This window comes from Callorhinus ursinus, unplaced genomic scaffold, assembly GCF_003265705.2.
Source record: "Callorhinus ursinus isolate GAN/ISIS: 27379988/994484 unplaced genomic scaffold, GSC_fseal_2.0 scaffold115, whole genome shotgun sequence".
In the NCBI taxonomy this organism is placed as follows: Eukaryota; Metazoa; Chordata; class Mammalia; order Carnivora; family Otariidae; genus Callorhinus; species Callorhinus ursinus.
The window spans coordinates 160,520-293,403 of record NW_027397177.1 but is presented as its reverse complement, the minus strand read 5'-3'; the positions used below and the strand labels follow the sequence as shown (position 1 = coordinate 293,403).

Here is a 132,884-nt window from a genome sequence, read left to right as displayed (position 1 = left end):
GAACCCTCCTACACTGTTGGTGGGAATGCAAGCTGGTGCAACCACTCTGGAAAACAGTATGGAGGTTCCTCAAACAGTTGAAAATAGAGCTACCCTACAACCCAGCAATTGCACTACTGGGTATTTACCCCAAAGATACAAATGTAGGGATCCAAAGTGGTTCGTGCACCCCAATGTTTATAGCAGCAATGTCCACAATAGCCAAACTGTGGAAAGAGCCAAGATGTCCATGAACAGATGAATGGATAAAGAATAAGTGGTATATATACACAATGGAATGTTATGCGGCCATCAAAAGGAATGAGATCTTGCCATTTGCAAGGACATGGTTGGGACTGGAGGGTGTTATGCTGAGTGAAATAAGTCAATCAGAGAAAGACATGTATCATATGACCTCACTGATATGAGGAATTCTTTATCTCAGGAAACAAACTGAGGGTTCCTGAGTGGTGGGGGGTGGGAGGGATTGGGTGGATGGGTGATAGACATTGGGGAGGGTATGTGCTATAGTGAGCGCTGTGAATTGTGGAAGACTGTTGAATGACAGATCTGTACTTCTGAAACAAATCATGCAACATATGTTAAGAAAAACGAAAAAGAAGAAGATAGCAGGAGGGGAAGAATGAAGGAGAGTAAGTCAGAGGGGGAGACGAACCATGAGAGATGATGGACTCTGAAAAAGAAACTGAGGGTTCTAGAGGGGAGGGGGTGGGGGGATGGGTTAGCCTGGTAATGGGTATTAAGGAGGGCACAAAATAAAAAATAATAATAATAACTTAGAACAAATGGACAAATTCCTTGAAATACAGTTAGATAACCTGACTCAAGAATACATAAAAAATCTCAACAGTCCTATAGTAAGTAAAGATTTAATACTTTAACACCTCCCAAATTCAACGAGTGAAATCATATGGCTTTCGTATTTCTCTGATTTATTTTGCTTACCATGATACTCTAGCTCCATCCATGTCGTTGCAAAGGGCAAGATTTCATTCTTTCTTATGGCTGAGTAACACATATATATATATATACACACCACATTTTTATCCATTCCTTAGTTGATGGACATTTGGGCTCTTTCCATAATTTGGCTATTGTTGATAACGCTGCTATAAACATCGGGGTGCATGTATCCCTTCAAATCAGTATTTTTGTATCCTTTGGGTAAATACCTAGTAGTGCAATTGCTGGATCGTAAGATAGTACTATTTTTAACTTTTTGTTGCTGTTTTCCAGAGTGGCTGCACCAGTTTGCATTCCCACCTACAGTGTAAAAGAGTTTCCCTTTCTCTGCATCCTCTCCAACATCATAGGGAAAAAAAAAAGAAAGGCAAATCAAGAAACACACTCCTAACTATAAAGAACAAACTGATGGTTACCAGAGGGGAGGATGGTCTTGTATGTAAGTGATGAATCAATAAATTTTACACCTGAAACTAACTTACACTGTACATTAACTAATTCAAATAAATACTTAAAAAGAAAAAAATAATAATTTAAAACCTCCCAACAGAGAAAAGTACGGGACCAGATGACTTTACTAGTGAATTCTACCAAACATTTAGAAAAGAATTAACAAAAATCCTTCTCAAAACTTTCCAAAAAAATTGGGGCACCTGGGTGGCTCAGTCAGTTGGGCATCTGCCTTCGGCTCAGGTCGTGGTCTTGGGGTCCTGGGATCAAGCCCCCTGTCAGGCTCCCTGCTCAGCGGGGAGCCTAAGAAAAGACCAATATTCCCTGTACATATAGATGCAAGAACCCTCAACAAAATACTACCAAATCAAGTCCAACAGCATGATCAAGAGGAATTTATCCAAGGAATGAAAGCGTGGGTCAAGATAATACATACCTTAATAGAAAAAGGGAAAAAAACCAATTGATGCAGAAAAGGCATTTGACAAAATTCAACATCCTTTCATGATAAAAAAAAAAACAACTCAGAAAACAGACTAGAAGGAAAATTACTCAATATGATATAGGGTATTCATTAAAAACCCACAATTATCATCATACTCAATGGAAACTGAAAGCTTTCCCCCCTAAGATCAGAAACAAGTTCAGGATGCCTACTGTTATCCACATTGTAGAGGAAGTTCTAGCTAGTGTTATTAAACAAGAAAAAAATAAAAAGCATCCAAATTGAAAGAAAAGGGTAACACTATATTTGCACATGACATGATCTTAAATATTAAAAATACTAGTAAATCCACAAGAAAGCTACTAAAGTGAATAAATATAGTAAAGCTGCAGGGCATGAGACCAACTCTGAAAAACCTGTTGTGTTTATAGTACACGAGCAATAAACAATCCAAAAAGAAAATTAAGAAATTCTATTTCTAATAGCATCCCCCAAATTAATATTTAGGAATAAATCTAATTAAGGAGGTGAAAAACTTATATGCTGAAAAACACAAAATGCATTGAATCTGTAAATCACTTTAACTAGTATTAATTCTTTTGATCTATGAACATGGGTTGTTTTTTCTAATTATTTATTCTCTAGTTTTCTTCAACAATGATCCTATAGTATTCAATGTACAAGTCTTTTACCTCCTTTGTTATTCTTCAGTGTTTTTTTTCTTGTTGATATTATTGTAAGTGGAATTACTTTCTCTCTGTTTTTTAAAATTTATTAATTTGAGAGAGAGAGAGAGCATGGGGGGAGGGACAGAGGGAGAGAGAGAATTTCAAGCAGACTCCCGCTGAGCATGGAGACAGATGCAGGGCCCAATCCCATAACCCTGAGATCATGACCCAAGCCAAAATCAAGAGTCAGACTAACTGAGCCATGCAGGTGCCTCTGGAACTATTTTCTTAATTTTTCTTCAGATTGTTCAGTGTTAGTGAGTAGAAATGTAATCAATTTGTTTATTGATTTTGTATGCTGCTACTTTGATGAATTTATTAGTTATAATAGTTTTTGTCCAATCTTTAGGGTTCTCTACATATAAGATCATGTTACCTACTGATATTTTTCTTTCTTTCTTTCTAATTTGGATACAATAGAGTATTATTCAACCATGAAAGGAATGAAACTTTGAAATATGCCACAATATGGATGGACCTTCAAAACACTATGCTAAATTTATTATTATTTTTAAAATATGTTTATTTTAGAGAGAGAGAGAGAGAGAAGAGCTTGCCCAAGCAGGGAGAGAGAGAATCCCAAGCAGACTCCTTGCTGAGCACAAGTGCAACACAGGGCTCAATCTCATGACCCTGAGATCATTACCTGAGCCAAAACCAAGAGTCAGAGGCTAAACTGACTGAGCCAACCAGGCTCCCCAACTAATCTAAATTTAAAACGTCAGACACTGGGGGCACCTGGGTGGCTCAGTCGTTAAGTGTCTGCCTTTGGCTCAGGTCATGATCTCAGGGTCCTGGGATCGAGCCCCGCATCGGGCTCCCTATTCCGTGGGAAGCATGCTTCTCCCTGTCTTGCTCCCCCTGCTTGTGTTCCTTCTCTCACTGTGTCTCTCTCTGTCAAATAAATAAATAAAATCTAAAAAAAGAGTCAGACACTAAAGGACAAATATTATATTACTCCACTTGTATGAGGTACCTAGAATTGGCAAATCATAAAGATAGAAAATAAAATAGTGGTTGCTAGGGCTGGGGGAGGAGAGAATATGGAGTCATTTTTTAATGGGTACAGAGTTTATGCTGGGGATGATGAAAAGTCTTGGGTATACATAGTCATGATACATAGTCATGTTATACAACATTGTGCATATATTTAATGCCACTGAATTATTACAAATGATTAAATGATAAATATTATGCTATGTATATTTTACCACAAAAGAAACTAAGACATTTTGTTCTTCATGACATTGTAAGGAAAATGAAAAAGCAAGCCCCAGCTTTGGAGAAAATATTTGTAAAATATATAACCAACAAAAGACTTATATGTAGACTATTAAAAGATATTTTACTATTCAATAAGAAGACAAGCCAATTAAAAATGGGATAAAGAAGATGTGGTATAAAATATAAGGATCCGAAGGGGTACGTTCACCCCAATGTTTATAGCAGCAATGTCCACAATAGCCAAACTATGGAAAGAGCCAAGATGGCCATCAACAGATGAACGGATAAAGAAGATGTGGTATATATATACAATGGAATATTATGCAGCCATCAAAAAAAATCTTGCCATTTGCAACGACATGGATGGAACTGGAGGGTATTACACTAAGCGAAATAAGTCAATCAGAGAAAGACATATATCATATGACTTCACTGATATGAGGAATTCTTAATCTCAGGAAACAAACTGAGGGTTGCTGGAGTGGTGGGGGGTGGGAGCTATGGGGTGGCTGGGTGATAGACATTGGGAAGGGTGTGTGCTATGGTGAGCCCTGTGAATTGTGTAAGACTGTTGAATCACAGACCTGTACTTCTGAAACAAATAATACATTATATGTTAAAAGAAAAAAAGAAGAAGATAGCAGGAAGGGAAAAACAAAGTGGGGGAAATCGGAGGGGGAGATGAACCATGAGAGACTATGGACTCTGAGAAACAAACTGAGGGTTCTGGTGGGGGGGGGATGGGTTAGCCCAGTGATGGGTATTAAAGAGGGTACGTACTGAATGGAGCACTGGGTGTTATACACCAACAATAAATCATGGAACACTACATCAAAAACTAATGATGTGATGTATGGTGATTAACATAACATAATAAAAAAAATGAAAAAAAAAAGATGTGATATATACATATATACGTGTGTATATATATATGCACACACACATACAATGGAATATTACTCATCTATCAGAAAGGATACTTACAATTTACATTGATGTGGATGGAACTGGAGGGTATTATGCTGAGCAAAATAAGTCAATCAGAGAAAGACAATTATCATATGGTTTCACTGATATGTGGAATATAAGAAACAGGGCAGAGGACCATAGAGGAAGGGAGGGAAAACAGAATGGGAAGTCATCAGAGAGGGAAAAAAACCATGAGAGACTCTTAACTATAGGAAACAAACAGGGTTGCTGGAGGAGAGGTGGGCAGGGGGATGGGGTAACTGGGTGATGGGCATTAAGGAGGGCATGTGATGTGATGAGCACTGGGTGTTACATGCAACTGATAAATTGTTGAACACTATACCTGAAACTAATGATGTACTGTAAGTTGGCTAATTGAATTAAAAAAAAAAAAGACTTTGGGATTTTCTTCTCCTTCTCTCCTTCACCTTCTCCCTCTCATCACTCACTCTGGGGCAAAACAGCTACCAAGTCATGGGGACACTCAGGCACTCTTTGGAGGGGCCCATGTGGAGAAACTGAGGCTTCCAGCCAACAGCCAGTGAGGAACTGAGCCCTGCCAACACCCACATGAATTAACATGGAAGTGAATCCTTTGGTTCCTGTTGAGCCTTCCAATCATTGTGATGTGAGCAAATGGTCAAGAAAGAATTTTTGAGGCATCTTGGGTGCAAAAAGCGTGGCTTAATTAAAGCCCAGGGACAGGACCCATGGGCAGAAAGAGCTGCCCTGGGGTTGTGAGGAGTGGCTGATTATATACTTTCAAGTTGGGAGGGGGTTAGGGATAAGTCTCTAAGGAATTTGGAAGCAAGGTTTCCAGGACCTTGAGGGGCTAGCTGTTGTGAGGATAAGGTCATTTAAGGTCTAGGTAAACCTTAGTCATGAGACCCTTCAGATCTCTTATCAGTGTGCCATATGCTCAGAGGATGATTGCCAACATATATTTGGTGGGGGGGAGGGGTAAAGCCATTTTCATATGTTAAAGTAGACTTATAGGACCCTGGAGGTCAGGCTAATGTCAAGCTAAGGTTGTCTTTTGCCTTTAGCAAAGCATTAACATGGAGGCAGTTGAGTTCCTGGAGAAAGGCAGTTGAGTTCCTGCCTGTCCCAAGTACTTGTCAAAGGGCTGTAAGATATAAGGAAGTTTAATTTTTTTTCCTTTTGCCTTTGTTCTCCACATCAATTGCAGCTCCTGCTGACAGTCTGACTACAACCTCATGAGAGATCCTGAGGCAGGCTCACTCAGATTCTTGTACAAAATTCAAGATTCTTGTACAAAACTAAGATTTTGATATAAAAATTGTATGAGGTAATAAATATTTATTGTTTTAAGGTACCAAGTTGGGGAAAATTGTTACGCAGCCATACAAAATACAATTGAATAACTCACTGAAGTTTCACAAAAGGAAAACACTCATACAATCGACACTCAGAACAAGAAACAGAACATTAACAGCATCCCTGATGTACCCTGCCTTCCCTTTCCAGTCACAAAACCCACCAAAAAAAAAAAAAAAAAATACAACCCAAAAGTACCAAACTATTTTTTATACATAAATTAGTTTTGCTTATTTTTGTTCTTTAAATGAATGGCATCATAAATATGTCCTCTTTGGTGTCTGATTTCTTTTACTCAACATTGTATCTGTGAGCTTCCACCATAACATTGTGTGTAGTCTTAGATCATTTATTTTCATTGCTTTATAACATTCCATCATGTGATCACACTACAATTTATTCATTCATTCTACTGTCAGAGGGCATTTGGGTGGTTTCAATTTGGGGGGTGTAATAAATAGTACTACAGTGAATGTTCTGTTTTTTTTTTTTTTTAAGATTTTATTTATTTATTTGACAGAGAGAGAGAGACAGTGAGAGAGGGAACACAAGCAGGGGGAGTGGGAGAGGGTGAAGCAGGCTTCCAGCTGAGCAGGGAGCCCGATGCGGGGCTCGATCCCAGGACCCCGGGACCATGACCTGAGCCTAAGGCAGACACTTAACAACTGAGCCACCCAGGTGCCCCAATGAATGTTCTGGTTTTAATACATATCTTCTGATGAATATATCTATGTATTTTTGTTGGGCATGCATCTGGAAGCAGAATTACTAGATCATAGAGCTGTCTTTCTTTTTAATTCTTGAGATACCGTAATTTTTTTTTCCATCTGAACAATCATTCCAATACAGGAATTATTTGTGGGTCCATTTCCGCGGTCTTTATTTCTTCTTGTTCTACCCCACTGCACCTTATTTCCTTGTGTAATCATAGTTGATTGTGAGCTACTAATTTCCTTGGAATATTATTGGTGAGACATTTTTGAGGTGTAAGATGAAGGTGCCTTTTCTGAAGGTCACTAGAATTGCTTCAGCCAGGCCCCTAGGTGGCATTACCAGGCTAGGAGCACCACAGACTAAATTCATGGCTTGGGGTTTTATGGACAAACTAAAAGATACAAATTTGGCCTGCCCTTGTATGCAAGGCCTGGCTTATGGTTACATCTTAGAGAGAGGTCTGCCTCCCCACCTTGCTCTATTAAACCACCCAAGCAACTTTCTTTGATGTCCCCTCAGGGTGGAGCTGGCTTGCTGCTGAGTCATCCTGACCCTGAGGGCAATATCTGGGGTCTCACTTGTATGTGAGGAAGGTCTCCTATTAGATTCCTAACCTTGAACAGACTCTGTATTTTGTCTTTTGTCCATACACCTCTTTTGGGATATCAGACAGGAGACACACTGGCTACACATGGGGCATGTTTTACTCATGCTGGAGCAGGAAGCTCTCAGAAGAGTAACTGATGTCTTGGAAGGACGGGTTATAGAACTCGTGTCATGTCATTTCCATCTACATTCCATTGGCCAAAATGAGTCATATGGTTAAGCCTAAAAATACCATAGGAAAATAACTTCATGTCAATAGTGGGAATAGTAGAAAGTAAATATTACTTGAATTATAATCCAAACTATCACAACCCACACTTTTGTTCACAAATATTCATTATAATTCTGCACAAAAAAAATTCTCATCCCATCCTGAGGCCTCAAAACTTCCATTAATCACAGCATCAGGCTTGAAGTCCAGGATTTCAAGATCTATATCAGCTGGGATATAGATGTACTCACTACACACACAAATTACTTGCCCCCTCTCCCTAGTCCCAACCACCTAACATACAGTTGTGGAAAAGGGACAGGAAAACTACAATAAATACTACCAGTGGCAAAGAATGGGAGTGGTAAAGTGGAGGAATGAGAGGTACATTGATGTCACTGGCCCTTAGTAATTATAAACTTCTGGGCACAAGTTGCCAGGCATCCCCTACCCTGTGGGGAGGAAATAGTCCTTGTGAACCATTCCCTAGTTCACCACTGTCCACTGTTCTTGGCTCCACCCTCTGAGAGATCATTGCTTTTCCATCATTTTCCTTGGCCACTTTGGAAGAATACATCAAAGAAAATGCCCTTATGGTGCCTGATAGCTTTCTCAGCATGCTCAGCCTGCAGAAAGTTCAGGGACCAGAGGTCTTTTTATCTCCAAAAGAGTCACGGTCTTTTAGTCTACTGCGGTGGTGCTTTTACCAATACCGCTCTCAAAATCTTTGTGGGGGTCTTAGCCCTTCGGGCTGCTCGAACAGAATACCACAGACTGGGTGGCTTATGAACAACAGAAATTTATTCCCACAGTTCTGGCGGCTGGAAGTCCAACATGGGTGGGTTCTGGTGATGCCCTTTCAGAAAGGGCAAAAGGGAGTTTTCTCAGGCCTCTTTTATAAGCGCACTCATTTTACTATTCATGAAGCCTCCACCCTCATGACCTACCTCTGAATACCATCATTTTGGGATTAGGATCTCAACATATGAATTTGGTGGTGGCCGGGGGGGGGGGGGGGGAGACACAAACATTCACACCTTAGCAGTGGGCTTTCTATGTATTTGATTCCAAGTGCCAAAGTCATGAGTCAACTCCATGTGCCAAAAACCACACCCAAAATTCTTTTCAAGACATGCCTCTGAGTTTACTTTGAGCACACTAGGCTTCTACAGAAACATACTCTTAACCTTTATAGGAGCACCCTTATCCAGCTGAAAGAGTCTACCAAGTGCCACCCTAACAAAGTGTGTCACAGCTACATCTTCAATTGATATTTACCCTGAGTCCATGTCTTACTGGCCAAGTTTTAGATATGGACTTCTTCCTGAGGTTGTCTGGGTAATGGCCTCACATTTGATTGATTTAGAAAGTCTCATCTTCCAATGCTGCAACTTTTGCACTCTTACCATCGCTTCTAACTTCAGCTTGCAAATCATTTTCTTTTTTTTAAAAGATTTTATTTATTTATTTGAGAGAAAAAGCATACGTGAGTGTGCACCATTGGGGGGTAAGGGCAGAGAGAGAGGGAGAAGCTGGCTTCCCCCAACACGGGGCTCAATCCCAGGACCCTGGCATCATGACCTGAGCCGAAGGCAGACACTTAACTGACTGAGCCACCCAAGTGACTGAGCCACCTAAGTGCCCCGCAAATTGGTCATTTTCTGAGTGCATTTTGTGATGTGTGGTAGAACCCTATCAAGTGAAGCTAGAAGCAACCAGTCCATGTTTTCAGCATTTGCCTTATTCTTTTTACGCAGTTGGTACAAGTTCATTAGATACACTTTCTTTCCCATAAATTACTCATAAGTTTACTAGGGTTGCCATAACAAAGTACCAAAGACTGGGAGGCTTAAACATCAGAAATTTATTTTCTCACAGTTCTGGAGGCTAGAAGTTAAAAAAAAAAAAAAAAAAAACTGTCAGCACGGTTGCTTCTCTTCAAGTCACTCTCCTTGGCTTGTAAATGGCCTTCATTTCCCTGTGTCCCCACAGGGCCATTTCTGTGTCTGTTTCCTAATCTCTTCTTTTCATAAGGACCAGTCAGATTGGATTAGGCCCACCCATACAACATCATTTAACTTAATCACCTCTTTAAGGACCCTATGTCCAAATACAGACACATTCTAAGACACTGGAGTTTAAGACTTCAACATATGACTTTTGGAGGGACATAATTTAACCCATAACATTTACCAGAGGCAATTCTGTCAATTAATAATATAGATCTCCAATTTTTCAGCTTTGTTAAACAGTTTCTTACTACCCCACCACCTGGTCCCAAAGCAATGCCATATATTTCTGGGTTTTGTTATGTAAGTACATCATTTCTAGGTACCAATTTTTGTATCCATCAATATTACCACAATAAGGCAATTACCACATTGCCACAAAAATGTAACAACCTCAACCTCTCTGTGGCTTATGCTTATAACCACACTTACTTTTTTATTTATTTATTTTATTATGTTATGTTAGTCACCACACATCATTTGTTTCTGATGTGGTGATCCACGATCCATTGTTTTCGTATAACACCCAGTGCTCCATGCAATATGTGCCCTCCTTAATACCCATCTCGGGGCTAACCCATCCCCCCACCCCCCTCCCCTCTAAAACCCTGTTTGTTTCTCAGAGTCCATTGTCTCTCATGGTTCATCTCTGCCTCTGATTCCCCCCCTTCATTTTTCCCTTCCTTCTCCTAATGTCCTCCAGGGTATTCCTTATGTTCCACAAATAAGTGAAACCCTATGATAATTGACTTTCTCTGCTTGACTTATTTCACTTAGCATAATCTCCTCCAGTCCCATCCATGTTGATGTAAAAGTTGGGTATTCATCCTTTCTGATGGCTGAGTAATAGTCCATTGTATATATGGACCACATCTTTATCCATTCATCTGTTGAAGGGCATCTTGGCTCTTTCCACAGTTTGGCTATTGTGAACATTGCTGCTATGAACATTGGGGTGCATATGGCCCTTCTTTTCACTACATCTGTGTCTTTGGGGTAAATACCCAGGAGTGTAATTGCTGGGTCATAAGGTAGCTCTATTTTTAATTTATTGTGGAACCTCCACATTGTTTTCCAAAGTGGCCGTACCAACTTGCATTCCCACCAACAGTATAAGAGGGTTCCCCTTTCTCCACAACCTCTCCAACATTTGTTGTTTCTTTCCCTGTCCATTTTTGCCATTCTAACTGGTGTAAGGTGGTATCTCAATGTGTTTGATTTGAATTTCCCTGATGGCTAATGATGATGAATATTTTTTCATGTGTCTGTTAGCCATTTGTATGACTTCTTCAGAGAAGTCTTTTCATGTCTTCTGCCCATTTTTTGATTTGATCATTTGTTTTTTGGGTGTTGAGTTTGAGAAGTTCTTTATAGATTTTGGATACCAGCCCTTTATCTGTAGTGTCATTTGCAAATATCTTCTCCCATTCTGTGGGTTGCCTCTTTGTTTTGTTGACTGTTTCCTTTGCTGTGCAGAAGTTTTTTATCTTGATGAAGTCCCAACAGTTCATTTTTGCTTTTGTTTCACTAGCTTTTGGAGATGTATCTTGAAAGAAGTTGCTGTGGCCAATGTCAAAGAGGTTACTCCCTGTGTTCTCCTCTAAGATTTTGATGCATTCCTGTCTCACATTGAGGTCTTTCATCCATTTTGAGTTTATCTTTGTGAATGGTGTTAGAGAATGGTCGAGTTTCATTCTTCTGCATGTGGCTGTCCAATTATCCCAGCACCATTTATTGAAGAGACTGTCTTTTTTCCATTGCATATTTTTTCCTGCTTTGTCGAAGATTATTTGACCATAGAGTTGAGGGTCCATATCTGGGCTCTCTAGTCTGTTCCATTGGTCTATATGTCTGTTTTTGTGCCAGCACCATGCTCTCTTGGAGATCACAGCTTTGTAATACAGCCTGAAATCGGGCAACATGATGCCCCCAGCTTTGTTTTTTCCAACATTTCCTTGGTGATTCGGGGTCTTTTCTGATTCCATACAAATTTTAGGATTGTTCCAGCACTTTGAAAAATGTCACTGGAATTTTGATTGGGATGGCATTGAAGGTATAGATTGCTCTGGGTAGCATAGACATTTTAACTTGTTTATTCTTCCGATCCATGAGCATGGAATGTTTTTCCATCTTTTTGTGTCTTCTTCAATTCCTTTCATGAGTGTTCTGTAGTTCCTAGAGTATAGATCCTTTACCTCTTTGGTTAGGTTTATTCCGAGGTATCTTATGGCTTTTGGTGCTATTGTAAATGGAATCGTTTCTCTAATTTCTCTTTCTACAGTTGCATTGCTAGTGTATAACAAAGCAACTGATTTCTGTGCATTCATTTTGTATCCTGCCACATTACTGAATTGCTGTGAGTTCTAGTAATTTTTTTTAAATTACATCTCACTCTAGGTCTGTGGGTTGGTTGGGGTTTGGATGATTTTGACTAATCTTGCATCTAGGCTTCAGACTGGGGTTGGCTCTTCTCTACACGCTCCATTCTGAGCTTCAAGCTGAAAAGCCTGGGGCTCCTAGGGACATGTTGTACTCATGGATGCAGCAGGAGTGCAAGAGTGCAAGCCAAACAATGGAGTACATTTATTTATTTTTTTATTTTTTTAAGATTTTATTTATTTATTTGAGAGAGAGAGAACGAGAGATAGAGAGCACGAGAGGGAAGAGGGTCAGAGGGAGAAGCAGACTCCCTGCTGAGCAGGGAGCCCGATGTGGGACTCGATCCCGGGACTCCAGGATCATGGCCTGAGCCGAAGGCAGTCGCTTAACCAACTGAGCCACCCAGGCTCCCCAATGGAGTACATTTAAACCTCTGTTTCTATCATGCCTGCTAACAGCCAGTCAGCCAAAGAAAGTCACAGGGCCAAGTCTGAAACGAATGGGTGAAGAGGCATCTTTAGTTCATGACAAAAGCACGGCAAGAGTATGGATGAATCCTACTGCAGAGAATTAAGACATAACAAATCTAACCTCTCTGTACTTTCCTCAGATGATACTTGGATTTTCATCTGAGAATACCTTAAATCCATTTATTCCACTCCTATGTTGCATACTATGGTTCTCATATATTTTAATTGATATTTTTTTCATCCCAGAAGGCATTATTATTTTTTGCTATGCAGTCAACTTTCACTTAGATTTACCAACACATTCTTCTTGAATTGTATTCTTCCTCTATCTCTGATTTACCATTTGAGATCATTTTATTTTTTTTGCCTGAAGAAAATCTAGTAGTGTTTTTGGTTTGGGGGGGTTCAGGTCTACTAGTAATGAATTTTCCCAGATCTCATTTGTCTGCAAATACCATTTCCCTTACATTCCTAAGGGATTTTTTTTTTCAAATATAAAATCTAGGTTAGCAGGACTTTTTTTTTTTTTCCAGTCAGTTCTCATCTTAATTACTGCTCCTTAGATAAATTAGTCTGTCTTTTCACTCTGGCAGTTTTTAAGGGTTTTTTTGTTTTTTAAGTTTTCAGCAGTTTTACTATGACATGCCTAAGTGTGATTTGCTTTTTACAAATTCTGATTGAAGTCTGTAATACTTCTGGAGCCTGAGGCTTGATCTATTGCATCAATTTAAAAAAAAACTCTAAGCCATTATTTCTTCAGACATTGCTTCTGCTTCATCCTCTCCACTTCAAGGACTCCAATCACATGTATGTTAGACCTTGGTACTCTATCCTATTTATCTATATTCTGTATTTTCTACCCTACTCTCTCCATGCTTTAATTTGGATATATTCCTCTGACCTAACTCTAGCTTTATTAGTTTCCTCTTTTCAGCTATGTATAACCTGCTAACAAACACTATCCATTGAATTTTTTACTTCAGTTATATTTTTCAGTTACAGGATTTCCATTTTGTTCTTTTTTTATAGTTCACAGGTCTGATAAAATTCTCAATCTTGTCTTTTGTCCTCTTAACCATATTAAGCATAGCCCTTAAAAAGTCTTTGGGAAAACTGCATTACCTCGATTCTCTATAGATCTGTTTTTCTGTTATTTCTCTTGTTTTACAATCATTTATCTTATCTCCTTGGATGCCTATTTCTGATTGAGCACGATCACTGCCTATGAACAATGGTAGAAACAATGTGAGGCCCATCATGAGGTTATCTCTCTCCCAAGAGAATTTATGTCTGCTGCTGGCAAGGACTGAAATGATTTGAATGGCATCCCAGACAATTTGTGGTCCCCAGACAATACATTAGGGTACCTCCTTGGTGGTTCCCCGACTTAAACTTTGTCCACCTAGGGCATGAGTGTGATAAAAAATGCTGCGCAGAGTCCTAGCTTCTCAGCCATTCCTCCCAAATGTCAGGCCAACCTCTCATTTCCTTTTTCTCTTGGATATTGGCTGCATCATTATTCATTCCCTTGTTAGTTCTCTGATGCTTCCTGGAAACAGGAGTCCTCCATGGGCTTTTTAATTTCACTTATCTGACAGCCTCATGGGAATTTTAATTTGGATATAACATGTTTCCTGTGCCAGTGATTAAGTTTTGTCTTTCAGCTCTATCTTCCCTTCCCCTCATATAAACTGCCCTGTGGTGCTGGGGCTGAGACTCTGGAAGCAAATATTTCTGTGCTGGCAAATATTCCATTAGACTCTACCCGTAAGGACACTGGAGAGTGACTACAGGATCTGTTCCTGTGAGCATCACCTCAGCTATACTTCTTCAACCAGACAGAGCAGATTCTTCCCACAGAAGAGTCTGAATCCAGTCTGAAGTTTTTCAAAGACTTGCAGAACCAGCCTCAGGGCACCTCCTTCTCAGCGCTCTGGCTGCCAGCTCCACTGCCCCTCACTAGCAGTGTACATACAAGCCCTACAGAGACCCCTCCTTTAGGCTTAGAGACCCTGGCCCTAGCTGGCCAATCAATCCATCTCCCCAGAGGCCTGACTTCCAGCTCTACAGAGGCCCTCCTCTAAGTTGGAATATTTTCAGGTCCTATTTATCTCTGAGCTCCACGAGTGGTAGCTAATGCCTACACTTGTACCTCCACGATAACTTGGGGTTCTTATTTTACCCTTCCAGCTATTTGGTTAATAATGTTATTTCATGTTAACCTTTTTTTTTCTCTTAATTCAATTCCCTCTCTTCAAATAACTAGCATGACTTCTGGCTCCTGATTGGTTTCTAACTGACAGTTCCCATCCTTATCCTGCCTCCATTCCCATTTTATTTACCTCACAGCACGATTAGATAATTTGGGGCCCGCTTACAATATTGTGCCAAGGCTTTACTGTACTCTATTACATTTGGCATTTCTAGAATTTCCATTTGGTTCTTTTTCAAACCTGTTTGGGTCATTCTTTAGAGTTTCAGGTTTCCTGCATGTATTTTCCCACATGTATTTTTAAGCTGTTGCTTCACTCTCTTAACATATTGAATACAGTAATTTAAAAGTTGTTTGTAATAATTTCATTTTCTCAACCTCCGTGAGTCTGTATCTGCTTCTTGGTCTTCCTGGTTCTTTTTTTTTTTTTTTTAAAGATTTTATTTATTTATTTGACAGAGAGAGACACACAGCGAGAGCAGGAACATAAGCAGGGAGAGTGGGAGAGGGAGAAGCAGGTCTCCTGCTGAGCAAGGAGCCTAATGCGGGACTCGATCCCAGGACCCTGGGATCATGACCTGAGCCGAAGGCAGACGCTTAACGACTGAGCCACCCAGGCGCCCTTGGTCTTCCTGGTTCTTTCTTGTGGTGGCTCGTTTCCCTGAGTGGTTTTATGGCTGGCTGGCTGGCTGCCTATCTGTCTATCTGTCTCTCTCTCTCTCTCTCTCTCTCTCTCTATTTTTACCATAAGCTGCTAGTTTTCCTTGGAATTTTATTTGTAGGATGAAGGTCTGCAAGAGTAACTGCAGAATGGATACCCGAGGCAGAACACTAAAGTACACATTCATAAATAACATCAAATTGCCCTCCTTATACTCCTCCACCACAGCATTATCCAATTTTTTGACCTGCTGATAGGTACAAAATTTATATACAAAAAATATATAAATATATATACATATGCAAGTCACTGACCAGTGCTGAGAATACTAGAATCCTTCTCAAATCAGAATGTTCAGTTCCTGGCCGCCTGGGTGGCTCAGTCATTAAGCATCTGCCTTCAGCTTAGGTCATGATCCCAGCGTCCTAAGATTGAGCCCCGCATCGGGCTCCCTGCTCCGCGGGAAGCCTGCTTCTCCCTCTCCCGCTCCCCCTGCTTGTGTTCCATCTCTCGCTGTGTTTCTCTCTGTCAAATAAATAAATAAAATCTTTAAAGAATAAAAATAAAATTAAAAAAAATAATGTTCAGTTCCATTACAACTATAGACACACAGTGAGGTCTGGACTTATTAAGAATCCTATCATTTTGTTTAACCACAATTTTCTTGACATTATTTTTTCTAGGATGTAAATTTTTAGTTTTGACCCTCCAAAAGCCCCCCCCCTTGTGGGGGGATGGTAATTTAGGGAGCAATACTAATTAATACTAAGGATTTATATGTTTGGTGTGAAGGGTACTTGGGGTCACAGGCATAATTGCCAAAATGAAGAGATTTGGGTGGTACTACCCATAGCAAAAGCCAGCTCTATTGTTAGATGGTGAGGCTACACAGATGTTGAAAGGGCAGTCTGCAAAGGTTCTTGGTTAATACTGAAAAAGAGATTTCATTTGAAAGTGAGCAGTGTTTCTTCTTTAACATATTTTTGGACGATACTAGATTGTGAAGCCATTGTGCAAATAACTGCACACTGTGTTATTCACGGGGGACTATTAATTTCTTAAAATTACCAGTGAGCAACCGGAAGCATACTAGGGGGTATCGATTACACTGTGGGAATGCTTACACAGAATGCCAAAGGCTTTCCCTTCCCTGACAAACCTCTTTTATGCAGCTGAGCCATCTGCATGCAAAACACATCTTCAGATGGTGCCTGAGAGAACAACTGACCGCTGGGCAAAGCAGATGTGGGCTCTAGTTCCGGAACTGCTACTCTATTCTGCGATCACAGGCAATCCAGGTGACCCTCAGTGGTCTTTGGTTGGTCATCTGCTGCAAGATGTGATCTTTGCAGGCTCTCCGCCCTGATATTCTGATACAGCACACTCTATAGAAATTGCATGAGCCAGGAAAGATGTTCCCTACAGGAGCGAGGGCTGAGCCTTGTGCACTCATCTGCACACATACTTCCCACACTCCTTTCACGGTGTTTTTGTCACATCTGTGCCTGAATAAAAAAAGAGTGTCCCTGAAAAAACTGTCCAGAGTTTGAGGTAGAACTTCCCCCACTGCCCGCCACCCCCAACACATGGAAGGCTCTAGGCAAGGGCAGTCCCGGAACTTGGTTTACCTCTTGTGAAAACCCTACCCCTCAGGAAACTTGCTGAGGGCAGCCCACGCCTAGTCCCCGTCCGCGCACACTTGTCCTGGGCACTGCGGCCAGAGACTCGGTCCACTTTCCCGCGCACACCACTCCTGAGCATCCGCGGGGAGCAGCCCCTACCGCTTCCACCTTTCCACGTACACCTGCCCCAGGCACTGGCCAGGGTTTAGCCCGGAACCCCTCCCCACCGTCCCGCGCACACCTGTCCGGGGCACCAGCTGGGGGTTAGTCCGGGACCCCGCCACCTTCCCGTGCACACCTGCTCTGGGTACTTCCCCAAAGCAGCGCTGGCCGACTGGTTCTTGCTCCCGGGTGCCGGAAGCGCGGATAAGCGCGGGACTACTTTTCGCGGACCCTCAGGCGGCGGGCGGAGGGATCCCGCGCAGGGTTCGTGCGGGAAGCAGTGCGTGCGGGCCGGGGACCCGGGCAGTGCGCCTGCGCGGCCGCCGCCGCCACCCCCTCCCTCGCCGCCAGTCGGCCCGCGTGAGGAGAGCTACAGCCACGGCCGCTACCGCCTCGGTCTCCGTCTCCGTTGCCTCCTCGGCCCCGCGCCCGCCATGGCGCAGATCCTCCCCATCCGTTTCCAGGAGCACTTCCAGGTGAGACCCGGGCTCCGGCACCGAGGCCGGGCAGGCTACAGGGCGGGTCGCGCGCTCCGTCCTGTCAGCCGCGCCCCCGGCCGCCCCGCCTCCCGGGGGACCGGGCGGGGGCCGCTGACTGGCCGGCCACCCAGAACCCCGGCCCCTGGCCCTGGACCCCGACTCCGGTGGACGCGGCGCGGCACACAGACCCGGGCGGGCCAGGGTGGGCGGGTCGGTGTCGAGGCGCGCCGGCCGGTGCAGTGGCAGGGCGCGGTGGCCCGCACGTGCGGCCCCGCCAGGTGTGCTGGTCGCTGAAACCCGTTATCCGGTAGCGACGGTAGTCCTTCTCGGGCGGCTCAGGCCTCGGTGGCATGCTGAGAGCGCCGGGTGATGGATACCGAAGATCTGCCGAAATGTCCTCTTTCAGTGCTTCTGGGAACTGTAACCAGACTGACGAGCAGTGCACTCGGATTCCAGTCGCAAGCTTTATAACTCTAAAATCTGAGTCTGAGCCTCGTTTCCCCTTTTGCGTCTCTCGAGTCTCACCTCTGAGTTTGCGTCTTTTGGCTACCGAAGTCACTGGAGTGGTTTCGTGGGGGAAAGGATCGTCAAATCGTGTGACCAAAGAGGAGGAGGGATCATGGTGTGTTTTAATAAGACCCTTTCAATGCAATAACACCCCCCAAAGTTTAGCTTTTTATTGAGATCCCAGTTTGTTGTATCTCCAACTCTCCTAATAGAGTTGTGCCTCAGGGAAATAAAGATTGGCTGCCGGTGTTTGACCAAGGGTTGTGTACTACCACGGTGTACAGTGCTTCACTCACATCACACGCATGTGTCACATCTGTGAAGGGTGATATGGTTCTCATTTTACAGGTGAGGAGGTGGGGTAGATGAATAGTTGCCCTTGGCTCTGTGCTTTATGTTTCATCACAATCCTGGGGCGTTTGAGTGGCTAAGTCCGTTAAGCTCTGACTCTTGATCTCAGCTCAGGTCTGGATCTCACAGTTGTGAGTTGGGAGACCCCACCCCCCACCCCGTGTCTCCATGGGCTGGGCATGGAGCCTACTTAAAAAAAAAAATCATTACAATCCCATAAGATCCATATGATTTTCTCTGTTTTCCAGGTGAGGAAACCAACGCACAAAGAGGTTAAATAAGCTGTCCAGTCATTCAGCAAGTAAGAGCAGGATTCAGACTCAGGTCTTTGTGATTACACTGCGGGATTGCCAGGAATGTGGTGAATTGGAAGGTCTTTTTTTTTCCCACAGCACAGAGGAGTATAGTGACCAGTCAGATCCTCTTATTATGCAGATTGGCAACCTAATCCCTAGAGTACTCCTCCGTGGTCACTTGGTTAGTGATACAGCTGTAGTTGTGTCAAGGTAGAAGTCTCCTGAACACCCATCTCTTGACAGTTATGTGAAATAACAAAATACTACTGCTGCTGCCAATTAGAACAATATAATAATATGTATGAGCCACTTTATTGAGCCATTTCTCTTGCTAATCACTATACTATGTATTTTATAAATCTCAGTTTAATTTAGTATTTATCATAACAGGCACAAGAGTTACAGATAACTGAGGCAGAGAGAGAATAAGCAGTAAAGGTAAAATTACACAACTAGTCAGGTGACAGTTTGAGTTCTAACTCTGATCTCTGACTGCAAAGCCTGTGCTTTAGCCACTAAATATGTTCTCTTCAAAAGGCAAGGAAGCAGTAGGGCATTTTAAATTCCTATCGAAGTTCATAAGGCCTTTTTTTTTAAAAGATTTTATTTATTTAACAGAGAGACACAGCGAGAGCAGGAACACAAGCAAGGGGAGTGGGAGAGGGAGAAGCAGGCTTCCCGCTGAGCAGGGAGCCCGATGTGGGGACTCGATCCCAGGACCCTGGGATCATGACCTGAGCCGAAGGCAGACGCTTAACGACTGAGCCACCCAGGCACCCTGAAGTTCATAATGTCTTGAAGAAATCTAATTACCTGGAAAATGCTTGTGACTTGTTAACATACAGGTCATGTAAATGTGGTTTGTGGTCTCCAGCATTAACCAGCTGTTGAGATTGTTCTGCACTCCTTGCTTTTCTAGTCTGTACACTCTCCCTTAACTGCGGACATTTCAAAATTTCCGCTTGTTCCTTAAATCCCTGATTCCGCCACTCCCCCTTGCTGGCAGCAGATGATTAGAGAAACAGAAGCCATAAACTGGGATATTCCTCACCTTCATGCCTGCAGCCTTACAAACTTGTCTGCGGTTGCCCCTTTCTGCCTTCCTGTTTTCCCAAAAGTGGGTGTTGTTTTTTTTTTTTTCCTTTCTCTTGCATGTGTTCTGGATCCTACATCCTTCCCCCTTTTAACAGGGAGTTGCTCAGTAGCATCTTGTCTTTCCTGTGTTTTCATCCATTCCCTCTTGGTGGCTTCCTCTATGTGTTTAACCATGCTCGTATCTCTTCTGTCTTTACACAAACGAACTTCTTCCTCTCCCCTGTCCCCTTGAAGCTCTTACCTCACAGCTAGACATCATGAAAAAATTACCTTATCCCTCCATCACTTCCCTTATATTCCTTAATAACCTGCAGTCTGGTTTTTGCCCCCACTGTTCCCCTGTATCTGTTCTTGCCAAGGTCACAAGTTGTCATGCAGACTTTTTTGTAAAGGACCAGATAGTAATAGGTTAGGCCTTTGAGGGCCATGTATTGTCTCTTGTCACATAATCTCCCATCCCCCCTTTTTAAAATTTTGTGAAAAGTGTAAAACCCATTTTTAGTTGGGCTATACAAAAATAGTCTGTAGTTTGCCAGGCCCTGCTACAAAAAAAAATGAATTCAAACCCCAGCATCACAAACATCTTCTACAGTTGACACTGTGCTTTACTGCCTCCTCATGACCCTTTCTCTGTTGCTTTTGGTCATACCACAGTCTCCGAGGGTTTCTCCTATCTCTCTGCCCACACCCCAGTTTCCTTTGTGGGCTTCTCTCATGAATAAGCCTGGGGTCTGTCTTGAGCCCCTTTATCTTTTCATTTTGTATGCTCTACTGGCTGATTTGTATGTATTCCCATATGCTCAGTGTTCCCAGGCAGGCTGCATATTTTTGCTGAGCCTCAGAGATGCATGTAGGAGAGACAATAGCAGGCTCTGGTTAAGAGCACAGACTGAGGACAAACGGAAGGGTTTGACTGGCCAAGTGAATTTGGGCAATTTTTGTAACCTTTTTGTGTGTCCATCTCTACATCTATAGTATAGAGATGAAAGGGATAGTTTTTACCTCATAGAGCTATTATGACATTTTGAGTTAATAAATGTGATAAATGTAAGGGTGTGGGACAGTGTCTGGTACATAATAAAATGTTCTATTCTTGTCAGTTGTTACTGCCATTATGACAGCTGTCTGTTGGAGAAGGACGTTGGATGATCTATAGGTTCTTCAAACACATCATGTTCCAAAATAGGGTTCTTCTTTCTCCCCAAATGTGTATCTTCTCTGGTTTCCAGCCAGGAACCTAGGAGACAGCCATGACTTCTCCCTCACCTGTTGGTGCTTCCTCCTATGTATTTTGGGCATTATTCTGCCACTCTTAGCATGACCAACATGACCCTGGCCTGTGCCAACATTGCTTACCTAGATGGCTGCACTAACTTTGTCTCTGGTCATCTACCTCCAGTCTTGCCTTCCCCATTCTCTAGCACACAGGCAAAGAGATCTTCTCAAAAGCTAAACATCTGCTTAAAGTTCATCAGTGAATGCTTCCAAGATGAAAATGCCAGACTCCCCAGTGCCCTGTAAAGCCCTGCCTAATCCAGCACCTGCTCAACTCTTTTGCTGCTCCCCATCTTGTCCTTCAAGACCTTCTCTGGAGCCCAAAACTCTTCTGTGGGCTTTTGCACATGTTATTGCCTCTTTCCAGAACATTCTTCCCCCCACTCTTTTTTTTATAATTTTAATTTTTATTTATTTGAGAGAGAGAGCACACACGAGCAAGCGTATGAGCAGGGGGTAGGGGCAGAGGGAGAAGCAGACTCCCTCCTGAGCAGGGAGCCCGATGCCGGACCTCTGGGATCATGACCTGAGCTGAAGGCAGATGTTTAACTGACTGAGCCACTGACTGAGTCAGGCGCCCTCTTCCCCTCACTCTTCTTACCCAGCCAAGTCCTACTTAGCCTTCTGCTTAAATGACAGGAAGCTATCCCTGACATGTCAGAATTAGGAGCCTTTCCTGTGTGCGCCCATAGCTTTGGGGCTTCCCTCATGATGGCCCTAACTGTATGGTGTATAGGTGGTCACTTTCCCTACTGGACTGCAAGCTCAGGATCTCCTATCTGCAGTTGTATTCCCACTGTCCAGTACATAACAGGCCCTGAGATCTTTGAAGAAATGAAGCCAATTTCTTACTGAAATGTTTGTATCATCAGTGACTGGTTAGTTGTAATGTAGATTGTCTAATGACAGTTTGTAGACTTTTCTGCATATTTGCCGTCTGTATAGCTCACCTGTGACCAGTTTACTGTTAAGTCTACTTTATTAAGAATACTCTTGCTTATCTCACATTTTGTTTCTGCCCCGCCCCCCGCTGTGTCTACCATATCACTTTGTATTTTGTGAATCTAATTATCTTTCTTCTGTTTTTAATTTTGGTTTGTTTCATATGAAAATTCTTGGGCCAGATTTTCCCCAGAGGAAAAAATAGTTTTATAATGGCCAGTGGGAAAATAGATATCAGCATATAGGGGGTGCCTGGGTGGCTCAGTCGGTTGGGCCTCCAACTCTTGATTTCGGCTGGTGTCATGGGATTGAGCCCCACGGGGGGCTTCATGCACAGCAGGGGTTTCTGCTTGGGATTCTCCCTCCCCCCTCCCTCTGCTTCCCCCTCTGGAAGATAATAAATCTTTAAAAAAGAAAAAAAATCAGTGTATAGGAACTTTTATTCTACAGTCAACTTTTCAGGAATGTACCCAAAGCAGAAGTTGTACTTCTATATCTAATGCATTATAATAAAGCTTTCTTCCACTTCAGCTTGAGATTGTAGCAATTTATTTAACTTTACTTATCCTGTCAACCTGGTTTTGAGAGGAGGACTAGTTCTGCAGAAATATTTTTCCTCTGTGCACTGTTTGAACTTTTTTGTATTCAGATATCTAAGTTTGAAGGTTGTTGCTATTTATGCTGAGAATGAAAAAAAGCTAAAGGGCTAAGAACCGATGACACCTTGATTCAGAAGAGGAATAGTTGTTTGTAAGAGTTTTGAAATGTGAAAGAGCTCAACACAGAGAACATATAAATGCATTCCCTCAAGGTTTTGATATGTAGCATATCTCTGAGGTGATGTTCTTAACGGATACAGTCTGCCAAGGGAATCTATGTAAATTGTAGGAGCGAGGTAGTCACTAGTCTTAATCAGGGCTTCCCAGCCTAGGCTGGGAAACACCTCTGTAGGCGCCCACCTTAAACATTAAATCAGAATCTCTGAGAGGTGAGAACTTTGGCCTTTCTTTCCAGGTGAGTCTCACATGCAGTTAGATTGAATCAATCTTCTAATCATTATTCATAATTAAAGAGATTGATGTTTGAAGCCTTTTACACATGAGTAGGGAAGGCAGAACTCTAAGGAGTAGATAGAGCTTGAATTGAAAACAGACATGTGCACCTGTGTCTGCTGGAGAGGCCCCAGGGAGTCACTCTGAAAAGCGACACTGTACTCACAGCCTAGTACATACTTGGTTTATGTTGCCATTACATAGCCATCGTATTTTGTGAAATGGTTTTTGTTATACTAAGACAAACAACAGTAGGCTCCTTGTGTCCTGAAATTGTTGTGCACCCATGTAAAATGTTTTTAAGGTCTTGTGTAAGCCGTTAAATTTTGCCTTGGGTGGATATGATTCTTGTATTGGAAGTAGATACTGGGCTAGTCACTTACCTTCTGACTTTCTTATTTACAAAGTGAAGAGCGTAATCACACAGTCACCCAGGGTGTGTGGAAGGGTCAGCCTTTGCAAGAATATCCACAACAGTGATAACAGTAATTGAGCAAATATTAAATGAATTCGGACAGGTCCTCCTTGGAAGAATCAGTTATCACCATAGAACATATTTAAATGTTCAAAATCCCCAAATTGCACAAGTACTTTTTTAGTTTATTGGGTTAAAAGAGTTACCATGTGCTAGGAGGATCTTAGTCAAGGTCCCTTTCCACCAGGTTCTTGAGCAAAGCCTGTAACTAGGGCAAAGTCTGTCTGGAGCAAGCTTTAAAGTAATACATATTCATGGGAAGAATAGCCCCAAATAGAACATATAAATGAAAATTAAACCTTTCTGGACACCTGGGTGGCTCCATCAGTTAAGTTTCTGCCTTCGGCTCAGGTCATGATCCCAGGGTCTTTTTTTTTTTTTTTTTTAAGATTTTGTTTATTTATTTGACAGAGAGAGAGCACAAGTAGGCAGAGCAGCAGAGGGAGAGGGAGAAGCCGGCTTTCCTGCTGCGCAGGAAGCCCGACACAGGGCTCGATCCCAGGACTCCAGGATCATGACCTGAGCTGAAGGCAGCCGCCTAACTGACTGAGCCACCCAGGCGCCCCATGATCCCAGGGTCTTGGGATGGAGCCCCACATCAAGCAGTTCTAAGGGGGAAGTTTATAGTAATAATGCCTATATTAAGAAAAACCTAACTTTATATCTCAAGGAACTAGATAAAGAGATAAACCAGGGGCACCTGGGTGGCTCAGTCTTTAAGCGTCTGCCTTCGGCTCAGGTCATGATCCCAGAGTCCTGGGATTGAGCCCTACATCAGGCTCCCTGCTCCACGGGAAGCCTGCTTCTCCCTCTACCTGCTGCTCCCCCTGCTTGTGCACTTGCTCTCTCTCTCTCTCTTTCTCTCTGATAAATAAATATATAAAATCTTTAAAAAAAGGAAAAAAATTAAACCTTTATGTTCAAACACTGGGTCTCTTTTCCCAGAAGAAACTATTATTAAGGAAACCATTGTATCTTTCAAAAAATGATTAAAAGAATCCTGTTATAAAATTCCCCTCCTTTTGCTTTTGTAACTTAATAGAATTTGAAGATCTTTCTTTTAAGATTACATACAGATTGCAGCATGTATTTGACAGTATTGCTTACTAATATCCTTCTGGGGCAGTAGTTGTTGACACCTGTCACCCCATCCTGTAAGTATTTCTTTGCGTTCCCTTGCTGTTTCACTGAATCTATTCCTTTCATCTGTTCTATATTTTCTTCTTTTGCTTCTCTTGCTTGAGGCCTCCTGGCGGCCTCCATGCCAGGGAGAGATTACGATCTCTCTTGGCTGGCTGAAGGATGCCGCAGAGCTGGGCTAGCAAAGTTCAATGACAAAATTAGACTCCAAGCAGATCTTGACAGGCTGGAATCCAACTAGTTGACATTTAACAAGTATAAATATAGGGTCTTATGCATTGGTTTTAAAATACAGAAAACCTACATTGGTGTAGTTTGAGAGAAGTTCTGTAAAGCACAATACAAATTAATTTTTAAAGTACCCTGAACTAACCTAGTCCTAGAATTTTAGGTTAGTTCTAGAAAAGACCTCAGTATCATCATTTTTCATAGGTCCTCATTTACAAAGCTCCCTCTTTAGGCTAGGAAAAAGCTTGCTGGTAAGTTTGACATATAAAATATATATTTTTAAGTTACTTTAAATTATTTTCTTGACTGCCTAAAACTTGTAACTTCTTTACTAATTAATTATTGAACATCCATGTGCTGGTACAGTGATAAGGCAGTGAATGAGCCTAAAGAGACATATACAGAAGAAGAAAGGACTAGCATCTTCAAAGACAAGAGGCCTGAAAACCTGGGATGTTCAGTGCAACTGGAATGTTTTGGCTCTTTGATATGGGCAATTGGTGTTTTCACCAACAGCCCTGTGTAAACACAGCTGCAACCTTCCCAGTCAGACTGCTGTCCCTAAGCCCCTTAAATATAGAAACCACAGGACTGTTGGATGAGTAATTTCTTTTTATGTTTTCCCCAGTGTCAGATTTGAGTTTGGATTCATTTAATTGCAGGTCTTGAGAACAGAAAAGGATTATTAGATAGTATCTTGTGTACTTTTGCTTAACTCATATATGTATTGTTTTAAGAGTGTGTCTAGGTTACCTTTCAGAATAATTATCACAGGAGTCAGGAGTCCTTAGTTATAGCTGCTAACTAATGAGAAAACATCGCTTTGAGCACACCACTTCTCTGGGATTCTGTTTCTGCATATGGAGTAAAGCTCAGTGGTACTTGATATTTATTTACTTATTTATTTATGACTTATTTATTTAGAGAGAGAAAGAGCATGCACGCACAGGGGGGAGAGGGAGAATCCGAAGCAGAACCCCCTTCTCATTGAGTGGAGCCCGCTGAGAGGCTTGAACCCGCTGCTTGAGATCATGACCTGAATCGAAATCAGGAGTTGGAGGCTCAACTGACTAAGCATCCAGGCACCCCAATATTTGATATTTTGGATGTAAAAGTTATTTTTGTGGGATTGTCCTGTGTTTGGCATCCCTGGCCCTACCTAGCCCAGTAAATGCTAGTAGTGTTTTCTAGTCACTGTGCAATTCAAATTGCCCCTGTTGCCAAAGACTACAGGATACCACCCCTAGTTGAGAACCACCGTCTTCCTTTCTTCTAGTTCTAATAGTCTCTGACTTATTTTTGGATGCCCTGTTTTCAGTGTCTTGGTTTGCGAGGTGCTTTTACCTTTTCCAAATGCCATGAATGTGTGTATATACTCTTGTGTGAGGAACTGAACTCAGTGACTAATATTTAAGAATGTACTGTGCTCAAGAGATTGAGTACAAATATTTCTTGATATTTGGAGTTGAAATCAGAATGTTGCCATATTAACCCAACATGATCCCCAAACTAAGAATAAAGTGAAAATTTAGAAAATATAGGCCCACTTAAGTGTGTGGCTCTGAAATGTAAAGATTTGACAGTGTTGGGTGTTGGGTGCTTGAGTGTTAGGGTGCTCTCTAAATGTTACTAGATGCTTATATAGTATAATGCTTATAATAATTCATAATAAAAAAAGGAGACTGTGTAGGTCTCCTGGGAACTTTCACCCCGTTCCCCACCCCTCCGGCCGCTGCTCCCAGGGGTGCTTTTCATTGTCCTCTTATCAGCAGCTTCCTATAGTTCAACCTAATAGTAATCATTAGTCTCCATAGTCTTTGGGCTCTGGATAGTGTGACTATATCTTATGTAACTTACTGTTTTCAGAGTCTAGTTAGTGGCTAGTAGGTAATATGTATTCAGTACTTATTTATGGAATGAATGTAGGAAAATTACTTGCTATGAAAAAGTCTCAACTTTGATTCACTACACTACATTTACGGCCTGAAGCTGCTACTTCATATGTGTGAAAATAAAATGTGAATTTCAAACAACTCAGTACTGTGGTTCAGAGCACACGCTTTATTCACAACTGTCTCCATCACTGATCAGCATTGTGACTTTGGGAAGATTTCTTAACCTAAAAGCCTTTGTTGCACTAGTGTAAATTGTGCATGGCGTAACTTGCCTCCTGAGTTGGCAGAAAGGTCAGATGAGGTGACCTGTTGTCCTGCAGCCTGTTCCACTCAGCAGCTGGAATATTCAATAGTGCTAGACTCTGTACCACAAGAAACAAATAAGATATAGTCCCTGCTTCTTAATCAAGATAAAAAGCTTCTGCACAGCAAAGGAAACAGTCAACAAAACAAAGAGGCAACCCACGATGGGAGAAGATATTTGCAAATGACACTACAGACAAAGGGCTGATATCCAAGATCTATAAAGATCTATAAGAACTTCTCAAACTCAACATCCAAAAAAACAAATAAGTCAAAAAATGGGCAGAAGACATGAAAAGACACTTCTCCAAAGAAGACATACAAATGGCTGACAGACACATGAGAAAAGGTTCATCATCAAAACCACATTGAGATACCACCTTGGACCAGTTAGAATGGCAAAAATTGACAAGGCAAGAAACAACAAATGTTAGAGAGGTTGTGGAGAAAGGGGAACCCTCTTACACTGTTGGTGGGAATGCAAGTTGGTACAGCCACTTTGGAAAACAGTGTGGAGGTTCCACAATAAATTAAAAATAGAGCTACCCTATGACCCAGCAATTGCATTCCTGGGTGTTTACCCCAAAGACACAGATGTAGTGAAAAGAAGGGCCATATGCACCCCAATGTTCATAGCAGCAATGTCCACAATAGCCAAACTGTGGAAGGAGCTGAGATGACCTTCAACAGACGAATGGATAAGGAAGATATGGTATATATATACAATGGAATATTATGCAGCCATCAGAAAGGATGAATACCCAACTTTTGCATCAACATGGATGGGACTGGAGGAGATTATGCTAAGTGAAATAAGTCAAGCAGAGAAAGTCAATTATCATAGGGTTTCACTTATTTGTGGAACATAACGAATAGCATGGAGGACACTAGGAGAAGGAAGGGAAAAATGAAGGGGGGGAAGTGGAGGGGGACATGAACCATGAGAGACTATGGACTCCAAGAAATAAACTGAGGGTTTTAGAGGGGGTGTGTGGGGGGGATGGGCTAGCTCGGTGATGGGTATTAAGGAGGGCACATTCTGCATGGAGCACTGGGTGTGATTTTATTTTATTTTATTTATTTTTTATTGTTATGTTAATCACCATACATTACATCATTAGTTCTTGATGTAGTGTCCCATGATTCATTGAGCACTGGGTGTTATAAGCAAACAATGAATCATTCAACACCACATCAAAAACTAATGATGTAATGTATGGTGACTAGTATAATATTAAAAAAAAAAAAAAGATATAGTCCCTGCTTTTGAGGAGTTCATGGGGAAAAAATGATGGAATAAAGAATTATACTAGTGGTATGAACAGCCTCATTTGTGCTTCTTCCAAAGGCTGGTAGTTATTTTTAACTAGTGGTCCCTAATCTTTGTTGCTAGCATAAACTTTTATACAAGTTCACACAGAGTAACAGGTACTAAAGGGTCAAGTCAGTAGCAGTAGCATTTGAGTTGAGCAGAACAATGTTTAGAAACAAAGATGCTTGTAGGTAGGTTGGGGCAGGAGAATTTTTTGAAATAAGCCTGGTTCTTCATAGGGGTGATAGAAATTTCATGAGTGTGTGTTTTCCCAGAGTTTTTCATTGAAGCTTATCTCATTAATAGGTTTTTATTTAAACCAGGCACTATGTATAAAGTGGCCTTTGGAGAAAGGTGCCTGATTTAAGTTTTATACAAGTTCAAGCAATCTACCTCCAAAGATGTACCAGACCTATTGACTTTTTATTAACCTTAGACTTGCCAAGAAATATTTAAACTGAGAAATTAAATCAGACTTTATGATTTGTGGGGTTGCTTTAAGGAAAAACTCTTGGCTAGTTCTTTGTTATTGCTAGCTTTTGGGGAAACCAGTTTTTGTGTTTTCTTCCTTTCTCCTCTCTTCCCCTGCCTTCACCTCTCTAAGCCCCCCTTCCTGCTGAGGCTCTCCTTATTTGTGAAATATTCTTTGTGGCCTCTTCCACCCCCTCCCAGCTGAAGTCTTCCTGTCTGTATCACTCATGGCATCTTTCCCTCTTCCTGGTATTAGCTTTATTCTTGTGTGTTCTCATCAGCCTGCAGGATTGTAAGCTCCTTGAGAGTTGATTCATGGCCTACTGTTGATGCATTGCCTGTACCTATTAAAGGTATAGAAACACAAGTCAGTGTTTGCCTCGAATAATCACTTAATGTTAAATTTTTTCTAAACTCTTAACTTTTCCTCCTCCTTCTTTTAGACTTTGCTAAATAATAGGCTAGATTTAATCTGTTTCAGAGAGGAAAGACTTACTTTTAATCAAATGTTTATTTTCTCTTTAGCTCCAAAACCTGGGAATTAGTCCAGCCAACATTGGATTCAGCACACTAACCATGGAATCTGATAAGTTTATATGTGTCCGAGAGAAGGTTGGCGAACAGGCTCAGGTAGTGATTATTGACATGAGCGATCCAATGGCGCCAGTCAGGCGGCCCATCTCTGCTGAAAGTGCCATCATGAATCCAGCCTCTAAGGTGATAGCTCTGAAAGGTAAGCCTGATGGGATTTTCAGAAAGGAATTTTACCTCACTTTACCTGCTTTGTCACTTTAAATATCAGACAACTGTCAGTAAACTCACAGGAAAGTGTCATCAGTAATATTAAACTTAATTCCAAAAGTTTTAGCCAAAGAGAGTACCCTGAGTACCTGAGTTTTTTGTGACATCATGCATATAGCCAAATACAGGAGGGAGCGAATGCCCAGGGCCTCATCTTCATAACTGCTACATCTGGAAAGGCCAACACCACACGGCGCATGTTCACCAGTAGGGCCGTATAGTGTCCTGGACCCCATGATGGGCTGCTTTACAGTGGCACTCCAGGCATCCTAGAGTATGAGCCAAGGTACTACTTCTCTTGGGAAACACATTGGTGACTGTATAGCTGTTGATTAATAGAATTTTGCGTCCCTGAACTCAGGGGATGTTGGGTGTTTGAAACCTTCTAGTTGTTTTGAGAATATAGAATCTTTTCACATTGCCATGATTTGGGAGATTGAAAGGATTATGTATATACTGGACTTGTTAATATTTTATGCAAGATGTATTATCACCTTGAAAAGTGAAAGTTCTTTCTGGAACTAAAATTAGTGAATGCCAAATATTAGCTTTGCGTGTGCTTCTGTTTTGTTACAGAAATAGGGTCTACTTTGTCCTTTCAGTAGGTAAATGGACATCTGGAAGTTATGACCTTTCTATTTAAAAAAAAAAAAGCTGATTTTTTTTTTAATTTCAAATGATCTTGTCAACTCTATTTCTTGTAAAAATATTTTTTTGAACATATAGTGTAAACAGTATAAACTAATTTTAGTTGAAGGAATTGCTAACCTTTATGGTTTTTGATTTTTTTTGGCTTTTCTGTATTTTCTATTTTGCAATATTTTTGAGAGATCTTATCTATCATGTTGTTTGCTGTTTGATATATTCTCTTTGGGTCTCAGGGATGACCGGCATTTTAGTCTTCCTGGTCCTCTGATACTGTTCTCTTTACCTGTGTGCGCTGTGGATCTCCTGGAGGGGGTTGTTGGAGTGTGGTAGGGGAATGGAGAGAACTCAGTATTTACATGCTATCAGTCCCCTCCAGCCAACAGGCCACTGGCAACACACATGAAGTTGAACAAGTTGGGTTTATTACTTGTTTCAGCAGGGGTGAAACCATACCATGGGGGGCTGGGACGTATCACACTATTATTAGAAGGTATTAGAAAGAACCTTTTGTGGGATTTGGAATTTGGTTGGGTGATTGGGGGATGGTCTAAGGAAATAGGAGTTTGCTGTAGTTTGGGTGCTTTTAGAAAGTGGGAGTAATTTTATAATTAGGTTATCTCAATAAATCTTATCTATAAGTCAGGGCCAATTAGAGTGAGGATAAAGCTGGCATTGGTTAAAGAAGTAGCAGTCACTCATTTCAGCCATGAGAGGGGCTGTTTGGTATTTTTTTTTTAAAGATTTTATTTATTTTTTAGAGAGAATGAGATAGAGAGAGAGCATGAGGGGGGGAGGGTCAGAGGGAGAAGCAGACTCCCTGCTGAGCAGGGAGCCCGATGTGGGACTCCAGGATCATGACCTGAGCCGAAGGCAGTCGCTTAACCAACTGAGCCACCCAGGCGCCCAGGCTGTTTAGTATTTTGTGCGTTGCACATTTGCCTTGTTTTTGTCTGTACTTGGTAAAATTCTGAGGCAACCTTGCTTTGTCTCACTTTATCATGGTCTTAGAGGGACTTGTCTGAAGTTGTTGTTCTCTGAGATGCTTTGTGTCCACTAGGAGAGCAACATGGCCTGGCTGTGAGGACCATGCCAGCTTTCTGATGGCAGGAGCGGCTCCTTTTTTTTTTTTTTCATTCTCAGTGTTCATATGAATTTTTTCAGCTATAGTAATTGAGTGCTGTTTTCTTTTGCATGAGGAAGTGTGAGCTATGGAACCAAAGTGATAAAATTATAAGTATCCTATTTTTACTGCAATCTTGTGGCCATTAGGATGATCTTGGACCCTTGTAGTACAAATTGTGGGCAAGTGTAGCACTGTGTTTCAAAGACCCTAGACCAAAATGAGGAAAACTGTCTTTTTTTTTTTTTAAGGTATTTGTACAGCAGGTGAATTACAGAGATACAACAACAGAGATAATTATACTTTTATTGTTTCATATGACTTAGCTGTTCCATAGATCCCAGTGTGAAAGCTGAAAGTGAAGTCAAGGGGCCTGGTCTTGAGTCTCACAGATACCCCATTTTGACTGGTGAAGTCTTGTGATTGGAAAGAGGCTTGTGATGAGATGGACCTCTTTTTTAAAAAGGTCCGCCTTCACAGTTTGTCCTTTAATCTGGCTGAGAGCTCTTGAAGTGCTCAGCCCATACCACTGCCCCTCCTTCTGGAGAAGCTTGGAGCAGATTCACTCACCCCAGTCTCTCTTCAGACTGTCTCTACTGGTGCTTTTGTGGTGAATATTTTAAAGCCAGAGATACATTTTTACCTTTGACTAAAAGAGCAGGAAGTGGTGGGGGGGGTAAGAATTCTTCATCAGTTGCTCATCATCTTTTTTTGTTTTTAAAGATTTTATTTATTTATTTGACAGAGAGAGACACAACGAGAGAGGGAACACAAGCAGGGGGAGTGGGAGAGGGAGAAGCAGGCCTCCCGCCGAGCAGGGAGCCTGATGTGGGGCTCGATCCCAGGACCCTGGGATCATGACCTGAGCCGAAGGCAGACGCTTAATGACTGAGCCACCCAGAAGCCCCAGTTGCTCATCATCTTAATGGAACATTAATACTCTGAGGGGATCAGTAAACTATTGGGTTTTGTACAGCCCCAACCTAAGAATGGTTTTTGTAATTTTAAAGAGTTGTAAAAACAGACAAATATGTGACAAAGATCTTATATGTCCCTATATAGAAAAAGTTAACTGACTACTTGCATTACTGGCCCAAGTATATTTTTTACTTTTATTATGAAACATAGCCCTTTGAATATTCATGTGTGCTTCTTTTTACAAACACTACCTTTTTCCCTTAATTTTTGGAGGTAGATTGCATATCGGCTTATAATAGTGCCAGCCTAGCAGTTAACTCTTGGCCCAGGTCGGGAGGGGAGAGGTGGTAAGATGGAGCCCCCTTGTGGTAGCACATTCTTCACCCTGACAACAGAATCTGTCATGACAGCAGGTTGATTCCTAAAGGAGGTTGGTAGGGTTTTCCTGTTTTGTTTTATTCTTTGTGTTGCTAAATATTTTGCATATCATGTAAAGGAAGTTCTTTTTAACCAGTCTAAGGACAGCTTGACAGGTTTTTGAACTAGAGGAGATTTCCTCTGTGATCCCAGGCTTTTTGAAACTAAAAGGTACCCCCATGCTACAGTTGAACTTTTAGTCTAGTCTTTTTTTCTTTCTTAATCATTTTATTCAGGTATAATTTATATGACACAAAATTCACTTATTCTAAGTGTAGAGTTCAGCGATCTTTAGTAAATTTATTGAGTTTGGAACCACCACCATGCTCTGGTTTTAGAACATTACTACCCCAAAAAGTTCCTTTATTCCCATTTGCAGTCATTCTCCACTCCCACCCTCAACCCTAGGCAGCTACTGATCTGTTTTCTGGCTCCATAGATTTGCCATTTCTGGACATTTCAGATAATGAAATCATACAACATACAGTCTTTTATATCTGGCTTCCTTCAGTTAGCATAGTATGTTTGAGGTTCATCCACATTGTAGCTTGTATTAGTAGTTAGTTCCTTTTTATGGTTGAGTAAGATTCCAGTACTCCATTTTTCCATGGATATATCACATTTTGTTTCTCTGTTTACCAATTTAATGGACATTTGAATTGGTTCCAGTTTTTGGACATTAAGGATATTGCTGCTATGAACACTTGCCTTTATGTCTTTGTGTGGATATATATCTAGGAGGGGAATTGCTGGATCATATGGTAAATTTTTTTAGCTTTTTAAGATACCACCAAACTGTTTTCCAGAATGGCTGTACCATTTTACATTCCTGCCAACAATGTATGAGGATTCTAGTTTTTGCAACATATATGCAAACTTGATATTTTTTATTATTTTTTATTTTATATTATATATTATTATTATTTATATATTTTTATATATGATATTTTTATTTTATTATTCCATTTGTATATCTTTTTTTATTTTTTTGCCATTCATGTATCTTGTTAGAGAAGTGTCTGTTTAAATCTTTTGTCCATTTGTTAGCTGGCTTATTTGTCTTATTGAATTTTAAGGGTTCTTTATGTATCAACTATGTGATCTACATATTTTCTCAGAATTTGTAGCTCATCTTTTTATTTTCCTAATATATCTTTTGAAGAAAAAAATTTAATTTTGATAACGTCCAGTTTACCAATTTTTTTCTTTAATGGATCATGATTTTGGAGTCCTACCTGAGAGTGTTTAGCCTAACTCAAGATCATGATGATTTTCTGTTTTTTCTTCTAATGGTTTTTTAGTTTTAACTCTTATATTTAGGTCCATAGTCTGTTTTGAGTTAATTTTTGTGTATGGTGTGTGGTAAGGATGTAAGCTGCTGCTGCTACTGCTGCTTCTTCCTCTTCTTCCTCTTCTTCTTCCTCTTCGACTTCTTCATCTTCCTCGCCGCCGCCTCCCCCTCCCCCTCCTCCTTTTTTGGTGGGGTAGGGGCATTCAGTTGTCCCACCCAAATCAATAAAGTGAGTTTCCACGTTAATAAACTACAAAAAGAGCAAACTAAACCCAAAGCAACAAAAAATACTTTTTTTGTTGAAAATACTGTTCTTCCCCATTGATTTATCTAGGCACCTTTGGTAAAAGTCAATTGACCATAAATAGAAAGATCTTTCTGGACTCTCAATTCTGTTTCATTGATCCATATGCCCAACCTTGTGCCAATTACTTGATTACTATGGCTTTATGGTAACTTTGAAATCAGTGTTGGTATTCCAACTTTGTATTTTTCAAAATAGTTTAAGATTTTATTTATTTATTTATTTATTTTTAGAGAGAGAGTGCGTGGTGGGGGGGAGTAGGGGAGGGGGAGGAAGAGGGAGAGAATCTCCAGCAGACTCTGCACTGAGCGCAGAGCCCTACACAGGGTTCAGCTTGATTTCACAACCTTGATATCATGACCTGAGCCCAAACCAAGAGTCACAGGCTTAACCGACTGAGCTATCCAGGTGCCCCATGATTGTTTTTATGTGTAGCTGGATTTGGTTTACTCCTATTTTAAGGACTTTTCTGTCTTATTTTTGTGATAATTGGTCTGTGGTTTCTTGTGATATCTCTGACTTTGGAATTAGGTTAGTATTGGCCCACAGAATGAGGTGGGAAGTGGTCCCTTTTCTGCTTTCTGAGTTTGTGAAAGACTTGTTACTTTACCATCTTTGAGTATTTGATGGAATTCAACAGTGAACGCCTTCTGAGCTTGGGTTTTTCTTTGTTAGATGATTTTAAACTAAGAATTCCTTTACTTGCTGTAAATCTGTTCAGATTTTCTTTCTTGTGTCAGTTTTGGTAATTTATCTTTCTAGGAATTTATGTCCAAGTCCTCTATTTAAGTCCTCTGTGTTGACATAAAATTGTTCATACTATTCACTCATAATCCTTTTAATTTTTTCAAGATCACCTATGATGTCCTCTCTTTAATTCTGATTTTGGTAATTTGGGTCTTACCTTTTTTTCTTGATCAGTCTAAGGCTTGTCAACTTTTTTTTTAAGATTTCATTTATTTATTTGTCAGAGTGAGAGAGCACAAGCAGGGGGAACAGCAGGCAGAGGGAGAAGCAAACTCCCCACTGAGCAAGGAGTCTGATGCGGTACTCAATTCCAGGATGCTGGGATCATGACCTGAGCCAAAGGCAGATTTTTTTTTTTTTTAAAGATTTTACCTATTTATTTGACAGAGAGAGACACAGCGAGATCAGGAACACAAGCAGGGGGAGTGGCAGAGGGAGAAGAAGGCCTCCCGCAGAACGGGGAGCCCAACGCGGGGCTCGATCCCAGGACCCTGGGATCATGACCTGAGCCGAAGGCAGACGCCTAACCAACCGAGACACCCAGGCGCCCCCGAAGGCAGATGCTTAACTGACTAAGCCACCCAGGTGTCCCATTTTCTTGATTGTTGTGAAAAGCCAACTTTTGTTTTATTGATTTTCCTTTATTATTTTTCTTTTTTCTTTCCTTGATTTTTGCTCTACTCTTAATTCTTATTTTTTGTTGCTTTGGGTTTAGTTTGCTCTTTTTGTAGTTTATTAACGTGGAAACTTACTTTATTGATTTGAGATCTTCCTTTCTGATCTTGATGCTTAAAATAATATATTTTTCTTTAAGTACTGCCTTAGCTGCAACCCCAAAATTGATATGTTGTGCTTTTTATTTAATTCATTTCAATATATTTTCTGATTTTGTTTGTAATTTCTTCTTTGACCCATGGGTTATTTAGAAGTGTGTGGTTGAATTCCACAGTTTGGGAATATCTCACACTTTGTTGATTTTTAATAATTTTGTTGTAATCAGATCACTTATTTTATATGATTTCAAAATTTAAAATTTCTTGAGACTTTTTTTATAGCCCAGCATATGATCTATCTTAGAATATGTTTCAGATATACTTGGAAAGAATGTATTATATTTTCTTGTTGGCTAATGTGTTGTAAAGATGTTAGGTTGAATTGGTCAGTAGTGTTCAAGTATATTTTTCTGTTTAGTTGTTTTATTATTGAGAGTGGGGTATTGAAATCTCTAGGTTTTTTCATTTTTTAAGAATTGTGGCTAAATACATATAATGAGATTTATTACTGTAACCGTTTTTTAGTGTATAGGTCAGTGGTCTTAAAATACATTCATATTGTTGTACACCCATCAGGACCATCCACCTTCAGAATTATTTTCCTTTTGCAAAACTGAAGCACTGTCCTCATTAAACAGTAACTGCTCATTCCTTCCTCTCCCAGTCCCCAGAAACCACCATTCTACTTTCTGTCTCTATGATTTTGGCTAGTCTACATACCTAATATATGTTAGAATCATACAGTATTTGCTTTTTTATGACTGGATTATTTCACTTAGCATGATGTGTTTCTTTGTTGCTTTCAGTCTTTTTTGATTCAAAGTTTATTTTGTCTGAAATTAACCATCCCTGCTCTCTTTTGATTACAATTTACATGGAATATCTTTTTTCATCCTTTCACTTTTGACCTCTTTGTGTCTTTGGATCTAAGGTGAGTCTTGTAGACAGCATATAGTTGAATCATGTTTTTATATCTGTTCTGCCAGTCTATGTCTTTTTTTTTTTTTTAAAGATTTTATTTATTTATTTATTTGAGACAGAGAGAATGAGAGAGAGAGAGAGTACATGAGAGAGGGGAGGGTCAGAGGGAGAAGCAGGCTCCCTTACTGAGCAGGGAGCCCGATGTGGGACTCGATCCCGGGACTCCAGGATCATGACCTGAGCCGAAGGCAGTCGCTTAACCAACTGAGCCACCCAGGCGCCCTATGTCTTTTTTTTTTTAAGGTTTTTTTATTTATTCATTTGAGACACAGAGAGAAAGAACATGAGCAGGGGGAGAAGCAGAGGGAGGGGGAGAAGCAGGTTCCCCACTGAGCAGGGAGCCCAATGCAGGGCTCGATCCCAGGACCCTGGGATCATGACCTGAGCCAAAGGCAGACGCTTAACCATCTGAGCCACCCAGGTGGCCCGCCAGTCTATGTCTTTTGATCCATTTACATTTAATGTATTACTGATGAGGAAGGACTTCTATCATTTTACTATTTGTTTTCTATATACTCTATACTTTTTTGTCTTGCATTTCCTGCGTTACTGTCTTTGCTTATGTTTAGTTGATTTTTTTTTGTGAAAACATTTAAATTTCTTCTTGTTTCTTTTGTGTACATTCTATAGCTATTTTTTATGTTTGCTATGGGAACTATATTTAACATCCTGAAGTTATAACAGTTTAATTTGAAATTTTACCAGCTTAACATCAATAACATACAAAAGTTCTGTTCCTTTACATCTCCATTCCCCCTCTTTTATTGTTACTGTCACAGAATTACATCTTTATACATAATTTATCCAAAAACATAAATGAATAATTCTTTCTAATGCATTCATCTCTTGAGTTATATTGAAAACAAAAGTGTAGTTACAAACCAGTTATAATACTAGCTTTTAGACTACTCATTGATTTTTTAATGTTTTAGTCTATTAAATTATGATGAAAACAGGAAGTGGAGTTATAAACCAAAATTACAATAGTACAAGCTTTTATAACTACCCATGTATTTACCTTTATTGAGATCTTTCTTTCTTCATATGGCTTTAAGTTACTATCTAATGTCCTTTCATTTCAATCTGCATGACTTCCTTTAATGCTAGTAGTTACAGACTCCCTTAGCTTCTGTTTATCTTGGAATGTCTTATTTTCTCCCTCATATTTGAAAGACAGTTTTGCTGGATATAGGATTCTTGGTTGACAGGGATTTTTTTTCCTTTTAGTGATATTACAGTTCTTTTAAAATTTTTATTTCCAAATTGTTTGCTACTAGCTTCTAGAAATTCAATTGATATTTTTGTATATTGACCTCATACCCTGCAGTATTGTTAATAGTCACATATTAGTTCTGATAATGGCTTTGTGGACTGGTAGATTCCTTAGGATTTTCTTTGTAAACAGTAATGTTGTCTGTGAATAAATGTAGTTTTATTTCCTTCTTCATCTTTATGCCTTTCACTTTTCTTGCATTATTATAGTAGCTAGGACATCCAGTACACTGCCAGATAGAAGTGGTGAGAGAAATAATCCTTTTGTTTGTCCTGGTTTGGGGGGAAGCAGTATTTCATGTTAGCTTTCAGTTTTGCAGATACAAAGATCAGAACTCAGCTTTTTATCAGAGGTGGAAACAATATGAGTCTCTTGCCAGAGGATGGATGCTAAAGCCTTTTTCTAAAACCTAGCTGTCCTATTGGATGCTAGCCATGTGAGGCTGTTTCAAAATTTAAATTAATTAAAGTTAAATGAAAGTGAAAGCTCAGTTTCCTTAAATGTGTCTTACCAGGCACATTTCAAATGCCTAATAGCCACGTGTAGTTAGTGTCTTCTGTACTGGTAGTGTAAGTACAGAACATTTCCAACATTGTAGAAAATTCTATTTGACAGCTTTTAAGAATTTAAGACAAAATGACCCTGTTATCTGGAGATGTTTAATCTGAAGGGATGATAGTATTCTTTCCTGAAAGTTGGAGACACTAGACAAAGAAAGAAGGTCTTGTTTTTGCTAACTTATCCAGGAAGTATTTTAAAACTAGAAGATACCAATTTAAAACTGATTGTCTTGATAGTTGCTTCCAAACAACTAATTTCTGATTGTTATTCATACATTCTGTATTCATACACTTTTACATTCTTCTGAAGAAGACTCTTCTCGATATTAAGACATCAAAGTGTGGTTAATTGCACTCAGGCAGCTCTTTTCCCTTCTTGATCTAAGATTAGCTGTAAGTAGTACAACTTAAAGTAATATCAAAAGGATTCAGAATTAAGAGTGTAAGAATTTGTCTTTCATATTTTTATCTTTAATCTTCATCACATCAAATATTAGCTGGGAAGACACTTCAAATCTTTAATATTGAAATGAAGAGTAAAATGAAGTCTCATACAATGGCAGAAGAGGTGGTTTTCTGGAAATGGGTCTCTGTGAACACTGTTGCCCTAGTGACTGAGACCACAGTCTACCACTGGAGCATGGAAGGTGACTCTCAACCCGTGAAGATGTTTGATAGACATGCCAGTTTGGCAGGATGCCAGATGATCCACTACCGGACTGACGAGTACCAGAAGTGGCTGCTCCTCATTGGCATCTCGGCTCAGGTAAGCTTTTGGCTGCCTTCAGGAACTGGTCTGATGCAATGTAGAGGTGTTATACTGAAGTTGGTACAGGTGTGAGGCAGAAGAAATAGGCCCAGCCCTAAGAGAAATAGAGGTTACAAGAAATCCAAACTTTGGATCATATAAGAATTTTAATTTACCTTTGGCCCATTGACTCTACTGTATTCCATCAGATTACGGATATTCATCCTGTAAACAATTTCGGGCACAGTTTTGAGAAGTGAATTGTTGAGGAATTTTGTAGAGCCACTTGGTACCTATAGGTTTACGGGAAGTAGTTTGGGGACTCTATTTTAAGGGCTTTAATGGAATATTACTAATTCATATACTTTTTTAAAGATTTATTTTTTTATTTTAGAGAGAGCAAGCGAGCACAGGAGGGAGAGGCAGAGGGAGAGAAAGTCTTAAGCAGACTCCTCATTGAGCACAGAACCTGATGTGTGGGGCTCAATCTCACAACCCTGAGATCACAACCTGAGCCAAAACCAAGAGTTGGACACTTAAAACTGACTGCACCACCCAAGCGCCCCTACTGATTCATATACTTTTATGATGAAAGTGGTAACTTTCTGCTGTGCTTCCTTTTTTCATTCCTAGTGGCTAATCCAGTCACCAGATACTTGACTACAGGATGTTTGGCTTTAGATCTTTATTAGCTAATTCTGGCCATTGAGTGGTCTTCCATAGCCTAGTGGGAAAAGTATAAATGTGGGATTCTAGCACTTAGAAGACTGTCAGACATTTGAAGAGAGTACTGTGGGAGCCATAAGAGAATACCTTAGGTCAGAGAGGACCCACAACAGAGGGGGCCTCTAAGCTGCATTTTGCCAGCTATAAAAGTACACTTGGAAAGGAAACTGTGAATGGCTCTTTCTGGGAGTCTGGGGTCATCACTTTGGCTGATACCTGTTGGATGCATAAGACGCAGCTAGACGGGCAAGGCTGAGAGATGGGTGGGGGCAAGACTGAGGTACATGCTGCTGGCAGTTGGAATTCTGCAGCAGATTTTCAAGTGAGAGTGATACGATTTATTTTCCTTCTCTGCAGCATAATGGGGTCGAAATAATGCAATCAGTGATGTTGAGGAGAGACCACCACGAAGACTGGAGGCTGGGAAGCTAGTTGACAGGCAGATGCAGGAAGAAAGCCTTATAGCATGTTCTGGAGTAAAGACATGTATGAGAAAGGTGAAGAGTGAGCAAAGATGGAAAGAATACTTCTCTCCACTTTGGGAGTCTCCTCCACTCTGCAACTCCCAGGAGAAGTGAGCCATGTGTGATTTAGATGGAAGCACTGGTGTTGGAGATGAACAGGATAGGCAAGGCTTAAGATTTTATATCTCAACAGTCAGTGTGGGGCTAAAACTCACAACCCTAAGATCAAGAGTCACATGGTCTAATGACCGATCCAGCCAGGTGCCCGAGGCAAGGCTTGAGATTTTAGAGGTGAAATAGCTAGAACTTGGTGATGCATGGGATGCCTCTCGGGGAGGGGAGAGTTCAATGATGGCCTAGCATTTATCTCAGAATGAGGCATAGATGAGGGAGAGTTGAAATACCTTTGCTCTAACCCTTCATCTTTGTATTACACTGGCAAGTTTGTCTCCTCAGGTAACCTGGTAGTTATTTGGTGTAATTTAAGGGACTTACTTAGTCACAGAGCCTTTTACTGATAGACCCATGGCTTCCATTCAGCCCCAGTTACTTCTTATTGTCAGGGCTGAGGGTTAAGCTGGAATGACAATATATTTGTAGGAAACCTCACATCATATCTGGAATAATGGGTATTCCCATTGCTCTTACACATGATAATAACATTATAATGATTCACCCATAGCAGCTTGTTTGGGTTTGATTGCCCAGGCTTCCATAAAAGTAATAATTTTACACCTAGGATATTTTCTGTGGTGTATCATCTGTTAGCTGGAATAATTTCCTCTTGGGAGTTACTAACCATAGATAGATACTATTTATGGAGTTTTTCCTCATGTGGGAACTCTACCTTTGGTTTCCCACTGAAAGGAATTGGATGTTGCTGGCCCTTATGGTAGGCAGAGATTGCGGACAGTTCAGGTGTTGCTAATGGAAATGAAGTCGGGGAGTGTTTGTGATGTGATGGGTGAGGAGCGTACCTTACACAGAACCTGCAGATGCTGGGATGAATTGCGAGAGAGTCACAAACAGGTAAAATCTGTATGACATATGCTGTCATCGTAAATTTTTAAGGTGGTATGGGCATGAAAAGATAAAACTGATTCACTGTACCTTTGTGAAGCCAGGAGGGGAGATGGAAGATCTCTCTTCCCTAGCCCTTCATGCTCTTCAAGAGTCTGTGAGAAAGCTATGCTTTTTGAGCCTTTATGTTGCTTTCAGAAAGAGGCCCCTAGATTTACAGGACCCTCAACCAAGGAACAAAACTAGTCACAATATAGCATTTATCACTCTTCCCAAATACTTGCCCTAGATACTTTTTGTTTTTGAATTTCCTCTTTATTTCAAGAAGCTCAGTCTTTGTACTGAATCTGGTCTGGAAATGTGTTTGTTCCCCCAGAAATGATGATGTCTGAGGGGTTGGAATGAAGCTTTGAGCTGATACTTATAAATAAAACTAGATCACAGTTAATTCATTCCACACTTTTTAACTGCCTCTAATACTTTCTCAAAAGCACTTTGCTCCAGTTTGACCTGAGTACTTCAAATATTATTTTATTCTTCTTAGCCAGAGGTCAGCATTTTTTTTCTATAAAGGCTTAGGTAGTAAATGTTTTTTGCTTTGTGGGCCAAAAATATTTGGTTTCTGTCACAACTACTCAACTGTGAAGTTTTAGTACAGGCAGCCATAGTAAGTGAATGGCCATGGCTTCATGCCAGTACAACTTTATTTACCAAAACAGGTGGGACAAACCATACAGAAATAAAAAGGATTAGTAGAGAATACTAAGAATAATGTGTTCCAGTAAATTAGATAACTTAGATGAAATGACTAATTCCCAGAAAGACACAGATTACTGAAAATTACTCAAGAAGAAATAGAAAATCTGAATAGGCCTATACAACAAGTTAAGACACTCAATTAGTAATGAAAAAAATACCCCCAAAGAAAAACTCTGACCCAAATGGCTTCACTGGTTAATTCTACCAAATATTCAAAGAAAAACTAGTACTAATCCTTCACAAACTTTTCCAAAACATTGAAGAGGAGGGAATACGTCTCAGTTCATTCTGTGAGGCCATTAGTAGCCAGATACCAAAAACAATCAAAGATATCACAAGAAAACTGCAGGCCACTATCTCCTCTGATTATAGATGTAAAAATCTTCAACAATATACTAGTGAACTGAATCCAGCAACATATAAAACGAATTGTATGTCATCACCAAGTGGGACTTATCTGGGAATACCAGGTAGGTTTAATATCCAAAAATCAATTAAAATAATGAACAGTATTAATAGAATAAAACACAAAAACCACTTGATCATCTCAGCAGAGACAGAAAAAGCATACGATAAAACCCAACACCTTTCATGATAAAAACGCTCAACAAAGTAGGAATAGAAAGGAACTTCCTTAACCTGATAAAGGGCATCTAAAGAAAAACACACAACTAGCATCATCCTTAATAGACAGAAAGTTTTCCCAAGATCAGAACAAGACAGATAACCACTTTTGCCACTTCTGTTCAACATCAGACTAGAGATCTAGTTAGAGCAATCAGAAAAAGAACAAGAGGCATCCTGATTTGAAAGGAAGAATTAAAACTATCTCTGTTTGCAGATGACATGATTTTATATATTGAAAATCTTAAGGTATCTAATAAAAAAAATCTAGAACTAACAAATAAGTACAAGGTTACAGAGTATAAGATCAGTATACAGAAATCAGTTGTGTTCCTACACACTTGCAATGAACAATTCAAAAATGAAATTTCATTCACAGTAGCATCAAAAAGAATAAAATATTTAGTAATAAATTTAACAAAAGAAGTATATAACTTATATCCTTGAAACTACAAAACACTGTTGAAAGTAATTAAGATCTAAATAAATGGGAAAACATCTCGTGTTCCTGGATCATAATAGTTAATATTTTTAAGATGTTAATACTCACCAGATTGATCTGCAAATTCACTGTAATCCCTATCAGAATACCAGCTAAGTTCTTTTTCGAAATTGATAAGCTGACCCTAAAATTCATATGGAATTGCAGGGAACTCAAAATAGCCAGAACAGTCTTGATGAAAACAACAAAATAAGAGTACTCATACTTCCCAGTTTCAGAGCTTGCTACAAACCTACAGTAATCAAGACAGTATGGTACCAAGATAGGAATAGACATATAGATCAATAAGGTAGAATTGAGAGTCCAGAAATAATACCCTTACATTTATGGTCAGTTGATTTTTTTGATAACGATGCCAGGACAATTCAACAGAGGAAGGAATAGTCTGTTCAACAAATGGTTTGGGGATACTGGATATCCATATATACAAAAGCGTGAAACTGAACCCCTACCTCTCATCATACTAAAAATTAACTCAAAATGGATCAGACCCAAATGTAAGAGCTGAAGCTGTAAAAGTCTTAGAAGATAACATAGGAGCAAATCTTAGTGACCTTGAGTTAAGCAGAACCTTTACAGATACAACATCAAAAGCATAAGCAACAAAAGAAAAATATATAAAAGCAAAATTAAAATCTTTTGTGCTATAAATGATACCATCAAGAAAGTGAAAAAATAACCTGCCATTTGGAGAAAATATATCAAGATCATATATCTGATAAGGGACTTGTATCCAGAATATATATATGAAGAATCTTTCAACTCAATAATAAAAAAGGCAAATAATCCAGTTTACAAATAGATAAATGATTTGAACAGATATTTCTCCAGAAAGCTATCTACATGGCCAATAACACATGAAAAGATGTTCAACATCATTAGTCATTGTGGAAATATAAATGTTTTTTAAAGATTTTTATTTATTTATTTGACAGAGAGAGCGCACAATCAGGGAGCGGCAAGCAGAGGGAGAGAAGCCAACTCCCCACTGAGTAAGGAGCCCAATGAGGGGCTCAATCCCAGGACCCTGGGATCATGACCTGAGCCTTAGGCAGACACTTAACCATCTGAGCCACCCAGGCGCCCCGTGGAAATATAAATTGAAAACACAATGTGAGAGGTGGCTGGCTGGCTCAGTCAGTAGAGCGTGCCACTCTTGATCTCAAGGTCATGAGTTCAAACCCCACGTTGGACATAGAGCTTACTTAAAAAACAAACAAAACAGAAAACCCCCCACAAAATGTGGTGTCACTTCACACCTACTAGGATGGCTATAATCAAAAAGATCACCAGTAACAAATGTTGCCAAGGATGTAGAGAAATTGGAACCCTCATACATTGCTGGTGGGAATGTAAAACACACAGCTATGATGGAAAATAGCAATTCCTCAAAAAGTTAAATGTGGAGTTACCATGTGACCTAGGAATTCCACTCCTAGTTATATACCCAAGAGAAATGTAAATCCACATCCACATAAAATATATGCAGGACATCAGCAGGACTGGTGAAGTAACGACCTTTGAAAATCTGCTCTTCCATAAAAGCAGTGCTGGCAGAAATTCTCAAAATCAGCTTTTTCAGAGTTCTGGAAATTAACCACAGGCTTACAAAAATCCAAAGAACTTTTATTTAAGAAAATTTGCTACATCTCAGAATAGCAAGCTTGGTGACATTTTAACTTGTGCTATTCCCATCCCCCCTGTACAGTGTTCTGATGGCCTTAAGAACCAACATCTCCACCAGTTGGTGAAATACAGCAACCTTACAGCTTCTAAAGGAAGCAAGAATGGTCCCCCAAAAGCACCTTTCCCAGATAAATGTCATTATATGACCTGTCTAGTAGTTTTTTGGAAATCTCCATTCATAGACCTTGTCTTTTATTTGACTTGACTCACTCTTGGTCAGTGCAAATGGCCTTATCTCCTGGGACACTTGTGATATACCATCAGCAGCAATTGTTTAATATCACAGCTGCCTGTGGGGATGTTAATAGTTGAGGCAAATAAGAAGGCAGCTAAAAAAAATTAAGAAAAGCTGTGGAATGAGATGTTCATAGGGGGCTTTCAAAAGTTTCAGCATGGGGTGCCTGGGTGGCTCAGTCGTTAAGCGTCTGCCTTCGGCTCAGGTCATGATCCCGGGGTCCTGGGATCGAGCCCCGCATCGGGCTCCCTGCTCGGCGGGAGGCCTGCTTCTCTCTCTCCCACTCCCCCTGCTTGTGTTCCTTCTCTCGCTTTGTCTCTCTCTGTCAAATAAATAAATAAAATCTTTAAAAAAAAAAAAAAAGTTTCAGCATATTCTTGGGAATCTAGAAGACCAGGTACATGCACAGAGCTGTGCATCTGTCCAAGAAAGAATTGACAAGGCCATAAGCCCTGTCTGATCTTGAGGCTCTGTACAAGCAGGATGTGAAGGCTGAAGGCCAATGTAGTATTGTAAACCGCCTGCCAGAGTATTGAAGTCATGTCTCAACACACATACACTCTCTCAGCAAAGACAGAGACTCAAGGCATTTAAGGAATCTCTTTCAAATTATTAACTGGCCACTAAGCTCAGTAGAGACCTCAGTGACTACATATGACAAAGAATACAGACTGCAGAATTAGTTCAGGAGATTTGTTAAACTACAATAAGCCCAGGAAGGGGAGGAGTATCTGATTTCCAGAGTTGTCACTTTATGTTATTTAAAATTTCTAGCTTTCAACAACAGCAAAAATGAAAGATGCGAAGAAACAAAGTATAGCCCATACTCAGAGGGGGAAAAAGTAGTCAGTAAAGTTTTGAGGAAGCCCAGACATTGGAGTTACTTTCAAAAAGATTGTAGTCAGCTATTTTAAATATTTTCAAAGAACTAATGGAAAGCATGCCCAAAAAACTAAAGGAAAGTATGAGAATATTGTCTTTCCACATAAACCATAACAATAAAGAACCAGGAGGTATTAAAAAAAAAAAAAAAAAACCTATGGGATGCCTGGCTGGCTCAGTTGGTAGAGCATACAACTCTTGGCCTCAGGGTTGTGAATTCAAGCCCCCTGTTGGGCACAGGGCCTACTTAAAAAAAAAAAAAACAACAAACTCATAGATTTGTGGAATGCAATCAAGTGGGCTAATACACATACTGGAAGTCCCACAAGAAGGAGAGAAAGGGGAAGAAAGAATATTTGAAGAAATAATGGCCCCAAACATAGCAAGTTTGATGAAAACCATTAATCTACATAACCAGGAACCTCAAAGAGATCCAATCTGCCCCACATTGGCAGAATATTAAAAAAAAAAAACCATAATCCAACTATATATGCTGTCTACTGGAGACACACTTTAAAGGTAGAGTGGGTTGAAAAAAGGATGGAAAAGATATACCATGCAAATTGTACCCAAAAGAGCCAGATTGGCTCTCTTAATATCAGATAAAATAGACTTTAGATAAAAATTGTTACTGGGGCACCTGGGTGGCTCGGTAAGTTAAGTGTCTGCCTTTGGCTCAGGTCATAATATCAGGGTCCTGGGATCAAGCCCCGCATCAGGCTCTCTACTCAGTAGCAAGTCTGCTTCTTCCTCTCCCTCTCCCTCTGTGATCTCTCTGGCTCTCACTCTCTCTCAAATAAATAAATAAAATCTTTAAAAAAAAGATAAAAATTGTTACTGAAAACTTACAATGTTCATAGCAATATTATATATTTTATTTTTTTTTAAGTTTTACTTTTTTTTTAGAGAGGGAGCAGGGAGGAGCAGAGGAAGAGAGAGAAAGTTAAGTAGGCTCCATGCCCAGTGCAGAGCCCAGTGCTGGGCTAGGTCTGGCAACCCTGAGATCATGACCTGAGCCGACATCAAGAGTTGGATGCTTAACTGACTGAGCCACCTAGGCACCCATTAAAGTTTGTTTTTTTTTTAAGATTTATTTATTTATATTAGAGTACTAGTGAGGGAGGTGCAGAAGGAGAGGGAGACAGTCTTAAGTAGTTCTGCACTGAGTGCGGACCCCAACAGAGAACTCGATCCCACAACCCTGAGATCATGATGTGAGCCAAAATTGAGAGTGGGACATGTAACTGAAACTGAGCCACCCAGGTGCACCCCCCCCTTAAGTTTTAATTTAAATTCCAGTTAGTTAACATACAGTGTAATATTAGTTTCAAGTGTACAGCATAGTGATTCAACACTTTCAGTACAACACCTGGTGCTCATCACAAGTGCACTCCTTAATTTAATTTGCATCACCTATTTAACCCATTTCCCCCACCCACCCACCCATCTCCCCTCTGGTAACCATCAGTTATAACATTATTTACTTTAGCCAAAGGGTGGAAACAATCCAAATGTCCACCAGCTGATAAATGCATAAATAAAATGTACATCCATACAGTTGAATATTTATTTGACAATAAAAATAAATGAAGTACAGTTGACCCTTGAACAACATGGGTTTCAACTGCATGGGTTTACTTATATACAAATTTTTTTCAGTAAATACAGCATAGTACTGTAAATATATTTTCTCAACATTTTCTTTTTTCTAGCTTTATTGTTAAGAATGCAGTGTATAATGTAACATACAAAATATGTGTTATTTGACTATATGTTATTGGTAAGGTTTCTGGTCAACAGTAAGCTATTAGTAGTTAAGTTTTTGCAGAATCAGAAGTTATACTGGATTTGATTGTGTCAGGGGTCCATGACCCTAACCCTCACATTGCTCAAGAGTCATCTCTACTGATATATGCTATATACCATGACCATGCTTAATCTTGGAAATATTAAGCTAAGTGAAACATGTCAGCACACACACAAAAAAACACATACTGTATGATTCCATTTTTATGAGACATTCAAAATCTACAGAGATAGAAAATGGATAAGTAGTTGCTTTGACTGGGGGTGGAGCGTGGGAGGTAGGAATGGGGATTGGCTGCTAATGAGGTTTCTGTTAAGGGATGAAAGTGTCTTGAAAGTACATTGTGGTGATGGTTGTACAATCCTATGAATAAACTAAAAAACATTGGATGGTATATTTCAAATGAGTGAATTATGTGGTAAGTGAAATATATCTCAATAAAGTTGTTAAAAATACCTTTAGGAATCATGGTCATTTATAAGGAAATCATCGTGTTTGAAAAATATTTTAAAAGAAAAGATTATAAATCACAGTGTTACTTATTTGTGCTTTACTGACAAAAATAAAAACCAACAAATAAAAAAATTCAAGCTAAAAACTGTTTTTACTCTCACTATACTTCTGACACCAAAGGTGTTGGCTTTTCTACACCAAACAGTTCTCTGATTCTCTGTGGACACCAACTGGATGTCCAAGAATTAGTGCAGACCCCACAAGTTAAGGGTTCAATCCCACAAGACTGCCCCCATGCCTTCAGATGCCAGTCTCAAGTCCCAGGCCACCGGCACCTCTGACCAACAAGCTATAAATCAGAGGTTCCCACAACCCCCTTATCCGGTTTGTTAATTTGCTAGAATGGCTCCTATAACCCAGGAAGGCACTTTACTTACTATTACTGGTTGATTAAAAAGAATACAGCTTAGGAACAGCCAAATGGAAGAGACGCATAAGGCAAGGCAGGGAGGAAAGGGGTATGCATGGAGGGGTATAGGCCCTCCACCCTCCCAGCACCTTGATGCTAGGAGTTCTCTGAACTCTGTAATTCAGGGGTTTCTATGTAGATTTTCATTGCCCATTGGTGATTAGCTCTGTCTCCAGCCCCCATTCCCTTTCCTAGAGGTCAGAATGTGGTGGGACTGAAAGTTCCAAACTGGAAGCTATCTAAGGCCCCCCATAAGCTTTTGTGTCATGGTGATGCACCTCTCACTCATATCACTTAGGAAATTTCAAGGGTTTTAGGAGTTCTGTGCCAGGAACAAGGGACAAAGACTGAATATATATTTCTTATTGTATCATACTATCAAACAAGTATTCAGCAATAACAACAAAAACCAATGGGCATAAGGATAGACATGTAGACCAATGGAATAGAACTGAGAGTCCAGGAATAAACCATACATCTGTGGCCAATTGATTTTTTTAAAGATTTTATTTATTTAGAGAGAAAGACAGCATGAGCAGGAGGGGCAGAGAGAGAGAAATAGAATCTCAAGCAGACACTATGCTGATGCGGAGCTCAATCCCAGGACCCTGAGATCATGACCTGAGCTAAAACTGAGAGTCAGACACTTAACCAACTGTGCCACCCAGGCGCCCCTGGCCAATTGAGTTTTAATAATTATGGCAGGACCAATCAATGGGGAAAGACTGTTCTTTTCAACAAATGGTGCTGGCACACCAGGATATTCAAATGCAGAAGAATGGATTCCTACCTTGTACCATATATAAAAATTAACTCAGGGCTCCTGGGTGACTCAGTTGGTTGAGCGTCCAACTCTTGATTTTGGCTCAGGTCATGATCTCTGGGTCATGAGATTGAGCTGGGCCTGGAGCCTGCTTAAGATTCTCTCTCTCTCTCTCTCTCTCTGCCCATCCTCCAGCTCTCAGTCTCTCTCTCAAAATAAATAAATCCTTAAAAATTAACTCAAAATGGATCAAAGACGTAAAAGTATAAGAGGAAAAATTGTAAAACCTTTAGAAGAAGACGTGAGGAATATTCATGACTTTGTATTTGGCTATGGATTTTTAGATATAATACCCAAAGCATGAGCAACTAAAGAAAAAATAGGTAGATTGGACTTTTTAAAATTAAAAACATTTGTGAATCAAAAGACATGGTCAAGAAAGTGAAGACAAGACTTACAGAATGGAAGTGTTTGTAAATCACGTATCTGAGAAGAGTCTAGTATCTAGAGTATATAGAGAACACTTATAACAACAAAAAGATGGCCCAATTAGAAAATGGGCAAAAGGCTTGAACAGACATTTATCCAGAGATATACAAATAGCCAACAAGCACATGAAAAGGTGTTCAACATCATTAGTCACTGGGGAATTGCAAATCAAAACCACAATGAGGTACCACCCATTGAGATGGTTGTAATTTTTTTTAATGGGAAATAATGAGTATTGGCAAGGGGGCAGAGTTATTGGAATCCTTGTATGTCAGTGGGAATGTAAAATGGTTCAGCTCCTGTGGAAAACAGATTGATGATTCCTCAAAAAAAAATTAACATAAAGTTACCATTTGACCTAGCAATTCCACCTCTAGCCGTCTATCCAAGAAAAATTATGAAAATACACCCATACAAAAACTTGTGCACAAATATTCATAGCAGCATTATTTGTAATAGCTAAAAGATGAAAACAACCCAAATGTTCACCACTGAATGAATGGATAAACAAAATGTGATTTATACATAAAATGGAATATCACTCAGCCTTAAAAAAGAATGAAGTACTGAAACAGGCTACAACATGATAAACCTGGAAAACCTCACTGAGTGAAACAAGTCAGACACAAAAGGCCACATGTTTTGATTCCATTTATATGAAATATTTAGGTAAATCTGTAGAGACAAAGACTGGTGGTTGCCAGGGGCTGGGGGGCAGGGAGATGGGGACTAACTTTTAATAGGCACAGGGATTTTTTTAGATGATGAAAATGTTTTGAAACTACACAGAGGTGATAGACGCACAACATTGTGAATATTCTAAATGCCACTGAATTGAATCCTTTAAAATGGGTAGTTTTAGGTTATGTGAATGTCATCTCAACAAAAAGGAGATAGGAGAACATGGAGGGTGGATTTTGGCCCACAGGCCAGAGTTTGCAACCTCCTGTCTAAGCGTTTGCAAATGTTTCCTGTCTAAGGGTTTGCAAATGTTTCCGCTTAGAAACAGCTTTTCCTTTTCACCTTGTGACCTACTCCAGCTTACCTGTCACCAGGAAACCTTTCCTGGCCCACCAGACTGAGTGAGCTGAGTCACAGCATCTTACTCTATCCTGGGCCATAACACTTAGCACCCTCTATTGCTTCCTTGCCAGAAACCCTTATCATGTATCCTTAAGGGTCTGGGTCACATTCACTTTCCTTATCCTTAGTCCCTTGCATGGTGCCTGGCACAGAAGGAAGCATTTTTGCATTGAGTCTTTGTCAGCTACAGTCCTCAATATGCCCTTTCCCAAAGCACACAATACTCAGCACCCCTGCGAGGTGGACTTTACCAGGCAAGAGCCTTAAAGCTCAGAAGCAGATCCCTGGCCCAAGGCTACACATGTAGCCTCTGGGTGGGTCCATGAGGACAGGCAGTGCGGGAGTCCAGGTCTCAGTCTTGATCTCAGGTGTCCTCTATGCTCCACCTCTTCTTGGCTTTAGTCTTCTCTAGCATTGGGACTCAAAGGTACTCTCTCTGTATTGTCTCCAGTCTTCCCATCCTCACCTGGGAGGGAGTGTCTTGTCCTGTCCTTACTCTTATTTAAAAATTTTCTTGTTCATTCTTCTGTTAGAGTGCACACATTTGTCTACCAGTTGCTTCCCTATTTCTCCCTCCTTCCAGCCCTTGGCAACCACTGGTCTACTCTTGTCTCTCTGGATTTCCCTATTCTGGATATTTCATATGTGACCTCTGTGAATGGCTTCTTTCACTTCACATGTTTTCAAGGTTCATCCGTGTTGTAGCATGAATTGGTGCTTTGCATAGTACTTCAACATAAGTCTCTGCAGTAGAAAAGTACAAAGGACAGTTTCCTTAAAAAGAAAAATATTGAAGCCTTTGTTTCCCTTTTTAAGGAGTGGGGGTAGGTGGCAGATACACTGAGGATCTGAATTTACCCACAGAGACTGCATCGGGGCTCATTCGGCTGGGGTGGCAATTTGATTGTTAAATTCTAGGAGCTTGAGCTGTGATGCTGTCATGTCTCATTTAGTTGTAAACGTCTCTTTACTTAGCTTTTTGAGCATTTGACATTGGATACAAATATATTGAAATTCTTTGCTAGAAAATGTAAGTTCTAAGTTTGATAAAAGATAATAGCCTTATTGGGGTTTATTAAATATAATTTTTGCTATTTATAAATTTCAGAAATCCCAATTATCAAAATTAGCCCATAATCTCTTCCTCCTGATTAAACTACTCTTTTAACACTTTAGAGTTTTTCTTCCCAAGACTTACTTTATATGAATACTTATATGTATGCATAGAATGTATGTATATATAGATTTACATATACAAACATTGAATGTACACTTACACATATACACAGACATACGTATAAACGCATACCTATGTGTATACACACATTTTACATTTAACAGTTTGGGACCATCTATCTTACTGTTTTGTAGTCTTATTTTTTCCCCTGGTGTTTGCAGCCATCTTTCCACATCAAATTTAGAGTTATATCGTGTCGTTAATATCTAATAGGCTTGTTTTTTATTAGAGAAACTATATCAGCGTATGAAACTTTCATTTTAGAAACATTTATTTTAACAATTTATATCCTCTCTTTTCTCTCTTTCATTGCAAAATGTCTTGTCTTAGCAAAACCGTGTAGTTGGGGCAATGCAGCTCTACTCTGTGGACAGGAAGGTTTCACAACCCATAGAAGGCCATGCTGCTGCTTTTGCAGAGTTCAAGAGTGAGGGGAATACCAAGCCTGCCACTCTTTTCTGCTTTGCTGTACGTAGTCCCACAGGGGGCAAGGTAAGCTCTCCACTTTGTCTTCTCCCTCAGAAAAGTGTCCTGAGTCAGTGTTAGGAGTCTGTACAAGTGTAAATTGGTAGCTACTTAGCCAACATTTCAAAACCAGTTTATAATTGGGAGTGGGCAACGACCTGCAGGTGCTTCATGTAAATGAAGGCTCTTAACAGTATTTAGAACAACTCACCTATTGTCATGTTGGTGGTTTCACTGCCAGTCTTTGTAAAATCAGTAACGTGAGGTCAGCTACCAATTAATTGGTCCCTTTGCCCTAAAAATCCTGGTTGAGAGGCTGTTGAGCATGGGCTAGGCACACATGGTTTCTGCTTTCACACAGCAGTCTCATGGAGGCAACAGCTGTGAAAGAACCAGTGCATGCTATCCTAACCTAAGGCGTGAGTCCTATGTGGTTCTGGCCAGGTGGTGGGGTTGGGGTGGGACCCCAGGGGAGCTGCAGAGAGGAGGCCATGCTCTGGGAGCAGGTTGAGTTTTATTAGGCTCGAGCACATGGCTAGCATCTGTTTGGCAGGGCTGCGATGGGCAGAGACGTGAGGTATAAGAGTTCAGGATGTTGGGGAGACCTGCGGTTCCAGGGTTGCATCACTCACCTGAAGAGTGGCCTCAAAACATGGTCCTTATCTTAGTATACTCTTGTCAGAAATACTTCATGAAATCATTATTTTGAGTTGGTCACTAGCCCTGAAGTGTTCCCCAAAGAAGAACACTAAATCAGTATGTGGTCCCAAACTTCCTCATCTTAAATATTCTTAATTGGATACTTTGGTCTCCTGTGTAATATACATCATGCCCTCCTTAGTTGAGAACCAGTAGAAAAATAAGAGTCAGGCAAAAATATCAGCCTGCACAAAGAGCTTGCTCTACCCTATCACTTTAGACTGAGGCTTTCCGCCTTGTCACAGACAGAGCTGGGCAGCCACAGGCATCCTTGCAAGGGCAGAACCTGTCCCACCGAGCTCCCTGTGAAGAAGAGCACATCAGAACAAGCCCCCTGTAAGACAGGTGTGCCCACTTATCTCCTGGACTCAGCCGTGAGGCAGGCAGGTCCCCTCAGGGCAGAGCTGTGGCTAGGAATGGTCTTCCATGGCGGGGACCCCCACAGCAGCCTTCCCAAGAGCCGCCTCGTTTTGTGGTTGAATCTCACTTCCCCTACCACAGTGGCAGGTGTGTCCCTTCAGTAGTTTTCTCAGCCTGTGCACCTTGCAATCCAGCCCAGCTGCACTTATGGGAATGGCTCGGTAGTCTCCTCATGTAGATCTGAGTTTTGTCTGGACTCCAGTTCCTTGTTCCTTTCTCACAGGCAAGTACTGCTTGTCCATAGTTGCGCCCTTCTCCCACCACCTCCCAAAGAAGCCTGGCTTCCTTACCCATGCCCCCACTTCTGTTGACAATGCCAACATCCTTCCCAACTCCAAAGCAAGAAACCGCGGCTCTTGAGCTCCATTCTGTTCTGTTGCCACTGTCCGTCCTCTAGCAAGTCTCCCATCTTTGGCAGATGAGGCCCTTGTTATTCATATTTGGGTTAGAGAATAGTCATTTATTAGATCCTCAGACCCACCCCACCCCTCAAAAAGAATTTTCCCGAACTACCATTTCTCTTAAAGTGCCTGTATGCTAGGAGTTTTAGTCTCCCTGCATCTTAACTTGCAGTGGCCCCTGCTCACTTGTTACATCAGCCCTCCCCTTCTAGCCCATCTCTCTGCTTACCTCAAGCCTCTTTGGTGTTTCCCCCTCCTCTCTGCCAGGCCAGATCCAAACTATTGTCTAAGTGTACAGTCGTCAGTTTCTTCTGCTGGACACCCCCCCTCCAACCCTTGTTTTGTGTCTCTGATTCACCCCTACTTGTGATTTTTTCCAGACTTGTTTTAGCTTTGGTACATTTTCATTGGATGAGAGGAACTTGAAGGTGTTCTGATAAAAGCAGGGATGGAGGCCCTTATCCACTCTCATTCTTCCTGATTCTCCAAAGATTCTTATGTACCTCACCCCCCCAAGCATAACCTTGAGAAACTCTCAGGCCTTTGGCACAATCTACTGTCTTGTGAGTTTGGCATTCAGTTACAAGATCTTGTCTGCTAACAGATTTGTGTTAGCCTGAGCCATGTCCAGGAGAGCCCCCTGTTTCATGGGCTTCTACACTAAAGCCCAGAGTGGGGAGAAGTGACTCGGCCAACATGCTGGAACTAAATATTGCTCAGGTTTCTGGTGTTGGTTTTTCCTGTGTCCTTGATGGTGGGCAGCAGGTTAGTGAATAGCATGAGCACTCCAACCAAGAGACTATCTTGTTTTGTTTGAATGTAAGTTTTATCATTAGCCCTACAAAGCATGGGCTGTGGCTCTGCTTACCACTGGGCATTGGTTAGCATCAGTCTGCCACCAATATGTTTACTTGGATTGACTTATATCTCTTCTCTAGTTGCACATAATTGAAGTCGGACAGCCTGCAGCAGGAAACCAGCCTTTTGTAAAGAAAGCTGTGGATGTGTTTTTTCCTCCAGAGGCTCAGACAGATTTCCCAGTGGCTATGCAGGTATGAATGTGCTGCCCACTACATGAGTTAGAACAAATATGGACCTGGCGGGGGGAGGGGAACAGCAGGTAGCAGGTTCCTGTGCTTCAGAAGATGCCTGAATAGATAGAACATGGAGAAGAAAACGTTGATGCTCATATTCTAGCTCATGGTATCTTAACATTCTCTGGAAAGGAGCATTCTTTTATACAAACAGGTACTTTGTCCAACTCACATACCAAAGTCCCAGGCCTTCTCCTTTTTATTATAAAAGAGAAGATAGTAGTACAGAAATATAAAGAAGAAAACAGTCTCTGTAGCTGAACCAATTAGACGTAAAATACATCAAAGATCTCACTACTTGTCATATTTAAAAAGTTAGGTACACTTTCTGAACAAAATTGGGATCATATTATATTTGTAAGATCATAAATCTACTCTCCCTTTTTGCTCTTTTGCTCAGTACATCATAGGCATTTGGTATGACATAAGGTATGACATTCTTTTTTAATATTTTGAGAAGTAAACATTTATTTTTAGGGATGTACCATAGTTGTAGGATGGCTTAGCTATTTGCTTTTTTCTGTTCTCAAATATCTGACAATACTTGATGATTTCTTTTCTAATTTTTTTTAAATGGTAATTTTTTAAGCTTGATTTCTAGAAATAGGTATGTGATCAAATGCATTTTTTTCCACAAAGTGAAATTGGCCTTTTTTCTGTCTTAGAGAAATACATGTTGCCCATAAATGTCCAATGGTATCAATAAACATAACAATAGAATTAAATAGCAACTGAAATCCTACCCCACTGATAATTGTGACTGCCCCTTTGGAAGTATCTTCGTATGCATGCATTTATGAAGATATATACAAATAGAGTCTTTTCTTTTAAGATTTTATTTATTTGTCAGAGAGAGAGCGAGAACAAGCAGGGGGAACAACAGGCAGAGGGAGAAGCAGGCTCCCCACTGAGCAAGGAGCCTGATGCAGGACTCGATTCCAGGACCCTGGAACCATGATCTGAGCAAAGGCAGACACTTAACCAACTGAGCCACTCAGGCGTCCCTACAAATAGTCTTATGAAATGGCTTGGCACTGGCCTTCAGCTTTATGACCTTCTCTGTGTCGTAGACCGTCCCATACCAATTAAATGTATATAATATTTTAATGTCTGTATCATCTGTTCTGTGGATATCTCTAACTCATTTAGACAATCCCCCATTGGGTATTTATGTTATAGTAAACATTTCTAGGAGCATTTTTGTCCAATGCTCAGTCCAAGGATAAACTACAAGTGAAACTACTGGGTTAGGGGCATGTGCATGACCACCCTGGACTGTGTCCAGTGATGTTCATGCCCCTCCTGTGATTATTGTCAAGATGGGATGGGTCCACTCATACACATCTTGTTAATTGCCTCTTCCTGATCTTGGCATTTTTTTTCTCTTGGGGTCTTTATCTTGTAAGAACTCTGTGTAGTTTTCAGATACTAATTGCCTGGCGTGTTTCAAATAAATACTTTTCCCTAGTCATAGCAAAAGTTTATTTGTGGTGTGTTCCACCTTGTGGAAGATTTGCATTTTTGTGTGGCTTTAGTATCGTGTTTTGAAAAGAATTCTATACCCTAAGGTGATAAAAATATTCACCCATATTTCTTTTACTTCATTTTATTTACTTTTTATGTAAAAATCTTTGACCCATCTGGAATTTACTTTGATCTAAAGAATAAGATGAAGAGCCAGTTCTTTTTTTTTTAAGATTTTATTATTTATTTATTTTTTTTTTTTAAAGATTTTATTTATTGAGAGAGAGAATGAGAGGCACAGAGCACGAGAGGGAAGAGGGTCAGAGGGAGAACAGACTCCCTGCTTAGCAGGGAGCCCGATGTGGGACTCGATCCCAGGACTCCAGGATCATGACCTGAGCCGAAGGCAGTTGCTTAACCAACTGAGCCACCCAGGCGCCCCTATTTATTTATTTATTTGACAGAAGAGGGAGCGGCAGGCAGAGGGAGAGGGAGAAGCAGACTCCCCGCAGAGCAGGGGGAGCCCGATGTGGGACTCGATCCCAGGACCCTGGGATCATGACCTGAACTGAAAGCAGATGCTTAACCGACTGAGCCACTGAGGCGCCCAAAGAGCCAGTTCTTTACACTCATCCCGCATCCCCATATAGCTAGCCGGTTATATCAGCATTTTATACTGGTTAAAGTCTGTTTTCCACTGATATGAAATATCTACTCATTCATGTTAAATTCTTATATATGTTTGATTCTATTTCAGGGTTCTCAGTTAAATTCTGTTTGTTTCTGTTTCTTCCTATGCTGGTACTCACTTTTTTTTTTTAAGATTTTATTCATTTATTTGAGAGAGAGAAAGTGAGAGAGAGCACACAAGAGGGGGGAGGGTCAGAGGGAGAAGCAGACTCCCCGCTGAGCAGGGAGCCCGCTGGGGACTCTGGGATCATGACCTAAGCCAAAGGCAGCCGCTTAACCAACTGAGCCACCCAGGTGCCCCTATTTTTTACTACCATATTTTTAAAATTACTACAGGTTTGGCTCAGTTGGAAGAGTATGTGACTCTTGATCTTGGGGTTCTGAGTTCGAGTCCCACTTGGGGTGTAGAGATTACTTAAATAAATAAACTTGTTAAAAAATATCTATATTACTATAGGTTTTACAATTTTTTTAAGTTTATCCAGAACTTTCTCCTTATTTTATGAGGTCACTGCTTTTTCTAAAGGGATTTGGTAAGGAAGTGGGGGAGAGGATAGTTAGACCTGAAAGACAAATGGAATAGCCTTATTTATTGGACCTTTATTTGAGAGGAGTCAGGGAAAATATTGGCTTTAAAACTAGTTCTGGGGGGGGCGGAGCAAGATGGCAGAGGAGTAGGAGACCTAGATTTCGTCTGGTCTCAGGAATTCAGCTGAATAGGGATCAAACCATTCTGAACACCTACGAACTCAACAGGAGATCGAACAGGAGAGTAGCAACAACTCTCTGAACAGAGAAGCGACCACTTACTGGAAGGTAGGACATGCGGAGAAGTGAATCCGGAGAAGTGAATTCGGGAGGATAAACGGCGGGGGAGGGGACCTCCGTCGGCCGCTTCTGCAAAGTGATAGAGCCGCAGAGCACAAAATCGGAACTTTTAGAAGTCGGCTGCGCGGAGGGACGTCGCTGCAGTAGCTAAGCGGGGGGCGGAATCCTCCCGGGACAGTGTGGTCTCAGGACCCTCGGGGTCACAGAAAGACCGGGGGTGCCTGAGTGCGGCAGAGCTCCCAGGTATTGGAGCGGGGAAGCCGGCTGCAGAGACGGGGCCGAGGTATGGGCTCTGAGCTCGGGGTTGCCATAAACTGTGATCCGCGGCCCAGTCGGGCCACTTCTCCTCCCAACAAGCGGCAGAGCCAGGGAGACTCCCCTTCCTCCCCCGGGAGGAGCGGCACCGAAGCGCACCGCAGGGATCTGCTGGGTTTGGAGACTCCACATGGGGTCGGGTGCCAGAGATAGAAATGCTGGGTCACAGGCCGGGTGAGCACAGAGTACGGCCGGAGACCAGGGAGACGGGAGTGACTCCTTTTCTCTGGGGGCGCACTGAGGAGCAGGTCCCCGAGTTCTCAGCCCCTCCGGGTGGAGATTGGGAGGCCACCATTTTCGCCCTGGTCCTCTAGAGCTGTACTGAGAGCTTGCAGGGAACAAAAGCTCCTGAGAGCAAACCTGAGCAGCTTGCTTAGCCCGGACCGACAAGGGCGGGACAATTCCGCCTCCGGCAAAGACATTTGGAAACCAGGGCAACAGGCCCCTCCCCCAGAAGATCAGCACGAACAGCCAGCAAGCCAAGACCAAGTTTACCGATCAAGGAGAACGGAAGAACTCCAGTGCTAGGGGAATACTGCACATAGAATTCATGGCTTTTTTTTACCATGATTCATTAGTTCATCAAAGTTAATTTTTTAACTGTTTTTTTTTTAATTTTTCTTTTTCCCTTTTTCAACCAACATCTTATCAATCCCTTTTTAAAAAAAAAACATTTTTTATTTTTCATTTTTAGAGTCATATTTTATCCCTTCATAGTAGTTACCCTTATTTTTGGCATATATATATAAGTTGTTCTCTCTTTAAAATTTTGAGATACAGTTTCTTCTAACAGCTCAAAATATACCCTAAATCACTAGTGTATGGCTTTGTTCTAGTCTCCTGTCTGATCACATTCTCTCCCTTTTTTCTTTTTCTTTTTTTTAAATCTTCTTTCTTTTTTCAAACAACTTATCTTATCAATTCCTTTTATAAAATCTTTCATAATTTTCATCTTTACAGTCATCTTCCATCCCTTCATTGTATCAACCCTTATTTTGTACATATATGTCTTTCTTCCTTTAAAATTCTAGGAGGCACTTTTTTCTAACAGACCAAAATACGCCCAAAATCTAGTGTGTGGCACTGATCTATGCACTAGCTTGCTCGTATTTGATCATATTCTGCTTTTTTTGTATTGTTCTGTTTTTGTTTTTATCTTTTTTTTCTCTTTTTTCTTTCTTTCCCTTTCTTTTCCCCTGGTTTCAGGTCTTTTCTGATTTGTATAGAGTATATTTGCTGGGGACGTTGTTAACCTCTTAGCATTTTGTTCTCTCATTCATCCATTCTCATCTGGACAAAATGACAAGACGAAAGAAATCACCTCAGCAAAAAGAACAAGAGGTAGTACCGTCAGCCAGGGACCTACTCAATACGGACATTAGTACGATGTTGGACCTAGAGTTCAGAATCATGACTTTAAAGATACGAGCTGGGCTTGAAAAAAGTGTGGAAGTTATTAGAGAAACCCTTTCTGGAGAAATAAAAGAACTAAAATCTAACCAAGTCGAAATCAAAAAGGCTATTGATGAGGTGCAATCAAAAATGGGGGCACTCACTGCGAGGATAAATGAGGCAGAAGAGAGAATCAGCGATATAGAAGACCAAATGATGGAAAATAAAGAGGCTGAGAAAAAGAGAGAGAAACAGCTACAGGATCACGAGGGCAGAATTCGAGAGATAAGTGATACGATAAGACGAAACAACATTAGAATAATTGGGATCCCAGAAGAAGAAGAAAGACAGAGAGGGGCAGAAGGCATATTGGAGCAAATAATAGTAGAGAACTTCCCTAATGTGAGGAAGGAAACAGGCATCAAAATCCAGGACGCACAGAGAACCCCTCTCAAAATCAATAATAATAGGTCAACACCCCGACATCTAATAGTAAAACTTACGAGTCTCAGAGACAAAGAGAAAATCCTGAAAGCAGCTCGGGAGAAGAGATATGTAACCTACAATGGTAGAAATATTAGACTGGCAACAGACCTATCCACAGAGACCTGGCAGGCCAGAAAGGACTGGCATGATATCTTCAGAGCACTAAACGAGAAAAATATGCAGCCAAGAATACTATATCCAGCTAGGCTGTCATTGAAAATAGAAGGAGAGATAAAAAGCTTCCAGGACAAACAAAAACGAAAGGAATTTGGAAACACGAAACCAGCCCTCCAAGAAATATTGAAAGGGGTCCTCTAAGCAAAGAGAGAGCCTAAAAGCAGCATAGATCAGAAAGGAACACAGACAATATACAGTAACAGTCACCTTACGGGCAGTACAATGGCACTAACTTCATACCTTTCAATAGTTACCCTGAATGTAAATGGGCTAAATGCCCCAATCAAAAGACACAGGCTATCAGATTGGATTAAAAAACAAGACCCATCGATATGCTGTCTGCAAGAGATTCATTTTAGACCCAAAGACACCCCCAGATTGAAAGTGAGGGGGTGGAAAACCATTCACCATGCTAATGGACACCAAAAGAAAGCTGGGGTGGCAATCCTTATATCAGACAAATTAGATTTTAAAACAAAGACTGTAATAAGAGATGAGGAAGGACACTATATCCTACTTAAAGGGTCTATCCAACAAGAAGATATAACAATTGTAAATATCTATGCCCTGAACGTGGAAGCAGCCAATTATATAAGGCAATTAATAACAAAAGCGAAGAAACACATTGACAACAATACAATAATAGTGGGGGACTTTAACACCCCCGTGACTGAAATGGACAGATCATCTAAGCAAAAGATCAACAAGCAAATAAAAACTTTAAATGACACACTGGACCAAATGGACTTCACAAACATATTCAGAACATTCCATCCCAAAGCAACAGAATACACATTCTTCTCTAGTGCCCATGGAACCTTCTCCAGAATTGATCACATCCTAGGTCACAAATCAGGTCTCAACCGGTACCAAAAGATTGGGATCATTCCCTGCATATTTTCAGACCACAATGCCTTGAAACTAGAACTCAACCACAAGAGGAAAGTCGGAAAGAACTCAAATACATGGAGGCTAAAGAGCATCCTACTAAAGAATGAATGGATCAACCAGGAAATTAAAGAAGAATTTAAAAAATTCATGGAAACCAATGAAAATGAAAACACAACTGTTCAAAATCTTTGGGATACAGCAAAGGCAGTCCTGAGAGGAAAGTATATAGCAATACAAGCCTTTCTCAAGAAACAAGAAAGGTCTCAAATACACAACCTAACCCTACACCTAAAGGAGCTGGAGAAAGAAGAGCAAATAAAGCCTAAACCCAGCAGGAGAAGAGAAATCATAAAGCTCAGAGCAGAAATCAATGAACTAGAAACCAAAAGAACAGTAGAACAGATCAACGAAACTAGGAGCTGGTTCTTTGAAGAATTAACAAGATTGATAAACTCCTGGCCAGACTTATCAAAAAGAAAAGAGAAAGGACCCACATCAACAAAATCATGAATGAAAGAGGAGAGATCACAACCAACACCAAAGACATACAAAGAATTCTAAGAACATATTATGAGCAACTCTGTGCCAGCAAATTAGATAACCTGGAAGAAATGGGTGCATTTCTAGAGATGAATCAACTACCAAAATTGAGCCAGGAAGAAATAGAAAACCTGAACAGACCTATAGCTACTAAGGAAATTGAAACAGTCATCAAAAATCTCCCAACAAACAAAAGCCCAGGGCCAGATGGCTTCCCCGGGGAATTCTATCAGACATTCAAGGAAGAATTAATACCTATTCTCCTGAAACTGTTCCAAAATATAGAAATGGAAGGAAAACTTCCAAACTCATTTTATGAGGCCAGCATTACCTTGATCCCAAAACCAGACAAAGACCCCATCAAAAAGGAGAATTACAGACCAATATCCTTGATGAACATGGTTGCAAAAATTCTCACCAAAATACTAGCCAATAGGGTCCAACAGTACATTAAAAGAATTATTCACCACGACCAAGTGGAATTTATCCCTGGGCTGCAAGGCTGGTTCAACATCCGCAAATCAATCCACGTGATACAATACATTAACAAAAGAAAGAACAAGAATCATATGATCCTCTCAAAAGATGCAGAAAAAGCATTTGACAAAGTACAGCATCCTTTCATGATCAAAACTCTTCAGAGTATAGGGATAGAGGGTACATAATATCATAAAAGCCATCTATGAAAAACCTACAGTGAATATCATTCTCAGTGGGGAAAAGCTGAGAGCTTTTCCCCTAAGGTCAGGAACACGGCAGGGATGTCCACTCTCACCACTGCTATTCAACATAGTATTAGAAGTCCTAGCCACAGCAATCAGACAACAAAAAGAAATCAAAGGCATCCGAATCGGCAAAGAGGAAGTCAAACTCTCACTCTTTGCAGATGATATGATACTGTATGTGGAAAACCCAAAAGACTCCACCCCAAAACTGCTAGAACTCATACAGGAATTCAGTAAAGTGGCAGGATATAAAATCAATGCACAGAAATCAGTGGCATTCCTGTACACCAACAACAAGATAGAAGAGAGACAAATCAAGGAGTCGATCCCATTTATAATTGCATCCAAAACCATAAGATACCTAGGAATAAATTTAACCAAAGAGGCAAAGGATCTGTACTCAGAAAACTCTAAAATACTCATGAAAGAAATTGAAGAAGACACAAAGAAATGGAAAAACGTTCCACGCTCATGGATTGGAAGAACCAACATTGTGAAGACGTCAATGCTACCTAGAGCAATCTACGCATTCAGTGCAATCCCCATCAAAATACCATCCACTTTTTTCAAAGAAATGGAACAAATAATCCTAAAATTTGTATGGAACCAGAAGAGACCCCGAATAGGCAGAGGAATATTGAAAAAGAAAAGCAAAGCTGGCGGCATCACAATTCCGGACTTCCAGCTCTATTACAAAGCTGTCATCATCAAGACAGTATGGTACTGGCACAAAAACAGACACAGAGATCTATGGAACAGAATCGAGAGCCCAGAAATGGACCCTCAACTCTATGGTCAACTTATCTTTGGCAAAGCAGGAAAGAATGTCCAATGGAAAAAAGACAGTCTCTTCAACAAATGGTGTTGGGAAAATTGGACAGCCACATGCAGAAGAATGAAACTGGACCATTTCCTTACACCACACACAAAAATAGACTCCAAATCGTTGAAAGACCTAAACGTGAGACAAGAGTCCATCAAAATCCTAAAGGAGAACACAGGTAGCAACCTCTTCGACCTCAGCCGCAGCAACTTCTTCCTAGAAACATCGCCAAAGGGAAGGGAAGCAAGGGCAAAAATGAACTATTGGGATTTCATCAAGATAAAAAGCTTTTGCACAGCAAAAGAAACAGTCCACAAAACCAAAAGACAACCGACAGAATGGGAGAAAATATTTGCAAGTGACATATCAGATAAAGGGCTAGTATCCAAAATCTATAAAGAACTTATCCAAGTCAACACCCAAAGAACAAATAATCCAATCAAGAAATGGGCAGAACACATGAACAGACATTTCTCCGAAGAAGACATCCAAATGGCCAACAGACACATGAAAAAGTGCTCTACATCGCTCAGCATCAGGGAAATCCAAATCAAAACCTCCATGAGATACCACCTCACACCAGTCAGAATGGCTAAAATTAACAAGTCAGGAAACGACAGATGTTGGCGGGGATGCGGAGAAAGGGAAACCCTCCTACACTGTTGATGGGAATGCAAGTTGGTGCAACCACTCTGGAAAACAGTATGGAGGTTCCTGAAACAATTGAAAATAGAGCTACCATACGATCCAGCAATTGCACTACTGGGTATTTACCCCAAAGATACAAAGGTAGGGATCCGAAGTGGTTCGTGCACCCCAATGTTTATAGCAGCAATGTCCACAATAGCCAAACTGTGGAAAGAGCCAAGATGTCCATCAACTGATGAATGGATAAAGAATAAGTGGTATATATACACAATGGAATATTATGCAGCCATGAAAAGGAATGAGATCTTGTCATTTGCAACGACGTGGATGGAACTGGAGGGTGTTATGCTGAGTGAAATAAGTCAATCAGAGAAAGACATGTATCATATGACCTCACTGATGTGAGGAATTCTTAATCTCAGGAAACAAACTGAGTGTTGCTGGAGTGGTGGGGGGTGGGAGGGATGGGGTGGCTGCCTGATAGACATTAGGGAGGGTATGTGCTATGGTGAACGCTGTGAATTGTGCAAGACAGTTGAATCACAGATCTGTACTTCTGAAACAAATAATGCAACATATGTTAAGAAAAAAGAAAAGAAGATAGCAGGAGGGGAAAAATGAAGGGGAGTAAGTCAGAGGGGGAGATGAACCATGAGAGACGATGGACTCTGAAAAACAAACTGAGGGTTCTAGAGGGGAGGAGGGTAGGGGGATGGGTTAGCCTGGTGATGGGTATTAAAGAGGGCATATTCTCCATTGAGCACTGGGTGTTATGCACAAACAATGAATCATGGAACACTACAGCAAAAACTAATGATGTAATATATGATGATTAACATAACAATAAAAAAAACTAGTTCTCAAGTGGGTATGACTGGAATCAACTTGGGATCCATGTGTCAGCAGCACACTGCTCCCACCAGTGATAAACGATCTGTTGGGCTAAGGAACTCAAGGTCCTCTTTCATCATTTGTGAGCTCTTTTGTCCTATTTGGCTTCTCCTTTTTACCTGTTGTTCTCTGTTTTTCTATAGATTGGAGCTAAACATGGTGTTATTTACTTGATCACAAAGTATGGCTATCTTCATCTGTATGACCTAGAGTCTGGTGTGTGCATCTACATGAACCGTATTAGTGCCGACACGATCTTTGTCACTGCTCCACATGAACCTACTTCTGGAATTATCGGTGTCAACAAAAAGGGACAGGTATGGAACTTTGAGGGTTCATCTCCCACCTTTTCCATTCACTGGGGACTGGAGCTTAACTTTTCCTCCTTCTTCAGGAAAGTGGTCAAATATAATTAGCTCCTGTTATTCAGCTTACACCCATGTCTCCCTTCTGCTTCCTACCATTACTTTTCCTCTCAGCACCATGCTTAACATAGGATCGATTTTGAGAAGAGTACCTCCCTTCCTGCCCGAAGCTTCTACCAGTGGAGTGGTGGTTCTGATACACACCACTAACAACATGTTCAGGCCGGGCACAGGTTGATTGGGAAGGGTTGAAAAGCAGGTACTGTGCTACCTAAATTACCTTACTAAAGTCAAAAAGACAGTAAAAGAAGGAAATCTGTGCTTTAAAGAACATTGAGACGAAAACCTGTCAGTTTCCCCCACCCAAATAGGCCATTTTGGCAGAGTCATCTTGAATGCATCACTGGTCAGTGTGCATGCAACTTGGTATTTTTCTCACTTGACCGTGCTGTAGCTCAACCATGATATTCTGCTGTGTTTCCATTAGGTGTTTGGCTCCTGTACATCCTGTCACTGTTAGAGCCATTGTTCTGGGCATACGCAGGATGAGCCTTAGAACTTTGCTGATACTGCAGTGCCTGCGAGCAGGATGTTGGCAGTATGTGTATACGGAGCACTTTTCTAGGTTAGGCCAGTCTCACTTGTTGGGTCTTTATAGGTGCTGTCCATTTGTATCGAGGAAGATAACATTGTGAATTACGCAACCAGTGTGCTTCAGAATCCAGACCTTGGTCTGCGTTTGGCCATTCGTAGCAACCTGGCTGGGGCGGAGGAGTTATTTGTGAGAAAATTCAGTACCCTCTTTGCACAGGGGAGCTATGCTGAAGCCGCCAAAGTAGCAGCATCTGCACCAAAGGTAACGGCCCTCAAATGCTGTGCGCCAATCTGAGAGTGAAATAAATTATAAAAGCATTCCACTACTGATGTTGGAGTATCTTAACTGTTTTGTTAGTTGTATTAGCTTTAAAATTTTGCGCTAGTGGCATGACAACAATGAGACAAATCAATGAAAAGCATGATTCTGCTGCAACAACATTTTTTTAAAAAAAATTCTCTTTCAGTTCTTATCTATGTGCATACATATTTCACACCCAGCTTCTTAGCATAGAAAATGCAGAGCTATATTATACATCAAGTGGTTGTACTGTGCTTTATTTAGTCACATTCTACTCTTGACCTTCTCCACTCATCTGGAGTATAACAGTACTGCTTAGGGCATTTTTTTTTTTATTTCATTAGGATAAATTGTCCTGGGGCCTAGTTCTGCTTCTGAGCAGATAAAGGGTTTTGAGTTGCTTCTCCTTGAAAGGGATTTTTCTGTCTTTCAAGTGATGTTTATGAGCAAACCATTTCTAACCATTTCTAGTCTTCACCCAGGACTTTGAGTATTTTGAATTAGAATGTGATGGTGGTAGAACTTCACTACTGCAAGGCTGATTTAGAAGCCTAATTCTCACCCTTGCTAGAAGTCACCTGTGGGACTGAGACCCACTGTTTTTGTGGTCTTTTTTTTTTAAGATTTTATTTATTTATTTGTCAGAGAGAGAGATAGCACAAGCAGGGGGAGCGGCAGGCAGAGGGAGAAGCAGGCTCCTCACTGAGCAAGGAGCCCGATGTGGGACTCGATCCCAGGACCCTGGGATCATGACCTGAGCCAAAGGCAGACGCTCAACCAACTGAGCCACCCAGGCCCCCCTGTTTGTGGTTTTTGCTGAAGGTGGAAGCCATTGCCTTGGTAGAGGACTTTCTGTCCTTGACAATTAATTCAGTGTGGAATTTCATTGGCAGATTTTTTTTTAAGATTTTATTTATTTATTTATTTGAGAAAGAGAAACAGCGAGAGAGAGCATGAGCAGGGAGGAGAGGGAGAAGCAGGTTCCCTGCAAGTAGGGAGCCCGACAGCGGGGCTCGATCCCAGGACCTTGAGATCATGACCTGAGCCGAAGGCAGATGCTTAACAGACTGAGCCACCCAGGCGCCCCAGATTTTTTTTTTTAATACAGGCCAGTTAAGTAAAGGAACAGCTTGTGATTATAACATAACAACCTACATTTCTATTTGTCATCAGGGAGTCCTACGTACCAGTGACACAGTTCGGAAGTTCCAGAGTATTCCTGCCCAGCCTGGGCAGGCCTCTCCTTTGCTCCAGTACTTTGGAATCCTGCTTGACCAGGGTCAGCTCAATAAACTTGAATCCTTAGAACTTTGCCGTCCAGTGCTTCAGCAGGGACGCAAACAACTCTTAGAAAAGTGGCTGAAAGAAGATAAGGTACAAACACTTATGAAATCACAACCCTCAGCACAATTTGAAAATGAGGTCACAGGCTCTTCTGATCCTAATCTTGCCCTGTCTCTTTGGCACACCACAGCTGGAGTGTTCAGAAGAACTTGGAGATTTGGTCAAAACTGCAGACCCTACACTCGCCCTGAGTGTGTATCTTCGGGCGAATGTGCCGAGCAAAGTTATCCAGTGTTTTGCAGAAACAGGCCAATTCCAAAAAATTGTCCTCTATGCCAAGAAGGTAATGCATGCCTAACCATTAGCATTTCACAGATAATTAATTTGTGGTGGGTGGTTGCTGATTCTGAAGTTTATAAAATACCCTTCCTCCTATGGAAGTGCTCTAGTGTGAGTTGTCGGTGTTGCTGTTAGCATCTGTCATTCAGTGATAATGATCCTATTTTATTCTCTTCAGTTTTTTAATTTTCCTGTCTTAGGTTCACAGTCCTTCCGGTTCCCTTCCAATTGGGGATTTTCCTATAATTTTTTAAAAGATTTTATTTATTTGAGAGAGAGAGCAGAGCAGGAGGGAGGGTCAGAGGGAGAAGCAGACTCTCCACTGAGCAGGGAGACCAAAGTGGGGCCAATCCTGGAACCCTGGGATCATGACCTGAGCCGAAGGCAGACGCTTAACCGACTGAGCTACCCGGGTACCACTTCTGTAATTGTGTCTTGTTCTTTTTCTCCCTTCTCCCCCACAGCACCAGCTATGTGTTAAACCCATGTTTCAGCGAGCTTCCACTGCAGCTTGTCCCCAAAGTTCACTGGCCTGTGTGCTCGGTGTTGGTCAGAGCTGGCTCACTGGTTGTGTGGTCTTTGTGGTCCAGGCTGTTTGTGTAGTTGGTTGCATCTCCACATCCATGGCATCATCACATTGAAGTAGATGTTGTGTTTGGCATAGGCCCAGCATGTACACATGCTAATATTGCTCCTCATTTCTTTGTAAACACAAGTTCAGAACAAAGGATGGGAGCTTTTTTTTTTTCTTAATCACTCAGAGTGTTTCATTTCTTTTTCTTTTTTTTAAGATTTTATTTATTAGAGAGAGAATGAGAGAGAGAGAGAGAGCACATGAGAAGGGGGAGGGTCAGAGGGAGAAGCAGACTCCCTGCTGAGCAGGGAGCCCGATGCGGGACTCCATTCCGGGACTCCAGGATCATGACCTGAGCCGAAGGCAGTCGCTCAACCAACTGAGCCACCCAGGCGCCCCTCATTTATTTTTCTGATGGGTATTCCCTTGCCTCTAGGTTGGCTATGTCCCAGACTGGATCTTTTTGCTGAGGAGTGTGATGAGGATCAGTCCAGACCAGGGCCTGCAGTTTTCTCAAATGCTAGTGCGAGAGGAAGAGCCATTGGCCAACATTGACCAGGTAAGCATCAGTTGGTTGTTTGGGACAGCTTTCTGTGGCTTGTAGAACTGTCAAGAAGATTCTCTTTTGTTTTTCTCTTACCAGTGTCTTGATTCTTCTGTCTGCTATTAATATTCCAGTTTTGAAAAAATCTGATGTACCAGGGGAGCTTGTCTTGTAGTCTTTTATTGTTTGAATACCTGTCATTTACTTTTGTTTTGAAGTATTTTAGAGGATTCATGTGTCAAGTTGTGAGGATCTTATTTCTTTGTGTGGTGGTTGGTGGTGGGGAGTGGAGGATGTCATTTGAGAATGGTAGCCCCACCCTACCCCCACCTCATTATCCTCTGTTGACTGAGGCCACCTGAAGTCTGCCTGCATACCTGGTTATGGTGAGTGCTTTCGAGTCTGTAGACTTTCATCTTTTGGGTGTTTGACTAACCTGGAGTTAGGTGAACGTGAGACTATTATTTTAGCATAACGTAGTTAGTGTTTAGATATAAACACATGTCTAGTTACTTTCAGTAAACTGTGTACAAAGGGCTCTGGGTAACAGAGATATGTAACAAAGCCTGAAGCAAGGCAAAACCAACAACCTGTATAGCTATAAGTGCAGTCATACTGGGTTTATACATCGTGGAATTTGCAGGGATTTTGGAGATCATGATTAAGGGGTTTAAGCCAAATTTACATAGATATCAAGGGGAAGGAAAACTCCAGATTACGTCTAGATTATATTTCATATTTCTAAAGTATTTTTTAATTTATTTGAGAGAGAGTGAGAGAGCGAACACACGCAGTGGGAGCGGCAGGCAGAGGGAGGGAGAAGCAGACTCCCCACTGAGCAGGGAGCTTGATGCAGGACTCAATCCCAGGACCCTGGGATCATGACCCGAGCTGAAGGCAGATGCTTCACTGACTGAGCCACCCAGGCGCCCTCTAAAGTGTTTTTTATATAAACTTTTTTCTTGTACTTTAAACATGGAAACAGTTACACAATTAGTAAGTTCATTACCTCTATTTCACTTCCTATTAAGGCTTATTCTTTAATATCTATTTAACTCTAATGATTGTTATCAAGTCAATGTTTGCATTTTCTTAACTGTGCCTAAATAATGAGAGTATAAGGGCTAGACACCAGGTGTTGATGGCCTCTAGGATCTGATTTAAGTAATGGATTGTTAGGATTGCTTTAATCACTTCAGAGGATTTTGGGGATTCACACTGATAAAAGTACTTCCTTTGATCTACTTGAGTAAAATGCCCTGTTGGTGAGTATGACATCAGTGATATAATTTCACAAAATTACCTAATAAATAATGACCATGAGTTACTTGAATTTTGATAATAAAAGAAAATGCAGGGGCGCCTTAACTGGTTTACTCAGAAGACTCTTGATCTCAGGGTCGTGAGTTTGAGCCCCATGATGGATGTAGAGATTACTAAAAGAAATAAAAACATTTTAAAAATGCAAAGGAAGGAACTAATTATTGAATTTCTAAATGAGATTCAGTTTCAGAAACTATTTGAATAGGAAAATAAAACCCATCTCCTTTAGGTAAAAATGTGGCTTGCTATCTGTTTCAGATTGTAGATGTTTTCATGGAAAACAGTTTAATTCAGCAGTGTACTTCCTTCTTGTTGGATGCCTTGAAAAATAATCGCCCAGCTGAGGGGCACCTCCAGACTCGCCTATTGGAGATGAACCTGATTCATGCACCCCAGGCAAGTGCCATTTCTAGGCTGAAAAAAAGGGGACAAAGGACCTGTTCGTTTCTGTGTGGGACTTGCACAACCTAAATACAGTGCCTTTGGGCTGGGATGTGCTTGTGCCTCAGTGGACATTCTCTAGGACCTTCCTGCAAGAGTTTTCCAGAATCCTTGGTGCAAAACTTTCATAGAAACAATTACAACTGGGGCATCTTTTCTTCTCTTTTCTGTTCTTCTCTGTCTTCTTTTCTTCGCTGTGGTAAAGTATACATAACAAAATTTACTATTTTAACCATTTTTAAGTGCACATTTAAATGGCATTAAGTACATTCACATTATTGTGCAACTGTTACCACTATATATTTCCAGAACTTTTTATCATCACAAACAGAAAATCTTGTACCCATTAAGCGATAACTCCCCATTCCCTCCCCCAGCCCTTGGTAACCCCCTATTCTACTTATCTTTTCTATGAATTTGCCTATTCTAGATACTTCATATAAGTAGATTCATATGATATTTGTCCTTTTGTTTGGCTTGTTTCATTTAACATGTTCTTTTCAGGATTCATCCATGTCGTAGCATGGATTAGAATTTCATTCCCTTTTATGTCTGAATAATATTCCGTTGTATGTATATGCCACATTTTGTTTATCCGTTTATTTGTTGTTGGACATTGGGTTGCCTTTCACCTTGTAGCTGTTGCAAATAGTGCTGCTGTGAATACTGGTGTGCAGGTATCAGTTTGAATTCCTATTTTCAGCTCTTTGGGGCATACACCAGAAGTGGAGTTGCCGGATCATATAGTAATTCTGTATGTAACTTATTGAGGTACCACCATACTGTATTCCAAGCATTTACACCATTTTATATTCCTACCACAATATATGAGGATTCCAATTTCTTCATATGTTTGCCAACACTTGTTATTTTCTGTGTGTGTTTTAAAAAAAAATAATGGCTATCCTAAATGGGTGTGAAGTGGTAGCTCATTATGGTGGGGCATTTTTTGAACTGAAATTTGGGGGGGTGGGGATGTTAAATCACACGTATATGCTTTTTTTTTTATTAATTTTTGGATATGTATGCAGGAAAGGAGTTTGGAGAAATTTACATCAAGCTGTTAACCACAGTTGTCTGAGTGGACAGGATCATAGTTCACTTTGTTCTTTACTTATTTGTCTTCCAGTTTCTTTTTCTTTATAATCGTGCATTGTTTTGTGATTAGGAAACACTATGTTAATTATATTGTTCTGTGTTTTCAGGTTATTCCAATCCACAAGTTAGCTCTCTTGTGTGGGCCATATCCCACCTCTAGGAAACAAAAGTACTATTAATTTGCTGTTTGGTGTTCTGTTGAACTCTTATGACTTGGTGATTATATATGATAGCTTTTAATATATGAGCTTTGAAACAGAAACTAAACACCACTCAGGAACTGAGCAGATAGACCGTAAGAAGAGCCTAATCCCAAAAGGGGGGCAGCCTGGATGGGTGCACAGCTGGGTACAACACCCAGAACATTGGGCAGTCTTCTCTGGATGTCAGAGGCTGGATGATATTTTCTTTTTTGGCTCATCTGTGTTTTCTGAGTTCTTTAAATGACACCATTTCTATAATAAGGAAACTTAAAAAAAAAAAGAGGATAGTAAAGTTCTGAAGAAAACAGAGGGTGGGGAGCATCAGATAAGTTCCAGATATTACAAAACTGTGTTCTCAGCACTTGTTTTGGATTGTTTCCTCTCTAGGAAGCCCAGAGTGTGCATTACCCTGGAGCAGCATGATGTTAGACTAAGTCTGTGGTCACTGTATACTTGATTGGTGCTCCATATCCCAGAACAAATGGAAAAGAGTGTGCTGGGTAACACCCAGGAGCATGTCTCATCAAGACTCACTAGTAGTTACTGAGAGTCAGATCACTTAACAAGGCAGCAAGGTTGCTAGTTGACTCACTCATTCTTAGTCCAGAGGTTGCTTATTTAAAGATGATGTTAATCCTCATCAGAATTCTTTCCAGGAGTGTTAGTTGTTCTTCAAACATAATGGCCCCCCCCAACACACACACACACACACACACACACACACACACATAAATTCTGCCTTTAACCAAATTGAGCAGCTTAGTGAATGCCAGTAGGATTTGTTACTTCCAGGTCTAATTGTAACTGTTGTTAGTCCAAGGATTGAGCTCATTAAAGGTGGCCTTCCTAGACTCCTGCCCTCACATTGACCTTGACTTGCCATAGAAAACCGTACAAGTATGATGGCTGAAAGCCAGAGCAGTAGCCTGGCCTGATCCCAGTAACATGCTTTAGGGCAGAGCCTCAGCCTTTTATACATACCCAACTCTGCACCCTAGGAGGACAGAGCCTTGTTCAAAGAGCCTCAGCTGACTTAGAAGGTTGGCTAGGGCTCTGCTTGGAGGTGGGCAAGGACCTGGACCTGGTAAAATCCCTCTCTCCTGTGAGTACTTTCTGGAGCTGTGCCTTGGGGGGCATTGTTTGAGCAGCTACTCTTAAAAAGTTATTGCCACCATTCAGGCTTTCTTTCTGACCTCACCATTTCGTAGGTTGCAGATGCCATTCTTGGAAATCAGATGTTTACTCATTATGATCGGGCCCACATTGCCCAGCTCTGTGAAAAGGCGGGGCTCCTGCAGCGTGCACTGGAGCACTACACTGACCTCTACGACATCAAGAGGGCTGTGGTCCACACTCACCTTCTCAATCCCGAGGTATGGTGCACCCTTCGGGCACTCCTGTTGTGGATGGCACCCACCTGTTATTAGGGTCACATGTTCCCAAAATTTCCCTATGTTCGTGTTTGTGGGACTGTAGTATGTCTTCCCTGTGCGTGAGCCTCGTCACTGCTATACACAGTTCTCATTCAGCCCACTCACAAGCTCCACTTGCTCACCCATGCAACTGGGCTCGCATTACCTCTTTCTTTCCATTGTCTACCTTTGATTAGCCCAAAAGAGAGAACCTGTTAACATTGACAGCTCTAGCAAGGTTGTCTAAAACCATTAGCAGAAGCTAATTGGTATTGCATTCTATTTACAGAATGTGTTTTTGTATCAACTGTGGAGTATTGCAGGGTCTGTGACAGCTTGATGAATAGTTGAGGTTAGTGTCTCATCTGAAGTTATCTCCTGGCTTCCACTTTTTACCACAAGGAATAGTTGCTTTTCAGTCCTTTCAAGGGAAGATTCTTTATATTTTTCACACTCAGTGGGAAAAATTGACCCAGTTATGTTGCCGGTGTTGGCAGCATCTAGGATGGTACTTAGGTGTGGACAAACTCTTCCTTGCTTCCCAGTGGCTCGTCAGCTTCTTTGGCTCCTTGTCAGTGGAGGATTCTTTGGCGTGTCTTCATGCTCTGCTGTCTGCCAGCATCAGACAGAACCTTCAGCTGTGTGTGCAGGTGGCCTCCAAGTACCACGAGCAGCTGGGCACACAGTCCCTGGTGGAGCTCTTTGAATCCTTCAAGAGTTACGAAGGTAAATTTCACAGCCTCTAGCCAACTGCACCTCCTCCTCGGGTGTCGGTGTCTGCCTGCCCAACCTCAGATTCTTCCTTCAGGCCAGGCCGATGTGTTGGTCAATGGCAGAAGATTTCTGCTGTCTGGTGTGTGTTACCCAGCTTAGGTAGCTTTTTTGGCATTTGCAAAGGAAGCAATTGGTTGGTGTTGGAGTGGGGATGCTTAGAATCCCCCTTGTGTCCCTGGAGCCTCTGTGGAACTGAGCATCTTTGTGTCACACACTCTGCTGAGTGTTCACTAGAAAATCTGGGCCAGTAACGCTGGAGCGCCTGGCCCTGAGGGGGCAGCCCCTTTGGCTTCCTCTGAGTAAGAGCCCCATGGAGGCTCAGTGGTGTGTGGTTGTTGGGCTGGCAGACCTGACTGTGGTTGGCTTCCTCTGCCCTCCTGTGGGCATTAACATTGAGAATGTGCTGGTGGGGGGATGGCTTTCCCAGGTGAGGGTCTGCTGGGGACTGGCTGGGGCAGGGATAGAAACTGAGCATTTGTCCAACAAGGTATTAAGCCACTGTCCTGGGCCTAGTGAGGCTGGGATGTTGGAAGAGTGAAGGCAAGACCTGCCTTCAGGGAACTGCCCCTCTTGTCAGAAGACGCCATTGCGGGAAAGGCTGCAGCAGCAATTAGGTTACATGGGTGGGGAGATGGCAGTAGAGTAGGGTTGATGGGAGCTGTCTGCCTCCTTCAGGGTTCTGGTTCCTTCCCCCAGATTACAGCTGAAGACCTCCTCAGGGAATTTGGTTTTCTCTGGAGCATCCTGTCCTGTTCTTGTCACCAGTACCTCCTGGCTGGCTCCTGTGAGAGTCAGGAGGTGGTCAGCCTCTGATGAATAACGGTGCTCTGTGACTCACCTTGCACCCCAGTCTGCAGTGGCTCCATGTGTGCCAGCAGCTCAATGTCAGGGAGCAGACTCTGGAGGCTCCCACTGAAAGCCTCTGCTTTCCTCTCTTCCTGGTTTGTCTTTTTAGAGTAGTAGTCACACAGCCCTCTTAGGTTACCTCAGTTTAAATTATTCTTGAAGATGACCATCTAGGGTGTGCCTGGGCCTCCTAGAAGGATTCCACATACATACACACGGAGAATTTCACATCAGAACATCTCAGGTATACCTCCCAAATTCCATGGAAATCTGACTAGCTATTTGGGGGAGATGCCAAGGCAGAACTTCACATAGATTTTGTAAGTTGTGAGTGGACTCTGTGAGCTGGGAGAGTGGGGCATTGTTGTAGGCTGGGCCATCAAGGGCAGGTGGACTACGATTGTGAAAAAGGCAGGTAGATATATTATGAGGGCATAAGATGGAACAATCTCTCTTTGTAGGCCTCTTCTACTTCTTGGGCTCAATTGTAAACTTCAGCCAAGATCCAGACGTGCACTTGAAATACATTCAGGCTGCCTGTAAGACGGGGCAGATCAAGGAGGTGGAGAGGATATGCCGGGAGAGTAATTGCTACAACCCAGAGCGGGTGAAGAACTTCCTGAAGGTAAGGAGGTCCAGGTGTCGCCTCCTTCCTTGAGCAAACTATCAGGCAGCTGCCTAAGACTTAGAAAGCTGACTTTTTCTCCATCAATGTTCCCTGGGTCCTTAGTGCAGAGCTTTGCTTTGTGGCCCGAAGCTCTTGGAGGAGGCCCCTGCTCATTTTACAACCCTTGAGGCTGTGCTCTTTAATTATCTGATGTGTGAGTAGAGGGAGTTAGTTTATTGCTGCATTATGTTTCAACAACATCCCAACTCTGCCCCTGTTAATTAGGTTAGGAAAGTCTATAGAAGCAAATAAGCTACTCAGTGCTAGGGGCATAAAAAGCAAGAAGTGTCTTTCTTCCTCATGCACACGCGGGGGTGGATGTGGAGCTAAGTCGGGTGGCTTTCTTTCGCACCCTCTTTCAAGGACCAGGCTGGTGGCTGCTTTGCCATCTTCAGCATACCACCTTGAATGTTGCCTTCCCGGTTAACTGGAAGGAGGAAAGAAAGTTCAAAAGAGCCAGCACTGGTGGTTTTTATGGGTGAGGCTGCAGGTGGCATGTGGCATTTTGATTCCCATTCCATTAGAGGAAACTAGGTCACATGGCCACACCAGAACTGCACGGGTGCAGGGCACCTGAAAAGCGTCATGTAGGTATGGCCAAATGAGGGGAGGCATTATTGTGGTGGACTGTAGAGTGGGGCGCAGCCCCCTGCACTAATGGCTGATGTTCCATGGAGTATGGTTCCTTGTCTGGAAAGGCAGCCCTTATTGGCAGGTGTTCTCGAAAGTAGCCTACACTCTGCTGCTGGGTCTGGGTTACATCTATACATAATGAGCTGCTTGTCTTAACCCAGAAGATACTTGCTTTTGGACCAATTTGCAATGTTATTCCCAGATCTAGCAGAGTTCTTTTCTTCTTTAACCAAATAGTATTACCTTTCTGTTACTTGTTTCCCAAGGCAAACACTATATCCCCAAAAGCAGATACCTTGAAACAATAGCATGTCTAGAACAAAGTCTCATCCTGAGTCTCCTTGGGGCCACTCCCTACGGAAGCAATGCCATCTCTATGCTGATTCATGGTCCATGTAGTCTGGCTCTGTGGGGTCTTCACTGCCTGCCTTGTTTCCGTGCTTTCCCAATACACAGGAGGCCAAGCTCACAGACCAGCTTCCCCTCATCATCGTGTGTGATCGGTTTGACTTTGTCCATGACCTCGTCCTGTATTTGTACCGCAACAACCTGCAGAAGTACATCGAGATCTATGTTCAGAAGGTACTACTGGGACCATCACTACCAGCTCCCAGGTGACACCCGGCTGCCTTTGTGCCTCGGTTGGTGGTAATAGCCTACACCTGAGAGACTGCCTTTGACCCCTGAATGTGTCTGAGACTGGTGGTATCATAGCTTGGGCTGCCACAGCAGAATACCACATACTGCAGTAGACATTTTCTAGAGGCTGGAAGTCCAAGATCAAGGTGCTGACCCCACCACCTTGGGTTGGTTGTTTCTGAGGCCACTCTCCTTGGCTTCCAGATGGCCACCTTCTTGCTGTACCTTTATATGGCCTTTTCTCTGATTAGGGCCCCACCATTATGACCTCAGTGAACCATAATTATGTCCTTCAAGGCCCATCTTCAAATACAGTCACATTAGGGGTTGGAGCTTCAAATACACATTCTGTCCACCACAGGAGCCCTTTCAGACAGCCACACTGTCCAGGCCTGGATGGGGGACTTATAGCAGTGACCTGTGCCTGTAGCACTAAAGTCACCCACCACCTTGACCATTCTAGGTCAACCCTAGCCGGATCCCTGCTGTGGTTGGAGGGCTGCTTGATGTGGATTGTTCTGAGGAAGTAATTAAAAACTTAATCATGGTGGTGAGAGGACAGTTCTCTACTGATGAGCTGGTGGCTGAAGTAGAAAAAAGAAACAGGTAAGGGGTCCTAGCTTGGTATCTTCTCTTGCCCCTGGGTTCTAGTGTTTGTTGCTAAGTCTATGACTAATTCCCCAAGATCCCTTTTCGGTCAGCCTCTAGGTCCCAGGACTAACTGTCTCCATGGTTGGTCTTTCATGCAACAAATCTTAGATCTAGTAGTGAGTTGTTTGCTATTGGTACTATAGATCTTTGGGAAAAACTTAACAATTGAAATCTGTTTGGAATTCAAGTCTGTTTTGGTCCCTAAAACAACCTGAGGTTAATGAAGTGAGATTTTTGTTTGTTTCTAGAAGCAACCTTCAGCGTTCAGGGTCTGTCCTGGAGGTTTCAGATGTTAGTTTTGAGACTTTTACAGTGCTCTTCCTTCTTTCAAAGGCTAAAGCTGCTGCTTCCCTGGCTGGAGTCCCGGACTCATGAAGGCTGTGAAGAGCCTGCCACTCACAATGCACTTGCCAAGATCTACATCGACAGCAACAATAGCCCCGAGCGCTTCCTGAGAGAGAACGCTTACTATGACAGCCGCGTGGTGGGCCGCTACTGTGAGAAGCGGGACCCGCATCTGGCCTGTGTCGCCTATGAGCGGGGGCATTGTGACCTTGAGCTCATCAAGGTGGGCAGCAAATACACCTGGCTGCCAGCTGTTGCGCTGGCTTCATCAGTGGGGGCTCATGAGGACTTCCTCTGAGCCCCACAATTGCAGATCGTGTGCTACATTTCCATAAACTTGATTTCCTTGTAATTCAGATGCCTTGTTTCCTACCTGCTTATGCCCTGTTTGTATATATTGTACCTGTAAACCTGGCTGGCCCAAGTCTGACCTGTCAGCCTTCTGCTTACAGTCCTCTAGCCTTGAGGGCAAAATTGAACCCCTTGGCCTGACTCAGGAGGTTTTCTGTCAACCACAACCCTGTCCTCACCGGCCTGACTGCCTCCCCTCTTGCCTCTCCACCCTGAATGCTTCCGTCCTATGTGTGCTTGCACTTCCTGCTCTTCTTCTTAGGCAGCTTCTTACATGTGCCCTCTACCAACTCTTCCCAACCACAGAGCTCTTACTGGCCCCTTCTTGGAACATCCCCCTCAGGTCTGCTTACCTCTACCCTGGCTTGGATCTACATGTTTTATTACTTAAGTAGCAAATAGTTTGATACTTAACCTTGTGACCTAAAACTCCAGAAATCTCATGTGGATGCACCTGATGTTTGTTTGACTGTAAGATCTATAGGCAGTTGGTCTGTTTGCCCTGGGCACCTCAGAGTGTCTGGACAACATGGTAGAAACTCAGCAACCGGGGAAGGAATCTGTTAGGGTGTCAAGCATACAGAGCCAAAGCTCAAGAGCAGTGCACCAGTTTCTCATCCTACTTTAGCTTTGGACACTAACCATGCATGTGACAGGCCAGGTCTGCATAGCACGTCGCCTTGCAGTCTCTAGGGAGCCAGTTTGTGTGAAGTTGGGACTTTAGTTAGTCTGATACCATAAGCCACCTTTTGGCTGAATTTACTACCTTTTTATTAAAGCTCAGTTCAGTGACCGCTCAGGGATCTTTGCACCCATCTGTCCTACCAGGTGATGTATGATAGATACCACCTTTTAGTGAGGCAGAATTGAGACAAGAAAAAAAGTGCTCGTTAAGATCTGCTGTGTCAGAAGGAGAAGCTGCAGTGATATTTTGGGGCAGGCCAGACCAAGCCTGCTCCTGGCCTCGTGCCATGCACACGTGAGCAGCCCATGGACACACATGCAGCATTTAGTCTTGTGCCTGGCATCTGGTACCCAGCCAGTCTGATTCCCACTAGGCCTTAACAAGTGCCTCACACGTTGGAAGGTTCCAGTCGACAGTTGGTTTCTTGGAGATGTACTAGAACACAGAAAAGGATCTCAAGTTCAGTCCGTGAAAGCATATTTTAAAGTTTATAGGCCTTGAAATGTTGTAGCATATATGCTGTTTTATACCAGTCCTGGGCTATTCTGATAACACTTTAGAGATGGTGACTATTTAAATTTAAATTATTTAAATTAGCTAAAATTAAAAAATTAGTTCCTCCTTCATATACCACATTCCATAGCACATGTCTAGAACATTTTCATTGTCTCAGAAAGTTCTGCTGGGTAGCCCCACTTTAGAGAGCAAGAGTTGGGTTGATGTGGAGAGGAGCTGCCACACCCATACCCATTCTGAGTTGTTATAAACTGAGAAACTTGTATTTTGAGGTAATTTATCACTCTGAGAAGAGCATTGTCACCCCTTTGGGATGCTGCTCATCCCGTGTCAAAGTACTATTCTTGGCTTGGGCTCTGACTGAACCAAACAAGTGTCGGGGACAGAGGGAACTGACTGGGGTGGGTCCCCCGAGTAGTGTCCATTGATTGGCTGTGTTATACACACTAGTGTACTCATTTCAGGTTTGCAACGAGAATTCTCTGTTTAAAAGTGAGGCCCGCTACCTGGTGCAGAGAAAAGATCCAGAGCTCTGGGCTCACGTCCTTGAGGAGACCAACCCAACCAGGAGACAGTTGATCGACCAGGTACAGAATGGAAATGGGAGTATGTGTATGCGGGCCTTTTGCCCTCTCATCATCTTGTGGCCAGAGTGACTAGTTGAATTGTTGTGTTTAACACATCTTCAGCACATGACCAGACTATCGTGTGAATCTTCCCTGGAGTTGTTTATTGGTTAAAGGCACAGAGTTGGCCCTGATCTCCAAAGCGGGGATGTGCTGCCCCAATAAAAGGAATATCTGATGGCATGCCTGCATGCTGGACTCTTAGTATTTTTTTCAGCGCAGCCCCCAGTGATACAAGGTAAGTGGCTCTCAAGGTTGTCTCAGCTGGACTTGGCTTTGGTGAGGAACCCCTTGCACCCTTGTGACTATCCAGTGCCTCCTCAGAGCTGGGGGCATGGTACCGAGGCCAGGGTTCCTCCTATGTGCAGCCTGGCAGATGGGTGTTGACCTCAGCCACTTGGTGGGCTTCCTGTAGATTTAGGCAGCCCAGATGGTGCTTCACCATACCCATTGTCCCCTAGGCTTCTGGGCACACTGTTTGGGGATGGGCTGAGATCAAGGTGGGAACAGGACCCTGGTTCAACAAGTGGCCTTCAGCCCTGAGCAGATCAACTAAAATGGCCCCCCAACTCCTTTGTTACCAACCACTAGGCGCACTTGTTGGATTTCACTTTTATCTCTTCTGAATTTCACCTTCTTGTTTTCTGTCCACTGTTCCTCATTTCTGTGCCATTATCTGTTTCGTAATAAACTTTATTCTGGAACACTTTTAGATGGCTAGAAGCCTGTGTTATTTTGGATCTCATTATATCAGCTTTGGAGTTACCCATCTCTAAGATTGATCCAGACCTCACGAAGACATTGAGCAGCAAAGGGCCTGGGACAGAGTAGGTTTAGATTCCACTAGAGATCTATCTCCAAATTTGGAGAAAACAGATATTTCTCCACGTGTGGTCCAGCTGCCTGGCACAGCTTGTAGGTTGTGTTACATTGGCACCGGGATGAGTAGCTTTAATGCTGCACTGAGCCGAAGCCAGCGGGTGCCTCTTGGTCTTCCTGTATCTATGTGAAGCTGCTGATCCTGTCATTATGTCTGTTGGGACTGAATATTCATAGCCACCTCCTGGGGGGCATTTACCTACCGTGCCCCTCTAATTAGAGGGACTGAATGACGGCAGCAGACTGCTTTTAGGTCTGGAGGAGAAGCTCATTATGGAAAGTTTACTTAGAGGAAGCAGCTTCCTGAGGTAACCTTAGATTAGGCATCCTGTTGACTCAAATAGATGGTGGAAATTTATTTTTTGCCCTTACAATAACACACTTTAAATGTGTATTTAAAGTGCTCTAAGGTTTTCAAGAATGGACAGATGTCGTGATGGCAGGAAATATACCTCCTACTCTGGATGGAGTCTGTGTGCTGTCACAGTTCTCCTTTCCCTTAAGTACACCCTTTTTGTTACTTATCTCCTGTGATAGCCCCTTTCCTCAAACTCCTTTGCATAGCTGTTAGGATTATTATAAACTCCTCAGAAAAACTTTTGTATCTTATGGTGCCATTGAGTATACAGTGGCCACTTGCAAGGTGGACTGGGCTGACTTTGATTCTAGTTCCATTGCAGCCCCTCCTGTTTGTAGGGTCAAAGTTCATGGCCAGAGATATGTATTATCTGTGTCATACCTCCTCCTAGCTATCTGTTCTTTCTCATTAATGCGTTGCTATTGCCCACCCTTGATGAAGCTTGGCAAAACTGATAGACCCTGAAGTCACCAAAGGCCCCTGGCACAAAGTGCAAAGAGAACAATGCTGACCTTCTAGCCTGCTGTTACCTGGGAAGTGTACTCTGGAAAAATGTCTTTTCCCCCACTTGTGAGTTTTCTTGTAGGTGAGACACCTGTAATTGGATGAGGGGTTGTGTGGCCAGTTTTTTGTCAGTATTTCCCTTGGCATGGTTCTGAGGGCTGTGGAGCTCAGAGTGTACTCAACTGCATGCCTGGAAGTGAGCTGGGCCAGAGCAGTTGTGGTACTCTAGGCTAGCAAGAGCTTCATTAGAGAAATGGAGGCCATATTTGCTATGAACAAACAAAGATGAAAACAAACATGCATTTCAGATGCCTGTTTAAGTACACTGTGTTATTGGCTTTGGAGTAAATTTACAGTATGGTTATTGGGGCAGAGATGAGTCTGCAGCCCTTTTGATGTGAGAGGGAAACTAATCATCAAATAGAGCAGGCAGAAATCTCTGAAATTGACTTCTTTAGACAACCTTCCCTTTTTACCTTGAGAAATCTCCTATTTTCTCTGCGTCTATTTCAGACTGCCATGGAGGAATCCTTTCTTTCTGTTTAGCTTCAAAGATAGTCTTGAATTGACTTTATCTAACCAAGTTCTTTCAAATGATATTTAAAACCAGGTGGTACAGACGGCATTGTCAGAAACACAGGATCCTGAAGAGGTCTCGGTCACTGTCAAGGCCTTCATGACAGCTGATCTGCCTAATGAACTGATTGAGCTGCTGGAGAAGATTGTTCTGGATAACTCAGTCTTCAGTGAGCACAGGTAAGGGTATGCCGAGGGTAGCTGCTGACTCGGTCAGATTCAAGCACCTGCCTGATGTTCACTTTCCCTTACAGTTTTGTCTTACCTCACCTGCCCAGCCTTATTGGCTGCTCCCACTGCGTTTTGTATCTTGAGTCCTACCTATCTCTTCTAGCCCCACCTAAATTCTACTTTTCCCAGGAATCTGTCCTTCCTCTTGCTTCTCTGGCCTGCACTCTTCTTTAACCACAGTGCTCAGAAAGGGAGCTAATATTCATTAGTGCCTACTATGTCCCAAGCAAAATCATGGTGAACAAAGCCTGGAAACAGATGTCAAGAAAACTAAATCTGGACATGTATCAGGGATGACTAGCTGGAGATATAATATAGAAGCATGATGAGTAGGAGCTTGGGTAGGAAGAGCATTCTAGGCAGAAACAACAGAATGGGCAGACACTTTGGAAGTAATAATAGAGCATGCTTCGGTGTGGTCACACCCAGCATTTATTTCCACTTTAAAATTCATTATCGGGGGGCGCCTGGGTGGCTCAGTTGGTTAAGCGACTGCCTTCGGCTCAGGTCATGATCCTGGAGTCCCGGGATCGAGTCCCGCATCGGGCTCCCTGCTCAGCGGGGAGTCTGCTTCTCCCTCTGACCCTCTTCCCTCTCGTGCTCTCTATCTCTCATTCTCTCTCTCTCAAATAAATAAATAAAATCTTTAAAAAAAATATATATATATATTTAAAATTCATTATCGGGGCACCTGGGTGGCTCAGATGTTTGAGTGTCTGCCTTCAGCTTGGGTCGTGATCCTGGGGTCCTGGGATGGAACCCCGTGTCTGGCTTCTGGCTCGGCGGGGAGTCTGCTCCTCCCTCTCCCTCTGCCTCTCCCCCTGCTCATGCTCTCTCTTTATCTCTCTGTCTCAAATGAATAAATAAAATCTTTAAAAAAAAATTCATTATCAGAGATTCTGTGTCAGACAGACCAGTGTATTCACATCATAAATCCGCTGTAAAGATTTAATTGTAAGGTTTATTTTGTAGGCCAGATGGGCTTTCAAGGTCTGTGGCATTGTGTTAAAGAATGTTTGTGAGGATGTGTTTGGGTTTTTTTTGTTGTTGTTTGTGTTTTGTTTTGTTTTGGGTTTTTTTTTTTTTACTTTTCCATGATTCATTATTTGCATATAACACCCAGTGCTCATTACAACACATGCCCTCCTTAATACCCATCACGGGGCTAACCCATCCCCCCACCCCCCTCCCCTCTGAAACCCTCAGATTGCTTCCCAGAGTCCATAGTCTCTCATGGTTCATCTCCCCCTCTGATTTCCACCCCCTTCAGTTTTCCCTTCCTTCCCCTGATGTCGTCCATGCTATTCCTTATGTTCTACAAATAAGTGAAACCAAATGATAATTGTCTTTCTCTGTTTGACTTATTTCACTTAGCATAATCCCCTCCAGTTCCATCCATGTGGATGAAAACGGTAGGTATTCATCCTTTCTGATGGCTGAGTAATATTCCGTTGTATATATAAACCACATCTTCTTTTTCCATTCATCTGTTGAAGGGTATCTTGGCTCCTTCCACAGTTTGGCTTTTGTGGACATTGCTGCTATGAACATTCGGGTGCATGTGCCCCTTCTTTTCACTACATCTGTATCTTTGGGGTAAATACCCAGTAGTGCAATTGCTGGGTCGTAGGGTAGCTCTATTTTTAACTTTTTGAGGCACCTCCATACTGTTTTCCAAAGTGCCTGTACCAACTTGCATTCCCACCAACAGTGTAAGAGGGTTCCCCTTTCTCCACATCCTCTCCAACATTTGTTGTTTCCTGCCTTGTTAATTTTTGCCATTCTAACTGGTGTAAGGTGGTATCTCAGTGTGGTTTTGATTTGAATTTCCCTGATGGCTAGTGATGTTGAACCTTTTTTCATTTGTCTGTTAGCCATTCATATATCTTCTTTTGAGAAGTGTCTGTTCATGTATTCTGCCCATTTTTTGACTTGTTTTTTGGGTGTTAAGTTTGAGAAGTTCTTTATAGATATTGGATACAAGCCCTTTATTCTGTAATGTCATTTGCAAATATCTTCTCCCATCCGTGGGTTGCCTCTTAGTTTTGTTGACTGTTTCCTTTGCTGTGCAGAAGCTTTTTATCTTGATGAAGTCCCAAAAGTTCATTTTTGCTTTTGTTTCCCTTGCCTTTGGAGATGTGTAATGAAAGAAGTTGCTGTGGCTGAGGTTACTGCCTATGTTTTCCTGTAGGATTTTGATAGATTCCTGTCTCACATTGAGGTGGTTCATCCATTTAGAGTTTATGTTTGTGTATGGTATAAGAGAATGATCGAGTTTCATTCTTCTGTATATAGTTACCCAATTTTCCCAACACCATTTATTGAAGAGACTGTCTTTTTTTAAAAATTTTTTATTGTTATGTTAATCACCATACATCATTAGTTTTTGATGTAGTGTTCCATGGTTCATTGTTTGTGCATAACACCCAGTGCTCCACACAGAATGGCTCTTTAATACCCATCACCAGGCTAACCCATCCCCCCAACCCCCTACCCTCTAGAAACCTCAGTTTGTTTTTCAGAGTCCATCATCTCTCATGGTTCGGAAGAGACTGTCTTTTTCCCATTGGATATTTTTTCCTGATTTGTCGAAGATTAGTAAACCATAGAGTTGAGGGTCCATTTCTGGAGACTATATTATGTTCCATTGATCTATGTGTCTGTTTTTGTGCCAGTACCATGCTGTCTTGGTGATCACAGTTTTGTAATATAGCATGAAATCAGGCAACGTGATGCCCCCAGCTTTGTTTTTCTTTGTCAACATTTCCTTGGCGATTCGGGGTCTTTTCTGGTTCCATACATATTTTAGGATTGTTTGTTTCAGCTCTTTGAAAAACGCCAATTGTTTTGATAGGGATGGCGTTGAAAGTGTAGATTGCTCTGGGCAGCATAGACATTTTAACAATATTTATTCTTCCAGTCCATGAGCCTGGAATGTTTTTCCATCTTTTTGTGTCTTCAATTTCTTTCGTAAGTGTTCTGTAGTTTCTAGAGTATAGATCCTTTACCTCTTTTGTTAGGTTTATTTCCGAGGTATTTTATGGTTTTTGGTGCTATTGTAAATGAAATCAATTCCCAAATTTCTCTTTCTACAGTTACATTGTTAGTGTATAGAAAAGCAACTGATTTCTGTGCATTGATTTTGTATCCTGCCACATTACTGAATTGCTGTATGAGTTCTAGTAATTTGGGGGTGGAGTCTTTTGGGTTTTCCACATAGAGTATCATGTCACCTGCAAAGAGAGAGAGTTTGACTTCTTCTTTGCCAATTTGAATATGTTTTATTTCTTTTTGTTGTCTGATTGCTGATGCTAGGACTTCTAGTACTATGTTGAATAATAGTGGCAAGAGTGGGCATCCCTGTTGTGTTCCTGATCTTAAGGGAAAAGCTCTCAGCTTTTCCCCATTGAGAATGATATCCGCTGTGGCCTTTTCATAGATGGATTTTATGAACTTGAGGAATGTTCCCTCTATCCCTATACTCTGAAGAGTTTTAATCAGGAAAAGATGCTGTATTTTGTCAAATGCTTTTTCTGCGTCAATTGAGAGGATCACATGGTTCTTGTCTTTTTTTTTTTAATCAATGTGTTCTATCATGTTGATTGATTTGCGAATGTTGAACCACCCTTGCATCCCCAGTCGTGATGGGTAATCCTTTTAATGTCCTGTTGGATCCTATTGGCTAGGGTCTTGTTTAGTATTTTGGCATCCATATTCATCGGGGATATTGGTCTGTAATTCTCCTTTTTGATGGGGTCTTTGCCTGGTTTGGGGATCAAGGTAATGCTGGCATCATAGAAGGTGTTTGGAAGTTTTCCTTCTGTTTCTGTTTTTTGAAACAGCTTCAGAAGAATAGGTATTATTTCTTCTTTAAATGTAGAATTTCCCTGGGAATCCATCTGACCCTGGACTCTTGTTTTTTGGGAGATTTTTAATTACTGCTTCAATTTCATTACTGGTTATTGTTTGTTTTTAAACTGAGAAATGCTAAATGGTAAATTATGGAACATGAAATTACATTTTAATGGAATCCTGTGCCCTCATTGATGACAGGATGCCGGAGTTAAGGTACCTGAGGTGGCTAGGATATTCTATCTTGTTGTCTGGCCAACCTCCTTTGATAGATCTTAGCCTGTTAGTACTTCCCACAGAAAAACATTTCAAGGTGGTTCTGACTGTGTGCTGACTCCTTGGACACTGTTGTTTTTCACAATGCAGGGGGACCTTCAAGTTCTTGCCCTTCTTTCTGTGACCGACTGCTTCACCAGACATAGTTTTCTGTGCAGGTGAGAATAGCCTGAGTTAGCAGTGTGGCAGACTTAGATATCTATATACTTACACAGATCCTGTTACTGGAAAGACTGAAGATGTAGGGTGAAATATACAAATGATCCATGAGCTAGTGACTTTTGCCAAACTCTGTTGAACCCAGTGTGTGTGTTCCCACAGGACACAGAGGATAGGAGATACAACCCAAGGGCCTACGAAAGGTGTGAAGTCTGCAGTGAAGCCCCTCCGCAGTGCACGGCTAAACTATACCAGTATTGCCTAGCCCTCTGCTAAGAGACCAGCCAAAACAAAACCAAAAAGAGCTCTTTGGAACCATGGTGCTAGATTATGAGGACAAAACTGGCCCTGAGAGGCTGGCCCTCTATCAGGTTTTAGTACAAATTCCTGTGAACTGGCATGGGATTAAAAATCCTCAAGTGAGGAATTTAATTTTGAAATGATTGCCATCAGGTAGTGCCTTCAGATGTCTGTCAAAGACAAATACAAATCCTTTTAAGAAGAGCCTACCCTCTAGCAAGGCTTCAGAGAATTCTGACATAACATTCCAAGAAATAATGAGCTCATAGTAAAAACATTGACAAAATGCATAAGGAAACAAGGCTCCATTAGTAAGAGCCCACAGCAAAACAGAGTAGACTCAGATCTACCTAGAGGGACTGTGGTTATTGGAATTATCAGGCATGGAATATAAAATTACATGTAATGCGTTTAAATATCCAAAAGATCAAGCAGACTTTTTTTTTTAGGGATTTTATTTATTTGAGAGAGAGACAGAGAGCACAAGCAGGGGCAGAGGGAAAGGGAGAGGGACAAGCAGACTCCCCGTTGAGTGGGGAGCCTGATGTGGGGCTCGATCCCAGGACCCTGAGATCACGACCTGAGCCAAAGTCAGATAATTAACCAACTGAGTCATCCAGGCACCCCTCAAGCAGATTTTTTTAAATACCAAGTAACTGATAAATAAAAAATAAATTTATGTAATTGGATTTGAAGTAAACTCCAAATGGGTTTAGGGGCATTAAAAAATAGGAATTGTGGGGCGCCTGGGTGGCTCAGTTGGTTAAGCGTCTGCCTTCAGCTCGGGTCATGATCCCAGGGTCCTGGGATCGAGCCCCACATCGGGCTCCCTGCTCAGCAGGGAAGCCTGCTTCTCCCTCCCCCACTCTCCCTCCTTGTGTTCCCTCTCTCGCTGTGTCTCTCTCTGTCAAATAAATAAAATCTTAAAAAAAAAGAAAGAAAAATTAAAATGAAGAACATTTAAAAAAATAGGAATTGAAGGATACATGTGAAGAAATTGCAAGAATGTAGCCAAGACAGGTAGAAAATGTGAAAGAGTTTAAGATCTATACAGGCTGAAGGGAGACCTAATCAGAGCCTCAGAGAGAGGTCAGGGAATGAGACACTATTTGGAGGGAAGATGATGGAGATTTTAACAGAACTGATATTCCTAGTTCTCAAATTCAGGAAGCCCAGCAAATCCCAAGGAAGATTAATTTTTTAAAACCACCTTTACACACATTATAGCAAAACTGTGGAACATCAGAAAAATTTTTAAGCCCTCAGAGAGAAGATAGATTACCTATAACAAATGTGAATTAGACTGACAGCAGACTTTTCAGCAGCCTCAGTAGAAGCCAAAGGATATGGGGTGATTTGACTTCAGAGTACATTAACATAAAATTAATGAGAAGTTAGAAATAAAAGAATTTTTAAAAGTTAGGCAAATGTAAACCTAAAAATGCTGGTATTATATTGATACTATATGTTAATATAATATGACATTGTATGTTTATATATTATATAGTCTATATTTGTATCATACAAAATAGACTTTGAGGTAAAAATCATTATTGAGGGACACCTGGGTGTCTCAGTCCATTAAGCATCTGCCTTCGGCTCAGGTCATGATCCCAGGGTCTTGAGATCGAGTCCCACATCAAGCTCCTTGCTCAGTGGGGAGCTTGCTTCTCCATCTGCTTGCCACTCCCCCTGTTTGTACATGCACATGTTCTCTCTCTCTCTGACAAATAAATAAATAAATAAAATCTTAAAAAAAAAACAACACTGAAGTAAAAAGGGCCAGTACAGTAGTCCCCACTTATCCATGATTTCATGTCCTGTGGTTTCGGTTGTCATGGTTAACTGTGGTTGTCTGAAAGCAGACAATGTGTCAGAAGGTCAGCTGTAGCCTAACACTATGTCTCAGTGCCTACATCAGTCACCTCACTTCTTATCACATAGGCTAAATGCATCTCACATCATCACAGGAAGGGTGAGTGTGGTACGGTAAGATATTTTGAGAGCGAGAAACCACATTCACATAAATTTTACTTATAAGGTATTGTAATTGTTCTATGTTATCATTAGTTACTGTTAATCTCTTACTGTGCCTGATTAATAAAATAAAGTTTATCATAGGTGTGTATGTACAGGAAAAAATATATAGGGTTTGGAACTACCTGTGGTTTCAAACCCCCACTTGGGGTCTTGGAATGTATTACGTGCAGATAAGGGGGAGTACTGTATATAATAATGAAATATTCAGCTCACCAGGAAGATAATTCTGAACTTGTATATACCTAATAATATAGTTTCAAAATGTGTAAGGCAACAATTGACAAAACTGCAAGAAGACACAAACAAATTCACCATATTGGGAGATCTTAACATAACCTTTCCAGGTAATTAACTTAAAATGAGCATATTAAAAAGTATACATAAAGAAAGACAGTAGTAAATATTATTTTTAAAAGTAAATAAAAACATAACTGTTGACAGTTAATGTGAATTATAAACTTACTGGAATGAATTTACATATATTCAACAAGTAGACGTGGTTCTTAAAAAAAATCGGGAGACAAATGAAAAGGTGAACTGCTGTAGTCCTGTCCATTCAACCATGATAAACAGCTTGATGTAAATTCATGAGTGATCACATCATATTGAAAGACATCAGGGGCACCTGGGTGGCTCAGTCGGTTAAGTGCCTTCAGCTCAGATTGTGATCCCCGGGTCCTGGGTTCAAGTCCTGCATCGGGCTCCCTGCTCAGCATGGAGTCTGCTTCTTCATCTGCTGCTCCCCCTGCTCATGCATTTTCTCTCTCTCTCTCTCTCTCTCTCTCAAAAATAAAATCTTTAAAAAAAAAAAGATCAGTTTTACCCACATCACTCAAATTTACTGCAATACCAGTAAAACTCTCTATTTGTTTACTTATGAAACTTGACAGGGAGATTTTAAATCAAAAAGATAAAAGGCCAAGAATAGTTAAGATTGCTAACGCAAATAATAAATCACCTAAGAGGTGAGAGTAGGTTTTGGGATGGCAAGGTACTTACTCTGATCTAGAAATATTATAAAATTAAATCAAGACATTATGGTTTGGCCAAGGAGTAGAGAAATGGACCATTATAATAGAGCAAAGAACCCTAAAATATACCCACACATATGTAAAACATTTATTTATGACAGAGCTGGCTATGCAGATGGAAATAATAGACTTTTCAGTAAAATGATGTTGGGACAAATGATTATCTGTATGGGTAAAAATTAAAATTGGATCTCTGTGCCACACAATGTAGAGATTTAAATATAAAATCAAAACTATAATGTTTTTAGAGTTTATGTTTAAAAGAAGTATATTTGTGGCCTAATGAACACATAAGCCAGTTGCAAAAATACATAAACCATTTGAAAAACTAGTAAATAGGACTGTGTTAAACCTAAGAACTTTATCATAATAAGATGAGAAAAGCGGAAGCTGCAAACAGATGACATTTACAACATACATAACCAACAAAAAACTAGCATGGAGAACATAAAATGAAAAAGAAAAACTCAAACAACCTGATAGAGAACTCAGCAAAGCTCTTGAGTGATCCTTCAGCAAGAGGAGAGACAGCCTGTGAGTCTAAGGCAGGAATGCAGCCTCATCAACCATCAGGGAAGCACAGCCTGGCCGCTGTGTACCATCCCTTTCCTCCTGCAGAGCTGTGGGGATCTAGCTCTCCTAATCAGCCTTGATGAGAGTCTCGAGCAACTGGGTGTACCCTGTTGGGAATGTGCGTTCCTCTTGGGAAGCAGTGCATGTTAGAAGATGTTTCCACTCTTGGTTCTGGACCCTGAAGAAACTCGGCTCACCTGTATCGGAGACATGTGCAAGAATGCACAAAGCAGCACAATTTCCAACAGCAAAGATCTGAGAGCAGTCTAGATACCCGTTGGTAAAAGAGCTGTGATACTGTTGTACAGCGGAGTACCATGTCCCAGTGGAAGTGAATGCTATACAACAGCATGGGTGAATCTTGGACCTAATTTTTTAATACTTTTTCCCCCTTTTAATTATCATACAGTTAAATTGGTCTTTTGTGGGGAATTTCAACACAAGCCTAGATTCATGTACATAACCACCACAGCACACAGAACAGTTCCCTCACTATGAAACTGCCTCATGTGAACTACCCTTTACAGTTACATCCCCTGTACCCCTGACAATTGCCCATCTGTGATTCATCACCATCAATCCAGTTTTGCCTTTTCAAGAATGTCATGTAAAGGGAATCACATAGTATGCAATTTTTTGAGACTTAGCTTTTTTCACACACTGTAATGCCTTTGAGATTCATCCAAGTTGTGTGCATCAATAGTTCTCTCTTATTGCTGAATGGTGTTCTGTGGTATGAATGTACAACAGTTTGTTTATCCACTTGTTCATTGAAGGACATGGATTGTTTTCAGTTTGGGGTTACTATGAATACATAGCTGCTATAAATGTTTGTGTCCAGATTTTTGTTTGAACACACCTAGCAGTTGCTGAGCCATATGGTATATGTATGTTTAACTGTTTAAGAAGCTGCCAAACTATTGTTTGCCAGAGTGACTGTACCATTTTGCATTCCCACCAACAATGTGTAAGAATTCCAGTTGCTCTACATTTTCACCAGCACTTGGTATTATCGGTGTTTTTTATTTTAGCCATTCTAATAAGCATTTGGTGGCAGGTTATTGTAGTTTTAATTTGCACTTCCCTAATGGCTAATGATTTGTTAAACAACTTTCCCTGTGCTTACTTGCCCTCCATATATCCTCTTGGGTGAAGAGTCTCTCAAATCTTTTGCCTTTTTTTTTAATTGTGTTATTTGGTTTTTCACTGTTAAGTTTTGAGAGTTCTTTATACATTCTGGATACAAGTGCTTTGTTTTATATGGGATTTGCAAATATTTTTTCCCAGTGTGGAGTTTGTCTTATTATTCTCCTAATAGTATCATTTGCATATAAAAAGTTTTCATTTGGATCAAGTCCAGGTCAAACTTTTCTCTTGTGGATTGTGATTGTGTTTTGGTGTTAAGAACTCTGTGCCTAATCCCAGGTCAAAGATTCTCTCTGGAATCCTTCTAAAAGTCTTATAGTTTTACATTTTACATTTAGATGTGTGGTCCAGTGTCCAAAAACGTATGAAGTTTAGGTTGACGTTCATTTTTTTGCATGTGGATGTCCAGTCATTCCAGCCTTATTTGTCGGGTCCATTCTGCATTGAATTCCTTTTGCTTCTTTGCCAAAAATCACTTGGCCAGGTTCTGTGATTCCTCCAACTTTATTCTTGTTCAAGATTTAGAATCAGCTTTGTTTGTATCGACAGGGAAACCTCCTGGAATTTTGATTGGAATTGCATGAGATCTATAGACCAATTTGGGGACAGTTGGTATCTTTACTGTGTTGAGTATATAAATACGTCTCTCCATTTATTTAGATCTTTAATTTTTCTTATCAGCATTTTCTATTTTTCAGCATATAGATCATGTACATGTCTTATTAAATTTATACCTAAATATTTCATGTTTTGGAAGCTATTGTAAATAGATGGGGTTTTTTTTGTTTACAATTGTACGTTGCTAGTATACAGAACTACAACAATGGTTAACCTTGTATCCTGATACCTTGCTAAGCTTATTTATCCTAGAACTTTTTTTCAAAGATTCCTTGGAATTTTCTGTCAATCATTTTACCTGCAAACAGTGGCAGTTTTATCTCTTCCTTTCTAATCTTGATGCCTTTTATTTTTCTTGCCTAACTGCTGTGACTAGAGCCTCCAATAGGATGTTGAATAAAAGTGGGGAAAGAAGACATTGTCTTGTTCCTGATCCTGGGGGGAAGCATTCAGTCTCTCACCATTGAGAGCTGTGGATACTTTGTAGATAGCCTTCATCAGATTGAAGAAGTTCCCTTCTATTTCTAGTTTGTTCAGAGTCTTTATCATTAATGGGTGTTGGATTTTGTCAGATGCTCTTTCTGAATCAGTATGATCATGTTTTTCTTTTTTAAATTCTTAATATGGTACATTACATAGATTTCCCCCCCACATCTTTGAAGAAGACAAAAGAAAACAAATTTTATAAGAATGCATCTAGTGTGATTAAAGAAAAGGACAGTTTAAAAACATGCAAAACTATATTGCTTACTTTTTCTCAGCATTTTATATTTTTCAGCATATAGATCATATATATGTCTTATTAGATTTATACCTAAATATTTCATGTTTTGGAAGCTATTATAAATAGGTAGAGGGGTTTTTTTGTTTACGTTGTACATTGCTAGTATACAGAACTACAACAATGGTACAATTTTTTAAAAGACTGTTTTTTTGACAGAGAGAGAGAGAGCACAAGCAGGGGGAGCGGGAAAGGGAGAAGCAGGCTCCCCGCTCAGCAGGGAGCCTGACGCGGGGCTTGATCCCAGGACCCTGGGATCATGACCTGAGCTGAAGGCAGACGCGCAACTGACTGAGCCACTCAGGCACCCATAGATATACAATTTATATGGTAGAACTATGAAGAACCACAAAGAGCTAGTAAGAGGCACAGTTCAGGAAAACAGATACCTGTGAAGCAGGAGTGGAGGCAGCTCCTGGAGAAGCTGCAGCAGCCTTCCAATGATTGGTGGTTTTCTGATTTCTCCTATCTCCTACCTGGTGCTTTCTCAAGACATTGGACCACATATACTTCATAAATATTCTGTTGTATCTATTCGTCAGTCATGTGTATGTGTTTTAAATACTTTTAAATTGGGGATCTTGGGCTGGTCAACCTGCCAAAGAGTGTTATGTACAGGTTTCATTCCTGTGACACTGTGCTGACCACCACCTCTCTTAAGGAATCTCCAGAATCTGCTGATCCTGACTGCCATCAAGGCGGACCGAACACGGGTCATGGAATACATCAGCCGCCTGGACAATTACGATGCCCCAGACATTGCAAACATCGCTGTCAGCAGTGCACTGTATGAGGAGGCCTTCACCATCTTCCGCAAGTTTGATGTGAACGCCTCAGCAATCCAGGTGAGCTGCTGAGTGCTGTCATGGTAGACCCTAGTGACCTCTGCCACACTGTGTCCTCGTCATCACCAACAGTGTCACACCCTCCGGTTGTTCGATGTATCTCTCAGATCCTTGTGCTCTTTTCTGCTCTTCACCAGTAACCCATCTTCCCAGGCTGTTGGCTCCTACTCTGCTGGTGCTCCTGCTGTCTGGCAGTCACCCCCACTTCCTGGTCATTCCTCTAGACTTGGATACCTGAATCGAGGTGTTGTGGTCAGCACTAGTGACCGAGGTGTCTGATTCTCAGAGCCCTCGCACATGATGACTGTTTCAGTCCTTCACCCCCTGCTGCCTCAACTCCTCAGAGCAGTCCTGCCAGCCCTCCTGCCCACCTTCAACCCCACCAAGAGCCTTTCCCTTAGCCCTCCTCCCTTTCCTCCCAGAATGTTGGCCTTTTCTGGTTTTATTTCCAAATGAATTATAAACCATGGGACAGATCACTTTAACTGCTGTCTTACCAAGATTCTTTATGTCCTTGCTTCTTCCCCTTACCATTTTTCTGTACCTGCCTGTGAAATCTGAGATCTCCTCTTTTCGGTTCATACATGGTCTTTGGCCTTGCTCTGAGATCAAACTGTACGAGGGGCAGCTGCTGCACCCAAGCCCTCCAGACTGTCCTTCAGGCCTGTTTTCTGCCTGCTGAGCTATCTCATTCCCCACAGTAGCTCCTTTGAGCCTTTTTACACCCTATATGCCCCATTGTACTATCTTACCAGGATCGGGAGACAACTCCCATGTCATTCTCTTGGCCCAAAAAGCTTAGCTTGGCTTTCTCTCATTTCTTTATGCCTCTGTGTTGGAGTGTCTCTTCTCCACATGGCATTTTCCTCCTGTACAATATAGGTCTCATCTTTTCCCTCCAGTCATCATCTGAGAAATACTTAATGCCCAGTTGCTTTGGACTGAATTGTAATGGTCATGCAACTTTAGGCAAAATGTAGAACTGAACAAAAATCTGTCTGCTCCCTGGAGCTGACTGGGTGTTGCAGAGAATGAGAGCCCTCTTGTAACCCCTAGGTCCTGATTGAGCACATTGGAAACCTAGACCGAGCATACGAGTTTGCGGAGAGATGCAATGAGCCTGCTGTATGGAGTCAGCTGGCCCGCGCCCAGCTCCAGAAAGACTTGGTGAAAGAAGCCATCGACTCCTACATTAGAGCTGATGACCCTTCCTCTTACCTGGAGGTCGTTCAGGCAGCCAGCAGGAGCAGTTAAGTGAACCTCCTCTCCCTGGGGCTCTGCTTCTCACTGGTGTGAAGCGTGGCAAGAGAAGGATGTGGCCCTCCCAGGAATCTGCACATGTTACACATCCAGAGATATTGGAGACATGCTAAGTCAAAGTTTTCCAAAAGAATCTATTACTGTTATTCTGTTAATGACACTAACTCTTCAGTTGGCTGTTAACTAGACACTAGCTCTTTGGTTGGCAAGATAGTTTAAGCACAATGCATAGCATTATCATGATAATTTTAAGGTAAAAACTTAGACCCAGAGCTTCTTCTGGCCTTTCCAATTAACTGTGGTCCTCGCTTCTCCAGGGGCTGGAATAAGCATCCTGCCTCCTGGTGAGGTCTTTACTTGGTGACATGGAATTTCCCTTCCCCAGAGTCAGCTTTCATGTGGTTCTGCCCTTCCTGTCTCTCCCATCTGGAATAGGGCTCTGCTTAGCAGGCAAACAAGTCCTTCTAGACCTTACCTGGAGTCTAAGCCCTCACTGAAGCTGAGTAGGAGATTAAACATCTTAACTGGGGACAAAATGGGAGGAGCTGAGCCTCCTGTTTAAACTCAGCAGCTCTGGATTAATGTATTTTTGTTTTCTGTCTTTAGACAATTGGGAGGATCTGGTTAAATTTCTACAGATGGCCAGGAAAAAGGGCCGTGAATCCTATATAGATACTGAACTTATTTTTGCCCTGGCTAAAACCAGCCGTCTGTCTGAGCTAGAAGATTGTATTAATGGACCCAACAATGCCCACATCCAGCAGGTAAGCTGTGCCCTGGGGACCACAAACTGCTCCAGGCAGGTTTAGGGATTGCTTCCTAGAGTGGCACAGATCTTTGACACTGAGAAACAAGCCACCCTGTGAATTAAGTCCTGTGTTACTGTTGCTGGTATGGAAGTTAAGTCCCCTGGCTGTGCACATCAGAATGATTCTCCTAAAAAATGTATAGGACTATGTGCCAGTGTTCTAGCTGTTATCACTGAGGAGCAAAGTGAACTGAGTAACTGGCCAGGTAAAAGAGAGAGGTTGGAAATTAACAGCTTTTCATATTGTTAGCAATTATCATAGTGTAATGGGAAGAATTTTTTTTAAAGTAGGAATAACACCAAAATGTTTAAACAAACCTTAAGGAAAAATGTTAAATAAAAGAAAGAGCTAAATAACTGTAAAGTCTCCTATTTCCTGGGGTGAGATTCTAGATGAAAGAATTATAGGTAAAAGTTGAGGGGTTTTTTTCTTAATAAAAAGTTTTCAGTATTTACTTGAATCTTTGTATGAGGAAGGAGTTTTTAAGCATATAGGCAGTGGAAGAAAGCACAAAGGAAAGTATCAGTTCATCTAATGCATAAAAGCTTTAAATATATGTATATTCCTAATCATGGGTCTCATAGGTCTAGATGTAAAAATAAATCCCAGGAAAGAAGAAAAAGTCCAGATAGCTTTACACATAAATATTTAATCATTGCAGCATGATTTATACTAATAACAGTTGAAAGCCAGTGTCCAGCAAAAGGAAATAACATCCTTCAGTAGAATATAATACAGCCATTACAAGTATTTAGAGTCTTGTTTGGGACAGAAAAACCTTTGAAGTAAGTTCTAGCCGAGTGAAAACCTTCATGTACAATATGATGAACATATCTGTGTACCTAGAAAAACATCCCAGGTGGTGACAACGAAGAACTCAGAGATAAGGATTGGGCAATACTATTCCATTTTCCTTTCACTTGCCTGTGTTTGCCAAGTCTTGTTTTAATCGGTGACCATAACTTTTAAATTGCCTTTATAATCAGAAAATTAATAAAGGTGTTAGAAAATGAAGCCTTGCCCGAAATCTCCCTCTGAATTCATAACAGAATTCTCCTGACTGGGGAGTCTATTAAATACCATAGCCAGAGATGCTGTCTTGGGTCACACAGAAGGTAAATCCTACCGGAAGTTAGCTGGACTAGGAAGCTCAGATGGCTTTGCTTGTTCTTTGCCTCTGTTCATGGTGACCCTAAGGCTATGCTCCCTGCCTTCCACAGTCCTCCAACGTGGGGTCAGTACACATCAGCCAGATTAGTCCACCGCCTGTTTTTATACGTGTCCCACAGTCTGGCTTCTGCTGAATGAAGTCCCGTGATGTCATTTAACTCATTTTCCCTGTATTGCCTATAAATTGACAATAATAAGAGTCTTAAAGGATCATACGCTTTGATACGATACTTCATTAATTAATCCATGCAACGAACTTTTCTTGAGCATCTTCCATGTGCCAGGATAGGGACTGTGGATGCAGGTGTGAAAATAGTCGAATTTCTGCCTTTGTGGATCTTATGATCCATTCAAGAAATTTGTGGTGTGTTTAAATGGTAAGTTTACAGGAGAAAAGCACAGCAGGGAGAGGTGGACAGTGTAGGGCAGGTGATGTGGGAAGGTGGGTGGTGCACTTCTCGACAGGTGGCTAGCATGGTGTCCCGGAGGTGAGTTCTTGAATCCATCCCTCTGAGGGAGGAGGCCTGAGTGCAGACAGAAGAGCCTGTGCAAGGGTGCCTTGAGGAATATTTCAGTGTGTTGCAGGAGCAGTACAGAGGTGGCCCAGGGGGCTGAAGCAGGACGTCAAACATGGGCTCACAGTTCAAGTCAGAGAGGGAATGCTGGGGAGAGGTGGTTGTTGGCAAGGCATGTCAGGACTTGTGGGACACGGGCAGGATTCTAGCTTCCGCTCTGGGTGAGATCAGAGGACTCTGAGCAGAGGAGGGATATGATCTGGTCTCAGGGGTTAACAGAACTCCTCTGGAGTTTCTGCTGTGCTGAAAACAGACTGAAGGACAGAGGCAGAAGCAATGAGAGCGGATAAGAGGCTATTCAGTAGCCCAGCCAGAGTCAATGGCCACTCAGAGAAAGTGGTCAAGGTGAGTGGCAGAGAGCTGGTGATAAGCTTGGGTTGCTGGTGGAGTGTGAGTGAGAAGGGGGAGTAAGGCAGCTGTGCCATGTGTGGCGTGGGACAGCCATGGACAGATGGACTTGTGCCTACTGAGGTGGGGGCCATGTATGAAGCCTGCCTGGAGGACAGTCAGGACTCGCATGCAGACAGGTTCGATCTCGATATCCAGGGGCGTCTGTCCTGGGTACAGAAGTCCAATTTCCAAGGAGAATTTAGGAATAGAGCTGTAAATGTGGCAGTCTTCGGTGTGCAGTTGACACTGTGCGATGGGGGGAAGCTGAGGCCTGAGACCAGGGCACCCCAAAGCCCAAGGGTAGGGAGAAGTGGGGATGGAAAGTGGCGGGGTGGGGGGACAAAAGCAAAGGGTTGTGCAGGGAAGCAAGTAGGTGTCTGTCGGGGAGAGTGATGGGTAAGCCAGATGGTGTGCATCATGAGCTGGCGACTTAGAAGCAGTGACTGCTAGCAAGTTGGCAAGAGACTGATTGCAGCAGATTCCAGAGAGGACAGAAAGAGACTGGGGACAGATCTTAAGACAGATAGACATCTCTTCTGAAAAATATTGCTCAAAAAGAAAGGGTAGAAGCAGAGTGGTAGCCAATAGCTGGGCTGAGGTCACAGTGAAGATTGGTTGGTTTGGTTTGGAGCTGGGGGAAATTACACTGATTCCTTAAGCTTATAGGAGTGATTTAGTATAGAGGGAAGAATCACTGCTAGGCTTGCTGGAGCAGGGGAGGGGACCTGGAGCAGGGGAGGGGGGCTGGGGTCACGTGCACCAGTAGAGTTGACGTTGGGGCCAGGTGAGAACCACAGATGCAGCAAGGGGGCAGGCTCAGTTCTGGTGCTTATGGAAGGGCTCTTCAGGTTGTGTCTGTCTCCTCAGAGTTTGGGAAGCCAGGCACTCAGCTTGAGTTGCTGGAAATTTGGGGAGAGAAGATAGGAAATGAATGATGGACAAGGAGCGAGTACCTGGGCTGAGGGAGTAGGATTGCTAGTGTTGCGTGTTCCTCTAGGGGCATCATCATGAAGTTTAAGAGAGCCTGGGTGGCACTTTGGGTTTTGGCTGTCTGAATTTAGCTCTGCGGTCTCGGGTGTGGAGTTGGCAGAGAAACCGCTCTAAGCAGGACTGGGGTTTGGCCAAGTGAGTATAGCCAAGTGCAACCAAGGCAGTGAGGGTAGAGCCACATGGCTTGCCAACAGCCAGCAAGCCAGGAGGAGAGTTGGCCGGGCGCAGATGGGGGTGGTGGGCAGGAGTTGGGGTGTCTGGAGGTGGTGAGCTGGAAAGGAGGGGAGGTAGCAGGCAGAGAGTAGGTTCTTGTACCAGGCTTCCCAGGATTGGCAGCTGACAGTGACTGGCTGTTGTCAGGAGAGATGCAAGGTCCTCAGAGCAGAGGAAGTCAAAGAAAGCTAAAGCTGTCAGGGAATGAGCAAGATCTTTGGGTGGCAGCAAGAACCGGGGCTGGTGTGTGATTCCTGGCAGGCTATTCTCTGGTGGGCAGCTGTTAGTGGGGGCGGAGGGGACTTGCCTGGAAGCAGCAAGGAGCACACCTCTGAGGCCAGGCCCACTGGGGTGCAGATGTGGGAGATGACAGCCAGCAGACACAGGAGCAGGTGGTGGAGAGTGGATCCAGGGCCTGAGGGGCACACTTTATCCTTCAGAAGCTCTGTGTAGCCCAGGCTGCTGTGTGATCAGAAAGGTACTCGCCTTCTTTGAAAACAGAAATACCTCTGCCACCTAGGAACTTTGAACCATCTCTGGAGAATCTTCCCATTTAAGAAGGTCTCAGTAAAGCTACCTGGTTGCTCGTAGGTTGGAGACCGCTGTTACGAGGAGGGAATGTATGAGGCCGCGAAGCTGCTGTACAGCAGTGTTTCTAACTTTGCCCGCCTGGCTTCCACCCTGGTCCACCTCGGGGAATATCAGGCAGCGGTGGACAGCAGCCGCAAGGCCAACAGCACCCGGACGTGGAAGGAGGTAAGCATAGGAAGTCTCCAGGAGACCACTAGTCTCTCAAGCCTTTCCTCCTTGTCCTTCCTTCCTCCACACCCTTGTGCCTTGTCCAGGCAGGGTTCTGAGTCTTCTGGGAAGGCTCAGAGAACCTTGTAAGCTTGCATTTGTGGTTGAAACAAAGGCCTTGGAGAGCTCTGTGTTGGACCAATCAGCTCCCAGAGGCTGTCTTAATAGCATGGAATTATCAGTATGAGAAGTAGTGTCATAATTTAAGATATTTTTAAAAACCACCTTATTAGTGGTATGATCAGTGTAAATTGGCATTTTTGGTCTTTTGTAGTAAATTGGTAGGGCACGTCTTCTAGCTCTCTGATAATACCAGAATTATCTGTAAGTATAAAAAAGTTTGTAAAGAGGTACAAAAGATTTAGTTTCAATGAATCTCTGAAGTACTGTTTAATAAAAGATTAAAATCAACATAAATGTCTAATATCAAGGGCATGTTTAAATAGTGTACATATTGCAACTCTACCAAAATGAATAGCCAAGGTTATGGGAGGGGAGGTTTTGAGTATTCTGTGAGAAATTTAAGTAGAATGTGTAGGGTAATTCCATTCTGTGTGTGATTATGTGAGAGAGAGAGATCTGGTGGGTGCTGTATCACAAGAAATATAGCTGGTAACAGTTGTGTTTCGAGGTAATGACCAGTTATCTCTGGGTTGTGGGATTATTTTTGTTTATCTGGGTTTTCTGCCTTATCTACCATGAAAACACATGCATATATAGAAGATGGGGAGGTAGGGAAACTTCAAGAGAAACCAGCTTTGCCTGTGGGTATGAGGTCTGTCTTCAGCCATTGAAAAAAAGAGCAGCTTAGGGGCACCTGGGTGGTTCTGTTGTTTAAGCATCTGACTTCGGCTCAGGTCATGATCTCAGGGTCCTGGGATAAGCCCCAGGTGGGGCTCCCTACTGAGTGGGGAATCTGTTTCTCCCTCTCCCCCTGCTCGTGTGTCTCTTTCTCTCTCAATAAATAAATAAAATCTAAGGAAGGAAGGAGGGAGGGAGGGGGAGAGAGAGAAAGAAAGAAAAAGAAAGGAGCGAGCGAGCAACTCAAGGGCCCCTTCTGAGTCTTTCTGAGCAGAACCCCCGGGGGGCTTCTTTTACTTCCTAGAACTTGTTATCATTGAGTGTACATACTGCAGAGTGCCTAAAACAAAAGCTCAGTTTAAAAAATATTTATTAAAGTAAGCTCCTCCCACATAAACAGCACTCAGATGAACTGTACTCCTTTGACAGTTATTCTTGAACTTTGTTAAACCGTTTTCAAACCCCAAACAGGAGATTCCAGCATTGCTTTCCTGTCCCCTAAAGAGACCTTCACGTCTCAGGGCTTAGAAGTAATGCATGAGCCCTCTTCTCTCTGCAATCTCAAATACCCCATTGGCCTGCAGATTAGAAATGACACTATTTTTTCTCCCAGTCTCACGCAGCTCACCTTTTACTTGTTCAGAATCTAACTTTAAAAACGCTGTTTGCTGGTATTTCTGCATTTGTAGTTGCATCCCTGGCAGCCAGCTCTTGTGGCACTGTGCCCTGTCTTGGGGACACTCACACTCTCTGGCCTTCCCTCCCATAGGTGTGCTTTGCATGCGTGGATGGGCAGGAGTTCCGCCTTGCACAGCTGTGTGGTCTTCACATTGTCATTCACGCAGATGAGCTGGAGGAGCTGATATGCTATTACCAGGTAACTAGTCTCTGGCCAGAGATGATCTCTACCAGCAGTGGAGATGATGAATGACACCTAAACACTCCACATAAAGGGACGCTCATCCCCTTAGTATGTGTCACATCCTCAGGTAGGCATACAAAGCACTGTCTCTATGGGAAAGTCTTTTCATGTGCTAGACGACCCGTCCACAAATCAGATTGGTGTGTTTTATATCCTGAACCTAACTACAGGCTGGTATTTGTGTTTTTAAGAGAACACCCCCCTCACACGTTTTGCATGGTGCACTGGGTGTTATGAACAAACAATGAATCATGGAACACTGCATCAAAAACTAATGATGTAATATATGGTGATTAACATAACAATAAAAAAATTAAAAAAAAAAAAAGAGTACTCCCCCCTCTTCTTGTGTCCTTGGACCTTCAGAAGCCTAGCCAGTGACTTGCACATGTGGCTAATCCTTGGGTACCTTGCTGGGAACAAGTCATGGCAGAGACACAGCCCATACCCCAATCCCCTAGAGTGTGTGGCCCACAGAGGGTATGATTATCAGGTACCATAGAGATGGAGGACATGCAACAGTCCAGGGTAGGGAGCCCCAAGGGACCTTTGAAGAGTGGGAGCTATCTGTGTTAGTGTCATAGTTCATCTTCTCTGTCAAGTGGTTGACAGACATCAGTGTATTCAGGGCCCGGGCCTCTGTCTGTGGGAGTCCTGGAACTGCGTATGTGGAAGTGTGGGGTCAGCAGGGTAGACTGAAAATTGGATTTTGCTATGCGGTGTTACTGTTCCCATGGAACTCAAGCCCCAGACCCCTGTCACTGAGGGGATAGTAAGGGCTATGGGGGGACTTAGTGAGTCACAGGGTTCAAGGGGCCTATGAGCTTATGAAAGTGAGGGCCGCTGGAGTCTAAAATGTCAAGCTAGGCTGGATGACTTTTCAGTGACAGATGCTTTCCTATTCCACAGAAGCTCAAGAAATAAAACTATAAAGTAAACGGGGAAAGTAATAAAGCAGTCTGGTGGTGGCTGACAGAATACTTCATTTGTTCAGCAAGTGTTGGAGTACCTGCCATATGCTGGGCATTATTCTAGATAATGGTATCAGTAAACAAAACAAAAAAACCCTCATTCATTTGAATTCACATTCATTGAGGTTGACAGGCCACAAACATCACGTTTGGAAGTGATGAGTTACAGGAACAATGGAGCCTGTTTGGGGACCAGGAGTGCCTGGGTGAAACTTCATGAAGGGACCATCAAGGTCACACTAATTGAGAGGGTGACCCTGAAAAGAGACCTGGAGAAATTGAAGGGCCTGGTCGTGGGGAAATCTGAAGGAAGGGTCAGCAGCCAGGGCAGAGTCCAGAGGCAGGAATGTGCCAAGTATTTGAGGAAAGTCCCTGGGGAAGGGAGGTCGGGGGGTTGGGGGGAACACAGGCCATCATGAAGGACTCACAGCAGGACACGGGACCTGAAGGTAAGGGGCCATTCTGGCTTGCGTGTTGAGAACAGCCCCTTCTGGGGACAGGCAAATAGGGGAGCGGGCAGGTGGCAGCCAGGAGAGCCCTGGGGTGGGTGATGCGGGGTAAGAAGTGATCAGGCGATCAGATTTGGGGGTTTTTGAGTGTGCAGCTGAGTCAGTATGCTAGTAGATTGTGTGTGGGAGAGAGGAAAAAGGTAAGGATGACTCCATTTATTTTGGGCCTGAACAACTAGAGACAGAGTTCTCACTAGTGGACGTGGGGAAGACTAAAGGGAGAGACTGGTGGAAGGGAAGAACAGGGATTAAGTTTTGGACATACCAAGTTTAAGCTGCCAATTGGATGTTTATGTAGAGGTGTCAGGGGAGGCAGAGGGAAACAGGGCCTGGGACTCAGAGAAGAAACTCAGCTAGAGAAATGAAATAGGAGCCACTTGTTGACACACAGATGGACATAAAGATACGCAACTTGAGTGAGGTCCTGGGGGGTGGGGGCAGATAAAGAATAACAGAAAGCGAGCCTAGGGCTCTCCAACATGGGTTGGGGTAAAGTAAGAAGTTACAGAGACCAAGGCATCTGTGCCCAGGAGGGAGGGACAGTCAACCTGGCAGGATCCTGCTGAGGAGTTTTGCTGCAAAGAGTAGAAAAATGGTATGGCAATGGTAGGGGCCATGGAATCAAGAAAGAGCATTTCAGGATGGGAGAATAAGCAGGGTGTTTGCTAAAGGCAAGCTGTGGAGGGAGAAGCTGTTGCCCAGAGAGAAAGGGACAGTTACTGACCCTTCAGCCTCAGTAGGTGGCAGGTGCTGGGGCCTAAGCCAGGAGCACAAGCAGCATGCGAGTAGACAACATGGGTACAGATGCCGGCAGGGTCAACACAGACATTTGCTTTTAATGGCTTCCATTTCTCAGTGAAGCAGGAGCAAGGTTATCCACACAGTGAAGACAGGGAATGAGGAGGGTGTGAAATCGTCCCCTGGGGGTGGCCCTTGAGGTTTTTGGGCATTAATGTGATGGAAACCAGTCAGACTCAGCTCAGGCATGTCCAGCGGGCTGGAACCAGAGTGCATAACCGAGAGAGAGCAGGGCTGGCCACCCCGGGTGTTTTTGCCCTTACCTCAAGCATGTCTGTCGGTCTGTCAGGATCGGGGCTACTTTGAGGAACTGATCTCTCTGCTGGAGGCGGCCCTGGGCCTGGAGCGGGCCCACATGGGCATGTTCACAGAGCTGGCCATCCTCTACTCCAAATTCAAGCCTCAGAAGATGCCAGAGCACCTGGAGCTCTTCTGGTCCCGAGTCAACATCCCAAAGGTAATCTAGCCCTCTTTGGGGTTCTGGCTGCCGTGTGCATGTGGGCACAAGCCCAGCCCTCGGCCTTGGCTATCCTCCCAGGTGTTGAGAGCTGCAGAGCAGGCGCATCTCTGGGCAGAGCTGGTGTTTCTCTATGACAAGTATGAAGAGTACGACAATGCCGTCCTTACCATGATCAATCACCCTACAGACGCCTGGAGGGAAGGGCAGTTCAAGGATGTTATTGCCAAGGTGAGAGGGTGCCTGAGCACCAGCTCCTGTCTGCCTCTGCCCAGCCTATCCTAGGGGCAGGCAGGATGAATGTCAGTGTGTGCGCCCCAGGGTGTGTTTGTGTTTGCCTTCATCTTGTGAGGGTCTCACTGACCTCTGTGGAGGTCATGGTGATTCTGTCTGCACAAATGGAACAGATGCTTAAGAAGGGTAGTGACTGGCCTCGGCCCCAAAGCTAGGCTACAGGCGGGGCAGGGCCTAGGACCACTCTCCCTACCTCACTCCCCCATGGGGTCCTGAACAACCAGACCCTGGTGTTTGCTCTTCCTTCTGCCCTATCAGATTGGGACCCACCTCCAGACCCCGTCTATACCATTTCCTGTTGTATTGTTTCATATTTTCTACCATCTGGCATATTTTTTCTTCACGTCTCTCCCCCTAAAACTGCTAGCCCCAGAGGAGCACAGGCACCCGTGGAGGTGGATTCATGAGCCCGAATCTGCTGGCCTCTGGATCCCCACCCTTCCTTGGAGCATCCACCCTCCAATAGTCTCGTTGGGCTAAACCAGGGTGCTGAACTATTCCACCAGCTGCCAAATACTGTTGGAAAGTGTCAGGTCTGGGTGCAGGCACTGAGCAGGCCTCTGCTGTTTTGTTTCTGGGCTCAGCCTGGGCCCAGCTTCCAAGCTTCTCCTCCTCTGTGAGCCCTGTGTATTTGAAGGTGAGGGGATGAAGCTTTCTGTCATCAGTTCCGGGTCTTTGGCTTTGAGTGTCCTCGTTTTGTCCCAGTGGCCTTACATGAATAACTTGTCCACAGGTCTCTCCCATTTGCTGTCAGTGAAAGATAGCATTTTGACTGTATGTCAGTTCTGTTGCTCCCGGGAGGGATTGGGGGGGTGGGCATTGGCTCCTCACCATCTGGGTCAGGGAGTAGTCTGCCTTCTGTTCCACATATGGCTGCTGAGGGCAGGTGTGGGTGATGGGTGGAGTACCTAGCCAGGTCTCAGCATCTGAGGTCACACACGTCAGTGCTATTTAGTGTGGTCGTATGTGAAATCGGTGGCCTGCAGACATCCCATCCTGTACAGGTCTGCAGGTTACTGTTGGAAGGGTGGGCAGATTTCACGTTCCTGTGCCCCCAGCATACAAGAAAAACATGCTGGAAAACCCATACTTGATCAATTCTAGGCATGCTTTTTTCACATCGAACTCAAATGATATTGGGATGCATTTTAAAGTTGATGACATGCCATGGTTGAGGTGGCAGTGCTTTTTGTTTCTTAGTGGTGTCTGGGGCGTTATAAGCTGTCCAGGCAGCTGATGTGGCCCATGACCCAAGTGCAGTCTACCTTGATGGTGGTCAGGATCAGAAGATTACTGAGGAGAGATGGAAGTCAGCATGACATCTTGGGTCCGAGGTCACATGCTCATAGACAAGACCATATTTTTTTTTTAAGATTTTATTTATTTGAAAGAGAGTGAGAAAGCACAAGCAGGGGAGGAGGAGGGACGGAGAGAAGCAGACTCCCTGCTGAGCAGGGAGCCCAATGCGGGCCTGAATCCCAGGACTCTGGGATCATGACCTGAGCCGAAGGCAGACGCTTAACCGACTGAGCCCCTCACACGCCCCGACAGACCATTTCTTGTGGCAAAACAGTGTTCATGCAGCTGACAGCTGAGTTCTGTTCTTGATGCCTCTGCCTCTCTGCTATGTGAGAAACCCTTGTCAGTTTGCATGTGGAGGAGAGAGGGATGTAAAGGACACCTACCTGGTGTGGTGGCTGGTGTGGTGGCCTGGCAGAGAGGACATTGTTGGCACACAGCAGGACTCTGGGCACACAACAGGAGAACTTTAGAATCATCTGGCCACAGGACTGAGTGGTGGAGGGCCAGGCAGGAGTGACACAGACCTGGGTTGCATCTCAGCCACTTGCTGTCTCTGTCACTGTGAGCTAGTGTCATCACTGTGAACCTCAGTGACCCCATCCATAAAATGGACATGTTTCCTGCCTGCCAAGTGAGCAGCAACAAGTGCCTGGCCTACAGTAGGTGCTTCTCACAGGTAGTGCAGTGACTGTCAGGAGCCAGAGCACCCTCACTGGTCACCCTTGAGCTTGTGACAGAATCTTTGAGCCTGTTTCTCTTCTTCAAAACAGGAATAATGCCCCGTCCCTAGTCCTGGGGCAGCGGTGGCCGTCCTTACCAACTGCACAAAGGGGTATGACCTTGTTGGTGATCCCATCCTGGTGCTTGGCTCCACAAGAGGGTGCCACACAGACGCCAATGCCCTAGATGGGAGCAGGGGATGCTTCAGAGAGTGCCAGCTGTCACCAGATCAGTGGCTCAGCCCAACACAACACAACACATGTCTATGGTCCCACCCACCCAGAGTGGTTGGGCCTGCTCATATCCATCTTCATAGTCACTGCAGTGAGGGAATGCAGCATGGCCAGTTGTGCTCTGCCTTAAGCTGTCTAAGCAGAGGGATGTGGAGCACTTTGGCCATGCTTTAGTGAAGGCAGCAATGACTTGTTCCAAAGGCGGGGAAAGCGGGTTATCCAGTGTGCCCCTGCCCTTCCACCCCCACCTTACGTCCCCACTGCCCTTTCTGCTTGTTAGACATCTAGGCTGGCGGAGACCCCTGATTGGGTCCAGATACCATTGAGTAAAAGGGCCTGGCTGGAAGATTAGCAGGTTCCAGAGTTCTGAAGCAAGTGTGCCCAGGGGAAGGGGAGGGGGCACCAACAGGGACAGCACTAGGGACTCTGAGGCCAGTCTAGGTCAAAATCTGTGGTGACAGTGAGTGCTCTGCTCTGAGAGGGGCCAGGGCCAGTCCAAGCCAGGGACTGGAGAGGAGGATAAAGTCAGTAACCAAAAAGAGTACCAGTAATGAGGGGGGCTGTGGGTAGTCCCCTTCCTCTGCCATGTGGTCTGCAGATGTCACTGGGCCCACATTGCTGCTGGCTTACCTGGACCTAGTGTTACTAGAAAGCTCCCACTGTGCCCAGCCCCTCCGCCCAGCATGACTCTAATGTTGCTACATTTTGTGTGCACCCTTGGACCTCTACGTGCTCCCTTGGACATGCTGATCACCACACACCTGGCACACGTCCCTTTGGAGGTAGGAACCACCTTTGTTCTCTGACCACCAGGCCCCACTATCAGCAGGCCTAGGAGGGTGGCCTTCCTAGTGACACAGGGTCAGCCTGGAATGACTCAGACCTCGCATACCATGGTGTCTTGTCTGAGAGCAGTGAAGACATAATAGGATGTGTTACAGATTTGCTTACAGCTCAGGGTGAGCTTCCAGGGAGGACTGGGGGAATCTTGCTTGGATAAAACCATGTTTTGAAGTTCAGGTTTATCCTGGCCTGTTACCCCTCATTCATTCACTCAACAGATACTACCTGAGCATGGACCCTGCATCAGATACTAGGCGAGGCAGGAAACAAAGGCCTGCTGTTTAGGTCACTGAGGAGCAAATACTGAGGAGAAAAATGTCAGAAGTGGGAAAGGGGGCATGTTGGGAGGGAGTGTTTGGTCTTGAAAGGGGCAGTCACAACAAGCGTCACTAATAAAGTGCATTTGGGCAAAAACTGGAAGGAGTTACGGTGGAGTGTGCTGCATCTGAGACAGGTGGGTGGGGCGGCCTGGGGATTGACAGGAGCCAACCCTTAGCTCTATCTCCACCCACAGGTTGCCAATGTGGAGCTCTACTATAAAGCGCTGCAGTTCTATTTGGATTACAAACCTCTGCTCATCAACGACCTGTTGCTTGTGCTGGCGCCCCGGCTAGACCACACCCGGACTGTTGGCTTCTTTTCAAAGGTGAGTCAGCCAGCATCCCAGAGCCAGAAAAGGGTGTATTGGGTCAAGGTCATCTGAGTGGTAATTCCTTAATAAATAATTTATTTTTATTTTTGTTAAAAGATTTTATTTCTTTTTTTTTAAAGGTTTTATTTATTTGAGAGAGAGAACACAAGCAGGGGGAGCAGCAGAGGGAGAGGGAGAAGCAGACCTCCCCACTGAGCAGGGAGCCCAACGTGGGGCTCAATCCCAGGACCCCAGGATCATGACCTGAGCCAAAGGCAGACACTTAACTGACTGAGCCACCCAGGCACCCCATTCCTTAATAAGTAGTTTTTTTTTTTAAGATTTTATTTATTTATTTGAGAGAGAGAGACATAGCAAGAGAGGGAACACAAGCAGGGGGAGTAGGAGAGGGAGAAGTAGGCTTCCCCACGGAGCAGGGAGCCCAATATGAGGCTCGATCCCAGGACCCTGGGATCACAACCTGAGCCGAAGGCAGACACTTAACGACTGAGCCACCCAGTGCCCCAATAAGTAGTTCTTTAAATTGATACCCAGCAAATGTAAAGATTAAATGTATCAAACTGCTTTAGGTTTCAGATACAGCTTTGTATTTCAGCCAAAATATCCATAGACGAAACTGGCATTTACTCAGTAACCCAGGCAGCCCTTCGTGTGTTAGTATGTGTAGGGCATATCAGTTGTGGCTGTCTGGAAGGAGACCTGGAACCAGGCTGTACACTTTGGCCCATCAGTGTGTCACAGTGCCCCCAGCTCAGTGCCCTGATGACTTGCCTGAGTGCCCTAACCATTCTCCTGACTTGTCAGGCAGGCCAGTTGCCCTTAGTGAAGCCTTACCTGCGGTCAGTCCAGAGCCACAACAACAAGAGTGTGAATGAGGCCCTCAACCACCTACTGACGGAAGAGGAGGATTACCAGGTGGGTGTGGGGGAAGGAGCCCTATCAGAGGGCAGTGACCTCCCTTTGCCCCAGGGACCCCTGCAGCCAGTGTTGGGCACTCAGGGACTGGAGAGCCCCTCCTCGTACCCGCCCCCTTCTCCAAGGGCTGACCTTGCACAGGAGGGGTTGTGGGCCCCACAAGGCACCAGAGGTAGATGAAGAGGGGCCTTTCTGAGGCCATGGTGGCAGGAGCTGCCAATGAGTAATTCCTGGTTGTCCGCTCCACTGTGTCCCTCACCCACGGAAAGGCCGGGTCTTCCTAGGGTTTGAGGGCATCCATTGATGCCTACGACAACTTTGACAACATCGCCCTGGCACAGCGGTTAGAGAAGCACCAGCTGATTGAGTTCAGGCGCATTGCGGCTTATCTGTACAAGGGCAACAAGCGGTGGGCCCAGAGCGTGGAGCTCTGCAAGAAGGACCATCTCTACAAGGTGGGTTTCCCGGTGCCCCATGCACTCCTGTGTGCTTCCTGATGTTTTGGGGGTGGAGGGCTGGTGAGATGGCCACAACGCCCTATCAGGAGATACTTACGGTGGGGACAAGGAGGGTGAAGTAAAGGGGGACCTGTGTGTAGAACACAGGGTGAAGATCAGTATCTGTCATTAACACTGAGCCTCTTCAGTTACTTGGATCAGAAGACTAGCTCCTATGGAGTTGAATCTTTCCCAGCAGGTGTTTGTGACTCTCACTCTCCCTGAACAGAGTGTGGCAGCATTCACTTGGCACCTACTTTGCTTTCTATTGATCAAGATATAGGGAATAAAAACACCAAAGTGAAAATCCCATTCACAATACTTGTTTCTGCCATTGAGCAGTGGTGCAGTACCACCCTCTCTTGATCCAGATCTGGGCATCTGCTGGCCAGGGTGGGCTGCTTGGAGAGATCCCAGGCCCTTGAAGGCATTACCTTCATTCCACCTGACCTCAGCATCTCCCCAGTGGGATAAAGTACAGTTGCATGAGGGGGCCATTGTTGTAATGTGTGGTGTGGCTAACCTGATCTCCAAGGGTTCCTCATGCCATGAGCCTCTGGGGAGCCTTTTCTCAGGCCATGAGCTTGACCTAAAAGGTGTTACTCCCAGAACTGTCCTTGGCATTCCTGAGTTTCTTTCTTAGAAGAGGACGGGCGTCTCTCTCTCACCGCACATGGGCCGAGGCCAGAGAAGCCTGGACATCGGAGACACGTCAAGCTTCATCCCAATTGTTACCTCCAGTTTGGGACTGTTATGTGACATGTCCTCCCTTTTAGTGACAGTGCTTATGGTCCTTCCTCGGGTGCTGACAGAGGGAACTCTGAGACAGTTTGTCAGGGTCCTCAGGCACTGGCACTGGGAGGTGGCAGCGGGGCTCCAACACACCAGAGGGAAACTGCCCCTGGCTAGGGGTTCCCTACTGCCCCATCCTGCCAGTGTACACACCAGGATCTTGAGTGCATGGCCCCTTATTGCTCGGGCAATGAGTGAGTGAGCGAGCAGTGCTGTGAGAACTGCCAGAAGGCCACCTGTCCCCTTCCAACCAGCAATCCCACTCAGAGCAACGTGTGCAAGAAAGAGAATCCACAAGGACAAGCCACACACAGAAAGCCATGGGCATACTTTCCAGTGCCCTGGTTTTCAGTGAGGGCGACTCTGACCCCCAGGGAATGTTTGGTTGTCACACCTGGTGGTGCGGTGCTACATCTAGTAGGTGGAGGCCAGGGTGGTGCTAAAGAGCCCACGATGCACAGCACCCCCCCACACACACACGTGTCAGCCATGCCTTGGTAGCAGAGCCCACCCTGCATGGAAGTCCTGGGAGAGTGGGCGGTCATAGTGTGCCACCTGGAGGGGTTGGTGAGTAGCCACTGCTGGCTTCTGGGACAGTCATAAAGCAATAAGAAGCATGCTTTCCAGATTGCAGAGGTTGGGTGTAAAAGCAGCGGGCTCTTGGCTGTCAGGGCTAACCACTTTAAGGTGTGTTCACTCTGAGGAGCCAGTGGTATTGAGGGCGTGGTAACTGCGTGTGGGAAGCTGGGATTGTTGAGGAACAGCAGGACAGGTGGGGCATGAGGGAATGTGTTAGGGCATGGGAAGGTCAGGGCTAGGGGCCCATTCATAGGTGTGTGAACAGGCAGTAGGTTCATGGACCCCTCATGCCCACAAGTGAACAGGAGCCTGCAGAGATACAGTCACAGGCTGGGGACAGTGCAGGACAGGGCGAGGGCCTGGAGCAGGGCCCTGGAAAGTGCTGGCACTGGTTTGGGAGGGAGGTTGAGGAACAGGAACGAGGTAGAGAGATGCCCCAGTAGTGACATGGGTCAGGTATGGTGACAAGAAGTGGGAAGGTGTGGGAGAATCTCAGATTCAAGCTTGGTTCCAGGATGCAGGGGGCAGGCACAGACTGAGAGATCATCTGTGGGGCTCATTGCACCTGAATCCTCTAGGAAACTGCCATTGGACAGTTGGAGCACAATGGTTCTGGAAACGTCCACTTTCTGATGATGGCAGTTGAGTCTGTAAGAGTTCATGAGACAGTACCCGGGCCTGTGGAGGAAGAGAAGTGCCCACTTTTAGGTGCACATTGAAGATGAACCAACCAAGGGTGGGCCGCCCTGCTGGACTGAAGGACATGCGGGAAGAGTGCTGAGCAGTGACAGCATTGGTGTCAGAGGTCCAGGGAGACCTGAAGGTGTCCTGGAGCTTTCACTTGAGCCTCCACTCCCCCTGCCATTAAAAGGCCAGGTGCCTTTGTAGGAACAGCATGGGGATGAGGCAGGACTCAGCAGAAGCAACAAGCTGGTGGGAGAGGATCCTTTCAGGATCAGGGACAAGAGGGGCCTCCACAGAGCTGGTTTATAGGATGTTGGGTCCCACGTAGGAGTCTCATGTCAGAGGACTGAGAATGAGAGGAGCCAGGACCGCAACAGCAGGCAGCGGTTAGGGGGCAACCAGAATGCCTTTGAGACTGGTTGTGCCTCTCGGCCGAGAGGCCTCATCTTCAGGCTTCAGTCTCGTGTCTGGAAGCCCAGGTTGTCCAGGGCTGCGGAGGGCTGCTGGAGGGTCCGGGAGAGCTGGCTGACCACTCACTGGCAGTTTAGGCCATTTGCTTCTCACCATTGTGGCTAGAAAATCGAAATCACTAATTTACTGATGATTACTCACTGGGTGGGTATGATTCTTTATGTTTTAGACAAATCTGCAAATATAAAAGTAGCAATCAGGGATTTTTGAGGGGACTTTTTTGTCAGGAAGAACGGGCAGATTGCTATTTCTTGAGCACTGGCTGGGTTCCTTGTAGCTGCTGCATGCTGAGTTGGAAGGATAGCGCTGGCTGTTGAGCCAAGCACAGCGACTCTGACCTTTACATCAGGCCCTGCTAGCTCTGTTACCGTCCCCCAGGCAGTCCCATGCACTCCCTCTGCATGCCAGTCCAGCTGCAAGACCAGAGCCTGTCTCTCAGGGTGCCTGCACCTCTGCGCGTCACCTCCCTCTTGGCATTTCAGCAGGTCTGTGAGAGCCTGCTGCCAGGAACACACTTGGTGCCCTCCAGAGCCCTCCTGGAGGTGGTACTCCATCCTACCGGAGGGCAGCTGAGCCACAGAGACCCCTTTGCAGGCGAGGATGGCCTTCACGGAGCCTGGCACTGTTGCGTGTCCTACCCACCCAGAAAGTGCCTCCCAGCAGCGCCAGGCAGGGCAGACCTGAGCTGTGCGTCTGCCTTGGTTGCAGGACGCCATGCAACATGCTGCAGAGTCCAGGGACGCTGAGCTGGCTGAGAAGTTGCTGCAGTGGTTCCTGGAGGAAGGCAAGCGGGAGTGCTTCGCGGCCTCTCTCTTCACCTGCTACGACCTGCTTCCCCCGGATGTAGTGCTGGAGCTGGCCTGGAGACACAACCTCGTGGACCTGGCCATGCCCTACTTCATCCAGGTGATGAGGGAGTACCTTAGCAAAGTAAGTACGGGCTCTGCCCTGGCTCCCTTGCTGCCACATAGCACGGCTGTGACTCTAGCCCATGCGTGCAGAGGCCCTGTGGTGGCCACTGGCCTGTGGGGGGCCAGCCCAGGTTGGCCAGCCAGCCCCTCCCACCCTGGAGAGTGGCCTCATGCTTTCCCAGTGGTTTGCTGCCTGACATTAACCTATTCTAGAAAATCACCTTGGGGAGCTCTGCGAAGAACTGAGTCCTTCCCCTTGCATCAGCTCTGCCACATGCTGCTAGGGGGCACGACGGCTGTGCTCGCCCACAGCCGAGGGCTCTTGTGCTCTGAGAACAGCTAGGCAGCAGGTAGCAGAGCTCCAGCACACGGCCCGTGGGCTTCGTCCCCGTGCTGTCAGTTCACCTCTCAGGGCGCCTCTGGTGGAGTTCGGGGTGCATTTGTTGGCAGACCTGTCATGGTAACCCCGCTTTTGCTGACCACTTAGTAGGAATGGTAACACCTGGACAGGTAGATAGTCATCCCCTCTACAGCTGTAGTCACAGGTTTGGGTCCAAAGCTGACAGGTGAAGACATGGGCTCAGAACCACATCTCCCTGGCCTCAGGGCCATACTCATGTCTCGGTAAGTTGCTTCTACCACTCCAGATATCACTTGGTGGCCCTAGCCTCCTACTCTTTCTTTGCAGGTTGATGAGCTGTTTAACAAGGTGGGAGTGTCTGATTTTAACTCTCCGTGTGTGTTGAAGCCCTAGGAGTTCTGGTCAGGGGCCTAATTGAGGCACCATCCAGAGACCCTTGTCACCTAGTCTGGTTTGTTTCTAAGGCTGCAGAAAAGCTGCCACCCAGCAGCACCTACTGGCCCATCCAGCCATACGCCTAATGTTCTTCCAGGCATATGGAGGCCCCATGATGCTAATAAGCAGCCCCTAGGCTGAGGGTCTCTTTCAGTGGTGTGAGGGGAGGGGCCTGAAGGTGTTAGTCTGGGGTTAGAGAAGAAACAAGAAGTGCACAGGTGGGGGGTGTCTGGCACTTGCCAGCTTTGGCCTGTGAGGGCTTGCTTTTTCTGCCACCTGCAGCGCCTCCTGGGAGCTGCCCAGCCCCTGTCAAGGACTGTTCCATGGGTCATTCAAGACCATCTCCCTGCTACAGGAGGAGGGACTGCCAGAGTGTGTCCTAGTCCCGTTCACACAGCGCATCTGAGTGGGAGGTCTCCCGAGGCTCTTCAGGGGACAGGAGAGGGGCAGTCCTGGCCGTGTGGCCTGATCTGCAGGCTACTAGGGTACATAGACTGGTTGGATTTACAAGAGTCCCTGGTTCCTCAGCTACAGTGGATGGCAGCTCCCTAAAGGAAGTGTCTGTGCTGTGTGGAGCTTGTCTTCAGAACCTGTCCCACGGTTTCTGCTTTTTCCATCCCTAAATTGTCTTAGCCATAGTCTGTCTGCTGTGCCCCTGCATAAAGAAGGGTGCATATGGCTTGAATATCTTCCTAGAGTCAAGGCCCATGGGTTAACATAAGAGGAACTCATACCGCTCAGACCTTCATTGCTGCGGGTGTTGGGACCTCCAGGGGGCCTCGAGGACTAGGGGGGAACACACTCCCTCTCTGTGATGAATGATGGTCATCCTGGCAGCCATGTCAGTACTGCAGCTGCGTAGCTACTTCAGGGTGGAACAGTGTCCTTGGGCTACAGCTGCCTTCCTGCTGGAACCTGCTCCCTAACCCAGGGTCCCCAGACACCTCCCCTAGTCCTGGGAGGAAGACAGGGGCTACCATGGCTCCCAGCATCGCTGCCACCCCACATGCCTGCACCAGCATCAGACCCGATGCCTGTCATGTTGGGGATAGGGTGGGCTCAATGGAGGTTTCTTAGGCAGTGGTGGGATGTGGGCTGGTCCTTAGCTGGCCTGGGGCCCAACAGACTAGACTGCTGTGAGGTCGAGAGGCCCAGACAAGAAGGCCACAGCCCCTTCCTGCCTGGAGAACCGGGCCCAGGGCCTCTTGATTCATTTGGGAAGCTTGAGGACCATCCCTCTGAGAAAAACCCACATCCCTGAGCCCCCTGGCTCTCTCAGCGGAGGATGCAGGCCTAGCTTAGACCTCAGCCTGGGTGGGAGCCAGCTGAAGGAAGAGAGTATAGATTGCAAGGCCACTGCACTGTCTTGCTCCTTCCTCACCTCAGCTCTCATCCCAAGGAGGGAAGGGGAAAGGAGTGCACAGGGCCAGTAACAGGGCTGCTTCTGCTAGGGTTCTGGTGCCTGGCCTGATCTCTCCCTGGCCCGAGTACACACAGGGCACATAACTTTTTCTTCTTTCTGACTCAACTGCTTGTTTTGGTGGGGCAGGGGGCTGGGGGTGTCCCAGACACACAGTTGCTATCGCCACCACTAGCACAGTGCTGTCTGCCCCTCAGGCCCCTGGCACCACCTTGCTCTGTTCCCTCCCCATCCGTGTGTCTGCCCCAGCCTGTGGGTACTGCATGGGGTAGCCCCTGGTGAAGCCTTGAGGAAGAGCAAGGAGGCAGCCTGTCCTCACATGGCTGTCGCTGCCACCATCTCTGAGGTGGCACATCTGCCCTGCCAGGTGGGATGTCCCAGATGTCAGATGACTGGTCTCCTCAGGAAAGGTGGGCAGCATGGACTGGCTATGGCTAGATGTAGGAAGTCGTCTTGGCGGTGCACCTGTATCCAGAGGAGGGCCAGCCCCGTGAGCTGGGCCACACGTGCAGCCTGCAGTCACCGGCCGTTCTCTGCTGCCTTGGGCCGCCAGGGGCCCGCTTGAAAGGCACCGAGCTGGAACAATGGGGGCGTCACCAGGGCCCCCTTGGGCACTCCACGTCTACCCAGTTATAGAGGCTTCACCTTCCTGTGGAGCAGGGCGGTAGTCACTGTGGTACAGCGTCTGCCCTCCAACCAGCCCCTGCCCTGACTTTCCTGGAGGCTGTGTGCTCTGCCTCCCGGCCCCACATTCACCTCCTGGCCCAGACTGAACGCGGCCTGTCAGGCAGGCACTTGAGCGATCTCACCTCTTGGCAGGTAGACAGACTGGACGCTTCGGAGAGCCTGCGCAAGCGAGAGGAGCATGTGGTGGAGCCCGCCCCTCTCCTATTTGGTAGGTGGCATCCCCTTGCCCCTAGGGAGGGGAGAGTAAGGAAGGTCATTCACATTACCCTTCCCTGGCTGGGCTTCAGATCAGAGAGGAAATGGACAGGGTGGGGCACGGAAGGACCACAACGGCTGCCGGGCGTGGAGAAGGTCAGTGGACCCAGGAATGTTGAAGAGGCACGGCCATTGTCCTCCCTTTTCTCAGGGTACCTGCCTTCTGTGAGGGTGCCCCTGCTTGCTCCTTGTGCCTAGCAACTGCCCCAGTCTGAGCTGCTGCCGTGTGCTGCTCTGCCTGCTGCTGGCTGTGACTGGAGAGGCTGCCTGGATGGACTGGCTGTCGAGCAGATTAGTTGGTGTCCGCTGCACCAAAAGGCTGTTGGGTTCTGGAGTGTGTTGCCGGACTAACAAAGGCCTGAGGGTGTGGTGTGAGCACGCAGCACGTCTCCCACCAGCTGTGTCCTCCTCAGGGTCACCATTAATGTCAATCTGGTTTTTTTAGATTTTGATGGGCATGATTGAGACCCAGCCAGTTGAGCTAAGTAAGTGTCCCATTTCGGGACTAGCTTACCCCCTAAGCCTGGCCAGCCTCTGTAGCTGGCCCCACAACAGCAACATCCACTGTCCTTGCCCCCAGGCACCTGTTCTCCAGTGCTTGAGCCTTGGGTGGTCAGGGCTGGTCTGGGACCCTGCTCCTTGGGCCCCTGGCCACTCGGGGGCAGCAGGAGCTCTGCTCATCCTTTGCTTCTCCCTCTGCAGGCCAGCAGCTGATGCTGACAGCCGGCCCTACTGCAGGCCCTGCCCCTGCTGGCTTCCCCTATGGATATGCTCCTGCACCTGCCTTCGCCCAGCCTCCTGTGTACGGCTTCAGCGTGTAGCGGGCGCTCCGTGGCAACACGCCTCTGTGGGGTTAACTTCAAGGAGCGTGTCATCCCACAAGCACAGAGGACTCTGATGGGAGGCGGGGACACCTGGACATTATTTATTTTTGCTGAGGCCCAGTAGTGGCAGCCTCTAAGCCATCTCCAAGCCAGGGGAGGCCAGGGTAGCCACTGACTGCCCAAGAAGACCAGCTCTGGTGGACTCCTGCCTCCAGGCCCTCTGGCTGGAGCCAGGCATTCCTGGGGAGTCCTCAGCAGGGATTCCCCGCCCTTGGTGGGAGGGGCACCCAGTTTTCGCTCAGCACTGACGGAGCTGCCCCCTCCAGGCCACTTTGCCAGACACAACTGAACGGACCTTTTAACCTGGCCCTGAGCCTCCTACCGATCATGAATATTAAAGTCGGTTTATCAAGGCAAAGCTTCCCTGCTTGGTGCTGGTGTGGGTAGCAGGGGACAAAAGATTTGTTGGTGCCTCTCTGGAACGGGAACCTGCGTCTGCGCATGGAACAAGCTGCCCAGGGGGAGATAGCCAGGGTGGGGATCTTTTTCCTGAGTTCTCTGCGTGGAGCTCTAAATACCGTAGCGGGGAAATGGTAGCCGCACAGCCCGTTGGGTGTCGGAATGCCAAACCCTCAAACGTCAGGGATGGGACTAGCCCCAAGTGCCCCGGGGGTGGGTGGGGGGGCGGTCTGCCCGTCTCTCCACCCCGGATCTCCTGGGATCCCGGTCGCTCAGGCAGACGCTACTACCCTGAGACCTGCTCCTTCCCGTACCGGATTCTGCCAGATGCCGGGGCGGGTTTTAGAAACTGCACCTTGACCCACAGATCCAGGCCCGAGCACAGCACCGCCTCCCAAGGACCCTGAGCTCAGTCATTGGCTGGGCTATCGATACCGCCCCGGCGCCTGCCTCGCTCGCCCCGCCCCGGCCTCAGTTTCCCGGCCGGCGCGGGGCGGGCCGGGGGCGGGGCCCGGCTCGGACCACGCGGGGCGGAGCCCGGGAGCTGACGCGACCGCTCCGCCCCCCGGGCCTTAACCGGCCGCCGCCGCCGCCGTGGACCGAGCGCGGAGAGTAGGAGGCTCGGACCGAAGGCCGACGCCGGGCGCCCCGCCTCCCCGCCTCCCCGCCTGCCATGGCCAAGCCCCGCGCTCTGGCGGCCGCCGCACCCGCGTCCGGAAAGGCCAAGCTGACGCACCCGGGGAAGGCGATCCTGGCAGGTGGGCCCCTCCGTGGCACGGACCCCCAATCTGCCCCCTCCGTTGGCCCCACCGTGCTTCCGGGTGGGCTCGGGACGCCGAGGCCCCGCCCCACTTCCGGGGCGGGCGGGGGGGGCGCGGCCCGGGTCCCCAGCCAGCGCGTGGGGGATCGCCTGGTTCGTCGCCCCTCCGCGCCTAGCCAGAACAACGTGGGTGGGGCAGGGGACGCTGCCGGGCCTCCCCTACACCACAGGCGCGGGACAAAGTCCGGGGCGGGGAAGGGGCCGGAGGGCCCGGCCGCGGGGCGGTGGTCTCAGGGTCCGGGTCCCTGGTCTCCTCAGGCGGCCTGGCGGGCGGCATTGAAATTTGCATCACCTTCCCCACCGAATACGTGAAGACACAGTTGCAGCTGGACGAGCGCTCGCACCCTCCGCGGTACCGGGGTATTGGTGAGTAGGGGGCTGCCGGGGGGGGGGGGGGGGGGGCGAAGGGGTAGGGGCGGCGCGCCACCGAGAGGGCCGGGCCCTGCGCTCGGGGAGCAGCCTTGGCGGGCTGCGGGGAACTGCGCGGGGCGGGTCTCTAGGGCGGCTGGGGTCGCTGAACGCCCCCTCCTCCAGGGGACTGCGTGCGGCAGACAGTCCGCAGCCATGGCGTCCTGGGCCTGTACCGAGGCCTCAGCTCCCTGCTCTACGGCTCCATCCCCAAAGCGGCCGTCAGGTGAGGCGGGCTGGGGTGGTCGAGGGAGGGCATCCGGGCCGGGCGGCTGCACCCCCTCTCACCCCACTGCCTCCTGTTCCCAGGTTCGGGATGTTTGAGTTCCTCAGCAACCACATGAGAGATCCCCAGGGACGCCTGGACAGCACCCGGGGACTGCTGTGCGGCCTGGGTGCTGGTGTGGCGGAAGCTGTAGTGGTCGTGTGCCCCATGGAGACCATCAAGGTGGGGAGGGTCCCAGTAGGGAGAAGGTGTGCGGAGGGGTGCTAGGGTGGCTGGGGTCATCCTAGGAGACCGGCAAGGTGAAGAAGGTCCTGCAGGAGCAGGGCAAGGTGTGCAGGGGAAACTGCCTGGGGAGCTGGGTGCAGGAGGTGTGCAGAAAGGGCCTCCTCTGGAGACTGGACACTGTCCTAAAGGCAGTGGGACAACTGACATTGGGGTTTTTTAAAAAAATACTTTTATAAACAGAAAACGTAAGATAACATGTTTCCTGCCTAAGCTGTAGGAAATACCAGCAAATGTAACTGCAGAGACTTTAGTAAGGCCAGCCCTCTTGTTTGCTGGGGTCTTTGTGTCCTGCAGTGGCCTGGGAGGCCCTGTTTCCAGGTGAAGAGCTGCACCTCCAACCCTGATCAGATCTTTGTGGGCCCTGGGCCTGCAAGCCAAAGGGCCAGATATGCCCTTCCAGGGGCATCCTGGGAGCTAGGGCCTTTGCTTTCCTCTCACAGGTGAAGTTCATCCACGACCAGACCTCTCCCAACCCCAAGTACAGAGGATTCTTCCACGGGGTCAGGGAGATTGTGCGAGAACAAGGTGAGCCATAATGGCTTCCTCCTCAGGTAGGGCCAGGGACCTTGGCCAGGCTGGCCTGAACTTCCCCTTCCTGCTTTGGTGCTCTGGTGTGCCACTCTCCCCACTTCCCGGTCCCCATCCGGGGCCTGGGAGGCACCAGTATGACTCCCATGCCTGTCTGCCCCTAGGGCTGAAGGGGACCTACCAGGGCCTCACAGCCACCGTGCTGAAGCAGGGATCTAACCAGGCCATCCGCTTCTTCGTCATGACTTCCCTGCGAAACTGGTACAAGGGTATGTATCTGTTGGGTCTGTACCCCTAAAACCCCACTTCCAACCACTCTGGGTTAGGCTCCTCCTCTTCAGTCTTCCCTGCCAGGACCTGGCCTCCTGGGGCCCACACATTGATAGGCTCTTTTCCATGCTCCTCCCCAGCCCTGAAGAGCCCTCCCCTTTGCCTTCCCATCACTTTCTGATTGCATCTCCCACCCACATCCAGGGGACAACCCCAACAAGCCCATGAACCCACTGATCACTGGAGTGTTTGGAGCTGTCGCTGGCGCAGCCAGTGTCTTCGGGAACACTCCTCTGGACGTGATCAAGACCCGGATGCAGGTGGGAGTGGGGGCAAGGAAGGGGATAGGGAGTTTGTGACAGGGGCTAGCCGCTGAACCCTGTGGCACACTGCTGTCCTGCAGGGCTTGGAGGCGCACAAATACCGGAATACATGGGACTGTGGCTTGCAGATCCTGAGGAATGAGGGGCTCAAGGCGTGAGTAGGGGAGGGACAGGGCTGTGGTCCCCACCCGCTGCCAGCACCAGGCTATCCCTCAGGGAGTCCTTACCTTTAGGTTCCTGCCCTTGTCCCTCTGATGTCTGGACCCACCCTCACTGTCTAGGGACACTGTTCTTCATTTGCCTTCTCACCTCCTACCTCTCCCTGCCCACAACCCCAGATTCTACAAGGGCACCATCCCCCGCCTGGGCCGGGTCTGCCTGGACGTGGCCATCGTGTTTGTCATCTACGATGAAGTGGTGAAGCTACTCAACAAAGTGTGGAAGACAGACTGAGTCCCCGAAGGGGTCTGCATGGGGGTTGGCCGAGGTGCCTCCAGACCAGTCCCCACTGCCCTCTTCTCACGATTCTAGTGCAGTCGTGCCAAAAGGCCCCTTTTCCCTGTTCCTTGCACTCCATGGCCTGGGTCTGTCCCCTGCAGCCATCGAGTCCACATGTCCCTTAGTGCCAGGTGTCCCGTGGTGTGTTATGACACCACCATTGTGTCCATGTGTCCGGCCAAGGCTGGGTGTCCCTCTGGCCTGTGAATCTGTGCCCACTTGTCCATGTGCTTACTCATGAGCCGTGCGCCTGTGTTTCATGTTCTGTGTCACGTGACCTTGTGCCCCACTTCCCGGGGTGCCCATGTGGCTTGGGTCCACGGCCCTGTAGCCATGGCCCGGTCCCAGCCCGGTGCCTTCCACCCTGGGCAGCAGGGGCACCTGCCCCGGCCTACCACAGCTGCCTCCGGGCCTCAGCCTGGCCTCACCGCATTCCAGGGGCTACATGCCCCCTGCTTCTCCCACCACTGGCCTTAACTGGCCCTTGGGCCCTCCCTCCGCCCAGGACAGGTTGGCACCCGCCACTCTCAGGACCACCCTCCCATGGCAGAATAAACCGGATCCTGTCGCAGCCTCCTGTCCCTGTGTGGGCCCATCTGTGGGTGGATAATGATTGTCCATGCCTCTGCAAAGAGCAGGTCCACCCTCTCACCAGAGGACACTGGCAGGGGAACAGGGAAGCAGGGCAGCAGGCAAGCTGGTGGGTGAGGCAGCTGTGGCCACAGCATCAGACCCCAAGAGGCCTGGCACCGTCACGCCAAGGAACATTTGGACTCTGTCCAGGCCATGCTTGTGGCCTGTGAGCAAGGTTCTGCAGGGTCAGCTAGTGGACATGCCCTCAGGATCACCTGGCAGGCAGCACTGAGTGGGCAGAGTGGAGAACTGCCCCACCCCAGGGGTTGGGCCTGGGAGATAGTGCTCCAGGGCCGTTGACTGCCCCTCAGCCTGTGGCCTAGCTCACCTTCTACTACTCCCTCACAGTTTCTCTGTGGTCTGCTTGTGGGGAAGTGCTTTGGGGCATCCAAATTCTGAGGCTCTGAGCAGGGGACCTTTGCTCACTCCTTTACCGTGGTCGAGAGACAGCTGCCCTGGGGCAGGATGGGGTAGAACTGCCTGACCAGGGCCCCAGGACCCCTCCTTCCCCCCAGATCCAGAGCTGGGAACCACAACCCAGGGCCAAAGTGGAAGAGACCTGAGAACAGGATGGGATAAACCAGGGCCCCTGGCTGTGCGGGGGCAGAAGGCACTTTGCTGTCCAAGTGATCCATGGGTAAGAGTCATTCAAGGCTTTGGTTCAGATTGGGAAATAACTTGCCAACAGAAGCCTCCCAGTAAGCAGGTCTGGTCCCTAGAGCTGCTCCTTTTAGGGGAGAGTGCCCTACCCCTGCAAGCTCCCACAACATCCAGATCCCTGGTCTAGGGATCTGGGACAGATCCGAGGATCAATTGTGTAAAAAGGAAAATGGTTTTAAAGGACTGGGCAGTGCATACTCGCTGCTCTTGGAAGGTAACCAGTCTTAGCCGCAACTGAGGGGCCCCACAGCAAAGCTTGCCTGCCCACAGGGGCCAGAGGCTGTCTCCCACACACACATACTGGGGCATGCAGGCCCAGACGCAGGCCACTGGTTCTGGGCCTCAGGAGCTTTGCTGTAGTGATAGACAGTGCGGGCCCATGGCACAAGCCACTGAGGCTAGGGGAACACACAGCAGACAGCATCTCTGGGCTGTGGTGGGGAACAGAAAGAACCCTGGCTTCTCATTTGTTCACTGTGTGACCTTGGGCCTAACCTCAATTTCCTAATCTATGAAATGGGGTGACAGAAAAACTCAGCCCATCCGTATAAAGTGCTTAGAACAATGCCTAACCCAGTAAGCCCTTGCATGTGTAGCTTTCTTCTTTGGGTTGTGGAAGGTTATTCACAGTCAGCCAGAGTTCCAGGTAGTTCCTAGAGCAGGCAAAACCCAGCAGCTGAGCCCTGAGGGGCCTCAGTGCTCCCAGTACTGACCTCCAGGAATGGTATCCATTCCCTGACTATGCACTAGCATCCCAGAATCCCGTCCCCTTCACCCTTCACTGGGAGGATGGGGCTGAGACTGCACTGGTCTGAGAGTGGGGCATGGGGACCCCCACCCAGGAGCAAACTAGCCCCCATTCCTCTCTTCAGGAGGGTCAGGAGCCCTACCATAGTCCAGGTCCCCTCTCCTGTGTCTCCCAGCACGACGTGGTAGCCCAGCCAGAAAAGACTGAGCTGGGTTGAGTCTCCCGGGGCTATGGTTACAGAAAAGCCACCCACTCTGGTGGAGGCAACCCCACCCGCTTCACACATTACCTGAATTAGTAGGCGGCCTCTGTTCTTGGAGCTGATACCTGAGAGAAGGGGAGCAGGAGGGGCGAGGTATCCTGTATGCAGGAAAGAGCTTGTGGTGTCCAGGCTGAGGGAAGTGAGCAGGCAGGGACCTGGAGGGAGGGAGCCCAGCTGTGTTTAACTAAGACCTCAGAGGCTGCAGAGAGGAGGACAATGGCGGGGGCATAGGGGCAGAGATGTGTGCAGATCTTCAAAGAATTGGGAGGTAGAACAGACTCAACTTCCGGCCTGGTCCCCCACCTAGACACAGACCAGTGGTGGGGTAGCGGGTGGGGTGGGGAGAGTCCCAGGAGGTGGCTGGGCCTGCTCAGCAGAGGAGAGATGTGAGCTGAGGAGGGTGGAGATTCCGGGTCACCATGTCCCACCCACAGCCAGAACCTCTGCTGGGCTGGAAGCCACAGCCAGCCTCCACTCAGCCTCAGGCAGCCTTCACCATCTAGCATGGCCTTGAGCCTGGAATCCTAACGCAATGTGACCAGGAGGGACAATGGGCCTCAGAGGCAGGGCAAGGGAGCAGAGGGTGAGGTGGTGGCTACTCTTGGGGCAGGGCTTGGCCAGCCTGCGGCCCTGTCATCACTGCTGTGAGGCTAAAGAATAGTGTCCTACCCCTTTAGGCAGAGGCCTCAAGCAGCTGTCCTCCAGCTCCCCTGCTTCCTTGAACCCACCCCCTGCCCCTGCCACTACTGCACAGGCGTCCCCTGGATTTTTCCATGTCCTTGGGTAGGTGATGAATGGCAGTTAGAGCTTAGTACACACACCAAAAAAGTCACTCCTGACAAATGGGTCTGTGTCCTTTTAGCCTACAAAGAGAATTCTGTTTTTCGGGTTGTGCCCTTAGCCTTTATAGCAAACACAATCTCAGTTGAGGATGCCGGAGTTATTTCCTTTCTTTTTACTTCCTGCAAGTTCTCAGATTCCCTGGACAAGGGTCTTTGGTAAGGGGCACAGAATCAGGGTTCTAGAGGAGCTCCTGCCACATCAAGATCTGGGAACAGGGACTCGACACCCTAGGGGCAAGGACTTAGATGCATGCACAGTAAAGAACTCGTGAAAGGACAACTGGAGGGCCACAGACAACACTCAGGATTGTGGGTGAACTTGACCTAGGTCAATGATGTGGGTGACCCATGGAAAGAAGGTGGCCCCTGGTGTGGTCTTGTTTCTCCCCTCCCACACCCACCTGGCAAATAACTCTGGGGCAAACTCCCCTTCTCCCCCCACCCCCACTCATTTTGGGTCAAACCCTGACCCTCCCCCAACTGTTGTCACCTTTGTCTCCTGGCAGGCCACGCCCACCTCCCCCACGTAATCCTCCACTGACTAGGCCTGACCTGGGAGGCTTGGCCACAGGGGTGTCATCTCCTGACGTGACCTCAAAGGGTAAACCATCCCACCCCCTCTGCTCCTAAGCAGCGCGCAGATGCCTACAGTGGCCTGCCGCCCAGTCCCTGGCTTAAAAGCACTGAAGACGCTGGGGCCTTGGGCAGTTTTACCACGCTGACCGGGTCGGTACGGCTGAAGCTCCCTAGCCAGCCTGTTTATCTGCCCCTGGCTGCCCTACACAGGCTGACCGAAGCCCCGCAGCGCCTTCCCCACCCGCGCCGCCCGATGGCCTGACAAGGTGTCCAGGAAACTGCCCCCAAAGGCTGTGATGGGGGCAGGGTAAATAAACTGCCCGCGATTGTGACCAGGAGGCTTATCCCGAGCAGGTCACGGGAAAGAGGCTGTGCTTGCCAGGGCCGAGTGAAGAAGGGTCCACCCTCATGGTCACTCGTTTGCGCCCCCAGGCAGCCTGCTAAAGGCCGCAGACCATCAGGGCCTCTCTCAGCACTCGCCATTAGAGGGACGGGGGCCCGTGGGCGCAGAAGGCACCCAGGGGGGCTTCCTGGGTCCATTTGTGAAGAAGGAACCAGGTTTTCCCGGCCTTGGGGACACGCGGTGAGAGCAGGGTAGGTGGCGGCCCCGGCGCGAGAACGAACCGCGGCCGCCCGGGGCGGGGACACTCGCGCCCGGAAGTCGGGACGGCCCGTGCTGATGGCGTCACGGGCGCGCTCCCGGCCGGCGTAGGCTCGCTCACGCGCTCCCCCGGGGCTCAGCCGCGGTTCAGGGTGGCTGGGGTGTCGGGAGGCCGGTCGCTCGCAGTCAGTGCCACCAGTCCCCACCCTCCTATTTCACCGCCAATGCCCGCCCTCGCCTGCAGTCCCCCAACACTCTCCCGAGTCACTGAGGCGCCTGCCCTTGCGACCGACGGCTCACGTTGGACGCTGCTAGCGGCCTGCCCTGACACGCCGGCTGGAGGGTACATCCCCCGAGCTCCCGCACCCCCTCCTGGACATGGCTGTTTCCCAGGGCTGGACTTCTCCCGCGGAAGCCTGCTTCCTGCCTCGCCCCCAGACGGGCAGCACGCGCTGTTCCCTCTTCCTCGCCCCCGACCTTTACTTTGTTATTCACACTGTTCTCAGGCCCTGCCGGACCTATGTACAGGTGGAGGGCCTGTTCCCCTTTTCCCGCACAGCCCCCTCACCTGGTTACCTTCCTGTGTACTCAGACCCGAACTCCCGGAGGGCAGAGCCTGGGCCTGTGGCTCACCCGTGTCCACTCCTCAGAGCCTGGGCTCCAGAGATGTTTGCCAAGTGAAGGAAGGAAGGACTTACGACTGTGTCTTTTCCTCCTCCCGGCAGGTTTTTGCTTCAGTGCCCCCAGCCTCAGCCATGAGGAAGGAGATAGGGTCAGGGGATGGGACCAAGAGGGCTCCACCATCCTCTCCACGGCTACCTCCCTTCCGGTCCTGCCTCCCTGGCCAGCTTCAGACCAGCCGTCTGCTGCCAGCCATGGGTTCATGGAAGGCACAGTGGCCTTGCCACATCCCCATGGAGGGGGAGGCCTATGGTGCACTGACACCCCTCTGAGTCTCCCGCTCCAGGGGCCTGTCATTAGCAACCCAGGAGGAGACTTAGGGGCTGGGGGTGTCCCTACGGAAGGCAGCAGCGAGCACAGGCTGCTCAACTGGACAGTGGTGCCTCCTGGCTGGACCTTTCCTCTCGGCCAGCCCTGTTTCCCAGACTGGAAAACCCAGGCAGAGACAAATGAACTATCTAGGACCTAGCTAGTGAGAGAGGGCAGAAGGGAGTGGGGAGGCAGCAGGTGGCAACACATCAGTCCTGACTGAATAGATCAGCAAATATGCCCCTCAGGGGCCCAGACCCTTAAAAAGGACCCCAAGGGAAAGATGGAGGTTCTGCAAGCGGTGGCTCCTTGTCGATCTCCATCAGCATCCTCCAGTCGGTCACCTGGCTCCTGGTCACGATGGGGAGGGTGTGTGCTTTACTGAGGAAGCCAAGCTCAGTGGGGAAGCTGATGCCCAGGGCTCCAAGGGGTGATCAAGGCCAGAGGTGGAATGGGAGGAGGACAGAAGGGAAGGGTGATCCCAAGGATGGGCAGAGACTGTGTTCCCCAATCTCCCAAAAAGGCTGGCAAAGGTGGAGGCTGGAGCCAAGAGCCTGTCCACTCACACCTAGTGGGCCAAGTCCATGCATCAGCCCTTTGGCCTGATGAAGTGAGGTATGCATCCTTAGCTCTGGTGCTCAGGACCAGGCTTGGCCCAGCCAGCGGGGGAAACCGAGACCAGCCTCTGGGCCTGGACTACAGAGGTTCCGTGGCTACTCAGGCCAGAGGTGTCCTCCACCGCTTGCGCACTCCCTGCTGACAATTGAGCTGCCAAAGCAGATTAACCCGGGTGCTAATCCCTGCTAATGGCTTCAGAATCCCCGGCGCTGAGCAGCTAAGCCGGCCTTTCTCCGCGGCCGCGGCCCGGCCCTCCCCGGCAGCTTCAGCCCCACGACCGCGCCGATACTATCTCGGCCCAGCCCGGCCGCGGGTCCTGCGCTAATCCCTGGCGCTCGCTTTCTTCCCCGTCCCGCTCAAGATCGGGCCGATTGGCGTTTGATTACGGCCGCTATCGAGGGCCTCTTTGTGCTATCGGCCCCAAATCCTCTAATTCCGTGATAAAGGAGGCATTAGCGGCGTTTGCTGCAGAGAAAGGCACCGGGATGAAAGAAAGCAATCAGGGGAATCCTGATGGCCTCGCCTGCGGGGCCTGGGAGGGAGGCCAGAAAGGGGGTCCGGGAAGAGGAGGGGATGTGGGAGGAGGGGCTGGAGAAAAAAGGGGTGCTGCCTTAAGGAGCCTGACTCCCCACCTCCACCCTGAGTCTGCCTTGAACTGTGCCGAGGACCTCCTCCCCACTTCCACTATGGCTGCCAGCTCTGCTGGATGCTGAGGGACCACATACCGCCCCCCCCCGCCCCCCCGCACCATCTTTGCACTTGCTGAGACCTAACCGCCAAACACACCCTGGACCTTGCTGGGCCTGCCTTGCACTTCAGTCTCTGACTGCCCAAAGCCAATGATCTCTCAGGGTTCGTCGGCAGATCCATTCCACCCATGGCCCCTGATGTTCCTCCAACCTCTCCCAACCCCCCAGAGGCCCTGCTCCCCCCCTCCCCCATCTGTCCCTCTCTTTTGGCACTGACCAGCTTTGACCAGTCCTGGAAGCAGCCGGGTCTGCTCTTCAGTGTGGGAAACAGAAGTGAGGGCATCCAGTGTTGACTAGGATTGTTGATGGAGCATTTGCTGAGGAAGGGGCCCCAAGATCTCCAGTGTTGCAGTGGGGTGAGTAGGAAGGACCCCTCTGCAGAGGCCACAATGAGCCCCAGGGTGGGGCTGAGTCAAGCCAGGCTGGCTGTGCACTGGGCTCATTGGGGGAGCTGACCTGGAGTGCGGGCAGCAGGAGAGCAGGCAGAGGCCAACAGGGCAGACAGACAGAAGTGGCAGAGTCCAGGGGCTGGAGGACCACAAAAACAAGGGGACTAATCCCCAGGATCCTCTTATCCTGAGAATTTGAAGCAGGGGAGCACTGTGATTGGATTTGTGTTTGTAGAGATCACTGCTGCCTCTATGGACAGGCTCACTCACTTTGAGGCTTGGACAGCTCTGTGGCAGGTGAGCATTTACCAAGGCGCACAAGTGGGTGGGTGGGCCACTAAACCTGAATGGACAGGTGTGCATTTACCAAGGTGAACAAGAGTCTAGGTGTGCCATTTTTCCAGGTGGCTAGGTAGAAAAGTGGGCCATTTACCAACGGGGACAAATAGATGGTTGGGTATGCGCCATGGGTAGCATCATGGAAACTGCTGGGGCTCTGTCCAGATCCCTTCAGTGGTCAGCCCACCTGTCCTGCTGCTTTGAGTGTTGGCAGCTAATGGAGCACAGCCGCCTTGGAGCACTGCCTTTGGTGATGGAGCCTCCCACACTCCCTCTGTTCGGGGCAGAGCTCAGCCAAGGACGGACTGGCATAGGGTACAAAAGGCCGGTTCTTACTTTGCCTCAAGGCAATTCAGATCTGTGAAGCCACCAGTGCTTCCATATGGGATTACAGGAAACTGACCCTAAGCAAGACCACCTTCTTGCTTAGCACTCTCCATTCCTCACCCTGCCCGGTCCTGCTTCCAGGGCCACCGACCATCTCAGTCTCCTGAGACTAAAGAGTTTACCAGGAGGTAAATTCCATTGCTCAAACTATAATGGTTACTCACCCTATACTTCTTTTGTGTCCCCCAAAAAGAGATGTTGACGTTCTAAACCCCCGTACCTGTGAATGTTAACTTAACTGGAAATAGGGTCTTTGCAGCTGTAATTAAGATGTAAATTAAGATGAGGTCATAGTGGAATAGGGTAGGTGCTTAATCTGGTATAACTGCCGTCCTTATAAGAAGTAAGAAGAGACACAGAGGCAGACACACAGAGAGGGTAAGCCACATGAAGACACACACACACACACACACACACACACACACACAAGGAGAACATGGTGTGATGACAGACATGGAATGGAACAACGCATGTACAGACCGAGGGGCACCAAGGATTGCCAGAAACACCAGAAGTTAAGAAAAAGGCATGGAACAGATTCTCACCAGAAGCACTGCCCTGTTGATGCCTTGATTTTGGAACTTTGGCCTTTAGAACTGTGAGAGAATAAATTTCTGTTGTAAGCCACACAGATTGTGGGACTTGGCTAAGGAAGACCCAGCAAACAAATACAGATTTCTTCACTCCTAAGAACACACCCTCAAAAATAAGTCATTTGGATAAGAATCTCAATATCAGGCTTTGGTTCTAGGGGACATGGCCTTGGCCAGAAGTGGGTGGTCCCAGGAAACTGACCCTAAGGATGGCACTCTGAAATTGGATCCCTAGCCAGCTGGGTGGCAATGAGAGACCATCACCGATGGCATGTGGAGACTTGATAGCCACTGGCATGAGTAGCTGTGTGACAGTGAAAACTGTCACCTGGGAGAACCACGATGGGAAACAGGTGGAGAGGGAGACAGTAGCTGGAACACTGTCTCAGGCACTTGAGAGGTAGGGAGGAAATGGTAACCATAAGAGCAATGGAACTAAGTGGCTGTTGCAAAGTATTATTGATTCCTTGACGAGAGAACATGGCAAATTCAGAGATATTAATCAACAGTGAGTGACGGAGGCCACCTGGCACAGGTCAAGAGACCCTGCAGCCTGAGGAAGATGAAGATGAGGCACTGCAAAGTAGGGTTCTTAACCTAGACAAGCCTCTTTGCATCCATGTCAGGGTTTTGATGGTGAAGAAGTGGGACCCTGACACATGGAGTGGGGATATCTGGGTGGATGAGCACTTTGAACCTCAGACTCCCCTGAACCCTCTAAGATTCTTCTGTGGTGAACAAAAGTGGCCCCACCTTACACAAGAATTCCGCACACACCTCAAAAGAGGCAGGCACCTTATCAGACAGTGCTTGCTTCTGGGTCACCCCCACCTCCCCTGCAGGCCACCACACCCCAAACTAGGATCATATCTCAGCATAGACTAACTGAACGCTGGGCCCACTGGGAAGGCATGGATGGTATGCAAGGGAACTGTGGGTTTGTCTGAGCAGAGCTGGCAAGAACCAGGAGAGGATGCCTTAGGGTGGACCTTAAGGGCAATGGATCAAGGAGATGGGACACAAATATTGATAAGGAAGAGCTGATCAACATAGGGGTACTCTCCTGTGACCCAGGAGACTCTGGCAGGAACCCTCAAGAAATTATTCTAATATGCTGCCAGGGTGGCCTATGGAAAAAGTCATGGTCAACAGCAAACAAAATAGAGATGCTAGAATAGCCGTGGAAAGGAAGAGATCAGAAGACTCAGAAAAGGAGCATGTTGAATTGGGTTTATGATTAGAAGACCCACCAGCAGCCGGTGAGCTCCCCCAGATCTTCAGGAGGGCCTGGAGGACACTAAGGAGTGCACTTATGAGAAGCCACTGCTGCCCTCTGTAGATGAGCTGAAAGATGCCATTACAGAACTAGCTTCCTAGTAGGGAAGGGGATGACAGGATTCAGGAATGGGTGCTGAATTAACCACTAGGAGCAAGGTGGAAATGAATATTCTATTGATTGCCAGATGGAGTAATAGCCTGGACTACAGGATCTGTAGTGATGGCTTAAAGAATAGTATCTAGCAACTTAGATAAGCTTCAAAAGATATTTATTTTTTAAAGATGTTATTTATTTATTTGAGAGAGAGAATGAGTGGTGGGGAGGGGCAGAAGTATAGAGAGAGAGAGAGAGAGAGAGAAAGCAAACCAGACTCCCTGCAGAGCAGGGAGCTCAATGCAGGGCTCAATCCCGGGACCCGGAGATCATGACCTGAGCCAAAGGCAGATGCTTAACCAACTGAGCCACCCAGGTGCCCCCAAAAGATATTTAAAATGAGTGATAAGAGTTCCACTTCTGGTAAGCATGGAGTCACTACAGGAGTGACGAATTTTGCAGTTTTCATTCAGCCAAATTAACTGTCTACTAAAACAAGAAATCAACACTCTTCAGAGGAACATAACAGAAACTATAGTCTTTAGGATAGATCACACACAATGTCCAGGATACAATCCAAAATTATTAGACATACAAAGAAACAGGAAATAATGACCCATGTGTAAGAGGAAAGGTAATCAGTGAAGACCAGCCCCAGGATGATCCTAGATTTTAGA

General features: G+C 45.0%; 2 protein-coding genes and 1 long non-coding RNA gene across 9 annotated transcripts; 2 read left to right on the top strand and 1 right to left on the bottom strand.

Annotated features, from left to right (window-relative positions):
* Nucleotides 1–12,331: 12,331 nt before the first annotated feature.
* Nucleotides 12,332–17,357, bottom strand: LOC141371873 (uncharacterized). The gene is made up of 3 exons (XR_012377164.1): nucleotides 17,243–17,357; nucleotides 16,539–16,884; nucleotides 12,332–12,526 (listed from the first exon to the last, which is right to left on the bottom strand). It is a non-coding gene; the product is annotated as an uncharacterized lncRNA (long non-coding RNA).
* Nucleotides 17,358–17,469: 112 nt separating this feature from the next.
* CLTCL1 (clathrin heavy chain like 1) lies at nucleotides 17,470–119,041 on the top strand. 7 transcript variants are annotated; one of them, XM_073889688.1, is made up of 33 exons: nucleotides 17,509–17,639; nucleotides 18,749–18,801; nucleotides 29,510–29,717; nucleotides 39,315–39,583; nucleotides 53,095–53,256; nucleotides 55,688–55,801; nucleotides 65,857–66,030; nucleotides 66,737–66,934; nucleotides 68,147–68,347; nucleotides 68,448–68,600; nucleotides 69,607–69,729; nucleotides 71,296–71,433; nucleotides 73,988–74,152; nucleotides 74,737–74,917; nucleotides 76,273–76,436; nucleotides 77,568–77,693; nucleotides 78,214–78,356; nucleotides 78,735–78,969; nucleotides 80,763–80,885; nucleotides 83,276–83,421; nucleotides 94,910–95,093; nucleotides 96,150–96,342; nucleotides 96,960–97,117; nucleotides 101,092–101,256; nucleotides 102,869–102,976; nucleotides 105,589–105,756; nucleotides 105,838–105,987; nucleotides 109,663–109,794; nucleotides 110,605–110,715; nucleotides 111,000–111,170; nucleotides 114,447–114,668; nucleotides 117,685–117,760; nucleotides 118,510–119,041. In XM_073889688.1, exons 3-33 carry the CDS (start codon nucleotides 29,561–29,563, stop codon nucleotides 118,626–118,628), a joined length of 4,929 nt encoding a protein of 1,642 aa, XP_073745789.1. In that variant the 5' UTR covers nucleotides 17,509–17,639; nucleotides 18,749–18,801; nucleotides 29,510–29,560; the 3' UTR covers nucleotides 118,629–119,041. The 7 variants fall into 7 exon arrangements, with proteins under 7 accessions (XP_025713798.1, XP_073745791.1, XP_073745792.1 ...); XM_073889689.1 differs by lacking the exon at nucleotides 17,509–17,639 and adding an exon at nucleotides 17,990–18,264; XM_025858013.2 differs by lacking the exon at nucleotides 18,749–18,801 and having other exon boundaries at nucleotides 17,470–17,639.
* A 607-nt stretch (nucleotides 119,042–119,648) lies between these two features.
* Nucleotides 119,649–123,019, top strand: SLC25A1 (solute carrier family 25 member 1). Its single transcript, XM_025858011.2, has 9 exons — nucleotides 119,649–119,848; nucleotides 120,169–120,276; nucleotides 120,445–120,544; nucleotides 120,628–120,766; nucleotides 121,270–121,354; nucleotides 121,522–121,626; nucleotides 121,832–121,947; nucleotides 122,031–122,104; nucleotides 122,289–123,019. Exons 1-9 carry the CDS (start codon nucleotides 119,764–119,766, stop codon nucleotides 122,401–122,403), a joined length of 927 nt encoding a protein of 308 aa, XP_025713796.1. The 5' UTR covers nucleotides 119,649–119,763; the 3' UTR covers nucleotides 122,404–123,019.
* The last annotated feature ends 9,865 nt before the right edge of the window (nucleotides 123,020–132,884 follow it).

Excerpts from the sequence above, each read along its gene's own strand:
- SLC25A1 (XM_025858011.2), top strand. The coding sequence starts at position 119,764 with ATGGCCAAGCCCCGCGCTCTGGCGGCCGCCGCACCCGCGTCCGGAAAG. Across the intron at positions 120,277-120,444 it reads TCCGCGGTACCGGGGTATTG|GGGACTGCGTGCGGCAGACA; the intron begins GTGAGTAGGGGG and ends CCCCTCCTCCAG. Across the intron at positions 122,105-122,288 it reads AGGAATGAGGGGCTCAAGGC|ATTCTACAAGGGCACCATCC; the intron begins GTGAGTAGGGGA and ends CCACAACCCCAG.
- CLTCL1 (XM_025858013.2), top strand. The coding sequence starts at position 17,598 with ATGGCGCAGATCCTCCCCATCCGTTTCCAGGAGCACTTCCAG. Across the intron at positions 66,935-68,146 it reads TAGCAGCATCTGCACCAAAG|GGAGTCCTACGTACCAGTGA; the intron begins GTAACGGCCCTC and ends ATTTGTCATCAG. Across the intron at positions 95,094-96,149 it reads TGAACGCCTCAGCAATCCAG|GTCCTGATTGAGCACATTGG; the intron begins GTGAGCTGCTGA and ends TGTAACCCCTAG.